Here is a 144,179-nt window from a genome sequence, read left to right as displayed (position 1 = left end):
GCCAGTTGAAAGATCATTATAAAGTTCTAAAATGTTTAAAATAATTGGATGATTAGAGGAGACTTTTTTCAGTGCCTGAAGGCAAGACAAAGAATCAGAAAAGATGATAAATTGTTTATATGCAGACTGTCGTTGAATGTATTTTAAGGCTGTAAGAAGAGCATTGGCCTCAGCAGTGAAAATAGAGCTAGTGTCTGGTATTCTAGATGAGATATGTTTTGATCCAACGACAGTGGCACATGCCACCTTGCCACCATCCTTGGATCCATCAGTAAAGATTGAACGGTGGGTGTCATATTTATTTCTTAGTTGTACATATTCCTGTTGATATATAAGTTGATTGGTGTCAGATTTAATAAAACGGGTTAGAGAAACATCTACTTCTGGCCTCACCAGCTGCCAGGGAGGAGTAGACAAGAGCCGATATGGTGAGATAATATCAAGATCTATATTTGCAGCAATAATATGTGATTTCATCCGAATTCCAAGTGGTGGAATCAGCTTTGTTTTTTTCAGAAACAGCTCTTCATATAGGGGTTGAAAAACGGAGTCATAAGAAGGATTAGAGTGTAATTTAGTGATATATTGAAGAGACAATTTAACACGGCGTTGTTTCAAAGGGAGTTCATCAGCCTCGACATAGAGGCTGTCAACAGGAGAAGTTCTAAAAGCACCAAGACACAGTCTGAGTCCTTGGTGGTGGATTGAATCTAGCTTTTTTAAATTGCTCTTGCAAGCTCCAGCATATACAATGGAGCCATAATCTAATTTAGAACGAATCAGTGATCTATAAAGGTGAAGGAGGGTTGTCTGATCCCCTCCCCACTTAGAATGCGAGACGACTTTTAACAGATCTAGGGCCTTCAGGCATTTAGTCTTTAGATATTTAATATGTGGCAAAAACGTCAAATGGTGGTCGAAAATTAATCCCAAAAATTTGGCTTCTTTAACAACCTTAATTGGAGTGCCATCTAAAGTGAGTTCTGGATCTTTATGGAGTTTATATTTCCGACAGAAATGAATACAATTTGTTTTGGTCTGTGAAAACTTAAATCCATTCTCAAGACACCATTTATTAATTTTATTAAGACTCAACTGTAACTGTCTTTCAATGGTATGCATATTTTGACCACGACATGAAATATTAAAATCATCCACAAACAATGACCCATCTATTGAGTCATTTAATACTTTAGATAAACTATTTATTTTGATGCTAAACAAAGTGACAGACAAAATACTGCCCTGTGGAACCCCCTGATCTTGATTATAATGATCAGACAGGGTTGATCCAACACGAACTTGAAATTGTCTGTCAGTTAAAAACTGTGATACAAATTGAGGCAAGCGGCCCCTTAAACCAAAGTCATGTAAATCTTTTAAAATACCATGCTTCCAAGTGGTATCATAAGCTTTTTCAAGATCGAAAAAGATAGATACAGCATGCTGTTTATTTACAAAAGCATTTTTAACAAATGATTCTAAACGAACCAAATGGTCAATTGTACTTCGGTTTTTACGGAAACCACATTGGATGTTACTAATCAGATTATTGGTTTCTAAAAACCAAACTAATCGATTATTTACCATGCGCTCCATGGTTTTACAAACACAGCTAGTTAATGAAATAGGTCGATAATTTGATGGATCGGTATGATCCCTGCCAGGTTTTGGTATGGGTACAACTATCGCATTTCTCCATGAAGGAGGAAAATGTCCAGTTGTCCAAATATGATCAAAAATATTCAGTAGCGTTGTAAGACAAGAATCAGGCAAGTGTTTTAAGAGCTGATAATGAATATCATCAGCACCAGTCGCAGTATCATGAGCTTGCGCTAAAGCAGTGTGTAGTTCATTTAGTGAAAAAACTTCATTATAATCTTCGCCGTTGTCAGAATTAAAATTAACGTTTTTCTTCTCTTGTTGTTGTTGATACTTCTGAAACTTTGGATTATAATTTGACGAAGAAGAATGTTTAGCTAAAGTTTCGCCCAATTTATTGGCAATATCTGATTTTTCAGTCAATAAATTATTGTCATCTTTTAGATGACGAATACTAGGTTTGGAACCTTTGCCTTTGATTTTTTGGATCATATTCCATACCTTTGACATAGGCGTGCGAGAATTGATTTTAGAAACATAGTTCTTCCAAGACTGACGTTTATTGTGTTTAAATGTTCGTCGAGCCTTGGCAGAATTGATTTTCAAATTGTTTAAATTTTGTACAGTAGGATGGCGTCGAAAATATTTCTCTGCCTTCTTCCTACGCTTCCTAGCTTGTTTGCAGTCGTCAGTAAACCATGGTTTCCGAATATGTGGGTTCACAGAGGACTTAGGAATAGTTTCATCAGCTATGCTCTTCAGTTTGTCAGAGAACGATTGAATTGGATCAGGTACATCCATGAAAAGGTTTGGCTTCAATTTGTCAGTACATATGGTCTGAAATAATGGCCAATTGGCCTTGGAAAAATTCCATCGTGTGGACGATGGAACCTCAGTGGGATGTACAGTTGTAATTACAGTGGGAAAATGATCACTTCCACAAAGGTCATCATGGACTGACCATTCAAATTCATTATATATGTTAGAATCTGTGATTGACAGATCTAATGCAGAATAGGTACCAGTTGCAGGATGTAAATATGTGTTAGAGCCGTCATTGAATATGCATAGATTATTATTAGAAATAAAATCTTCAAGGATTTTCCCTTTATTGTTAGTATTGGAACTTCCCCATAGAGGGTTATGTCCATTAAGATCACCCATGATGATACAAGGCTGAGGGAGCTGGTCAAATAAATCCTGAAGATCGGACTGCTGAAGATTCGAGGATGGAGAAATATACAATGAACAAAGTGTGAAGGTTATGTGTAAGGTAAGACGGACAGCAACAGCCTGAAGATTACAGTTAATAGAAACAGGGCTGTGGATAATGCCCTGCCTCACCAAAATTGAAGCACCCCCAGTGGCTTTATCACCTGGTGGGGAAAAAGAATGATATGAATTGTACTGACGCATTTCAAATTTATCAGTATTCTTAAGATATGTTTCCTGCAAACTAAATGCTGATGGTTTATAATCTTGTGCTAATAATTGAACTTCAGTAAAATTATTCCTAAGTCCTCTGCAATTCCACTGAATTAATTTAGGTGAATTAGTCATGGAGGTTCTATGGGGGATCTCTCACGTCCACGTGAGGAGGATGGACTCCTATTTCTGAGTTCTGAAGATGGAGTCACTTCCATCTCCAGAGGGTCAAAGGAGTTATGAACCTCTACAGTAGAGGGGATTTGAGCTATTTGTCGTCGATTTAGACGCTTTTTTTGTTTGTTTGACAATTCAACATATTTATCTTCATCAACAGCTGGTTGGATAACTTCTGGTTGTGACAGACTCACTGTCTGAGATGAAGATGTTGCGACATTGGACTGACTGTTAGAAGTATGAGGCGGTACAACAGTTTGAACGGGTTTGTCTGACTTAGTCCAAGTCAGATCAGTTTGACAGGATACAGAAACAGTGTTTGATTTTTTTGAGACAGTAGCTGAGTAGGTGATAGTAGGAGAGTGTTTAGACGGAGTCTGGCTGAGAACACGCTTTTTTGCTTCAAAGAATGAAATATTGTTTTCGTATTTCAACCTGAGAATTTTTGATTGTAATTGCCACTCAGGGCATGACTTCGAAGATGATAGATGTGCACCATCGCAATTTGCGCATTTAGGATCGTTACTGCAGTCGGAGCTTTGGTGATCCTCACTACAACGATGACAACGTGGAGCATGATTGCAAGATTTGGAACCGTGTCCAAATTTTTGACAGGTATAACACCGGAGTGGATTGGGGACATACACCTCCACTCCGATATTAAAATAACCAGCTTTTATTGATTTGGGCACAGTACAGGAAGCAAAAGTAAACAAGTACGTATTGCTTGGTTCTATTCCACCATCATGTTTCTTGAAAGTGAAGCGCTTGACAGAAGTTACATTTTGATCTGTAAGTTCACCAACTATCTCCTCCTCAGACATGTCAGTTAGACATCTGGCTCTATCTCTAACAATGCCTCTACTGGAGTTGAGTGTTTTGTGTGCCGAGACAGCAACACTAACGTTTGCAAACTGTTTTTGTTGTAATAAATTGAGTGATTGCTGTCTCCGCTCACACTCCACAAGGAGCGAGCCGCCTCGGAGACGTGAAACGTTCTTAACTTCTCCACAAATAGATTGTATTGTTTTTGACACTAGGAACGGATTGAGCTTGAGAGGACCACCATCGGATGATTCAATGACGATAAACCTTGCCCAAGTTTCTTGTTGCCTTAAAACTGAAACTTCTTCATTAGATGTAAGAAGATCAGCCTCTAGCCGCCTCTTTTTGTCATTTCTACTGGAACCAGAGTGTGTTTGAGCCATGATGTAAGTAATAGGATTCAGCACCCCCGCTCCCCACCCACCATGGAGTGTCTACAAGGACGGTGCTACAGTGGAAGCCATGCTGCAACACCAGGGCTACAGGGGTGGTATACTCCAGCAATTACAACACGAATAGCTACATTTGTCTACCAAAAGAAATGTCCAGCTGGTTCGGCCCATGACAGAACATTGGAGACATATAGAATTCGGAGGTTGACATCACCAGATTGGCCCATGAGCCACCGCCTTCTGGCATAGGACTCTAGGCAATATTAAGATTTGCATTGATAGATGTTCAGATTTCAACATCAAAAATGGTTTGATAGGATATATCAAAAGTGACACGTATCCATGCGCAGGGCATGGCGTGACCAGCCGATTGATAGAATCGGGCCAATTCTACCACCCGTCTAGGTGAAGTAAGGGTCGAAGTGGTGTGTTGGGCAAAAGGAACACCGGTTCCTGGCTCCATTGCCCTCAACCACCAGAATCCCGTCCTCCACCGACACAGGGGCGCAACCCACGGCAAACAGGTTGCCCAATTCGGTCGCCTCTTACGACCAGCAATGGGGTGCTGTGGAAATATTCTACCCCGGTTCCACACGGGGGAAGAGCTATTAGCGCTACCCAGCACTCACCACGAGGAGGTTGCTCTTCACGAGTGCCTGATCTAATTTGAACAGTTTAAGGATGCGTGATGACAACTTGAAAGGAGAAGATATGGTTTCTAAATTATACCAAAATGAGATCATTCTTCTAGCAATTGTAATGTTCACAGGAAAACGTCCAAGTTCACCGTAAACCATAAAGTTAGGAGTTGATGATCGCAACCCAGTAGGAAACTTTAGAAATTTAAGACGAAATTTTTCAATATTTATAATATTTTCACAACCCCATATTTCACATCCATACAAGGCTATAGGTAGTATTAAAATATCAAACAATTAGATTACAGTGTCAAGTGCTAGATTGAGGTTTCTTGATTCAGGAGTTCAAACATGGCCTTTTTAGAGTTGGACATTAAATCGTTTATTGCGGTATTAAATCTCCTATTGCGATGAAAGTTGATACCTAGATACGTAAAATTATCTACAATTTCAATTGGTTTAGAATCAAATTGAAAAGATCATTTAGATTTTTTACCTACGCCTCCTCCAAATATACTAATTTTAGTTTTGGCAATGTTAACATTGAGTTTCCACACATCGCAGTATTTTTTTAACATATCAAGAGAATTTTGGAGATCTTTCTGGGATTCACCTTAACGTATCGCATCATCTGCGTACAACAAAATAAAGAATTTAATACACATATACACATAATCATCATGAACACAATTGATATCAACGCCCCTACAAACTTTGCTCTCAAGATATACATCTAAATCATTGAGAAAAATCGAAAATAATAATGGAGAGAGATTTTCTCCTTGTCGAACCCCGGAATAACTATAAAAGAAGTTAGTAATTTTGTTCTCAACCATAACGCAAGATTTTAGATTACTGTACATGTTTTTCACTAACTTGAGGAATCTCCCCTCTATGTTGTATGATAACATCTTGTACCATAGACCTACTCTCCAAATACTGTTGAGCGTTTTTGTGACATCGATAAAATCACAACAAAGCTTTCGTATTTATTTTTTTATTATTTTAACATGTTTAAAATGAATATATTATCAAGTGTTGACATATTTTCTCGAAAGCCAGCCTGTGATGGACTACGAATTTCATTTGATTCTAAGTAACTATTTAATCTGGAATTCAAAAGACAAGTGAATAACTTTCCTTAAAAGCTCAGAATGGTAATGGACATGTAAGAGTTCGGGTCAAGAGAGTCACCTTTCTTCTTATATATTGGGCGAATCTCTCCCGTCAACCAAGAGTCAGGGATAACATCAGTGGATAAAAACAAATTAAAAAACGAAACGTAAAAGTCACCCAGAATATCAATTGAATCAATCAAATAATCATTTTCAATTAGGTCAAGGCCTGAGGATTTATAACGCTTCAGTCGCGAGATAGCTGAGCGTATTTCTTCTAAAGTAATATCTCTGTTGAGAGTCTAGTTATCACATGAACAGGGGTTGAGATCTTCTTCTATAACATCATTGTCGCCGAGGTATGAGTCATTGATCGATTTGAAAAAAAATATGAAATACTTCTATGTTTGGTGTTAGTGAATTATTATCATTCATCTGTGAATTAAGTTTTTTCCAGAACTCTTTGGGCGAGTGTTTACATTTATTACGTAAAATTGTACTTGTTTCATATTTATGATCCCTTATATGCTTATTTAAGCATTTCTTATACAACTTGCCATGATGGCGATACATTGAATAATTTACTTGATTACGATTTTTTTTGAAACGACGTTTCGATTTACGATAAAGCCGTCTAATGTCCCGACATTCATTACTGAACCAGGGCTTATTCATATTGACGCGCTTATGTGTTTAGTGTGTGTTATGTGATTTAGTTCGTTTGACTCCGAAGGTAGTCCGTGCGGCATCGACCAGCACGTGCGTTATGTCCTCAGCTAACCTATTGACCACAGAAGTAACATCACAATCAACACTGTCATACCAAACAGCATCACTTCTATGTCGCAACTGCCTTATATCTTCTACATCAATGTTATTTCGGAATACACTAGCCCTATCAATATTGTAGCGTCTAGGCCTGTTTCCGGTATTAGTTTTTGAAGATTTTAAAGTCTCAGGGACAGATTCATCTCTCTTTTTAACCTTACTCGCCAGCGATAGGGTAACAGGGCAGTGTACATCTGATAGCACAGGTGAGTTTTCAAGAACATCAAAGTCATAAATCAAAGGCATACAAACAGCAGGGACAATTACAGGTAGTTCTTCCAATATTGCGATCATTACCTTTTCGGCCATTGAATATGTATAAATTAAGGCTCCTACACAAGTCAATAAGCTGTTCACCATAATTGATAGTTTTACCCATGTCCATACTATGCCTATGTTTTGGCATACCATCGTTTTTCAATACTACATCTGGATCAAGGTTATTACTAAATTCATCACAGTCCAAACCAAATTCCTCTAAAGCAAAATTATCAATAACAGTATAATTATTCACAGCTGACGTTCTCGAATTAAAGTCACCGAGTAACATGACATAATCTGTGCGTGTCAGGGCCTGCACAACCGACTGTTCTACCTGATAAAACACATCATCTGGGGCATATTTCGATCCTTCAGGTGGGACATAAACTACCCCAGCTTCCATATCCTGTGTGATGTTGAGCAGAGTCTTTGAGATTCTGAACCAGAGAATGTTGTCATGTTCAGGGTGTAATAACATTATATATTGCACAACAGTATTTCTTACTGCAAGCGCAATGCCACCAGAACGTCTCTTTGCTTGAGAACGATGTTGCAAAAATATTTTATAACCATTCAACCTAAGTTCATCAAATGAGTCAGTTTTTGTTTCCTGAAAACATAAAATATCATTACTTTTCAATGAAATCAATAAACTCGGGGTACTCGAGTCCACAAAAATTCAAACTAACTAAACGTACACCTTCCTGAGATAACGTATTAAAGTCATTTATTACACTCTCACTATGTGAGCTGGAGTCAGAGTCAGAGTCAGTGTGTGCGGTCTCCTGTCCACCGGCGTGTCACTATTGCTTGTTGTCCTGTGTGCGGCTGTTCGTGGTCCTCGTTGCGCTGCTTGGTGGGGCTCTGTATTGGGGAGGCACGGGCACGGGCTGGAGACGGTTATCAACGTAGAGCTTATCTTCAACGATGTGAGCTCTCTTTTTCTCAGCTCTTGCAACTTTCATCAGGGGAATACGAACATTTCTCCTATAATCTGAGACCCGGGCACTGTTCTGAGATTACATATGGTGTACCGGCCAGCATTTTACTGCGTCTCGTTCCTTTGTAACCAAGAACTTGGCGATAGTCGGCCGAGGTTTGACTCCACCCGTGTATTGAGGGGTACGTCTCCTACCAATTCTAGGAACTCGCTTAAACTAAGTTCTCACCGTCAAATTTGAGACAGACGGGTGAAGAAAGTTGAAAACTTCTGGGAACAAGATTGCTGTCTTGGCAACGGAGTAGGAAGGTCGGGTGGTTGTTGGACTTTCGCTGATGGTCTTAATGTACTTGTTGTTACTGCAATATCTCCACATTGATGTCGTATCAAGTCTTTGAAAGGTGTAGCAGAATGTAAATAGTGTGTATTATAACTTTCGTATTTTAAACTTAGGTATTTAATTGACTTCATTACACTGATCTATACACAACACGGTCCATACACAACACTGTCTACACACAACACTGGACTAAACTCAACACTAGACACTGGTCTATACACAACACTGTCTACACACAACACTGGACACTGATCTATACACAACACTGTCTACACACAACACTGGACACTGATCTATACACAACACTGTCTACACACAACACTGTCGACACACAACACCGGACTATACACAACACTGGACAATGATCTATACACAACACAGTCTACACACAACACTGGACACTGATCTATACACAACACGGTCTATACACAACACTGTCTACACACAACACTGGACACTGATCTATACACAACACGGTCTATACACAACACTGTCTACACACAACACTGGACACTGATCTATACACAACACTGTCTACACACAACACTGGACACTGATCTATACACAACACTGTCTACACACAACACTGGACACTGATCTATACACAACACTGTCTACACACAACACTGGACACTGATCTATACACAACACTCGACACTGATCTATACACAACACGGTCTATACACAACACTGTCTACACACAACACTGGACACTGATCTATACACAACACAGTCTATACACAACACTGTCGACACACAACACCGGACTATACACAACACTGGACAATGATCTATACACAACACAGTCTACACACAACACTGGACACTGATCTATACACAACACGGTCTACACACAACACTGTCTACACACAACACTGGACACTGATCTATACACAACACTGTCTACACACAACACTGGTCACTGGTCTATACACAACACTGTCTACACACAACACTGGTCACTGATCTATACACAACACTGTCTACACACAACACTGGACACTGATCTATACAAACACGGACTATACACAACACTGGTCACTGATCTATACACAACACTGATCTATACACAACACTGGACACTGGTCTATACACAACACTGTCTACACACAACACTGGACACTGGTCTATACACAACACTGTCTACACACAACACTGGACACTGATCTATACACAACACTGTCTATACACAACACTGTCTACACACAACACTGGACACTGATCTATACACAACACGGTCTATACAGAACACTGTCTACACACAACACTGGACACTGGTCTATACACAACACTGTCTAAACACAACACTGGACACTGATCTATACACAACACTGTCTATACACAACACTGTCTACACACAACACTGGTCACTGATCTATACACAACACGGTCTATACACAACACTGGTCATTGTCTACACACAACACTGGACACTGGTCTATACACAACACGGTCTACACACAACACTGGACACTGATCTATACACAACACTGTCTATACACAACACTGTCTACACACAACACTGGACACTGATCTATACACAACATGGTCTATACACAACACTGTCTAAGCACAACACTAGACACTGGTCTACACACAACACTAGACACTGATCTATACACAACACGATCTATACACAACACGGTCTATACACAACACTGTCTACACACAACACTGGACACTGATCTATACATAACACAGTCTATACAGAACACTGTCTACACACAACACTGGACACTGATCTATACACAACACGGTCTATACACATCACTGTCTACACACAACACTAGACACTGGTCTATACAGAACACTGTCTACACACAACACTGGACACTGATCTATACACAACACGGTCTATACACAACACTGGTCACTGATCTATACACAACACTTTCTACACACAACACTGGACACTGGTCTATACACACTTCGGTCTACACACAACACTAGTCACTGATCTATACACAACACTGTCTACACACAACACTGTCTACACACAACACTGGACACTGGTCTATACACAACACTGTCTATACACAACACTGCCTACGTGCAACACTAGACACTGGTCTACACACAACACTGGACACTGATCTATACACAACACGGTATATACACAACATTGTCTACACACAACACTGGACACTGGTCTATACACAACACGGTCTATACACAACATTATCTACACACAACACTGGACACTGATCTATACACAGTCTATACACAACACTGTCTATACACAACACTGGACAACGATCTATACACAACACTGTCTATACACAACACTGTCTGCGCACAACACTAGACACTAGTCTACACACAACACTGGACACTCATCTATACACAACACGGTGTAAACACAACACTGTCTACACACGACACTGGACACTGATCTATGCACAACACTGTCTATACACAACACTGTCTACACACAACACTGGACACTGATCTATACACAACACGGTCTATACAGAACACTGGTCACTGATCTATACACAACACTGTCTATACACAACACTGGTCACTGATCTATACACAACACTGTCTACAGACAACACTGGACACTGGTCTATACACACTACGGTCTACACACAACACTAGTCACTGATCTATACACAACACTGTTTACACACAACACTGTCTACACACAACACTGGACACTGATCTATACAAACACGGACTATACACAACACTGGTCACTGATCTATACACAACACTGATCTATACACAACACTGGACACTGGTCTATACACAACACTGTCTACACACAACACTGGACACTGGTCTATACACAACACTGTCTACACACAACACTGGACACTGATCTATACACAACACTGTCTATACACAACACTGTCTACACACAACACTGGACACTGATCTATACACAACACGGTCTATACAGAACACTGTCTACACACAACACTGGACACTGGTCTATACACAACACTGTCTAAACACAACACTGGACACTGATCTATACACAACACTGTCTATACACAACACTGTCTACACACAACACTGGTCACTGATCTATACACAACACGGTCTATACACAACACTGGTCATTGTCTACACACAACACTGGACACTGGTCTATACACAACACGGTCTACACACAACACTGGACACTGATCTATACACAACACTGTCTAAGCACAACACTAGACACTGGTCTACACACAACACTAGACACTGATCTATACACAACACGGTCTATACACAACACTGTCTACACACAACACTGGACACTGATCTATACATAACACAGTCTATACAGAACACTGTCTACACACAACACTGGACACTGATCTATACACAACACGGTCTATACACATCACTGTCTACACACAACACTAGACACTGGTCTATACAGAACACTGTCTACACACAACACTGGACACTGATCTATACACAACACGGTCTATACACAACACTGGTCACTGATCTATACACAACACTTTCTACACACAACACTGGACACTGGTCTATACACACTTCGGTCTACACACAACACTAGTCACTGATCTATACACAACACTGTCTACACACAACACTGGACACTGATCTATACACAACACTGTCTATACACAACACTGTCTACACACAACACTGGACACTGATCTATACACAACACGGTCTATACAGAACACTGTCTACACACAACACTGGACACTGGTCTATACACAACACTGTCTACACACAACACTGGTCACTGATCTATACACAACACGGTCTATACACAACACTGGTCATTGTCTACACACAACACTGGACACTGGTCTATACACAACACGGTCTACACACAACACTGGACACTGATCTATACACAACATGGTCTATACACAACACTGTCTAAGCACAACACTAGACACTGGTCTACACACAACACTAGACACTGATCTATACACAACACGATCTATACACAACACGGTCTATACACAACACTGTCTACACACAACACTGGACACTGATCTATACATAACACAGTCTATACAGAACACTGTCTACACACAACACTGGACACTGATCTATACACAACACGGTCTATACACATCACTGTCTACACACAACACTAGACACTGGTCTATACAGAACACTGTCTACACACAACACTGGACACTGATCTATACACAACACGGTCTATACACAACACTGGTCACTGATCTATACACAACACTTTCTACACACAACACTGGACACTGGTCTATACACACTTCGGTCTACACACAACACTAGTCACTGATCTATACACAACACTGTCTACACACAACACTGTCTACACACAACACTGGACACTGGTCTATACACAACACTGTCTATACACAACACAGTCTACACACAACACTGGACACTGATCTATACACAACACTGTCTATACACAACACTGCCTACGTGCAACACTAGACACTGGTCTACACACAACACTGGACACTGATCTATACACAACACGGTATATACACAACATTGTCTACACACAACACTGGACACTGGTCTATACACAACACGGTCTATACACAACATTATCTACACACAACACTGGACACTGATCTATACACAGTCTATACACAACACTGTCTATACACAACACTGGACAACGATCTATACACAACACTGTCTATACACAACACTGTCTGCGCACAACACTAGACACTAGTCTACACACAACACTGGACACTCATCTATACACAACACGGTGTAAACACAACACTGTCTACACACGACACTGGACACTGATCTATGCACAACACTGTCTATACACAACACTGTCTACACACAACACTGGACACTGATCTATACACAACACGGTTTATACAGAACACTGGTCACTGATCTATACACAACACTGTCTATACACAACACTGGTCACTGATCTATACACAACACTGTCTACAGACAACACTGGACACTGGTCTATACACACTACGGTCTACACACAACACTAGTCACTGATCTATACACAACACTGTTTACACACAACACTGTCTACACACAACACTGGACACTGGTCTTTACACAACACGGTCTACACACAACACTGGAAACTGATCTATACACAACACTGTCTATACACAACACTGTCTACACACAACACTAGACACTCTACACACAACACTGGACACTGATCTATACACAGCACGGTCTATACACAACACTGTCTACACACAACACTGGACACTGGTCTATACACAACACGGTCTATACACAGCACTGTCTACACACAACACTGGACACTGATCTATACACAACACGGTCTATACACAACACGGTCTATACACAACACTGTCTACACACAACACTGGATACTGGTCTATACACAACACGGTCTATACACAACACTGTCTACGCACAACACTAGACACTGGTCTACACACAACATTGGACACTGATCTATACATAACACGGTCTATACACAACACTGTCTACACACAACACTGGACACTGGTCTATACACAACACTGTCTACACACAACACTGGACACTGGTCTATACACAACACTGTCTACACACAACACTGGACACTGGTCTATACACAACACTGTCTATACACAACACTGTCTACGCACAACACTAGACACTGGTCTACACACAACACTGGACACTGATCTATACACAACACGGTCTATACACAACACTGTCTACACACAACACTGGACACTGATCTATACACAACACTGTCTATACACAACACTGTCTAAGCACAACACCAGACACTGGTCTACACACAACACTGGACACTGATCTATACACAACACGGTCTATACACATCACTGTCTACACACAACACTAGACTCTGGTCTATACACAACACTGTCTATACACAACACTGTCTACACAGAACAATGGACACTGGTCTATACAAAGACGGTCTATACACAACACTGTCTACACACAACACTGGACACTGATCTATACACAACACAGTCTATACATAACACTGTCCATACACAACACTGGACAACGATCTATACACAACACTGTCTATACACAACACTGTCTACGCACAACACTAGACACTGATCTATACACAACACAGTCTATACACAACACTGTCTATACACAACACTGGACAATGATCTATACACAACTCAGTCTATACACAACACTGTCTACACACGACACTGGACTATACACAACACTAGACACTGGTCTATACACAACAATGGACACTGATGTAGCAGAATGTAAATACTAAAATAGTGTGTATTTTAACTTACATATTTTAAACTTAGGTATATAATTGACTTCATTATGGTAATAGCTCCTTAAACTAACCTGAGCACTCTCTACTAATCCTTAGGTAAAGTACGGGGTATAGTTATGAAAGGTGTTTAGTGATATGGTCCACCCACAGATTGGCCAGTGATTGCCTATCCTATTGTTTCTGTAGCATGTGACCAGGTTTAGTATTTATATTTATCATAAGGAGGTTAGGATCTGATATTTTGATACGCAATGTTGTAAATATATTACTTATTCTTCTAAGTCATGATACATTAGTGTGTACTGTGATATTAAGTAATTGCTAGAGTAACCAATTAGAATATAGTGTAATTAGTGTTAAGCAACTATGTTGTTATCAGGTGCTTTCAGTAATTTACATAGTTTATAGCTTGTAGCTGTATCTGTTAGAATACATTTATCATTAGCAATAGCTTACAGCTATAAATGTAATGTGTGTGAATGTGTGTGTGAGAGAGAAAACATGTATGTGTGCGTATTTTACCGTTATACATTTTACTTCATTGTGTCATTTCATTATTAGGCATAGAGGCACATATAAAGCCATACTGTTGGCATTGACGGGATGAGCCTGCATCCCTGAGACGAGGTTGGTATTTATGTGCTAATAGTTGTATGTATATATTGTTATATTTTGATGTGTATTGTATTCATAAAAATGGAATTTGTAGTTTTAATAAATATACAACTGATGGTTATTCTGATAATATATGCTTAAATTCATGCTCATGGTAACAATGTAATACGGTATGTTTGTTTAATTATACATGTTATAGATTCTTGTAATTGTATATTACTCATTCAGCCTTATTATATTATGATTAAGGGAATTATCATCTATAGCCATATTGTGGTGGGATCTCAATATCCCTGATATGAACAAACGGAATAAATCCGATGAACCCCAAAACAAGTATGCGTCGTCATTCCATAGACGTGATACCGCTGTTAGGAAGGCATATACTCTAAAACGTTGTGTTCCTCATAATAAAGAAGTTGACATCTATATTTCCGCTTCCTTATGTGTATCACTTCTAAATGCCTACAGTATATGTATCAACATCGGGACCAAGCAGGAAATAGTTCTTTACTCAACCTACCTTTACATGAGTGAATCCACAATGTATACAACCAGAGACGACATTCCGTCGTATGTTCTCGGGTACAACCAAGCCCCGGAGAGATCACGTGACGTGATAAGCCAATCAGTGACATGCTACCCGGTTGTACAACTCAACATACACGGGACCACTCCATACTGAATTGGGAGAGACATAAATAAGTAAATCAGTACAATATCGGGGGTTAAGGGGCACTGTGTTGTGTAAACTGACGCTGATTCACAATGGTGTACCGTCGGGTGTGACATCGATCAATATGTGAAGCATTTATGTTTAACTGATCACCCCGGTTAGGTTATATGCTTGTCGACCTACATGAATTGGGTGAATGCATGTCGTCGTGCCCCGATGGCTGGGGACGTTTATCGTATGATCGATTATTGAATTGTCTGGTGCAGACTCGCCTGTTATTTACATGCCGACATTATGTAGCTGGAATATTGCTCATTGTGGCGATAAAACAACAAACAAACTCCTTCAATTTGGAAACTAATGCGGGTATTGGTGACTGATGTACAATTTCATACACCTAAAAATATTTGTCAAACTCTTTAGGACTTGCTCGATGATAACAAACTCGGAACATGCAATTTCCTCATTGAAACAACCGACAAAGAAAGTGAATTGTTGGATAGGCATTACATAGTTGACGGATGACAAAGTAGACACAATTTATGGATGAGAACTTCTTTAATTACTGTAAAGGCGACGTTTCGGTTTAGGTCCTCATACCGTTGACAGAATGAAACACTCGGTCTGCTTTACCTACTCATGTTATCCCACTCATGTATGCTATTGTTGTTACTGTTATTCCTCCTAATACTAACATTTTTTATTATGAATGTGTATCATTGTCATCAGCAAAATGTAAACGTGAACATTGATTTAGACGCGATTATTTAACACTTACAATATTGCAACATTCATCCGCTGATACAGATGTATTTAAGACAAACTAAACATGTAGTTTTTGTGTTTTAAATGAAAACTAAAACAACTATCTGAAAAGAATGACTTTTAGAATTTCATTGATTTTCTTTTATTCTATTTCGTAAGATCTATGCATGTCAGGGTATCAAAAACATATTAAGATTTGCCATTCTACCAAATACTTGAGTTATCCATTGGTTGGTTTGTTCTTTAACGCAATATTTCAGCTATATGACGGCGGTCTGTCAATAATCGAGTCTGGACCAGACAATCCAGTGATTGATATCATGAACATCGATCCACGCAATTGGGATCGATGACATGTATCAACCAAGTCAGCGAGCCTGACCACCCGATCCCGTTAGTTGCCTTTCACGACAAGCATAGTCACCTTGTACGGCAAGCATGGGTTGCTGAAGACCTATTCTACCCTGGAATCTTCACGGGCCTAGTTTCCCATTGGAAAACATTATAACCGAAATGAAGTTTATTAACACACTAGGATCGTGACCAGGCTGAGTGACTTGACTGACTGTCTGTCATCATTCACCAAGTGTGTGGATACATGCTCAAGCTTTAAATAGCTTTGTCTTGTCGAGACTCGTTTATTTACAGTCCACCGTGACATAGCTTGTCTTTTGCTGACTGCGGGTAACTATACCCTATCAACTCAACGCAAATGTAAAGTAAGATAGAAGTTTAACTCAATATTGTCAATATGCTGAAACGCGTAGCTGTCGGAGCATGCAACACCCGGAAGATCATATCTCCTTGCCGTACACCCTGTGCCTTGCTATGAGGCTGTGTATCAGATGACTTGAATGTAGCAGAGGATTGTGTAGCCCCGTCTGGGTAATCTAGGTCACACACACACACAGCTGTTTGTATTGTATACAGCGAGTATTTAGGCGTGCGTGAAAGGCGGATCTTTGTGTAAGGATTGAATCTAATAAAACCCGAGGAGAAATGTGTTGTCTTACTTATGAATCGAAATTTCTACTTCTATCGCCTGGATGCCACAGAGAAATATATGACCCTTCTCGTCTACCCTCACTTTGAAGACGTACACAGTTCAAAATATTTTACGTACACAAATACGCTGTATACAAAAACATTGTATAGTCTCTGATCACGGTTTTGAATTCTGCGAGATATTTTATGTTCTGTGATATCATCCGCTGACATTTTAAACAAAGCAAACTTCCAGAAAACAATCTCTGGATAAATTAGGTACATTGCAAAACCCATTTTGACATATTACTAAATCACCATTCACAGCGTAATTTACAGTAAGTTTTCAAATCAATATATCGTATATTTACGTAATTTAATTACAAAAATAGTCATCAGGGTATCTGTAATGTAAGTAGTATACCAGGCTCATTCAGGACCGGACCTAGCAAATGCCCGTGTGACGTCACAGGTAATGGGTCAATCGAAAGTGACGTCATAACCAGAAGTGATGTAACATGAGGATTGTGGGTAAAAGTCAAGACAGGAAGTGACGTCATAACCGGAAGTGTATTCTGGGAATATAGATGGAAATGACGTCATAGCATTTCCGACTTAGTGTGGCTACCCGTTTGGTGAGAATGGAGTGATAAAATGGCGTCTCGTGTAAGAAATGACGTCTGTTGGTCAGATTTGTGTGAGACGGGGAAATGGCGGACATGGGTATCGAGAAAGTCTTGTAGCAATAGAGACAGATGTCGTACATGTTAAAAATGACACTCTCGACACATATAGTCGGACCTGTATGCTGTATACCCCCCATAAACAATAATAGTTGATCATTGTGTATAAATTAACGAATGCATTTATAAAATGGATGTTTTTGTGTGGCTGTATTTGTGACGTTTATTAAATCGAACAATGTCTTTGCTAAATAAATAATGCAATGACGTGTTTCTTACATGCGAAATACATCGCATACAGGATAATCAAGACAAATCATCATGTTTTCAATTTTTCTTTCGTTTTATTTGGTTGGAGCCTTATAAGGACCTTTGAATTGAAGCGTATACCGGAGTAATACGTTTGTAAATAGCATCTTCATATACGAGGAGTTAGGTGAATATCGCCTGTGCTCTGTGACGGGACTATCCGTACTTTTCCAACGATACAATTTAACTCCGCAATGAAAGCACTGTACCCGATAGTTAGTTCCGGTGTAGAAGAATCCACTCATTACCAGATCCAGGGGAGTTTGTATGGGCCATCGAATTAATGTATCCCACCGATCTTGCATATACTTCATATTGGGTCTGTCAGGTATATCCAACGAGTCATATATCACTTGGAACTATTCTGTAACTCGTGTGGGTAATGGCGAAATGCAGGACACAGCATAACACCAGAGCAGTTTAAAGGTGGATTTGTACTGTATGTTATTGACTTTTCTCACGAAACTGTTATAGGCCTGGACTAGTGGAGCAACATAACTCTTCCAATCTGTCTTCTTGTCTTGCTGGAAAGTTCTTAGCATGCTTCCTAGCATTCCTAGCATCCTGTAAAAACGCACTACCATCCCATTGCACATTGGGCGATAAGGAGTAGTTCTTATTTTCTCGATTCCAAAGAAAGTACACAGCTCCTTCATCAGCTCAAAATTAGCTGTGTATCCCTAGCTCTCGGTCCAGATGTTCTTGTGGAGACATGAACTTGAACCATGATCTTCTCATCATGATGGACTTTGACAACAGTAGGGGCAATGTCAGATGGGCTTGCAGAGAAATTGTAGTCGGTTCTACAACAGCACATGTGTCTCTGTAGGCAATAGGCTTGTACAAGTATCTCTGGATAACTCTCTCGGTGTTAGGAGGAACGACTTCGAATCTTACCCAATGAGTAGTTGTGTCGTGCAGGTTCCCTCTCTTGTAAGAGCAAATTCCATGGTCTTTGAATATCAGCCTTTTGTAGAAATTGGTTTCCATACTGTTGCTTACATTCATCCATGTAGCAAGATAAGATATTTGTGACTAACAGCACCGGGACTGTGGTGTTGTAAGGGGTATCAGGGACAACTATCATAAGACAAGGAAGCTTCGCTGAGGTTGCACCTGTACCCTGAACTTCAACTTCTATATACCCGTGGTAAAGTAGATGCTGGCCATCTGCACACTCTATCTGCAGAAGGGCATCTAGTGGTTGTAAAGGTGTAGCTGGTTGGGACTGAATGTGGAGACTATGGGAAACTGTTGACACTGTTGACCCAGTATCTAACAGGGCTCATGTCTCTATACCATTAACGGAAATTGTTCCTTCGTCAGGTTTACCAATCAGCTTGAATACTTGCTGATTACAGTTGGTTGGGCGTCTGTGTTCAAAGCCTATGGTTTGCCCCTTCCCATAGGCATCTTCTTGTTTACAGTAATGTATGTGTAATGAGTATATAACTGGTATGTGACAATATTCTTTATGTGACACAGTGATCTATGTGTAATTAGTATATAACTGGTATGTGACAATATTCTTTATGTGACACAGTGATGTATGTGTAATGAGTATATAACTGGTATGTGACAATATTCGTTATGTGACACAGTGATCTATGTGTAATGAGTATATAACTGGTGGTTCGCAGTGGAAGACTAAACTAAACTAAACTTACCTTGCAATCAACTGAACGTGAAATCCCCTTGTAATCAACTGAACGTGAAATCCCCTTGTAATCAACTGAACGTGAAAATGTGATAAGATCAAATGAAATGGATTTAAACTAAAAGTGAAGTTGCCGTATGGTAACAATGTAAATGGGTAACTCTCTCAACTATTTCTATTCTATTCTATTCTAATTCACTATTTGGTAACTTAGAGAGAGATATCCATTTACTCCTTGCCCCTATGAATGCCAGAAGCCAACTGAAATAAACTGTCTATAGCGTGCGCATTTCGCGCTCATCCAGCAAGAAGCACGTGCTGCATGCCAACTTTAACGCTTTCCGCGAAGCTGTTGTGTACCCATGAGTCAACCACTGTGTCCAGGAACATGACTCTTGTTCCCGGACAACCGTTCCCAGATGCTTCAGAACATGCCCCCTTCCATGATAGACCCCTGTCTATCATCTATTTGGAACAATACGTCATCAAAACAACGCAGTTCACAAACTACAAAAAAACCCAACTTATTTTTAACAATGACTAGTCTATGAAAACAGCAGCACTATTTACAAACTTGAACAACTGGTTCTTGTTCAGTCTCGATATTCGAGAGGACAGATCTTTGTAACTGGTCGAGTCAATCTCGACCCTCCAACTTTAACATCTACAACTCTAACATGGCCATCTTTGCCTGGGTAAGTTTTCAATATCCTTCCCATTGGCCAAGTTCCTCTTGGATTATCTTGTGATACGACAATCACCACATCATCAACTTGGAAGTCTCTTGATGACGTGACCCACTTTTTTCGGACATTCAACGTTGGAAGCCACTCTCTCATCCATCTCCTCCAGATATGCCTGATGAGTTCCTGGATCCTCCGCCAACGCTTCTGGGGAGAAAAGGAAGTGGAATCTATTTCTGGAGCGAAGTCTCCACCAAGCTGCCCATGTAGAAAGTGGTTTGGTGTGAGCGGAACATCATCCTGTGTATGGGCACTCTGATATGTGAGTGGTCTTGAATTCAACAGAGCTTCGGCCCCAGTAAAAGCAGTCATCAGTTCTTCATCGGTGACATCACTTGAGCTGAGTACAGCATAAATAGCCCGTTTAGCTGACTTGACCATTGATTCGAATATTCCTCCGAAGTGAGGAGCATTTGGAGGATTAAATCTCCATACAATGCCTCTGTTTGCCAATTTCGATTTTGTGATGTCAGAATCTAATGAAGTCACCAGCTCTTTAAGTTCTTTCACAGCTCCAACGAAATTCGTTCCGTTGTCCGATATGATCTCCTTGGGCATTCCCCTTCTGTGTGCCATGCGGAAGAGAGCATTCAAGAACGAATTTGTGTCTAGTCCAAAAGCGATCTCTAAATGTACAGCGCGTGTAGCTAGGCATGTGAACAGGCACAGGTAACGCTTTTGACGGCTTTTACCTCGACCCTGTACAGTAAGAAATGGACCAGCGAAATCCACCCCCGCTTGAACAAATGCTCTCATTGAACAAACTACTCTTACCTTTGGAAGATTGCCCATGAGTTGTTGTGCTGGCTTTGCTTTTTGTTTTTTGCACCAAGAACATGCATTTTCCCATTCACGAATTTCCTCCCTTGAGGATATTATCCAGAACTTGGAAGACAATGAAGCTAATGTGGTATTTGTTCCCATGTGGTGACACATTTCATGATGATGTTTAACTATCAACTTTGTCACATGGCTTTTTCTGGGAAGAATAATAGGAAACCTTGCTTCCCAGGACAGGACTTCTGCAAACCTCAGTCTGCCATTTAATCTCATCACCCCTGTTTCATCCAGAAAAGGCTGTAATCCTATGAGTTTACTCTTAGGTGGTATTCTGCTGCCATGGTACAGTGCCCAATACTCTTTAGGAAATGCTTCCTTTTGATCTTCTGAAATTAGTTTTCTTTCAGCTCCTTCAATCTCTTCTAGGTCCAGTTCTTCTTTCCTTCTCATATCCTTTTGTGTCCGAGAGTTACTGAGAAACCTGTAGACCCATGCAAAGACTCTGCACAGTCTTTTCCAGTCGGAAAACCTACATGGATCCAAACGCCATGTCTGATCAACATCTTGCACCATCATTGTCACTTTCATATTTGATCCAGTTTTCCTTTCCATCTCAACTTTCTGGAAAGCATGTATCTGTTTTGGCCACTGGCTTACATCAAGTTTTAAAAACTCAGGACCTTGTAGCCATGCTTTTGTACCAAGTGTTTCAGGTTTACAACCTTTTGTAAGTATGTCAGCTGTGTTCAACTTAGTTGGCACATGCATCCATTGGCTGGGTTTTGTCACTTCTTGTATAAAACCAACACGATTGGCCACAAATGGCTTAAAGCTTCTACTGTGGCTTTTTATCCACCACAACACGTTCATGCTATCAGACCAGATCCTAGCATCATAAGGTGACATTTCTAGGCCTTTTGCAATAGCAAGCAGAAGTTTCACCCCAAGAACCGCTGCCATCAACTCTACTCGTGGGACACTGATAGCCTTCAGTGGAGCAACATGACTTTTTGCAGCTACAAGTTGACTCGCTGTCCTGTGTTCATTAACACTCACCAGATAAATGACTGCACCAAAAGCATCTTGTGATGCATCCACAAACACATGTAGGCTTGAACTTGCTATCTCCGTTCCAAACTCAATCCATCTTGGGAAATATAAAGACTTCAAATCTGCCAATTCCCTATACCATTGCAAGACCTTCTCCTCTAAATCAGGATGCAGACTGTCATCCCAACCTACACCAGACACCCAAATGTGTTGCAATATTATCTTTGCCCGAATGGTAAATGGAGCTAACAGTCCCAAAGGATCAAATATCTTAGCCATCTCCCTCAAGAAAGCTCTTTTTGACATTTGAAAGTGATCATTTTTGATGTTGTAGCAGAATTGAAACCTATCACTCTCTGCATTCCAGAGCAACCCAAGAGCTTTCACTGATGGCAGTTCAGTCATCTGAATATTAATTTCAGATAGTCTATCTGCAACTGGAATACATTCAAGGACCTTCAATGAATTGGAGACCCACTTCCTGGCGTGCATTCCAGCTGTAGTCCACAGTTCATTCACCTGATCATAAAGCTCTATTGCTTTTTCTTCGGTTTCTACCGAATCCATTGTGTCATCCATGTATGTTGACTTAGCAACTGTGTCTGCAGCCAAAGGAAGATGATTTTTGCATGCCTTAGCATGTTCCTGTGTAATATACTGTGCCAGAAATGGTGAACAATTCATTCCGAAGACTACCCGTGAAAATTCATATACATCAGGTTCTTCGTCCAGGTTCATTGATCTCCATAGAAATCTGAAGTACGGTTGATCAGCTTCAGTAATCTTGATTTGCAAGTACATTTCTGCAATGTCGCATATGATTGCGATTGGATGTTTTCTAAATCTTAACAATATTTCAACAAGATCATTTTGCATTTTCGGACCCTGGTGAACAACATCATTTAATGACACCCCATCACTTTTTGCTGATGCATCGAAAACCATCCTTACCTTCGTTGTATTTCGTTCAGGCCGGACCACTGGAAAATGAGGTAAGTACCAACATTTTTTGTTAACTTCTTTTTCAGGAACTTTTGTGATGTATCCTTTTTTCAGATACTGTGATATCACGTCCCCATATGCTTTCTGAATTGTAACATCTTTGGATAACCTTTTCTCAATTTGTTTCAGACGTTTGAAAGCACTATCATAATTACTTTCAGGAAGCTTTGACTTGTCCTTCCATGGAACATCAACAGTGTACCTCTTTGAATCATAGGTAAGTGATTCTTTTACGGCATCCACAGCCTGTTCCTCATCTCGTGTCATAAAGGGCGTGTACCCTGAAATGGTTTCAACCTCCCAGAACCTATTTACTAATGACTCAAGCTCTATTTCGTTGCTTGTTGTGTGTGAATCATGAGCAAAGAATGAGCCAGTCACATGTGCAGTATGTATTTCTGATTCGTGTACTTTACCAACACACGTCCACCCCAATGGTGTTAGCCTTGCTATAGGATCACCAGGATGACCACAAACATCTTTGAGAGAACAATGAAGTTCCAAATAGTCCATTCCAATCAATATGTCCACAATTGGTCTAGAACTCAATTTTGGAAACTCAATGTTACGCAAGTGACTCCAATCATTTGCATGTTTGTTCCAGTCAATCACTTTCATCATCCCTGTGACCTTTGTTGTAGTCAATGCTGATATGTTCATTTTCACCGATCCATCAACACTTTCTAATCCCACTTCAACAGCCATGCTATTAAAGGTTTCCTGCTTACTGTTGAGAACATTCACAGATACAGTCTGTCTTTGACCATGCACACCTAACTCTGATGCTACGTCTTCATTGATATAGGTTTGTGTGCTGGCGTCATCCAGAAGAGCATTGACCTGTATTTTGCGAGTTCCATTTTTCAGTACAACAGGAATTGTCCTGAGCGAAGGAAAGGAATATTCCTTTCTCGTAGTAGACATTGTTGTCTGTTTGTACTCATTCCGAGTTTCTTCAGATTTGTTGCTTGTATTCAAAGCGTCCTTTGTCCGTAGGTTTACCCAATCACTATCATGTAGTAATCTATTGTGTGTCGACAGACATCCCTCAATACCACATGGCACATTTGTGGAACATAATTTCCCAACATGACGGATTCCTAAACACCGAAAGCAAAGCTTAAGTTCTTTGGCTTTGACCCATCGTTTCTGGATATCTAAAGCTTTGAAGCTTTTACAGTTTACTATCTGATGACCCTTCTCGTGACAGAAGTGACAGAGCTGTACCTGTTTCCTGCCAAAGAAAGATCCTGACTTTTGATTGGACTTATGTTCCCTATCATTGGGCCTTTCAACGATACCCAGTTTCACCTCAGATGCTACGGTTTGAAATTCGGATTCTTTCAGAACCCATTCTCTTAATGTCTCCACCGATTCCTGACGTTGGAGTTCAAACAGCCATCTTTGGTAATTTGTTATCATTGACCCGGTCATTTTCCTCAACAACTGGGAGTACAGACACCCGTCACCCAATTCCTCATTTTTGTCAGCTTCTCTAAGACTGACAACAGTAATGTCTAAAAGTTCGGCATAATTCTCTAAGTCCTTGGCGTTGCCAGGACGAATGGGTCTGAAGTTATAAACTTCCTCCATTTTCAAAGCAATCTGCCTTCTTTTACCTCCATACTTTCTCTCAAGCCGTTCCAAAGCTACATCATAAGCTGCAGCAGTGTGACCTAGCCTTGATATGAGATTAGAAGCCTCTCCTGCAACATATTGTTTTAGTTGTAACAGCTTATACTCATTAGTGGCATTAGCTCTGTCCACGCATGCCATGAAAGCAGCTTTCCAACTTTCGTAGTCTTTAATGTTGCCATGAAACACAGGAATTGAAACCCGTTTCATCTTGCTCCACATATCAGCACCAATTTTATTGGTATGCGATGTCTTATTTCTTTCAATGAAAGATTTCATTTTGTGGTCATAGTTGCTATCTATCCGGTCATATGGCAAATGTAATTTCCCCGGTTCTATTTCAGGAGAAGCAGGTGCTTCCCTTTCTATTCTTATTCTACTCATATCTATTTCTGGTGGAACTGACTCACCATGACCAACATTCTGATGAACAGAAGGAACACACTGTTCTTCTTGAAGCTCTGCGACTTTAAGTTTCACAGGCTGGTATTTCTTTGTGTTAATTGGGCGAAATATCCTCGACATTACTGACCTTATACCAGAAGACGAGATGTCATCTGACCTGCTGCTCAAATGCAATCTTGCATTGTGTATTGCATCATCGCTATATTCTAAGACTTCATCTATTTCCTTACGTTTTCTTGGCATTCTCGTAATCTCCATCCTGGTCGTATGCCTGGGACAGGTCATACAATAAGTCAACAGCTTTAGCCTGAAGTGAACTCACCTTATCTATCTCATCCCTCACTGCTTTCCTTGTGGGGAGATCCTCCTGGTCTATCAAACTCAGCATCTGATTCTGAGCCTTTGTCAATGCAGACTTTGCTGCCGTCTTCTGTTTCTTAAGCTGAGCTATTTTTAACTCCAGCTTATCTACATCACTAATACTTGTAGCCTTTTCAGGATTTATTATCCCACATTCAGACTTTGCTATATCAGACATGCTTGTTGCTTTGCCAGCCATTGTGAACAAACAAGCAAACTACACCTGAAAATCTATCCTATTTTTGAATGACGTACGTTGACCCTAAGAACTATCAACCCCAGTCACTATAACTAACTAGCCCATATTCAGAGCAACCACGCTCTGCTACCAATGGTTCGCAGTGGAAGACTAAACTAAACTTACCTTGCAATCAACTGAACGTGAAATCCCCTTGTAATCAACTGAACGTGAAATCCCCTTGTAATCAACTGAACGTGAAAATGTGATAAGATCAAATGAAATGGATTTAAACTAAAAGTGAAGTTGCCGTATGGTAACAATGTAAATGGGTAACTCTCTCAACTATTTCTATTCTATTCTATTCTAATTCACTATTTGGTAACTTAGAGAGAGATATCCATTTACTCCTTGCCCCTATGAATGCCAGAAGCCAACTGAAATAAACTGTCTATAGCGTGCGCATTTTGCGCTCATCCAGCAAGAAGCACGTGCTGCATGCCAACTTTAACGCTTTCCGCGAAGCTGTTGTGTACCCATGAGTCAACCACTGTGTCCAGGAACATGACTCTTGTTCCCGGACAACCGTTCCCAGATGCTTCAGAACAACTGGTATGTGACAATATTCGTTATGTGACACAGTGATGTATGTGTAATGAGTATATAACTGGTATGTGACAATATTCTTTATGTGACACAGTGATCTATGTGTAATGAATATATAACTGGTATGTGACACTATGTGTTATGTGACACAGTGATGTATGTGTAATGAGTATATACCTGGTATGTGACAATATGTGTTATGTGACACCGTGATATATGTGTAATGAGTATATAACTGGTATGTGACAATATCCGTAATGTGCCACAGTGATATATGTGTAATGAATATATAATTGGTAAGTGACAATATCCGTTATGTGACACAGTGATGTATGTGTAATGAGTATATAACTGGTATGAGACACTGTGTGTTATGTGACACTCGTGATGTTTGTGTAATGAGTATATAACTGGTATGTGACAATATCCTTTATATGACACAGTGATCAATGTGTAGTGAGTATATAACTGGTATGTGACAATATCCTTTATATGACACAGTGATATATGTGTAATGAGTATGTAACTGGTAAGTCACAACATCCGTTATGTGACACAGTGGTCTATGTGTAATGAGTATATAACTGGTATGAGACACTATGTGTTATGTGACACAGTGATCAATGTGTAGCGAGTATATAACTGGTATGTGACAATATGTGTTACGTGACACTCGTGATGTTTGTGTAATGAGTACATAACTGGTATGTGACAATATCCTTTATGTGACACAGTGATCAATGTGTAGTGAGTATATAACTGGTATGTGACAATATCCGTTATATGACACAGTGATATATGTGTAATGAGTATATAACTGGTAAGTCACAACATCCGTTATGTGACACAGTGGTCTATGTGTAATGAGTATATAACTGGTATGTGACAATATCCGTAATGTGACACAGTGATGTTTGTGTAATGAGTATATAACTGGTAAGACACAACATCCGTTATGTAACACAGTGGTCTATGTGTAATGAGTATATAACTGGTATGCGACAATAACTCTTACATGACACCGTGATGTATGTGTAATGAGTATATAACTGGTATGTGACAATATGTGTTATGTGACACTCGTGATGTTTGTGTAATGAGTATATAACTTGTATGTGACAATATCCTTTATGTGACACAGTGATCAATGTGTAGTGAGTATATAACTGGTATGTGACACTATGTTTTATGATACACAGCTATATCAAAGGCACTGGTTGACCTTCTTAGTGAACCAGGGGTGAAGGTAAATTATTATATACAACTGAGAATTATTCCAATGTTTATTTCATGCATTCTATTGACACCTAATTGCCTAGTATAACGCCCATGGGTCAGTTGGCACTTTGCATGACTTTACAAAACGATAGCAGCCAAAGCAACAGGCCTTTTTGAACACATGGCTGTAGGTCACATGGCAACTGTTTCGATAACATTTCTGAGAAGCATATATTGACATAGGTCAAATTCTTAATAGTAATTAGGCCTCCAAAAGTATGAATATGGTATACATGTATGCTGTTTTAGAAATTATATCATGAATGTTGAATTTAGTATAACATACCGTGACTTTTTATTATCCAAAGCAGCTACAGGACCTGACAAAAGCAGTTACAATGTACGATATATGCATGACGAGTTTCCCCAAATGTAGATTTCTAAATTAATTTCATCATAAAATATTTTGATATAGTACACATGCACGTTTTCACAGACAAAACAACTTTTCAAAACATGGATAGTGCTTCACTGATTGTATGTATGCCTGAATACATCTCCATGTCAATGCGACATAAAGACATAACGTTTATCTCTAAAAGTGGCATTTATCCATTGTAGGACCAGCTTGAGAGCGAGATATTTATTGAATCCCTTGAACGTGACGGAAAAGGTGTGTTTTCATATTCTACATGTAGCTTAGAATTGTAAAAAGAATTGTTGAGATGACACTTTGATGGATGAACGATGATGGATGGCGAGGGATGAGGGTTAGGTGGATGAATGGTGATATACTGTGATAGATGATGGTGGTGACTGATGAATGAACGCTGATCGCTGATGGATGAGTGGTGGATTGAAGGGCTCATTGACCCTAATTTCTGCTTGTAATGTGTTCAAAGTAAGATTTTATACCTATGTTTCAGCTCATCTCATGAACAAATTTCTAAATCAAAGTGAAACAGATTCTGCCTTCGGTAAGTATATGCTATTATTTTACTTCAACTCGATAACTATTTGAGATTTATTTATGACCTTTCACTATTCATGTAAACCTTTCAGTATTATACAAGGCAGGAGGGGAAGGATTCTGATTTGTCACTAACATCTTCACCTGCATTCTGTTTACAGTCCGTGATAACATACAGGTAAGTGAACCTTTTGACATCATATTAATTGTTGCATCAATCATGAAATGAAAGTACATAAATGATCTATTGATGCCAAAATGCACTTAAACTACTCCATGTAACATATCTAGGATTGTAGGGCCGTCGGGTAGCCTAGTGGTTAAAGCGTTTGCTCGTCACGCCGAAAACCTGGGTACAATGTGTGAAGCCCATTTCTCCCACCATTTCTGGTGATATTGCTGGAATATTGCTGAAAGCAGCGTAAAACAATACTCACTCACTATTTATGATTGTACTGAAAAAAAACGGTCTCCTTCCTTCAATTAACATATCGTTTGCATTTTTACAACAGGAATGGGAGACGGAGAAAAATAACTTGGTATTGAGCATATTAAAAAAAAAAGACTCCTTGTTGTAATGAAGAGATACTATCTCTTTCAAATAAATACACATATACTCGAAGTGTATCAACCTTTCTATTTGCATTTCAGATTCAGTTGCCGAGGACGAGGTTTGTAAGACTAGTTCATCTAGAAACATTTTACTATGAAACGTATGGTCTTATTTGAGTCCCATTCAACAAAACAGTGACAGAAATTAAATATTTCTCAATTAACAAAAAGTGCGTGATTTTAACATTCACGGTTTAGTCATGGCACTGTTCTACCTTACGTGTATGTTTATCCTTCCAGCAATATCGATGGGGACCTGCAGGGGACCTTATCTGGACGCGTGAGGTTTGACATTATACATATTCCATTGTTTTCTTGCCTTTGGTTTCTTTCTACAATTTGAATCAAAGCTTAAATGAACCAATATTTGGTGAAATACAAACCACAATAACCACCTCTAACTTAAACATCTGATTTGATGACCTCATCACCAAAAAAGGAATATTCATTTGGTTATTTATTCCTGGGGGACATTTTGAAATAATCGAACATGTAAATGAAACTAGGACATGTTTGAAAACACCATGTCTGTTTGAAATAAAAAAAATCTACGAGTGATGTGTGATGGAACAGGAATACCGAAGATTGGAGAATGAATTTTTGGAGCCGCGGTATGACAGTGCAGGCAAGCTATTGAAGCTGAAGATCCTGCTGTTTGGACCAACTGGCATGGGTAAATCATCTCTTGGTAATGGGTTCAGGACAGCCCTACTCAACATGGAGCATCCTTCAAATTACCATGCTGTGACATCTGGCTCAGAATCTGTCACCACTAGTGTAAGTTATTGTCTTTTCTGTATTCAGTAGGGCTTACTTGGCATTTAGAGTAGTACATATTTCAATGTTGCTTTTACAGATTCCCCATGTATGTCACGATGAAGACGTCAACAATGATCTGCCACAATCTACCCGTTAGTCAATGTGGCCAGCAAAGGCTGCCCCTATCAAGTCAAACGTTCTGTGTATACCTAGGTTCATGCATATTATTAATACATATTTAATAAAACAACCAATTCGCCCTCACAATGGTCAAAGAATGGTCATGTTTCATCATTTGACATTTTGAAAGCACTGAGATACATTTGATTATCAAGAACATGATTTCATCTTACATGATGCAGGTCTCAGACGTTTACCACTTCGATAAAAACCACGATGACGGGTATGGTGCTATAAACATAATCGGGTCGAACCGGGATTCGAACCCACAATGACAGGTTTCTGGCGTACCCAAGGGACGCAACTCTGCACAACGAATCGCGGCGCCTTATAGACGATAATAAACCATTGTAAGGATGACTTCATATCTAATATTTTGTATGCATCTCTTGGAACCATAAAAAAACAGTTTCATTCTATATTAAAATCGACAAATGCTATCTCCAATTCAGATTGGGAAGAATTTTGGAATGATGAATCAAACCTTCAATACGCCCAAAGACCACCACGTCTCCTGTGTGGTTGTAGTTCTGCGACATGAACATGGGAACTTTGGAAGGGAAATCCAGAGACAGCTAAAGTGCGTCCGAAAAAACTGTCGCCAATGGAGGTATGTCTCTTCTGCCTGTAAGGAACGAGCGCTAACATCCACGTGTGGATTACTGAAAACATATCTGTGCTGAAACAGTGATAACTCTGAGATCATAAGGACAATCAGGTAGTAATACGCAAACCTACCTGTCATCCGATACCAACACTGTTGCCCCCACTGGTGACCTCTGGACTAGGTTTCATTTGTAGGTCATGCGCTATGATCACTCATGACATCCTACATTCAGGAGAGACCCGTGAAGATCCGGTGTAGAATAGGTCTTCAGTAACCCATGCTTGCCGTAACAGGTGACTATGCTTGTCGTAAGAGGCCACTGACGGGATCGAGTGGTCAGGCTCGCTGATTTGGTTAATGCATATAATCGATCCCAATTGCGTGGATCGTGCTCAGGATATTAATCAATGGATTGTCTGGCCCAGACTATTTAAAGACCGCCGTCATATATTTGGAATATTGCTGAGTGCGGTGTTAAACAACAAACACACAAACATTCAGGACAAGTGGTGTTGAGCCCAACCTCAAACAGCGATTATCGTTTCAGGAATGAATAGTGTAAGAGGATAATTGTATTCAACATCATAATGTAGAAGCTAACAAAGTACACTAGTCCTGTCCCCAGGCCATTAAATCGTTAAAAGTAAATACTGACCCAACATGTCATCTCAAATTCCATCTAATATGACCAATCTCTAGAGTGTGAGTAAGGTGGGTTTAACACCGTTTTTAACAGTATTCCAATTATATCGCGGCGTGTCAGCTAAATGATGGAGGAAAGACCGAAGTGATGCAGGTCTCAGACGTTTACCACTTCGGTGAAAGCCACGAGCACGAGTACAGTGCTGACTAACCTAAAAACATAATCGGGGCGAAACTGGGATTCGAACCCACAATCATAGGTTTCTGGCGTGCCCAAGGGACGCTACTCTGCACAGCGAATCGCGGCGCCTTAGACGACTGGGCCCCCACCAATCTCTAGAACTGAACATAACATTAACGTATATATGCATTCATCATTTTCTTTTTAGTCATTGTCAATTATGGTAAGCTTGCTTGTCCCTCAGTTTCAAGCAACAGCTTTCCACAAGTTAAATTGATAGAAGTTCTACCTAAACGAAGCATTTCTAAGACTATTTTTATTAAACAAAATCTGAAATTGATGATGAGAATACGAATGGCTGAAGACATATATTTTGTACCCGGATCTTCATGGGTCCCTGTATATCAGTTCCAATGTATCAGTTCCAATATATCAGTCCAATATATCAGTTCCAATATGTCAGTTCCAATATTTTAGTACAATATATCAGTTCCAATATGTCAGTTCCAATACATCAGTTCAATATATCAGTTACAATATGTCAGTTCCAATACATAAGTTCCGATATATCAGTTCCAATGTATCAGTTTCCATATACCAGTTCCAATATATCAGTTCCAATACATCAGTTCCAATATATCAGTTCCAATATATCAGTTCCGATTCATCGGTACAATATATCAGTCCACTTTATCAGTTCCAATATATCAGTCCACTATATCAGTTCCAATATATCAGTTCCTTAAATCAGTTCCAATATATCAGTTCCGATATATCAGCTCCATAAATCAGTTCAGATATATATCAGCTTTAATATTTACCACAAACATCCCATAAATGTAGATTCAGATATAAAATGATCGATATATACACTGGAATTGAGACAACAATTGTGTTTGCTTCCACAAGAAATAACACTTATGGTTTTTTTTGTTTGTTAAACTAACTCCTAATATAGTCAAGATCTGGATTCAAAGTTCGAGTACTGTTGTGTTGTTTATATAATTTCAAATAAAAACAGTTTTGTTATGGGAAGGACATGCAACTCCAGTGCAGACAAGAATTGAACAACCTATGGTGACATTAACCTCGTTCATTTTACTTGTATTATGTATTGAATGATCTTTCCAAACCATGGAATGCACATGCATCCACCTGGTCCTCACCTACCTTGTATATTGGTCTTGTTGTCATGTTTCAGACACATCCATCCACCTGGTCCTCACCCACCTTGTATATTGGGCTTGTTGTCATGTTTCAGACACATCCATCCACCTGGTCCTCACCCACCTTCTATATTGGGCATGTTGTCATGTTTCAGACACAGCCATCCACCTGGTCCTCACCCACCTTGCATATTGGGCTTGTCGTCATGTTTCAGTCACATCCATCCACCTGGTCCTCACCCACCTTGCATATTGGGCTTGTTGTCATGTTTCAGACACATCCATCCACCTGGTCCTCACCCACCTTGTATATTGGGCTTGTTGTCATGTTTCAGTCACATCCATCCACCTGGTCCTCACCCACCTTGTATATTGGGCTTGTTGTCATGTTTCAGACACAGCCATCCACCTGGTCCTCACCCACCTTGTATATTGGGCTTGTTGTCATATTTCAGACACATCCATCCACCTGGTCCTCACCCACCTTGTATATTGGGCTTGTTGTCATGTTTCAGTCACATCCATCCACCTGGTCCTCACCCACCTTGTATATTGGGCTTGTTGTCATGTTTCAGACACAGCCATCCACCTGGTCCTCACCCACCTTGTATATTGGGCTTGTTGTCATGTTTCAGTCACATCCATCCACCTGGTCCTCACCCACCTTGTATATTGGGCTTGTTGTCACGTTTCAGACACATCCATCCACCTGGTCCTCACCCACCTTGCATATTGGGCTTGTTGTCATGTTTCAGTCACATCCATCCACCTGGTCCTCACCCACCATGTATACTGGGCTCGTTGTCATGTTTCAGACACATCCATCCATCTGGTCCTCACCCACCTTGTATATTGGGCTTGTTGTCATGTTTCAGACACATCCATCCACCTGGTCCTCACCCACCTTGTATATTGGGCTTGTTGTCATATTTCAGTCACATCCATCCACCTGGTCCTCACCCACCTTGTATATTGGGCTTGTTGTCATGTGTAAGTCACATCCATCCACCTGGTTCTCACCCACATTGTATATTGGGCGTTTTGTCATGTTCAGACACATCCATCCATCTGGTCCTCACCCACCTTGTATATTGGGCTTGTTGTCATGGTTCAGACACATCCATCCACCTGGTCCTCACCTACCTTGTATAGTGGGCTTGTTGTCATGTTTCAGACACATCCATCCACCTGGTCCTCACCCACCTTGTATATTGGGCTTGTTGTCATGTTTCAGACACATCCATCCACCTGGTCCTCACCTACCTTGTATATTGGGCTTGTTGTCATGTTTCAGACACATCCATCCACCTGGTCCTCACCCACCTTGTATATTGGGCTTGTTGTCATGTTTCAGACACATCCATCCACCTGGTCCTCACCCACCTTGTATATTGGGCTTGTTGTCATATTTCAGTCACATCCATCCACCTGGTCCTCACCCACCTTGTATATTGGGCTTGTTGTCATGTGTAAGTCACATCCATCCACCTGGTTCTCACCCACATTGTATATTGGGCGTGTTGTCATGTTCAGACACATCCATCCATCTGGTCCTCACCCACCTTGTATATTGGGATTGTTGTCATGTTTCAGACACATCCATCCACCTGGTCCTCACCCACCTTGTATAGTGGACTTGTTGTCATGGTTCAGACACATCCATCCACCTGGTTCTCACCCACCTTGTATATTGGGCTTGTTGTCATGTTTCAGACACATCCATCCACCTGGTCCTCACCCACCTTGTATATTGGGCTTGTTGTCATGTTTCAGACACATCCATCCACCTGGTCCTCACCCACCTTGTATATTGGGCTTGTTGTCATGTTTCAGAGAGATCCATCCACCTGCTTCTCACCCACCTTGTATATTGGGCTTGTTGTCATGTTTCAGACACATCCATCCACCTGGTCCTCACCCACCTTGTATATTGGGCTTGTTGTCATGTTACAGACACATCCATCCACCTGGTCCTCACCCACCTTGATGAATGTGACTCCCAGTTCCCTGACAGAGCCAATCTGCCCAACCTGTACCAGTCGAGTAGAGTACAGGAAGCTGTCAGGTTGATGTCAAAGAAGACTGGCGTACTCCCCTCGTCTATCAGTTTCGTCAGGAACTACGCTCAGGAAACAGACGCGGATGTGATCTCTAAACTCCAGCATCTCAGGGTTCTTCAGAGAATTCTGTCCAGCTGCGCTGACCAAGAAGAGAAGAAACTCAACCAAGAACAGCAAGAAAGAATGTACAGTGAAATCAGCAAACATGATCAGAACAGACGTACTCTCGGTCCCCCTACCCATGAGAGTGTCAAGTAAGTGTTGGCCGTGTTACCCGTGGCCGTAATGGTTGCAGTTGTGATCAAACTTTGCAACCTTCCTCCTCCTGCATAGACATACTGAGATGTTGTATACATACTGATTATCTGTCAAGGTGTTCTTGTTGTTACCTAACGCAGCACGCGGCAATAGTTTAGCTGTGTGACGATGATCTTACAGTGTACGTAAGGCAATACGTTGAAAACATACATGTATTGATGTATAGTAATGCTTACGTGGCGTCTTCTTTCTTCAGTGTCATCACAAACTGTTCCACTGTTATGACCTCGATTTGATTCAATTGTTCGATAGGAATTACTAAGAAGTTGACGGATGACAAGATTCTATGGATAAAAACTTCGTTAATACTGTGAAAAGTGACGTTTCGCTATCGATCCTTATAGCGTTGTCAAGCAAGACTGGAGAAGAAGAAGATGAAGTTGTTATCCATAACATCTTCTCGATTTGATTGTTACAAAATGTGTCTTTCATATACAATTAGTAGTTGTTCCTTCCTTATTGAATTTGGTGCATATATATTTAAACGGTTGGTTTAACTCTTTTCACATTTAGATAATTACAATTTCCTTATTGTGAAAGTGATGATGGCATAAGTTGTATCTAATATTTCCAGTAGGGAGAATGTTTGTGTTTATTTACTCAATTTTCTTTACTCTCAACTATGAGACAATATGCTAAAGCTGATGCCCTAGAGTTGTCATCCACATGTTAACGATTCACACCTAATCAATTGGTACAATAGTTCTTTGGTAATTTGGCGGTGGGGTAGCCTAGTACTTAAAACGCTAACAAGAAACACCAAAATCAAAGGTTCAATTCCTGACATGGATGCAATCGATGAAGCCCATTTCTGGTGTCCCCCGATGTGATATTGCTGGAATCTTGGTAAAAGCTGCACAAATCTATACTCACTCACTCACCCCTTGATACCTGTGTTAGAATCTACACCCCAGAAAGTCACTACTGAAGTATTCAGGGAGTTGTTCCATACAGTATGTCACCTCAACCCGCGCCCGTTTGAACAAACGGCTCCTGCTAAGTTCATGTTAATAGGCCTCACAAGTGATTATCAGTATGTTACTAGAGACTTCCAGTTAGATTGTTATATTTGAGAGTGGGGCTATTTTTGTATGTCCCAAAGTATATGCAGGTTATCTCACCTCGTGAGAAAGTAATCCTTTTCAATTGCTTTTGAACACATTAAATATATGTAAAACTCCTTGCCAGTACATTGAGGAATGGAACTCGACAAAAATATTAGAAATTACATAGAAAATGCTTTACATGATGCTGTTGTCTCCACATGTTTCCAGTGAAATACAAACTAAAAGTCTGTCTGGCTCTGGCTGTCTGGAAATATTTGCCACACTGGTGTATCGGCTTTTATTGCCTGCGCTGTTTTGCTGAATCATTATCATATAATATTTTGTATTTAATTCATTTTACTCTTCAACGTTCAGTCTGTCATATATGACAGTATTTGGGTTCTCGCTCCATGGTATATTTAGAGACTTATAGTAAAGTGAAACTGATGTGTGTCATCACACCTAATCTATTTTCATATACGTTTTGCTTACTCGCAGCGCAAGGAAAATAAAGTAGATTAACATGATTGAGAAAAGGAAAATGTGTTTTGTTTGATGATGCTGGTTCTACGATTAATGTTTGTTCTCCATGAATGCATGTATGGAAGAAAGTAATATCATAATCCCCTGGTGTTTTATGAAAGGGTCAAGCACGTCATGCATTCACTATTATCGGGAACACAAGCAATATATGTTGAGCATTATTTTCAAGCCGCTAGTTTCTCGGAATAACTGTAATGTGTATTTTTCACAAGGTTTCTGCACCTGGGTTTAGTTGTTGGGATCTTATAATGCACCTAGCGCACCTGAGCCTGTTACTATGGCAACAAAATGCATCCCTTTGTTCATGTTGATATTTGTGTTATATTACATCCACATTATCGCGAAATTTAATCGTAGCAACAACACATGTTTTTTTTTTCTCAAATAAATGTGTCTCTGTCATCCCGGAAATGACCGCCTCCGTGGTCTAGTGGTAGTGCGTCCGCCCGGAGAGCAGAAGGTCCGGGTCGATCCCCGACCGCGTCATGCAAAGAGACTTTGAAAGATGGTACTTGTTGTTACCCTGTCTTGTGCTAGGCATTAAGGGACTAAAACAAGGACTGGTCGGCTCGGAGTCAGTATACTGTGTCTGAGTGGGGTATTCATGTTAAACTGCGGCATGGTTTCTCAGTAAGCTAACACTACAAATCGGCATCAGTCCGGACTAGTACAAGCAGCCACACACATACATACACATGCATGCACGTCGCTATATAAGAGCAATAGTCTTGAACGCGACGTTAAACCCCATTTCACCTTTCACCTTACATCCCGGTAATGCTCCAGACTGGCAAGGAGAGCAGTACTGAACGACTGACAATGTTTGCTTGGATACACTTCAGGAATTTCCCTGTTGAGCTGGAGAAGATTGTGTCAATGTGTTCGCAATCAGTTGCACAATAGTGGGGAGAAATGACATGCAGTTATAGCTTTATGTATGTGTATTGTAGCACATCGTGTCCGTAAAGGGTGTCACAGCATAAAACACGATGAATAACGACAGACCAGACAGTTTTGTGACCACGCATACATGTTTATATCACACATCCTGCTTGTGCAATCACCTGTGCAAAACATTGCAGGTTGTTTATGAGATATTACCACATCCTTGGAAAGCACATTGTTGAGAATATACAGAATGTTTATGAAAGCATGTTAAATTCTTGGATGCTTTCAACTCACCTTGTGTATTTGCTATAATTATTCTTATTCAAATGATCCCATTCTCGACACAATCGCTGTATTCTTGTACCGTGCATGACATTAGGAACCTAATTGTTACTAAAACGGTAATTCCGAAATACAGAAGTTATGTTCCTACCAGTCAATACAAATACATTCCTACGTCTAGTTTATTAACAGTGTATAACAACAAAATAAAAGACGATTTCCGACCTTTAATCCTGCTTCAAAGTATGCCTAGGTTATGGCAACCTAACTCTAACCCTAACCCTAACTTAACCCTACATTTAAACCCTTACCCTAGGTATCCATTTACATTAACTAAATACTTCTATCAAAGGGTTATAATTTCTTTTTCAATTCGAGGCAGGGAATATTGCAAATTCTGAAAGCTGAAATACAGTAAACTACGATTATGAGGAGTTCGTTATAAGCATATATACAGCATAACTACAGCACATATAGTCGGGACTAAAAAGTAAGTTCGTTATATCCGCCTGTTCGTTATAAGCGTGTTCGTTATAACCGTAGTGTACTGTAAGTTGTTTATCAAAATATACACCCAAAACATTTTTTCTGAGCATATTTTATGCAACTTTAAATTGCTCGGCACTGTACAACAGTGGAGTTCCCCATGTAATTGCTGTGTTGGGGCGTCAGTAGGTTATACTGGTCCCTGCAGCTACACATGTATAGGAGTGGGCTGTAGATAGTTACATATGCAGGACATCACGCTCCACCAGGGACTAGCTTTGTGAAATGTTTAACATTCTTTCCCGAGGGACAGATAATGATATGTACCAAATGCGATTTGTTTGTGTTATATTTTACCTGTAGTATTGTTTAAAGAAAATATGCAAAGATGTTTGTTTCCCGACCACAAGAAGAGACATCAACCCAGTCCCTCTTTTGTTGCCACGTCACCACATACATTGCATTATGAAACATGGATGACAACATTTCCAAATGTTTGCTTCTCAGCGCTAGTATGAATACATATATATATAGCCCGCTCCGAGAACAACTGAACAATTTACGTGAATCAGCATGAACCAACAAATACAATGCTCAATGAAAATAACTAAAAATAATTTCAGACACACCAGTGCCCTTGTGGGTAATATATGTAGGTGCCCTTGAACGCTAAATGTGAGTTTGTTGTTGATTTGTTTCCCGTGTGAATTAAAATGGCAGGGTTGACAGTTGAAGTGAAACTACAGACCGTGACATTATGGGATAACTGTAGTTACTGGTTTCAATAGCTCACTGCACAAGGAAATATTTGCATTGTGATATCTAGGTCACTTATCTGCAGGCTCTACACATGCAGGCATGTCAACTACAAGACAGACGTTTGTCTCTGTTTGAAATAACTATGTGTATACAATTTACGACAAATGAATATAGCCTTCAAAGGAGATGGAATAATTAATAGTAACTATAATTCACTTAAATGCAGAAATACCATATAACGAAGTAGGATAATTAAAACTTGTTTGAGTTATTCATCACAAGCAGTACAAGGTATGAATATATGTTAAGTGTTGAGGGTAGCATGAATATGTACGGTTGTACTTTCCTGTGCATGTTGATAAGTCTACACCTGTGTGTACATACTACCCCATGTATCTACAACACTCTACACCCGTCTGTATATACTACCCCATGTATCTACAACACTCTACACCCGTCTGTATATACTACCCCATGTATCTACAACACTCTACACCCGTCTGTATATACTACCCCATGTATCTACAACACTCTACACCCGTCTGTATATACTACCCCATGTATCTACAACACTCTACACCCGTCTGTATATACTACCCCATGTATCTACAACACTCTACACCCGTCTGTATATACTACCCCATGTATCTACAACACTCTACACCCGTCTGTATATACTACCCCGTATATCTACAACACTCTACACCCGTCTGTATATACTACCCCATGTATCTACAACACTCTACACCCGTCTGTATATACTACCCCGTATATCTACAACACTCTACACCCGTCTGTATATACTACCCCATGTATCTACAAAACTCTACACCCGTCTGTATATACTACCCCGTATATCTACAACACTCTACACCCGTCTGTATATACTACCCCATGTATCTACAACACTCTACACCCGTCTGTATATACTACCCCGTATATCTACAACACTCTACACCCGTCTGTATATACTACCCCATGTATCTACAACACTCCACACCCGTCTGTATATACTACCCCATGTATCTACAACACTCTACACCCGTCTGTATATACTACCCCGTATATCTACAACACTCTACACCCGTCTGTATATACTACCCCATGTATCTACAAAACTCTACACCGTCTGTATATACTACCCTACATATCTACAACACTCTACACCCGTGTGTATATACTACCCCATGTATCTACAACACTCTACACCCGTCTGTATATACTACCCCGTATATCTACAACACTCCACACCCGTGTGTATATACTACCCCATGTATCTACAACACTCTACACCCGTCTGTATATACTACCCCGTATATCTACAACACTCTACACCCGTCTGTATATACTACCCCATGTATCTACAACACTCCACACCCGTGTGTATATACTACCCCCTGTATCTACAACACTCTACACCCGTGTGTATATACTACCCTACATATCTACAACACTCTACACCCGTGTGTATATACTACCCCATGTATCTACAACACTCCACACCCGTGTGTATATACTACCCCATGTATCTACAACACTCCACACCCGTGTGTATATACTACCCCCTGTATCTACAACACTCCACACCCGTGTGTATATACTACCCTACATATCTACAACACTCTACACCCGTGTGTATATACTACCCCATGTATCTACAACACTCCACACCCGTGTGTATATACTACCCCATGTATCTACAACACTCCACACCTGTCTCAACATACTATCCTATGTCTCTACAACACTCCAATCTCGTCTCTACGTACTACCAAATATCTCTACATCACTCCACCCTCGCCTGTACATCCTACCCGATGTCTTTACAACACTCCACCCTCGTCTGTACATCCTACCCGATGTCTCTACATCACTCCACCCTCGTCTGTAAATCCTACCCGATGTCTCTACAACACTCCACCCTCGTCTGTACATCCTACCCGATGTCTCTACAACACTCAAAACCCGTCTACACATACTACCCTATGTCTCTGCAACACTCAAAACCCGTGTGTATGGATAGATAGATAGCTAGAAGCCTAAATATAGAATCTATGGAATGTCGATGTATAATTGTAGCTCATGATATTATTAAGCATGTCTTTTTGTATAGTACATTGAATATGAATGACAGAAATGAACTATTTGAAATAATATGTGATGTGATAGATGCCTCACATTTGCAAGACTATGTAGTGAGGAGGATGATATAATCCTGTCTGTACTACTCGGCGGTATGCCTGAGTGTGTTAGCTCTTTATCACAAAGTCTATGGGGTGACCTTATGGTTATTGTGTCAAGATACTGTAGGAAATGGCTGTTTCTGTTACAAAATAGTTATAAGAATGCTTGATTGTCATGCATTTTGTAGTTATCATTTCTAATAACATTGTTCAATTGTACTACTGTACAGCTCTGTAATTATACATAATATCATATATGATATGTATCTTCAATATCTGGAGGAAATAAAGAATATCTATCTATCAATCAACACTCCACACCCGTGTGTATATACTACCCCATGTATCTACAACAGTCCAAGATCACAATCACAACCACCATCAACACCACCATCACAACCACACTCACAATCACTACCACTACCACTACAACTACAAATACAACTTCAACTACCACTACCATGATCACAATCACAATCACCATCACAACCACACTCACAATCACTACCACAACCACTACCACATCACTACCACTACCACTACCACTACCACTACCACAACCACTAACACAATCACGATCACAATCACGATCACAATCACAATCACAACCACCATCAATACCACCATCACAACCACAACCACAACCACAATCACTACCACAACCACTATCACAACCACTACCACAACCACAATCACGATCACAATCACGATCACAATCACGATCACAATCACCATCACAACCACACTCACAATCACTTCCACAACCACTACCACAACCACTACCACAATCACGATCACAACAACTACCACAACCACTACCACAATCACGATCACAATCACCATCACAACCACACTCACAATCACTTCCACAACCACTACCACTACCACAACCACTGCCACAATCACTACCACAATCACGATCACAATCACGATCACAATCACCATAACAACCACTCTCATAATCACTACCACAACGACTACCACAACCACTACCACAAACACTACCACAACCACAACCACAACAACTACCACAACCACTACCACTACCACAACCACTACCACAATCACGATCACAATCATCATCACAACCACACTCACAATCACTTCCACAACCACTACCACAACCACTACCACAACCACAACCACTACCACTACCACAACCACAACCACAACCACAACCACAACCACTACCACTACCACAACCACTAACACAATCACGATCACAATCACCATCGCAACCACACTCACAACCACTACCACAACAACTACCACAATCACGATCACAATCACCATCACAATCACCATCGCAACCACACTCACAATCACTACCACAACCACAACCACTACCATGATCACAATCACGATCACATTCACCATCACAATCACCATCACAACCACCAACACTACCACAGTCACTACCACAACCACTAACACAATCACGATCACAACCACTACCACTACCACTACCACAACCACTACCACAACCACACTCACAATCACTACCACAATCACTACCACAACCACAACCACTACCACAACCACTACCATGATCACAATCACAATCACCATCACAACCACCATCACAACCACACTCACAACCACACTCACACCCACTACCACAATCACAACCACTACCACAATCACAACCACTACCACTACCACAACCACTAACACAATCACTACCACAACCACTACCACAACCACAACCACTACCACAACCACAACCACAACCACTACCACAACCACTAACACAATCACGATCACAATCACCATCGCAACCACACTCACAACCACTATCACAACAACTACCACAATCACCATCACAATCACCATCACAATCACCATCGCAACCACACTCACAATCACTACCACAACCACAACCACTACCATGATCACAATCACGATCACAATCACGATCACAATCACCATCACAACCACCAACACTACCACAGTCACTACCACAATCACTACCACAATCACTACCACAACCACTACCACTACCACAACCACTACCATGATCACAATCACGATCACAATCACGATCACAATCACCATCACAACCACCATCACAACCACACTCACAATCACTACCACAATCACTACCACAACCACTACCACTACCACAACCACTACCATGATCACAATCACGATCACAATCACGATCACAATCACCATCACAACCACCATCACAACCACACTCACACCCACTACCACAATCACAACCACTACCACAATCACAATCACAACCACTACCACTACCACTACCACTACCACAACCACTAACACAATCACAATCACAATCACGATCACAACCACCATCAATACCACCATCACAACCACACTCACAATCACATCCACTACAACCACTACCACAACCACTGCCACTACCACAATCACTACCACTACAACCACTACCACGATCACGGTCACAATCACAACCACAGCCACAATCACAATCACAATCACTACCACGATCATAATCACAACCACCATGACAACCACCATCACAATCACAACCACAATCATAACAGTACAGTGATATCACACAGCCACACACTGTCATGTATGCGGTATATTCCGCTATATGGTATTCCGGTCCGCATTACAGAACTTACATGTCACACAGTCACACACTGTTACGTATATGTGGTGTGCAGTGTTGTGTTGTGTCCTCACACCCAAGTCACCCTATGGGTTGCATCCATTCATTCCCACTCTCAGTCAGGTTCAGGTATACTTTACTGCCCTCTCATACTGCACTGACAACACATCCAGAATTAGGTCTTCTGCATGCCTGTCGTAGGCTGCTGGGATCCCCTGACGTGAAGCATCACCTATTGTATTCAGTATAAGAATCTACAAGAACATATGAGACGGATCTCACATCACATGGTTCAGTATCAGAAACATTGCCATCGACGTGACCCATGTGCAGAGCCATGCTTGCCGTATAAGGTGACTATGCTTGTCCTTAAAGGCGACTTACGGTACCTGGTGGTAAGGGTCGCTGACTTGGTTGATGCATGTCATCGTATTCTCATTGCGTAGATATAGGCGCATGTCTATCTATCCCTGGATTATCCGGTCCAGATTCCCATTATGTAATCAACCGCGGCCATAAACTGGAATATTGCTGAACAAGAAAGAAAGAAACAAAATAAATACCGTATGAGTTTTATACCACTGATCAGCATATCAAAACTGACATAGGGCTTTATAGGAGAGAGACAACTCCATCAGGCCCTGGTCCGCAACACAGGCTACGCCAGTGAGGTGGAAGAGGCTCACTGTCAGGACACGCACAGTGCAAGGGAGACTACTCCTTCAGTCACACCAACATCATCGTAGCAGTGAGGTTGAAGAGGCTCACTGTCAGGACACGCACAGTGCAAGGGAGACTACTCCTTCAGTCACACCAACATCATCACAGCAGTGAGGTGGAAGAGGTTCACAGTCAGGACACGCATAGTGCAAGGGAGACTACTCCTTCAGTCACACCAACATCATCACAGCAGTGAGGTGGAAGAGCTCACAGTCAGGACACGCACAGTGCAAGGCAGACTACTATTTCAGTCACACCAACATCATCACAGCAGTGAGGTGGAAGAGGCTCACTGTCAGGACACGCACAGTGCAAGGGAGACTACGCGATACTGTGTCATACACAGCTACTTTCACATGTGTTTCTTTTGTTTGTTTGTTTGTAAAAGATCTCGGCGAGCGGAGGCCAGTTAACAAGTTGTATTTGTTATCCCTACATATTTGACGTATTGACAGCTTTCATGTTCCCTGTACTGCACTGATGCTTGTTGAACACCTCCCGGAGAGGTTGCCAAGAGTTATTCCCTTCAGCTGTTCATGATCTAAAACCTTACTCTGACGCCCTCTGTGCTTAAATCTGAAACTGTCAGTTCTCGTCCAGGAGAATCTTGTAGCCAACAATTGGTATGTGGATTAACCTCTCAATTCTCATCCCAGATAATTTTTAATACACAATTATGATTTATGCTTTTCGTTTACAATTTCATTTAAGTAAGAACTCAGTTCTGGAGAACCTGATCTTTTTTATTATCCGCATGACATTAGAACATTGCGGAATCCACCTGAAAGTTTAATATAAATACTAAATTATATTTTCTATAACTTCATCTGGAATGACAAACCTGATAACATAAAGAGGATCAATTTTATAATGAATAAGTTATCTTACGATGATAGACCTCAGTGCTTTTACTGATTCTTTAAAATTGTCATTTCTGAAACAAGCTATCAATATAACTGCAGCCAAAATATCATATTTTCCATTTCCACATTTTTTATTGAAGGAGCACGTGTCAGTATGCATTATCATGTCGATAACCCATGTTGGAGAGACGTTTTAAATACTTTGGCAAAGTTTTACAGTAGAGTCTTGTTGTTGAAACCCTGGGGCTTAATATTCACTTAAAAGATTCGGACTTAGTGATAAAACTTTGAGTGAATAGGACGGTACATCCAGTTAAAAACATAGATAACGAAAAAGGTTTAATGAGTTTCCAGGTTTCCAGGACAACTGTGTGTGTGTATAAGCATACGTTTTTAGATCATAACAAATTGTTGATGAACATTCCTCAAAAGACAGCGGTATAAGGATCTACATCAAATCGTCGCCTTTTCAGTAAATTGTATCTACTTTGCCATCCGTCAGCTTCTGAGTAATGCCTATCAAACAATTCAACATTCCTCCATCCTGAAGGACAGGGTTGAAACACGCCCACAATTTGAACCTTTAGCGTAGGTGTTCCAAGAGCATGTCTTGCACTATCATTAACATCAAATCATATTAAAAGAGAGAGAAAATTTTATTATACCTTAATAAAACTAGTAAAGTACTCTATGTATGCTTTTAATGGCAAAGACAACTTACTGAACCTTTGGTTTTGACGGAAATATTTAATCAATGTGGAAAATATACAAGAGATATCAAATCAATAGATTTCCACTATAAATTTATACATGAGATAATGTATACAAAAGAGGAGCCTTTAGGCGTTCATTTCCATGTGATATGCTTTTTAAGTATTTATATCTATCTGTATTTTCTGGTTGATGAGACAAACAGTTGTCACAAAAGCACTCTTCAATACGGATGAAATGTTTCATCAGTGTCTGAAGGCCTAAGTTCAACAATTGTATAGAATGGTGCCGTACTACAGAATCAAAATATCATCGACATGAGCTGTCAAGTATTTACTTTCAAACACTTCACTTTCTGAACGAATGACATGGGCACTGATAACAACTATTGCATTATATTTACACAATGTTACTTCAATGGGAACCTTGTGGTAAAATATGCAGGAACCTGGATGTCTGGCACTCTTTTCTAGTTCACTCTCGTCGAGAATACAGGATTCACGCTTTGCACAGAGTCGTAGACAGTGTATACTGTATAGCCATTGTATGTTTCTTATTTGTAAGGGGCGGTCGGGTAGCCTAGTGGTTAAAGCGTTCGCTCGTCACGCCGAAGACCCGGGTTCGATTCCCGACATGGGTACAATGTGTGAAGCCCACTTCTGGTGTCCCCTGCTGTGATATTGCTGGAAAATTGCTAAAAACGGCGTAAAACTATACTCACTCACTCACTCACTCTTTTTTGTAAACACATCAAATTCAATTCAAGTCTGTTAAATAAAATTAAGTTGTAGGTGTGAGAGGATCCGTTATTCGTAGATTCGTGGGTAGGGGATCATTTTCCATTGGTGGTCATTTCCATACCCTCTCTTGGGTGCCACGTGTTTAATGTGATACGATGATCAGAATATAGTGCAAAAGTGCTTCGTCACTCAATGTGTTTGCAAGCACCACGTGTTATCCTTAACATCTATTAAGCCTTATATCAGCACAGATGAGTTAAGCTTATGTACATACAAAAATATAACAAACAACAATACCACTACATATGTTCTGCAAACTCTGAAAGATATTCGGCCTTGCACATACAAAGCAAATAAGAGCATAAGCTAAACATCACACACTCAAATTTCAACAATCAACCTTATTAACAGTCTAACATGGAACATAGATTCGTTTGCTTTTGCCTGGCCAAGCCTAAAGTATCTACAGTCTGGTATGGTATATAAAACCTGATATGTAGAGTCTGCTGCCTGGAACTTTGATGACTATTTCACTAGGTATTTGAGATCATGGATGGGTGCATAACATTCGCCTAACCTGCTGCATATGCCCTTGAAAGTTGCTGGATAAGACAGCTACGTCCTTTATGTATATCGCGTCAATCAGTTCGCACACTCATGTTGATTTAGTTCCTCTGCCTAAACCTGTTTGCCTACAAGCTGCTCACTTTGAGGCGCCATATGAAACTTCTTCACATCAACTCCCTCAGTCTTTCTTCATCGTACCCCATTCCACCAGTTCATCAGTCTGAAATGGATATTCCATTTGCTCACTTCTGGCTGCATCTGAAACAAATAGTCCACACCGTAGCCTTCCTCCCACATGATCATCATCGCTCAGCTACAAAACATTCAATTAGAAACAGCAACTTCTCATCAGTTCAGATCAGTTCATCTCCTGTATCACTGATTTTGTTTCTTTTTCTTTTGTGTCCTTCAAACAAAAGTAAAAAAAGGCTTGGAGTACATTTACACTTGGCATGACTCCGAGCTATGGGACAAATAACACTGAAATAGTCATGGTGTATCATCTCTGTAAGGAAGTGCCTCCAAGTGGATAAAAGCACCAGAATTACCTAACACAGTTCTATATTACAGCCCTGAAGTGAATGTACCTTTAGCAGAGATGTTATGATCTTATTAACTGATCCTTCATCCAGTGCAAGTTGCTTCTCTATCTTGCTGGCCACATCGACTCTAAGCAGGGGCAGAGCTGTAGATAATTTCAATCATTATCACATCCTTTTGCATAGATAAAGCAATTGACATCAAGTGCGTAAGCATTAATTCTGTATCAAAATAATAAGGTGAAATAAAAAAATAAAATATTGACTTTGCTCAAAAGTAGTCCATGTCACTCATTCAGGATGTTCATAATTTTTATTTAAGCATCAGGAAACGTATATTTAATCCATTGATAAGAGATTTAAAGGTGTATGAAGACTCTATTTTGTCAGCATTATACTGATAATGGTAACATGTTAAACGTACATTGAATTTAGAATCTCATTAAATGTTTCATTGATGCCCCATCATATATTTACACTACAAAAACATCACCTCTGTATTTACTTCTCTGATTACAAACGTCCATTTGGAACTTAAATCTTTCCTTTATCTCCGAAGTTGCTGCAGCCTGAAAAGTATGAAAATGTATCTTGTAAAACGTCTCTTGAAATACGAGCAGGGCACTATTAGTTTGTTTAACAAGTAATATAATTCCATTTTTCTCTCCGCCACAGAGTCCTGGTTTCCGTTCCCGAAGTTTAACTAGTAATTATATATGCACTGTTAAATATGATATACCTTTCTAAAACACTATCAATCTTCCAAAATATGACACAAAACGCATTTCAACTTATAATGGGATGAATTGCTTTGACATACACATAAAAGATTATCTCTTTTCATGCATGGATTTTGAGGAAACAGTAAGAAAAACGTACAGCTTTATTTTGCCAACTTCTAGAATACCAATCAAACAGTTATTTGGAATCAATAAGACCGTTTTAGTTTCCACAATAACATTGAAATGGTGCACAGATATTGAAATACTTAACCACTGTACTAATTATTAAGTAAATAAGAAGCAGTGAGAATATACTGGTGATCACCAAGTCACATTTTGTATCACAGTGTCCTGTCATTATCACAATGATCCAGATAAACCAGTAATTGAAGCCATTAATATAGGACTGTGAAACCTGCAATATTTCAGAGGAAGAAATATACACGTTTGACAAGCTCAGTCTAAGAGATATGATTGATGACAAAAAGCACAATATCCGAGGTCGAGTGATTTTCGTTACCTCTTGTTCCTGGTCCAGATATTTCAGCACCTCATCAAGTATTCCATTTAGTTTTCCTGGTGGCAACTTGAACTTCGTCTCCACCTTCTCTTGCAAAACAGTTGTTGTTGTCTTCATTTCTTTCTGTATCTCCCGTAACCTGCCTGAAATATGCCAGTTGAGAGAGGTTTTATCTGGTGACGAATCTCTATTTAGAAACTGTACCTTCAGGATAATTACTGTGAACATTGATATGCATACAACGTGACATACCCATGTTTGGTTAATCTGGAAATATGTTACTCTGAACGATTACAGAGAACCTTACTGTCAGGATTAATGTGGTTTCGTGGTTAATACTCACGTATGTCTTCAAACTTTATGTCGCCCCCAGTTCTGGAATGTATAAAGAGTTATATCCTGACTCCAAGAACAAGAGTAAAGCTGAAGAGTTGAAGGATTAAAATAAATTATTATATGGAGCTCTTTTGCTTGAATGAACTAGAAAAACACAAACCACCAATCTAATGTCATCAACAAAGTTGGTAGATATACCTGTTAGCTGTTCTTACAGACCCAAAGACCTAATGTGTGACCGTGATCGCAATCCAGTGTTTCCATCCAGCACATACGTTTTGATTTTTTATACAATAGCTGCATCAAGTTCTATTAAAGTTGATTGTTTGTCACTGCCTGTGGACTTTTACATCCCACGACCTACTCACTGTTCCAAATGGCAGAATTCATGTACAGGTTCGGTTACTTGCTTCAAATGTGGTGAGGTTAATCTTGATGGAAATAAATGGAAACCTCTGAACTCTCTAACTGTCAAGGTGATCATATGTCATCTTCAACTGAGTGCAGCAAATACAAGTATCAGTCCATTATGCAAAAAGTTAAATGTGAGCAAAAGATCAGCAACAAATAAAGCATCTCACCCAAGCGTCTTTTGATATTAAATATATCAACACGAGGCAAGCCTCGGAGTTTTTCCACTTTTATCAACGAGTGATGATATATGTGATATCAAGAGATACGAGTGCGAGATTTTATTTATCATCCAACATCATTCTTCCAACTTTTACAGTTTGTAGACAACAATAAGCAGTGTCTGCAAAAAGTACTGTAAAAATCACTGCTAACAACTTCTTCAGTTGCAGAGCCATTAGTGATGTAATTTGATTGTGACGTCATGTTAACCAATGGCGTCAGAATGGCCTGCAAAGCATTGTGATGCAATTTCTTTGCAGCAATATCTACAATGTAGATATTGCTTGATCTCACCCAAGCCATTTCTACTGTTGGAGCCAGTTTTGGATGATAAAACAAAATTAGTCGCACCTGCGAACACAACAGGACAATCTTATGGACAAGGAGGTATTCCCTCACATGAGTATTAGTGGTCGTACAGGTGGCCATTCTCCCCAAAACAAAGTCTGGTGTCGTTCCCCTTTTACTCCACCTTCATGCACAAATTTAATTCAGTAGTATTGCAGAGTTATACTTTTTAATTCAAAATTATTAACAGTCAGCAATCTGTTTTCAAGAGACGCATCGTAAACATACAGATCTAGACATATTTGACCTAAGGCACATTTTACAACTGCGCAAGTATGACTAGTGGTATGTTATGCAGTCTCTTGCGGCGTTGCTTAGTAACAGCCTCCATCTTGTACTCATCTCTCTGAGAATAAATCTTCGTCTACATCATTTATTTTCTCCTCAAGGTGATAAAGCGACTAGAGACTCTACTATTTCAGTCAGAAAGAACATTATTCAAAGTGCTGTTCATCTAAATACTAATCTTCAAGCTGTTGCTATCCGACTTATATTGCATTACTCTTTGTATATCCCATCTACATCTGCAGTCTGACCTTCAGAATCTTTATGATAAGCTGCATCCTGCATCACCGTAGGGGATGTAAACGGGCAATCCACGTTAGTTGGAAGTACAAATACAAGCAAAAAGGGGAAAGTCATTGAAGATTTTATTTCTAATAATAACTTAGGTATATTTAATGATGATTCAAGCATCTACTTACATCCTGCCACTTTAAGTTTATCTGCCCTTGATTTGTCGCTCACAGACTTCGATGTTTACAATGAATTTGAATGTTTTTTCCATGACGACCTTTTTGGGAAGTGATCGCTTCCAAACTGTCCTTAAAGCTGTAAAACCGGATGATGACCCACCTTCATCACAATTGAATTTTACCAAGGCCAATTGGTCCTTGTGTGAAAAGTTAAGCACTGAAAATTTTTAATCTGTAAATTTCATAAATGTACCAGATCACATCCAGTTCTTTTCAGCTCAATCAATAAAATCGCTGACCAAACAATTTCTCAGTCCTCTGCCAATCGTAAAATGCAAAGGGGTGGTCGGGTAGCCTTGTGGTTAAAACATTTGCTTTTCATGCCGAAGACCCGGGTTCGATTACCGACATGGGTACAATGTGTGAAGGCCATTTCTCGTGTCCCCCGCCATGATATTGCTGGAATATTTCTAAAAGCGGCGTAAAACCACACTCACTCACCTAATATGCATAAACTATATATTAATATTGAGTTTAAAGAAGCAAGAAAGTGTTGGAAGACAGCGGATAATATTTCCGCCGACATCCCACAGTTAACAATTTTAATAACGTCAAAATTGCTAGTGCCAAGGCACGAAGTGCTTATTAGCGAAATAAGCAACAACCATGTAGGACCTGTCTCCAAAAATTAATTCACTCACGCCCATGTCTAAGGTATGGAACATGGTTAAAAAGTAGAAAGCAAGTTTTCAAAATCTTCTGTAAACTATCTTAAAGATGGTGACACATTAATAACTGATAAATCTGAAATTGCAAATAAATGTGGTGACACTCTTGCCAAACATTCTTCATCATCAAAGTATGTCCCTGTGTTTCAGAAATATCAGAAACAACAGGGAACGAAAAAAGTAGATTTTGCTTATATTAACTGTAAGTATTTCATTGCATTAGCTACACCCCGCTCTTGAGCAAGCTCGTGATCCTGCTGCAGGTGATGGCAATATCCACTGACAGTTACCGAATAATGTCCTGAGACACTTTTAGATATATTTAACCAAATATGGACTTCAGGGAATTTTCCTCCTTCCTGACATTATGCCATTTTAGTCCACATACCAAGACCTGGCCGGGATCATACAGATCCCTCAAATTACCGACCTTTATCCTTAACCAATTGCGTTTGCAAACCATGAAACGAATGGTGAATAATTGATTGGTTTGGTATTTGGAAAGAAATTATCTTATCACAAAATTTTAATGAAGTTTCCATCAAAATAGAAATAATATTGATCGTTTGGTACGATTATAATCCTTTGTAAAAAAATGATATTGTCAACAAACATCACAAAGTGTCAATATCTTTCGGTCGTGAGAAAGCTTATAAACTACTTAGAAGCATTTCATTCTGAATGATTTACATGATTGGAGAAGTTGTTCACCCCTTATATATCACAGTTATTAACAGAAAGGCAATTTCAAGTCCAAAAGGGTTCCATCCTGCTTGAAGATTATAGCCCGGATCAGGGTGTACTGCAAGGCAGTATTTTGTCTCTCACTCTGTTCAGTATTAAAACAAATAGTCTGCCAAAAGTTTTAAGTGAGTCAGCAGATGGGTCACCTTCCGAGGGTGATTTTAATAATGTTTGTGGTAGAAATATGCACACAATAGAGAGGCACCAAATCTGTCTGAATGAAAGTTACAACTGGTCTATTGAAAACGGGAATAAATGTCCTAAAACCAGAGCAAATTCGATACATTTCCTAGAAAATATCTGCTGCATTTCGAATAGCAACCCAGCATTTGTTCAGGTCACTGATCCGCTCTAGACTTAATTACGGCCCCATTTTCTTTCGGCTCGGCTGCCTTTCAGACGTTTCCTATTCTTGTATGTGGAGGCAAATGAGCTATCCCTTCAGCAACGCTGTCTGAAATTATCCTTACTGTACATCACCAAATTATATTCTAGTCAGTGAAATCCAGTTTTTAATTGCTCATTTTATCCTCTCTTTGAAGATATTCACAAAAAGAAATCATCTCCTGTTCCACACATCTGAATCAGAATCAGATCTGGGACATTTCGGCTTTTAATATTAAACTTCAAGATGTAGCTCCAACTCAACTTTTCTTACTTTGGCCTCATATTAAAAAAACTAAAGAAATCAGAACCAACCAACAATTTCACCAACCAGAATTCAATCAATAAAGAATCACCGATGACACCTATCAATCTATATTTACAGATGAATCTGTGATACCACTTCTTATTTCCATACAGCGATTATAAACATGTGACCAAAGGTTACATCAACGAAAAGATGCAAACCAAGTGGTGACGCACATTACATCGAATCAAACCAATTATCGCTTATACCTTCTTGATTTGAAAGTATCGGAATGGGACGACATCGTACAACCAACCACACAGTTGTAATTATTTTAGTTACCAAGAATAATTTCACAACCAAGAAATTCACAATGAACAGTTATTACCTTTGGACAGAGTATATATTATTCTTTGACCGGTATCATATACAGCTATACATAAGGTGTGCACAAGTTTGAACACGGCGATACAGAATGATAATAATGAGTATATTAACCTCGGTTTTCCCAAAGGATTGAATCCGGCAACCAGACAAGAATATAATTTATAAGATGGAAACTTACATCTCTCGAACTCGGTCTGGATCCGGCAATGCTTCTTACCCAGCTTCTTCAGATTTACAACAACTGATGTAACTGTCAACACAGTGACGTCATACTGGAAGTAGTCTCTCGGCTCGAGGATACGGTCGAAGGAACGTGATAGAATTGCATTCCACTAGTGATAGAAGTGTTTTTACGCCACTTTTATATAAGAATATACAATGCATTTAGATGTACTCGATGCATTTTTGTAGTTATGCAAGGTGGATTTAAGCCATTATGCTACAAGAAGTAGTACGTGGAAAAAACTCGGTGATATAGGTGACGTCACATGAACTATCATGTTGGCAAATTAAAATAGGTGATTTAGAACGTATTCACATTTTGTTTTTGCACATTAGACAAACAGTCAGTAAGATCAGTGTTGATATATGCTATAGTGATATCGTATATGTTCACGGTTGTATGCTGTACTGCATTCAACATGTACAATATGATTAATCTCACAATCACATTACAGTTAGGATCCTCTATTTAGTTCCCCTTGTGATGAAAGATTCACACTCAATCAAGTACTACTTGACTGTGTTGATTTTGTCCATCAAAAGAGATACATATTTCACTGTTAGAACAGTCACCTGTTTAGTCATGTTTATTCTTATTTAATACTGTGTTTTCTTAAAGAAATAGAAGTTATTGCTAAATGTTGATGTATAAAGTGTGTTATCTTAATAATTGGTAGTGCTATTTGTCAGTCATATAGCTGGAATATTACCGAGTGCGGCGTTAAACAACAAACAAAGAAACCAACTTGGCTTGTTAGTGGTTGTATCCTCGCGGGAGGTTGAAGTATCGTAAAAGTATTGTCCCCCTAAGAGGGTGTGTACGTTCCACGTCATTCAAAATAGCTTCTTGCATCCGCGAATTTTTAAAGTAGAATATTTGTCTTTCTACCATAATATTGGAAATTATTCGATTCTGATTGGTCAGTTAGAGATGGTCAAATATCAATTAACCACTGATTCATAGAAAAGTACTTATTTCTGTCATTGTCCTTAGTCATATTTAAGTAATTGTATCTACAATTATAGGTTACAAAATGCAAAGTTGCGGTCACTACACTATTCAAAGGATGTGTGGCAATACATTTCGTGCAGAAAACACTCTAGAAATCTTCAAAGAGAATGTTTTTAAGTTTTGGGGTCAACAGAGAGCTTGGAATTTGACCCTTTTGTAAATATGACTTGACGTCATATCTGTTGCGTCTCAATGAGCAATATGACCTCACTATGGTTACAAGTGATGTAGAATGAAAGCTTTGCAAAGCTTGCTTAGATTTCTTAAGGGTTGCCCAATTCATGTTATTTTCCATGCAGCCGTGCTTTCAATGTCAGTCGTATGTTCGAGTGTAAACAAAATGCCTGAGCATAATTGTACAGCGCCATATTTTGCTTAAAGGCTGTTATCGGTGATTCCGTAATTCAGATCGACAACCCACTCAAAACACTGAAATGAACCCATGCAACTTCATTCAATTTATTTTCTAATATCAAAGCGTTCGCGTTTATTTAGTCGTGGTACATAAAAATACTGTGCTTTCAATGTACGAAACACAGTATGTTTTTCTCCTTATGTTACTTTAAAGGCTAAGCGTGCATACAATCGCCAGCAGCTGAAGGGATGGTGTAAATCCAGATGTGCAACTGTCGAGGCAGCAGACGTATTTTAAGTCCCCATGGTCCCCAGCATATTGGCCTCATTTTGGTTGCTGGCAATCTATAGCCCGTTTTTATAGTTCTTCATTTCAACGTTTTCTCAACTAGTTTTAAAATCGAAACTATGATACTCTAGTTATGAAACAGTTCGTGTTACAAATTCTCGTCAAGAACTCACTCACTTGTCATCTTGGTTGTCCTTGTCCCCTTGCTTTCTGGCACCACCAACACCACCGTTGTCCTTGTCTTTGTTCTCCTGGTCCCTGGCACCACCAACACCACCGTTGTCCTTGTCTTTGTTCTCCTGGTCCCTGGCACCACCAACACCACCGTTGTCCTTGTCTTTGTTCTCCTGGTCCCTGGCACCACCAACACCACCGTTGTCCTTGTCTTTGTTCTCCTGGTCCCTGGCACCACCAACACCACCGTTGTCCTTGTCTTTGTTCTCCTGGTCCCTGGCACCACCAACACCACCGTTGTCCTTGTCTTTGTTCTCCTGGTCCCTGGCACCACCAACACCACCGTTGTCCTTGTCTTTGTTCTCCTGGTCCCTGGCACCACCAACACCACCGTTGTCCTTGTCTTTGTTCTCCTGGTCCCTGGCACCACCAACACCACCGTTGTCCTTGTCTTTGTTCTCCTGGTCCCTGGCACCACCAACACCACCGTTGTCCTTGTCTTTGTTCTCCTGGTCCCTGGCACCACCAACACCACCGTTGTCCTTGTCTTTGTTCTCCTGGTCCCTGGCACCACCAACACCACCGTTGTCCTTGTCTTTGTTCTCCTGGTCCCTGGCACCACCAACACCACCGTTGTCCTTGTCTTTGTTCTCCTGGTCCCTGGCACCACCAACACCACCGTTGTCCTTGTCTTTGTTCTCCTGGTCCCTGGCACCACCAACACCACCGTTGTCCTTGTCTTTGTTCTCCTGGTCCCTGGCACCACCAACACCACCGTTGTCCTTGTCTTTGTTCTCCTGGTCCCTGGCACCACCAACACCACCGTTGTCCTTGTCTTTGTTCTCCTGGTCCCTGGCACCACCAACACCACCGTTGTCCTTGTCTTTGTTCTCCTGGTCCCTGGCACCACCAACACCACCGTTGTCCTTGTCTTTGTTCTCTGGGTTGCTAGCATCACCAACACCACCGTTGTCCTTGTCTTTGTTCTCTGGGTTGCTAGCATCACCAACACCACCGTTGTCCTTGTCTTTGTTCTCTGGGTTGCTAGCATCACCAACACCACCGTTGTCCTTGTCTTTGTTCTCCTGGTCCCTGGCACCACTAACCATAAGTTTGTCATTTTCCATGTGGTTGCTAGGATCACTAGCAGTAGGGTTGTCCTTGTCCGCTTGCTTTCTGGCACCACCAACACCACCGTTGTCCTTGTCTTTGTTCTCCTGGTCCCTGGCATCACTAACCATAAGTTTGTCATTTTCCATGTGGTTGCTAGGATCACTAGCAGTAGGGTTGTCCTTGTCCGCTTGCTTTCTGGAACCACCAACACCACCGTTGTCCTTGTCTTTGTTCTCCTGGTCCCTGGCATCACTAACCATAAGTTTGTCGTTTTCCATGTGGTTGCTAGGATCACTAGCAGTAGGGTTGTCCTTGTCCGCTTGCTTTGTGGCACCACCAACACCACCGTTGTTCTTGTCTTTGTTCTCTGGGTTGCTAGCATCACTAACCATAAGTTTGTCGTTTTCCATGTGGTTGCTAGGATCACTAGCAGTAGGGTTGTCCTTGTCCGCATGCTTTCTGGCACCACCAACACCACCGTTGTCCTTGTCTTTGTTCTCCTGGTCCCTGGCATCACTAACCATAAGTTTGTCGTTTTCCATGTGGTTGCTAGGATCACTAGCAGTAGGGTTGTCCTTGTCCGCTTGCTTTCTTGAACCACCAACACCACCGTTGTCCTTGTCTTTGTTCTCCTGGTCCCTGGCATCACTAACCATAAGTTTGTCGTTTTCCATGTGGTTGCTAGGATCACTAGCAGTAGGGTTGTCCTTGTCCGCTTGCTTTCTGGAACCACCAACACCACCGTTGTTCTTGTCTTTGTTCTCTGGGTTGCTAGCATCACTAACCATAAGTTTGTCTTTTTCCATGTGGTTGCTAGGATCACTAGCAGTAGGGTTGTCCTTGTCCGCTTGCTTTCTGGCACCACTAACACCACCGTTGTCCTTGTCTTTGTTCTCTGGGTTGCTAGCATCACTAACCATAAGTTTGTCTTTTTCCATGTGGTTGCTAGGATCACTAGCAGTAGGGTTGTCCTTGTCTGCTTGCTTTCTGGCACCAACACCACCGTTGTCCTTGTCTTTGTTCTCTGGGTTGATAGTATCACTAACCATAGGTTTGTCTTTTTCCATGTGATTGCTAGGATCACTTACAGTAGGGTTGTCCTTGTCCCCTTGCTTTCTGACACCACCAACACCACCGTTGTCCTTGTCTCTGTTCTCTGGGTTGCTAGCATCACTAACCATAAGTTTGTCTTTTTCCATGTGGTTGCTAGGATCACTAGCAGTAGGGTTGTCCTTGTCCGCTTGCTTTCTGGCACCACCAACACCACCGTTGTCCTTGTCTTTGTTCTCTGGGTTGCTAGCATCACTAACCATAAGTTTGTCTTTTTCCATGTGGTTGCTGACATCACTAACAGTTGGGTTGTCCTTGTCCGTTTGGTTGCTAGCATCACTAACAATTGGGTTGTCCTTGTGCGTTTGGTTGCTGGCATCACTTACAGTAGGGTAGTCCTTGTACGTTTGGTAGCTGGCATCACTAACAGTTGGGTTCTGCTTGTCTTCTTGGTTGCTGGCATCACTAACAGTTGGGTTGTCCTTGTCCGTTTGGTTGCTGACATCACTAACAGTTGGGTTGTCCTTGTCCGTTTGGTTGCTGGCTTCACTAACAATTGGGTTGTCCTTGTCCGTTTGGTTGCTGGCATCACTAACAGTTGGGTTGTCCTTGTACGTTTGGTTGCTGGCATCACTAACAGTAGGGTTGTCCTTGTCCGTTTGGTTGCTGGCATCACTAACAATTGGGTTGTCCTTGTCCGTTTGGTTGCTGGCATCACTAACAGTAGGGTTGTCCTTGTACGTTTGGTTGCTGGCATCACTAACAGTAGGGTTGTCCTTGTCCGTTTGGTTGCTGGCATCACTTACAGTTGGGTTGTCCTTGTCCGTTTGGTTGCTGGCATCACTAACAGTTGGGTTGTCCTTGTCCGTTTGGTTGCTGGCATCACTTACAGTTGGGTTGTCCTTGTCCGTTTGGTTGCTGGCATCACTAACAGTTGGGTTGTCCTTGTCCGTTTGGTTGCTGGCATCACTAACAGTAGGGTTGTCCTTGTCCGTTTGGTTGCTGGCATCACTAACAGTTGGGTTGTCCTTGTCCGTTTGGTTGCTGGCATCACTAACAGTTGGGTTCTCGTTGTACACTTGACTGTTGGTATCACGAACAGTTGATTTGTTTTTGTGACATAGGTTGTAGTCATCACTTCTGGTCGAATTGCCTTTATGATCGTGTGTGTATTGTTTGCTTGTCTTTTCCGTATCTGAAGGAAATTAAAGGTATTATGTATCGATATCATTATTGACTGATAAAATTTGAAATTCATATTCAATTTTGAATCAAACGACATGGAACGACATCAGAATATGAATGTGAGCAAGCAATGCGTACACATGAATATCAAAGTACACTTACCTTTGCCTGAAACGAGATGTGAAGATCCCACATCCCTTCCTATTTGTGATTGATCCACAGAAATCTAACAAATATATAAATATTAAAAAAATATAACAATAAACTATTGCTGTGAATTTATAATACAAAGGTTAATTTCAACATTAACCCACACTGACCACTTTTACATATACAAGTTGATTTGTGAATTGTACATACCTTAAAACCATATTTGTCCACAAGGATATGTCCAAGTGTTTTAAATGTGTCTCTGTTAACTTGTGTATCAAGATGTCCAGATGTTATAAGGAGCTTGCCTTTGTGCCTAAACCTCAACTCACAGGCTGGTCTGAAGCCACGGTCATACCGCTGTGGCATGGCAAAGGCAGTGAAAAGAATAAAATCCCCACAGCTGGGATTATCTGAAATGAAAGATCAATGTCTGATATCTTGTAAACTATATATACTGAACCAAATTAAAAACTTCACAATCCTAAAATTTTAACATTTTGACCAGTTATCATTGTGGGCCCTTATTGTGTATTTAAACAGTAATTGCCACGTATTGTCTTCAGATAACACTCATTTTTGTGCAGGTGAATCGATATAAATCATGTGCACAGCACTATAGTGGCAAAAGTGGTTTTTCACGTGCAACTGGTCACGTGGCCATAATACCGCACGTGTTTTCAGCCATACTTGTTAGCAGTCATTAACAAAAAAAGAAAAACACAAGACAACAAAAGTCTTTACGGCCATTTGTCAGGCCACGCCTTTCAAATGTGCAACGTGAACGTGCCATCAGCATGTTTCTGACGGGAACGTCCGTAGCTGAAGTCGCAAGGACGATGGGTTGTAGTCGACGGACTGTTTATGATTTACAGACGGGTCTACAGCAAACAGGTACCACCGTTGATCGCCCTCGGCCAGGTCGACCACGTGTGATGGCACATGCAGAGGATCGTCAGATTGTCTTTCGTCACCTCCGTAATCGATTTTTGACGGCTACATCAACCAGAAATGAACTGTTTAGGGGTAGACTGAGTGCGCAAACTGTTTGAAACCGTCTGGGAACTGCTCACCTTCAAGCACGACGGCCATACTGCGGGCCGATTCTGACTCAATTACACAGACGTCAACGTCAATTGTGGGCACAGCGACACTTACGATGGACTCAAGTCATCTTCAGTGATGAATCCCGATTTAATCTTCGATTTGCTGATGGTACGGCGAGGATGTGGAGGCGCGTCATGAACGTTACGCCCAGTGCTGGGCACAGGAAGTTGACAAATTTCGAGGCGGAAGTGTCATGGTAGAGGGTGCTTTCTGTGGCAATGCACGTTCCAGGGTTCTTGTCATCAGTGGCAAGCTCAACGCTGCTGCTTACTGCGACCAGGTACTGGCACAGGAACTTCTGCCTTTTATGGCAGCAATGGACCCGGTTTGATCTTCCAACACGACAATGCCGACCCCACACAGCAATTTTGACAGGGAATTTACTTCAGAATGCGGGAGTCAACGTCATGACACTGGCCGTCAAGGTCTCCCGACCTCAATCCCATCGAACATGTCTGGGATGCTCTTGGCAGAAATCTGCGCACTCTCCAGAACCAACCACAGAATTTGCAAGATCTTGGCACCATTTTGCAGCAACAATGGCGTCGTCTTCCTAATCATGTGTTCACAAGCATCACAAGGTCCATGCGGAGACGTTGTGTGGCAGTTGTCAACGCACATGGTGGCCATACATGCTTTGTGATGCTTGAACTCAACGTGATTGGCTTCAGGCCTGTTTACAGAGTAGCTGAACATGTTAAACAGACGTGGGGAACTGGAGTTGCTGTTCGTAACAGGAGACCGAATTGGGCGACCTGTATTCCGTTGGTTGAGCCCCTGTGTTGCTGGAGGATGGGATTATAAATGGTTTTTTGACCAATACACCACTTTGACCCTTACACCACATAGATGTGTCCGGTCATGCTGGTGGCTCATGGACCAGTCTGGTAGGAACAAATTATCCGGGCATCCTTGGTGCCCGTTTGAAATTTCTGAAGGTGTATACATCATTGCAGGAGAAGTAAAAAAAAACCATTAAATGCTTGCGCACAGGATCTCTATTACACTATTATGTAATAAATACAAACAAGCAACCAACGTGTTGTCAACAGGTACATTTGTTGGAGTCCTGGTTCAGGTTTCTCTTCACAAAACATTGAACACCAACAAAGACATTGTAAGATTCCAGTATCGATTTTGGTAAACCAATAGTTAGTGTGTTCCACAATCTAATTGGTCAGCCAGCCTTGTCGATTATCATTCGATTCCAACAAATCCCAGGAGCCTCTTAACTACATATAAATAAATAAACGGTTTCATTTCTCAAGACAAGCCAAAATGTTTACAGAGTTCAATTTGGGAACTTATGAGTTGGTTTTCGATTTTGACGCTTCTATCAATTTATATTAACATAACAAAATAACGCTCATTTCATGAATAATATTTTGATGATGTGTAACAGCGTTAATCTGTAAACAAACTGTAAAAGAAATACATTTTCTAGGATTACATTTCGATTGATAGGTTTCACACTTGACAAGGCGACTGAAGCAAGTGAAGCGAGTGACATAAATCAGGATGTTGAAACTCAGGACCCAAACCCCAGCGTTGCTCTCCGTAACGCCGAAGAGTCTGCAAAACCTTCCCGCTTCGTCAGAGTTGATGATGAGGTCCTGAAGTCAGTAAGGGGATCTTCACATTGCCAATAATATCTTTGTGTCCATAACTGGACGGGTAATGCAAAAGAGCCTTGAAAGAACCATTTTCGCGATTACTGTAACTGAGCTTCGGGCCATCCGTGATTTGTCCCGTCCCGTTGGTCTACTTTGGAAAGTTTGATTTAGCACTTGGCTTTGCATCTCAACGTGATCTTCGGGTATCATCCTTCCGAGTTTCCATTGACGATGATGGCTGTGAATTTATTGATATGACCAATTCAGAAGTGACAAAAAAGATTCTGTCAAACAAAATAACTAACATCTACACCACAGGGGGGTCGGTTTTGACCAGTTTCATCCTTGAACACATAAATCCTGAAAACACTCTTTTATCTCACTTTTGGGTAGAAAATCGAGAGATTGTTAAAATAACTGATCGCAAAAATGATCAAATTCTCAACACAATGCAGGGTGACAACTCACACAGTTGTGATACGCTCGATATCTTGATTTGCAGACCTTTCACTAATATCAATGTCCGGCAATCAGAAACTTCTGTCCCAGGGATTTTTCACATGACTAATTCTGTCGTGTGTGTCAACAACGTCTCGGCAATAATAATTAGGCTTAACGTGTCTGCCCGCAATGATCACTTTGTCAGTACAGACGAGTCAATTAAAAGGGAAGTAAGGAAGTACGTTTGCGCACGTAATTTTCAATGGGGAATTAATTGTCCTTCGTTTAATGTTAATCTGAGTTAAAAAAATATGATATTATCTGTGTGTTATGTATTTTATTGTGCGCATGTACAGCTAACCCCTCATGTAAAATACACACTGATGGAATGTTGTGACAAGTGAAAGTGCAGCATGTGAGGAGGCCTCATTGAAACAGATCAAAGCAACAAACCGTGCATGGTCAAAGAGTTCCCCCTTATAACGCTCCTCTCTGTAGATTAGTTTACAATATCGATAAACAATCATTACTATTGGCGTCGGTTTCATTCGGGAAAAGTAACAATCGTGACTATCAATCTTCTAAAATACCTGCATATGAATACATCAATAGCCTACATATATGGCAGCTGATAGATCACCCCCATATGATCTGTAAAACGTATCTATATTTCCTTTACAACATGCTGGGTCTAAAATACACGCCGAGTCAAGGGCTATCGCAATATTAATAGACATCTAAAAGAGGAAATACAGCAGTTTGATAATCGGATGTTTTTTATTGCGTTCTAGGCCGCAACGCTGAGTGGTACGTTGATGACATTACAAGATTTAAGGAAACTGTTATGTTCTGTGGCGACCAGAATGGGATCAGGCTATTTCCTCATTGCAACAATTGACAATGACAGTAAAAGAAAACATTACAAAACATGTTTGATGAAATGTTATTCATGGCAACATGTTGTTTACAAAGCTTTTTGTCATATTCTTTGCCATCTCAGTCTACCACCCACGTAAGGATTTGTCTAGCTCCCTTCTGAAGGTGAAAACAATGAGATACAAGAACGAGCTCAAGAATATTTGAAAAACAGGGCAGATGCGAGATCGTTCAGCATTGTTAGAACAGAATTCTCCATATTATTTTCGGCTGAAAAAGAAAAGCATGTCCCTGTTGTCACTGCTTCTCACATAGAGCAAGTGGAACCACAGTTGGAGTTAGATGTTGCTAGTTTAGGTCAGAGGTCACAAACAAATGACATTGGGTTAGGTCGGGGGCAGCAGACCAATGCAGATGAATTAAGTCATATAAATAGGCCAGAACCCATTACACAGAAAAATGTTAGACATACAATTTCCCCAGAAACTATTGCACATTCGAGTAGTTACAATTTGGGAAATGATATGTGGAAGCAGTTGGGATGTGTTTCCGTTCCTAATTTCTCGGGTGATGCCAAATCATATGAGGGTTGGAAAGCGGCTATCATGGCTTGTGTTCATAAGGCTCCAGCTACAACCGAGTACAAGCTTTTACAGTTGCGTCAGTACTTAACTGGGGATGCAATGAAAGTCATACAAGATTTAGGTCATAGTGCGGCTGGATATGATGTAGCACTAGATAGATGTGAGAGGAAGTATGGTGGCAAGAGACGCCAAATTACAGTTACTGAAGAAAATGACAGAATCTACTATCTGACTATCAAAGATGGGTCTTTGATCGTGTCAAGAATCAGTAGACACATTGCGTGAGTGGGTGTTGCAAGAAGCTGAGTTGAGCATTGTAGCATCAGAAACTTTGCATGGCGTTTCCCAAAAGGGAAGGATTACAGTTAAAGGTAAGAGCAAATCGGGTTCATACTTTGGCAATCGACAGACTGACATGAACTCTCAGTGTGTGCTTTGTAAAAGTCGTCATCATATTTGGAACTGTAAACAGTTCAAGACAATGACTGTTCACACAAGAAAGGAAACTGCTTAACAATTGAACCTATGCTTCAGGTGTTTTGGCACTAACCATCTAGGTAATAATTGCAGACGCAGAGTCACCTGTGGAATAGATAAATGTACCGCAACTCATAGTAGATTTCTTCTCTCAACAAAAAGAAGTTGTGACAATGTTTCTAAAGCTGAAACTCCTGAAACTGAAAAGACACATGGAAGTCAGGGTCCATCTGTAGTTACAATGCCTTCCACTAAGTCTAGCAAGTCAACGCTAGTATCATTGAGAACAGTGTCAGTAGTTCTAAAGAATGGAAAGAACAGAATTGTTGTTAATGCACTATTGGATGATGCCAGCACACAGGCTTATATTAATCAAGATGCTGCCTCAGAATTAGGGTTATTGGGTCCTACAGAGAAAGTTTCAGTTAATGTCCTCAATGGGCAACCTGAAACATTGGAAACTATGTCAGTTCAAGTTGGACTAGAGAGTTTGGATGGTTCAGTCAATACTACGATATCTGCCTTAACAACTACTCAGGTTGTTGATTGGCAAATGTATGCAGGAAGATTGAAACACCTTGACAGCATTGAGTTTCCAAAAGTTAAATCTCCTCATATAATAGATCTCCTTATTGGAATGGATTATCTTGAACTGCATAAATCCTATCAGGACATCCCAGGTCAGGAAGGTGAGCCAACAGCACAGTTAACTCCATTGGGATGGACCTGTATTGGTAGAATACCAGGATTAAGTGATTGTCAGAATTCGGGCAGCTTCTTCACTGACAATAGACAAGCTGAATTAAGTTCAATATTAAAGAAATTATGGGAAGTTGATGAAGTTCCACCTTCGACATCTATCCTTTCCAAGGATGATGAATCTGTCATTGAATCTGTACAATATACGTTCAGATACCAGAATGGTCGGTATCAAATTGGCATTCCATGGAAGGAAAATGCAAGTCCTTTACCGGACAATTGGGGAATAGCTTACAAACGTCTCTGTTGCACAGAGAAGAAATTATCAAAAGACAAACAGGTTGCTGATACTTATGATGGTATCATTTCTCGGTATCTTGAGAAAGGTTACATTGAAAAGGTGTCCATTGATGGAACAGATGTACCTTGTGGATGGTACTTACCTCATTTCCCCGTAGTGCGTCCAGATAGGGCAACTACAAAGGTTCGCATTGTCTTTGATGCATCAGCAAAATGTGAAGGTCTGTCATTGAATGACAGTATTCATCATGGTCCAAAATTACCAAGTGACCTATTTCAGATATTGCTCAGGTTCAGAAGGTACTCTGTAGCCATAGTATGTGACATTGCAGAAATGTATCTTCAGATAGAAATGTTGCCAAAAGACAGGTCATTCTTTCGATTTCTTTGGAGGCCAAACAATCAGAATGACATGACACAGGTTTAGTAGAGTAGTCTTTGGTGTTAATGCCTCTCCGTTTTGGCACAGTATATATCACAAGAACATGCTAGAAGGTTTCAAGATAATCTACAAAAGCTGCTGAGACTGTGTTAAAGTCGACCTATATGGATGACAACATAGACTCACTTCCAATTGCAGTCGAAGCCATAGAGCTGTATGAGCAGCTTACAGAGTTATGGGGAAAGGCAGGCATGTGTGCAAGAAAATGGTTAAGCAATTCACCTGAAGTCTTTCCCTTAGAAAATAGGGCTACTGAGGTTCATCTTGGTAGGGATGAGTTGCCAACTACAAAAACACTTGGTCTGACGTGGGTGGCAAAAGATGACAAGTTAAGCTTAGTACACACAACAGTTGGATACTTACAAAGAGAGGTTTTCTTAGAGAAATGGCTAGGGTATTCAATCCGTTAGGATTCCTTGCTCCTTTCATCATGCAGGAAGTTTGGCTCAAGGGTTTAGATTGGGACGAAGAGCTTCATAATGATTTGAAACAGAAAAGCATTGTTGTGGCTTAATCAAATGAAAGAGTTGGAGACTGTTAGATTCCTGAGATGTTTGCAACTCAACTTCAACATTGTGAACAGGAGATTGCATGGTTTTGTTGATGCATCAGAAAGTGAGTGAGTGAGTATGGTTTTACGCCGCATTTATCAATATTCCAGCAATATCACGGCGGGGGACACAAGAAATGGGCTTCACACATTGTACCCATGTCGGGAATCGAACCTGGGTCTTTGGCGTGACGAGCGAATGCTTTAACCACTAGGCTACCCGACCACCCCCATCAGAAAGTGCATATGGGGCAGTTGTATACAATGTAACTACCTATCATAATGGGATTGTGTCTAGTCGCTTGATGGCATCAACGTGTCTGGTAGCACCTCTGAAATCAGTCAGCATTCCTCGAATGGAGTTAATGGCAGCAGTATTAGGAGATAGGTTGATCTTGACTGTAGTCAAAGCTCTTGAAGTGAATATTGCTGGTGTGATTCTTTGGTCAGATAGTCAAAATGTGCTGTGTTTGATAAAAAACCCATAGCCGCAAATTCAAAACATTTGTAGCTAATAGGATAGCCTTTTTCCAGGAAAACATTATTCCTAGTCAATGGAACTACGTTCATTTTGTTCAGAATCCAACAGATATCTTATCTAGGGGTACAACAGTTGCTTATTTGAGCAAAGCATGGACTTCTGGACCTGACTTTCTAGAACAAGATGTGACAAAATGGCCTTTGCAGATGGTGAGCACCCAAACATTAGATGATTCTGAAGCCAATCAACCTGTTATATCGACAAAGCAGTTCTTTGCAATGGTAACACCTGACAGGTTTTGGAGACTAGATCTGAGAAGACACTCACATTGGCAAAAACTACTCAGGATTACAGCATGGGTTTATAGATTTGTGAACAACAGTCATCTGAATTAGGTTTGAGAATCACTGGGGGACTAAGTTACGAAGAGCTTAGTGATGCAGAGATGTATCATTTAGGTAGTGCACAAAAGGAGGAATTCACCAAGGAGGTATCGGCACTTGAATGTAGAAACAATTGCCATCAAGCAGTAAACTCAGTGGACTTGATCCCATACTTGATGAAGATGGGTTGATTAGATATGGAGGTAGACTGCAGTCTGCAAATTTCCTCCCATTTGATGCACGGTTCCCGATAGTATTGCCCAGAAGAAATTGGGTAACAAAGCTAATCGTGAAGAAATATCATGAAGATGGAAAACACATCCTTGGTACAAACTAGATACTTGCTCTACTATCTACATGAAGAGATCCGTGAATATGAAAAGGAATTTTCTTGGTGTCGCAGGCTTAAGGCGAAGCCTAGTGTGCAAATCATGGCTCCACTACCACAAGTTAGACTGAAATACTCATTGAGAGCATTTGATCAAACCGGTGTTATTTTTGCAGGACCTTTCATCAGAATACAAGGTAGGGGAAAGCAACGAGTTAAACGCTACAAGGGCCATTCAATATATAACCAGCCTAACCTATTTGCTACTGCTCCTCACTTCCTCTTTTTCAACATAATCATCATTGAGGTCTATGTACTTTGTCCAACGATATGTGAGTGCTAAAAGCCTGTTGTGATAGAAACCATGGGGTTGTTCATGTAACCCCCCCCCCCCACTGCTGTCGTGAGTTCATCATCGGACCGGAAATGACGTCCACGCAGTTCTTTCTTCAAGTTTGGGAAGAGAAAGTAGTCGCTTGGTGCCAGGTCTGGTGCGTAAGGTGGATGAGGCAATACTTTGAACCCGTTCCGCTTCACTGCGTCAACCGGAAGTCGACAGGTGCGCACTCTGGCATTATCATGTTGGAGCAGCACACCTTTTCTGATCTTTCCACGACATTTGGCAAGAATAGCAGTCTGCAAACGGTCCGGGAGATCGGAGTAGTACTCTCCAGTAATAGTCTGGCCAAGTGGCAAGTAGTCAATGAATAAGACCCCTTTAGTTTCCCAAAAGATGTTGCCATGACTTTGCCTGCCGATGGTTGAGTCTTAAACTTTTTGGGACAGGGTGAAGCAAAGCCAGTCCACTGCTTACTCTGTTTTTTGGTTTCTGGGTCATAGTGGTGTACTCAGGTTTCATCACCAGTAACAATTCTCTCCTTAAAGTTGTCTGCATTCCGACTGCATTGCGTCAAAAGTGCTTGACACATTGACGCACGTGCAGCCTTCTGATCATCACTAAGACATTTTGGGACCCATCGGGCAGACAGCTTCCTCACACCCAGACGATGATGCAAAATGGTATGGACACTTCCCTCTGAAATGTCCAAGGCCTTGGCCATTTCTGACACCTTCATTCGCCTGTCTTTGACAACCAGTTGTCTCACAACTTCAATGGTTTGGTCATTGGTCACCTCTACAGGCCTGCCAGGGCGTGGCTCATCTACCAGGTTCACCCGACCCCTCTTAAATTCTGCAACCCCGAATTTGACCTGTGCATAAGAAGGTGCACTGTCACCATAAACATCTGACAATTCATCATGTATCTCCTTTCCCGGTTTACCTTTAAAGTAGAGGTACCTTATAACAGCCCCGTATTCAACCTTTGACGAAAAATTGGCAGAATCTACCCTTGCCATCTTTATAGATCACGCATGTGAATTCAAATACAATTTCTCAGTGAAACTTTGTCTATGCACGTGACATACATTGGTGCACAACACGTGACAAGCATGCAACCGTTAAGATCTGATAAATAGCTTAGGCTGGTTATATATTGAATGGCCCTCGTACTTTTGTCTCTTTACTTGCCTGGCAACTAGAGCTGTGCACTTGGAAATGGCATACGGGCTTGATAGCGACGCATTCATGAATGCTTTTTACAGAATGGTCAACCATCGAGGCTTGCCAAGTGTAGTGGTTTCAGATAACGGGACAAGGATCCGTTAAAGAGCTGAAGCCACTTATAGACAAACTTGATGAGGATTTCATTAAAACCACCTTGGCCAATGATGGAGTTACTTGGAAGTTTAACCCACCATATTCACCACATATGGGGGGTGTTTTTGTAGCAATTATAAAGTCTTCCAAACGAGCTACATCACTGATGAAGAACTTGTGACTGCCTTTACCAGAGTTGAATCATTGATTTATTCAAGGCCTTTAACTTACCAAAGTATGCATCCACATGGTGGCGTTCCCCTAACTCCTAATCACTTTCTTGATGGTCAGTAGGGTGGAATATTTGCTCATGAATTGGTTGATAAGACAGTGATCAATTCGAAAAAACGTTGGCGAAGAGTGCAAGAACTGGTACGCCACTTTTTGAAACGGTGGATGTCTGAATGGCTTCCTTCTCTACAAGCAAGGAAGAAATGGTTTATACCAAACCGTGATCTTGAAGTAGATGACGTCGTTCTGGTTGTCTCCCCTCAGTCACCCAGAGGCAGTTGGATCACCGGACGAATCATAAAGACACATCCAGGAAGAGATGGACACGTTCGAGTTGTTGACATACAGACCAGCAAGGCTGTTGTGACAAGACCAGTGACACAAGTGTGTCCACTGGAATGGAGTGTGTCAGAAGCTGCAGGTGGAGAAGGCTTCAAGAACAGAACAGCAGAAGGATTTGAGGAATGGAGAGAAGTATTCGTGAATGGAGGATTCAAAGAAAACTTTATGGATAGTGGATTCAAAGAACTTGATGACAGGATAGAAGATGTTATTCAAGGAAGTATTTCGAGTGACTGAAACATTGATATTTTTCATTTTATGATACAGAATGTGCTTTTTTAACAATGAACATTATACTTACCATTGAATTTACATGATTTCAAGTGGAATATTTCTTATTTACAGAACAGTAAATGTTGAGATGACTGATTTGTTTTTCAGAACATGTTTTGACTTTTTTTCTGAACAGTTTAGTCGCCTATTATTTCAAATATAAATGTACATATGCTATGTTGCTAATAAACTGATAGCTAATATTTGAAATGATAGACTGGGATCTATCATTTGTAGGGGGGAATGTTCTGGAGTACTAAAGCCAAGCTCGTTGGAATCGTGGGGCACGTGAAATTGACTATGTATACCAAAAGCTTTGTGAAAATAAAGTCAGTTAAAAAAACACTGCGTAACATGTATCACACCTGTCCTTCCATGACAGAAAGCCGCCCACATGATAACGCTACCCTCACAAAACAAGTCCACTTCCCGTACGCAAGTTATGGCGTAACGTTATCCCCGACGTCTGTAGATCCACGTTCTTTCATCCCCTCGACGGAGGCTAAATCTTGATTCGTCACTGAACCAGACATCTTACTATCACAGTTGAGGCCATACCACTTTGTTGACGACACCAATGCATCGATGTTGACGATATTGCCGACTCAATAAGACGCGTCGAACAGGTTGTCTTGCTCGTAGACCTGCTGCTGTTAAACGGTTTCATATGGTCTGGTCAGAGATTCTATGCCGTACGGACATTTGGGATGTGGTCGTCCTTTCACGTAGGTGATCCATTCTTTTGAAACTGATCCCATAGCCTCGTGATGGTGCTGGGTGCTACATTATAAACCATGGCTACAGCCATGCGTTTCTTTTTTGAAGAGTATATGATCACTGACTTTTGCTTTCACCACTGTGTTTTTGTTTGATACTGACCACTGCTATTATAATTTATATGGTTATTGAATATTGTACTTCCACTCTATTGTGTACTGTCATTGTAATGATTCTGCAGTAATTTGTATTGATTTGGAAATCTAGTTAATGTTGTAATACATTTGTTGATTGTATACCATTTGTTTGTTGGTTTCACACTCACTTCTTTTATGTACAGATTTCTGGGTTAACATAATGTTTCAATTTGGGAATCGACATGTAACAACAGATTAATATGGTAATTAGAAACAAAATTAATAATCTCATTACAAATATACAATGGAATTTTAGAAAAAATAACAGACTCACCATTGACAATTTGGTTATTTTGAAAAAAAAATGTTTGTTAAAAATGGTATCATCAATAAAAAACACACCGTTTCTATATTTCTTTATTTAGAACGGGAAAAATCCTCATGAAATCAGATTGCGAGGGCGTTTGCCTAATTTTGAATTTAGTATTTAACATATATACATTTCCAGATATGTGTAGGATCCACCTTGTGATTTCTTTGATCAAGAACAAGGAGTCCCACCATGTTGTGTATTATCGGTAATGTTGTTTAGCATAAAATAACAATTTATCTAAGGTTTTAATGAACTCTTTTGACAGGTCTTTGCTGGTGAGAAAATCATCATGAAGCATGCCTTCCTGTACTGTATTGATTTATCCATCACAAAGGGTCAATATTTCAATTCATCATCTCTAAATAATCTCTTAAAAAATCGTAGTTCTGATTTTTTAGAGAGAAATATGACTTATTGATTAATTTTGAATTGTGTAGATGGTTATTGTTTTAATTTGTGACATAGGCTGTATCCTCAAAGGGGGTTGAAGTAACATAATAGTATATGTTTTATGAGAGGATATGTAAGATCACGTGATTCAAAGGAGATTTATTCCTACCATGCTTTTCATCGTAAAATATGTGTTGTTTTAATGTTTGGCTGAATTTGCCAACAATCACCAACACCTGAAGGGATGATGCAAATACTGCTGGGGTCCATACAGGTAGCAAAGGTATTGTATCCACTCATGTTGATCTTCCTTCAGTTGCTGGCGATCTAGAACGCGTTTCATATTTTGTTGGTAAATAATAGTTTATATTTACATGCTCGCAAACCTGTTTGAAATACATTTTTGAAAGATATTTCGAAGTGATACACATAAGGAATAAGTATATGCTTACTCCTTCACCAGGTGAATGATCATGAATGCTATGAGACAGAGACATGTAAGAACAACAAAAGTAAACCGATAACAAAAGGTGGAAAGTTAACAAGGGAAGCCAACACTACCAATTATCTGTATATACTCCGAAACGTTGTGTTCCTCATAATAAAGAAGTTGACATCTTTAAATCTTCTTCCTTACTTATACAAAAGTCTGCGGTATTCTAGTAGTTGTACTGTCTTTTGACGATAGGTCTATAAACAGTCTAAAATTATTTGTTACTTATGTACCATTTTGTTGCGTCACAATATCGCTGGAATACTGATGATGTGACGTTAACTTTTAACTCACCCACTCACTCAATCTGCACTCGTCAACATTACAATTGTCGCTGACAAAAATTCTTACATTTATCAAGGAACTGTAGAACCACTCCATCAAATTCATCGTTCGGTCTGCCTTGAGGCCGGAATATCACAATGTGCGGCGGTGAAACAGTGGAGGACAGTTCCCTGTTAAGCTCAACATGGAGTGACAGCTGGTGCATGAAAGACTTCTTGAGTTTGTCATCATAACTAGTGGTAGGCAGAACATGAAGTGGCAGTGACATATCTGAAACAGATCATAACAAGAACATATTGAAAAAGTCTTGAAACAAACATTTGCTAAACATTTTAATGTCTTAATACCGTAAGAAAAACATACATGTTTATGTATATTGACGACATCTTTCTATTCCAATTTAATCATCAGAATTAAAACATTAATATTTGTTCCACAAGATAAATATCACATCCGCATCACAAAGATTCAAAGAAGGGCATGTTTATAGAAAGAGATGTCTGGTTTGGTTTCCTTGGTTCTGTGAAACTGTCATAATCTAGTTATAATACTGTCAACTGATGTGACTTGTTTCTATTCTATTTATTATTTAAGTATAAGTTCTAGTCTCGATGTGGCTAAAATGCGACAGTTGATTTTAAGCTGAAAGAAATCTGACGAAAATCAAATTAATTCTTGTCCACATACCAGCAGAAGTGCAATTTTCTGAACATGATTTGCACACTCAGTAAATCACTGTATTTAGAAAAAAGTACACATATATATATAAAGTATATATATATATATATATATATATATATATATATATATATATATATATATATATATTTAATGCTTTGGTTATATATATTTCTTACACACCTGTGGGTGAGAAACCCATTTGAGATAACTGGTATCAAACATATGTGTGAGATCGAATTCCAGGCACGTGATTGGCTACTCCATGGTGATGACCTGGGGTCAGATGATGACGGACTACTTTTCTGAGTGTAAGTCATTCATAAGTTGCTCGTGCTTCAGTCGAATGTTCACTCACGTCTGTATTGAATAACAGGACCATGTAATTAATAATAAAAATAAACAAACTCGTCCTCGTGAGTTTGTTTGTTATTATTATCAGTTACATTATCTGTTGTTATGTCAACATTATCGTTTTTTCAGAGTGTAAACCCCCTGGCTGCCACAGTGACACATATGACCCTCCTCTTAACCCTCACTTCCAAATCGAATAAAATTCAAAATACATCACGCAGACACTTCACAGTTTTGAATTCCCCCTTCTGTTTATCATTTACTGTCATTTGAGGCAATTCAAAATTACTGAAATTGACTGAAAGTTAGGTACATTGTAAATCTCGACAAACTACAACTCACGGCGTTATAAATATGAATATAAATATTTACTGTGTGTTTAGAAATCTAAATATCGGATATTTACTCGAATAATAAAAGTAGAACGATAGCATATTAGCGATCATGGGTATCAAATCACTAATGATAATTCTGAAACGTCGCTGATCAGCCTAGAGTCGTTTAGAATGTTTTGGAAAATATGCATACACGAACGCCGAAGTGTACGTTCCGACATATTGGATTGTTTACAAAATGCCGGTTAAGAGACGCCTATATTCGATCAGGTATATTTCAAACTCAGCTGCTATACATGCATCCCTGAATTCCTCATACATTTTCGAAACAATGGATGAATGGTCTTTGTCACCAATGCAAATTATCTGTATGAAATCATGCGAAATGAATTAGGTATGGAAACGAAAACTGTGCTCGGAAAATTGTACTTGCTGAAATGTAAACAAAGCAAAATTCAGATTTTACACTGTAGCATTAAAGAGGTACTTTCGTCTAATTGTTCCATACATTGGCTCGATCACGCGTTTGAGAATATTCATGGGAAGAGTATTGTTGCACTTATTATGGAATTACACATATATACATTACAATGATGTGGTAAATTCAACAGAAGCCGTAAAAGTTTCCGTCCTGTGGGAAGCCATGACTGACGCTAAATCATGCACAACGATGACGGTACTAGTTATCTGCATTTCTGACTATTTCTCTTTGTTACATTGGAAAACATGGTAAACAAATAACAGTACGCAGATTGTCAGAATATTTCTGATTACTTACGTGACACATTTATGTGTATACGATCCCTTAATCAACGAAAACCTCCTCTGGAAATCCCGCGTACTGTTGTCAGTGAACACGCCATTTTGTAAAAGTCGGTCACCGGTAGTGATGTCACACGGAAGTAAACATTGTTGTACATATTTGGTAATTTCTTTGAGATGTAAACTTTCAACTTGGCACCCAGCGTGTTCTTGTTTTTTGTCTAGTTTGCATTTTCATCATTGCCTTCATAATCCACAGATAGGACGGAAACCTTTTTGTGTAGGGTCACATTATTTATGAGTAGTAATTATAAGCAGCACATAGGATGACGTCACTTATGACAGTGGTGTTATATGTATTTATGCGCTACTGCAATCATGAGAATAGACAAAATTCATCGGTTCGATACTATAAAGGTGCGATTTTAGGGTGTGTAAGAAACAGATTACTGCACTCGTGTCTGTCAGATACCATTGATCTTACAACTCGTTGTTACAAAGCGTATCTAACTCGGTTTCGCTCGTTAGATACGTTTTGAAACAACTCGTTGTAAGATCAATGGTATCTGACAAACACTCGTGTAATCAGTAATCTCTCTCTCTCTCTCTCTCTCTCTCTCTATATATATATATATATAATGCTATGGTTATATATATATATATATATATATATATATATATATATATATATATATATATACATACAAAAAGATATATATAACCATAGCATTAAATAAACAGTACTTACAGCGGAGCAAAACAACCATACAAATTATTCTAAAATTATATCATAGAAAGAAGCGAACGTAAAAGGAGTTATTGCAAGATTTGTGTGTCCGATAAACGTGAATTGAAGTGAACAACGTCTTCCTGTTGACAACTCAGGTGTTCAGAGACAGATATATTTGACAGTCTTCAAGGATATTGTCACCAAAGCTTGACACGAAACAGATCACCTCGAAGTTTTTCATTTTATGTTGCTTGGTTGAGAACAAATGGTTTGTAAGCAACCATAGAATGATTCCAGCTCAAGTATATTAGGGACAGGAGTACATATTAGATGGTACGAGAAATAGTATTTAAATACGTACCTCACCAATGCCAGCCTAGACGCCTGCATACACACCTGTATGTTCACTTGAACTTGTCTCAGCTATCTGGTTTGCCAGCTTGTCAGGCGTTGCAGGCAACCCAGCTGGAAAGAGTTATCTTGCTTATACCGACGCCCCTGGCAACATACTTCAGTGCATGTGTGCACACCAAGCAGGTAGGACGTGTTATTCTCAAGCGGCAATACAACGTAAGTTAACATATCACATGAGATTTGGTTTGAATTCCTTCATAAGAAAATGTTAAAAGGAAAAGACGTGTGCCTTTCCTGTAACTCAAAACAACACCAATTTACCTCAAAATATATTCACAAACTTTATTTCTCATTTCAACAGTTACTTTTTATCAATGGACGAAGCTATAACATTTTTCCAACTAATATTTCATTTTGGAAATAAAATATAACATGTTCTTTATTGGTGATATTGTGATGGTTTAGCACAAAATCATTTGATTTTTAGGCGAAATATGAATCGTTTTCATGTTGTTATAAAGCAGTGACATATGTTTAAACCACTGTGTACATAACTGTGTTGAAACGTTGTGTTGAATTTGGTTTATTTGGATGATACCAAAAAGTAAAAAGCTTCAAAACGATAACCATGTTTGTAAGAAATCTTAGCTAAAACCATAAAAGTAACCATACATTTGAATATACGTCAAGTGACGATTTTTTTATTTTTGCAGTGCATCAAAAAAGCATGCAGAGATATTTTGGATGGGGTAAATATAATTATACTTAACTAAATGTCATCTGAAACCACAGGAAGTTATTTTTTACACTCGTCTTGGCGTTCACAATGGGAGTTTTATCATCTTGCTGAGCGTAAATTATGTGTGGCTGTGCTGAACAGACATTTTGAATAATCCGTTTTACTAAATATCTTTCATAATTACAATGAGAAGTAAACACCGACTTCAAAATGTGAAAATATCTAGGTCAACCACTTTTAGTTTCACTGACCTTTCTTTACAATGATACAAAGTTAAAAATTAACCTGTGTTCACTTTACCAAGCTGCAACTCGCATGTGGTTCCCTTACAGTTTCTGCTGAAGAGGTGAGTAATCGTGACGAATTCTTTCAATGTCGATTTTCTAAGTCAAGAGAAAATAATCACTAAAGCTGCGAACCCTGTCAATTGCAAACCCAAAGCAGTATTTGTCTTTGGGAAGGAGGTAATACGTTACAGAGTTCAAAGCAAATGCATATACGTTTTCTATGTATAAAAGGTTAGCATAACGTTTGTTATGTAGAATGTATAATTTCTGGCAGAGAAAATAATGTGGAGTCGGTTACTTATAGTGTTTTATTTAGGCTACTGGACACCTATTTGCACTCTTTATGCATAATCCAGCAATTTCAGCTTACATGCACATTTGGTCTGTTATTCATTGCTTCGCGTTTGATGTTGTTTTGAATCTCATGCTTGGGTCAGCTTTTGAAAATGGAGATACAATGATATACTTTTGCTTTGTTTTGTTCTTTGTTATTTTACGTTGCTGTGGTCGATTGTTCAAGCTTTATCATGACTTAATCAATCAATTCTAGTCAACTCTAAGAACAGGAATAGCACACTAAGGACACATGCTACTCCAGAATCACAGTTTGTTTAGGCAGAAACTTAAAGGTCAAAAGTAGACATAATGTTTATCATGCATGAAGAATTATAGATTACGAATTAGAAAGATTGCAAATTCAACAATACACTTTCTGTTAAAATGTATAGTACAAGGGTTAGAATAGGTCCAGAGAATAGGGTGGTTCAATGGCATGGATAATTGTTCAAGCAATCAGTCACATATTTGTATTACCAGAGCAATGTTGTTTACAAGTCATAATGATATACATCTGCAACAAGACTTACTGGAGTTAACACAAACACATTGAAACAGTTAGCAGAAGCTAAAGAAGCAGCCAGAAAGGAGTCCAGGCGAGCAATCGAGAAAAGCGAACTAGCAGAACAGGAAAAGAAAGCTGCTGCTAAAGCAAAGGAAGAAGCAGATGCAAGTGCAAGAAGAGCTGAAGAAGCAGACGAACAGGCCCAAAGGGAGAAACAAAGAGCGAATGAGGAAATGGAACGCGCAGAACAGGAAAGGAAAGCTGCTGCTAAAGCAAAGGAAGAAGCAGATGCAAGTGCAAGAAGAGCTGAAGAAGCAGACGAACAGGCCCAAAGGGAGAAACAAAGAGCGAATGAGGAAATGGAACGCGCAGAACAGGAAAGAATGGCTGCTTTCAAAGCAAAGGAAGAAGCAGATGCAAGTGCAAGAAGAGCTGGACAAGCAGACGAACAGGCCCAAAGGGAGAAACAAAGAGCGGATGAGGAAATGGAACACGCAGAACAGGAAAGAATGGCTGCTTTCAAAGCAAAGGAAGAAGCAGATGCAAGTGCACGAAGAGCTGAACAAGCAGACGAACAGGGCCAAAGGGAGAAACAAAGAGCGGATGAGGAAATGGAACACGCAGAACAGGAAAGAATGGCTACTTTCAAAGCAAAGGAAGAAGCAGATGCAAGTGCAAGAAGAGCTGAACAAGCAGACGAACAAGCCCAAAAGGAGAAACAAAGAGCACACGAGGCACAGGAAATGGCAAAAGAACACACAGAGAGAGCCGAAGAGGCAAGAGCACATGCAGAAAATGAAGCAAGGAAATCAGAGGAGATGAGACAAAAGAAAGAAACTGCTGAGCTAGAAAACCAACGCCTTCTGGATGAGAAGGAAGAAAAACAAAGGAGAGATGAAAAGTTAATGGTAAGTGTGAAATCATATTTGGTTGGTTTGTTGTTTAACGCCGCACTCAGCAATATTCCAGCTATATGACGGCGGTGTGTAAATAATCGACTCTGGATCAGACAATCCAGTGATAGATATCATGAGCATCAATCCACGCAATTGGGATCGATGACATGCATCAACCAAGTCAGCGAGCCTGACCACCCGATCCCGTTAGACACCTTTTACAGCAAGCATGGGTTGCTGAAGATCTATTCTACCACGGAATCTTCACGGGTTGTGAATCATCATCAATGTGGTATAACTAAACAGATGTCTTACAGGTCATGTCACATGTCGTCAACAGTGAAAGTAGAGAAGTCTTAATAAAGACGTGGATTGTGCATATAATTGACATGTTTCTCATTCTTATCAGATGATTCCTAAATTGACCCTGGTCTGAACAGAACTAAATTGTGAAATTAAGAAATAACCACACAAGATCAATGAATAATTACCACTTTGAATTGAAACACCCATGATTAGATTTAAGACCACAAGTATATATAATAGTATTAAAACTCTGGATCCATTTGCTGTCACAGCCTGGTTTGAGAATTGCTACTCATGCCACAACAATCAATGTCATCATTGCTGACCACAGGGAAGTACTCGCAATGATGCCGAGAAAATATTGATGACACAAGGGAGCGAAAATAGTTGTTGTATTAAAGTTGACTGCATAATGCATCAGTTCCTGGTAGAAAATTAAACCTGGTTCCTTTAATGAGATCGCCTGGTCACAACATATTCTTGTACGTTTCTTAGAATCTCGATTTTACATTTTCAGCAGTTTTCATGGGGACCAAAGAATCCAGACAGCCTGAGGTGGACAACACAGGTACCGATGCTAGAAAATTTGCTTTTTACGAAACATGGGAGAGAAAAAATACATTGTAAGAAAACTGTTACAGTGTTGAATACTCATGTGAAGCTATAACATAAAAAGAAAACTGTATCTGATCTTGCTTTTCAATTACGTACTCTGCAGGGTGTTGAAGAACTCCGCACAAAGTTATTTGAACACATATATGACAAGGAAGGAAAACGTATACGAGGAAAGGTCCTGATATTTGGCCCTAGCGGTGCTGGAAAATCATCATTCTGCAATGGTCTGAGATCAGCTCTAAAGGATTCTACCATGCCTTCCACCTACTATGCTGTTGGTAGTCTCGACCAGTCACTTACTCAAGGTGTATGTATATTACCTGGACACAAATGTGACTAATTTGAATTTCTCCTGACTGTTAATTTAATGAGAATACTTGCATAAACATATATGCATAGTAGGAACCTCCCATTGAGATCTATTATTTTCGCGGTGATAAAGTGTGTTTTCACATAATGGTCTCTAATGATTTTAACCAAAAGGTTCGACAATCCACTGTAGAACGCAACAAGTCATATAATAATCTGGTATCTGGTATCCACCGATCTAGGTCATCATAAACATTATGATAATTTGGGAATTATTGATTATTTAAAAAACTTGTCTTGATATTTTAACTTAAATACATCACAAGATACTTCATAAATGATTGTTATCTTGCTACCAATTCAGACATTAATGTTAAGTTTTATTGTTTGTATTAAAATATGTTTTTGATTTGTGTTGGTGATTACAAATGTTTCAACAATTTGCTAATTCCGTATTTAAAAACAATGTCTGTTGAAAACATAGTCCAAAGTGATGATACCAGGTGTTCATGAAATGGTAAGCACCAGTGGCAAATAGATAGGCAAGTCAAAATTTCACTTGAAAGGACACGGGAAAATATGGTACAAGTCAAAATAGCATCTGCATTAAACATCATGTTTGTCACTGTTGTGTCAAATTTGAAAATGTCCTCCACACCTTAACCAAAAAACGCTTTAGAAGCTTTGAATTTTGTAACCCTGATCAAACAACTTTTGAGCAACGATCAATGAGAAACCGATGAAGCAGTTGCAATGAACTGTTTTATTTCTGGTGGCATTTGGTGTTGTTTTATAAGGGAAGTGATTTTATCCATAAGGATTAAAAATTTACATACGAATTTCTACAGTTTGATAATACTTTTGATTTCGGCCTTACTGGTTACGAGGAGGGGCTGGAAGTAGCTTATTGATTCATTTTCAGGTATGTGTGTGTTGACAGGTTTCCGACCTAAAGTTACTGATTTAGTTCACTTTTCAATTAGGTCCAGCCAGGTCTTTTTGTGATTTAGGCTTTTGGCCTGATGCAGTGCAGTAGATATTACCAAAAGTTGTGCAGTATTAGTATGAGTAAACTTTTTTTAATAAGGGAAATAAGTAGAAATTGGTTTTGGCTGGGTTTGGTATATTTAGTGATTCATCTGGGTATATGTGAGTGTGGTTGCATCATTTTTGATAGAGGTAGTTGAGTTTGATTGTAGATTTTTCTTTCTTGATGGGTTTTGCGTGCATTTGGAATATTGGGTTTCCTAATTTGTCTTACCAGGTGGAGATGTATCACATATGTATTTTTTGGCTCGTGATGAATGTAATATTTTATCAAATATTAAGTCTATGGATCGCTTTTCAAGCATTCCAAAGAGCAGATTCTGCCGTTTAAACATTGTTTATAAAATTTGTAACGTTATTCCTGGAACTAGTGCTCTCATAACCAGACTCCCTTCCTCCAACGATTCGGGATAAAACCCACGTCAAACTGGTTGCCCAATTTAGTCGCCTTTTATACCAAGCAATGGGGTGCTGAGGACACATTCTATCCCGGCTCCACACAGGGACTGTTGTCAAAGTGGAAGACGCCTTGGGCCTCGCTTTACCATTTGGGGATTAACTAATGTGAAGTCCATGCTGTTTTTTTATGCTTCAATAAGGGCTTTGACTTCATTGCCACTGTTGTAAACGCTTGCATAGTCAAGTTTGGCTTTTTAAATTTGTTTCTTGTTAATATGTCGTTTATTGGTGTAGAGTGCGAATAGAATATATCTTTGGGTTGATTATGTGATTTATGTAGCATCAGTTGCTGTGGTATTTGGGCATATAGTATTTTAAACTTTTTGGTGACAGAATGTTATTTGATGGTTGGGAGAAGGTGCCATAGTTACCATGAGATGGTAAACAAGATGAAGTAAGCAGACTAGAGGTTGAGAAATTAATAGCAAAGGCCAAGTGGAGCAAAACAATATGGCGTGATGGTGAAAAAGGAGAAGGATGGAAGTCTGCTGGGTTGGGCAGGTCTGCCAGCAAGTGTCTGTAACTCCGCTGTTGACGGAGAGCTGGAATGAAGACTTTTGTCATAAGGATTTAATAGTTGTTATTCCAATTGGTTGAATTTGGTACAACAAAGTAGTCATATATTTTACAGGTTGGTTGCAGTATGAACATGAAAATGTTGGTGATTCCAAAAAACAGAAATATTGTGGGACATTTTGAGTTAGGTTTCTCTGTCTGAAAATGTTACCTAAATATAAGATGTTTCTTGTTGGCAAATTTCTAATTCAGGAACCAGCAGGGAATGTGTTTGGTTATCATGCGTTGTATGTGTGAAACTGACTATGCACCAGTAGAATCCACCACAACCCGAGCCAGAGTGGAGCTGTGTTTGATCTGTCATCAAAAATCGTCATTTTACAGTTCCAGGTTTCACAATATGGAGATCACTGGATTATTGACATGCCAGGAATATTTGAAAGCAGTGAATTCAAAACGGAGAATATTGAAGCTATTGCATATGGCAGGGTTCCCTTTTATGCTCAGGTAAGCACTACATAGTATTATCATATCAAACCAATGTAATTTGTCAGTTGAATAACTGAGACTGGTTATTCGCTGGTATTGACGTTTCATAGTTATAATAGACTTTGAAACAGTTATCAATCATTAGCATTGACAATGTAGTGAGATTGATAACAATTTGTTTGCTTCCAGATTACAAAATTTCTTGAAATGAGAGACAACCTATCTCAACAAGATGCACGAAGTGATGTGTCGTGTGTTGTTCTGGTTCTACCTCATGGCATCACCCTGGGAGATGAATTGAAGCGTCAGCTAAATGCTATCATACGATTAGGTGGACAAGGTGGTAAGTCAGATAGATCTGAATGCTCAGGCGATAAAACATTGTAACATGTTAAGTTGTACGTTGCCATACACGTTTTATTTATTTTCCATTTTCACAAGTTAGCTGACTTTCCTCGGTCGTTTCTTCTCACCCAGAGAAAGGTTTGTTTGTTTGAGTCTGACAGCTGCTGCACATACAAATGCTAAGGTCTCTGTTTTCATATTGGCTTATTGGCGAATATAAAAGGCCAAGGTAATAAAATGGATTAAACTGAATACAATTCCGCACATGGTCATTGAGACATGCGCTAGGATGTTTCTGTAAAGTCAATACAGTATGCCCTTGATATTTTACTTTAATGTAACATGTTTCAGTCCTTTCTTACCACCTGGTCTTAACCAACCTGGATGAGTGTGACCCACAGTTCAAAGACCCAGGTAATCTCCCCAACCTGTATACTTCCCCTCTAGTACAGGAAGCTGTGAAGATGATGTCAGAACAAACTGGCATTCCACCATACGCCATCAGCTACGTGAAGAATTATGTCAGGGAAACAGAAACAGACACGAACACAAAGCTTCTTCACCTCAGAACCCTGGACAGAATCCTCACTTCTACAGTTGAGCAAGTGGAGAAGATGACTGATTTTAAACTTAGAGAGACGATGTACGACGATGAGGAGATAAAAGTCGCATCTGAGGAGAGAAAAGTTGAAAGAAATGCCTGGACCATCCCAGTTTTAACATCTGCTGCTGTGATAGGTTTATGCGCCGTGGTATATATGTTTACCCAGCAAATGTAAAATCATGACCTGCAGTGAACATATAGGCACACCTACCCTCAGTGGCTTTATTAAGTATAGAAGTAATGTTATTCACCCTAGAGTAAAATCTGATGCTCATGGTGTCTCAGAAATACATATATAATAACTAAAGTATGTTTTTGCTCATGTCAAACATTAATTTCACTCGGGACATATTTTCCGTAATCACTCGTACCTCGTGTGATATTCTATAATTTTCTAGTTGTGTCCAAAATGGTTTTGCACGGCAGCATTCTATATAAACATGCATCAAAGATTCTTGTTCATTTTCACAAAAGGAGCAAATGTTATCATCAACAATGGTAATCTTAAACATTCACTGGATTGTCTGGTTCAGACTTGGTTATTTACTGACGGCCGGCATACAGTTGGAATATTGCTGAGTGAGGCGTTATTAAACAAACAAACAAACAAAACAAAATGAAATAGTTTTATCATGTGCAAATACCGATTTCTCGAATAATAAAAATACCGCATTATGGCCAATTTGTACAAATATTTTATAAGGTTTCAATGATATTTCTATAAGTAGCACAATTCCCAAAATAATTACCCTAAATTTGCAGTTCTTACTTCATTGACGCTGCAATATATATAGTCACTTAATAAATCTTTGAGGCCCAAATCTTTCACCAAGGTCTCTGAAAGGCCAATAATGTCATATATGTAGAGAATTAGATGAAGTTATTATCTGATAAGTTTGTTAGCAAGCCATCCACGTTCCAGAATAGCACATTAGTATTGCTCACCAATTGCCCAGTTAATCTCTTTTCCGAAATAAGCTGGCATTAAGTTGGTCTCGCCCATGAGCAGTTGTTAGCATAACGAGATCATAAACATCAAAGATGTGTTCTGGGGAAGCACTGTTAAAACTTATTTAATGTTTTTTTTGAGGATTATATTGAAATAAATATTGTAAACCTCATGACTATTTATTCAGTTATTGTTTGTGTCTCATCAATGAACGAGGGACGTTCAATAAGTTTTGCAACTTGGGCATTTGTGTTTACACAAACAATGTCAACTTGTGGCAGGTGTGACACAAGTCATAACCTCAGGTTGACACGTGTCATAAAAAGTTCCAGACACAACAATAAGTTAGATGTGATGGCTTCATTCACCTAAGGGTGGTCACAATCATGGATTCTCTCAAACATGAACAACGCGCTGTAAAAAAATTACTTACATGTTCCGGTTCACAAGTCGAGAATTGCACAGGCCGCCATATGTGAATGTGGATTCGAACAGTTAAATCACCCACCCTACCGCCCAGACTTAGCCCCCAGTGACTATTTCCTGTTCCAGCAAATGACATCCGCCCCACGTGGAAGACGCTTCCAGGATGACGAGGACATAAAGGCTGCCACAGAGGCGTGGTTAGAGGGCCAATCTGCGGATTTCCATAGACAGTGGTATTTAAAGCATGAAGGACACATGGAATAAATGTATTGAGGTGAATGGAGATTATGTTGAAAAATAAAAGTGCAAAAGATATTCTGCGACTTGGTCTTATACTGAAGTTGCAAAATTTATTGAACGCCCCTCGTACGTGTGTGTAACAATGCTCACAGACCTTGAGGTAGATGATTCAATAATGGCACACAAGTCGTGGCTGGTTAACTAAAAAACATGTCGACAAGTAGAGACAAGTTTCGGTTGAACCTTGTCCGGGGACGCCCTGAACAGGGTCGAGCGTCAACATTTGGGTTTGTTGGAACCTGTTCCATAGTTTGCTTTTCACAAACTGTGAAACATTAAACGCATTGGCCACTGTATGAGTTCTGCCAGTTTCCAGCATGCCAGTATCCCTTAAACGGTCCTCGCGTTGCTGACGTTGCAGTACTCGTTCATACACAAGCAGTGAATGAAATTAAATAAATCACAACCCAATTCAATAACAGTGATAGATATAAAAAGAACTGACTTTGCATGTGCAAACGCATATCATCATCTCGTTGAATGCACTGTTACGAGTCAATTTCCAAGTTGAAACCAAATGTTAACCCAGAAATCTGTTCGCACTTTAACTTTTAAACCAACAAACAATCAACAAATGTAATACAATTAACAAGTGTGCTACAAAAGTACCTATAATATAAATTACTGCACAACAAATATAATGGCAGTTCCCAATAGAGTAGCAGTACAATATTCAATGGCAGTATAAAAAGGGAGAAAAGTGGAAATGACAACAACATAAAAAATAATCACCTCGACGCAACAGTGGTCAAGCTTTCGAGTTGGGGCTAGGGTAGATGTGAAGAGCTGGTCTTGATATATTGTCAGATGAAAAGTAAAATTAATGTGAGACGAGGGACGCGCCCGGTCCACGTATGTAGCCCAAGCATCTTCCAGAACAGTATATAATAGTATCAGTCCACGCTGTGCCGGAGGTTTACACATCACACTAGCATCTTACTATAATAACTTACTGCTAACATTAAATGCGACTGCATTCCTGACAACTAATCATTATCTAAATACAATGCAATGAAGTACTAAATCCAAACAAGAAAAAAATAATACAATTACAATAAATTACACTGCCATATAACAGTACACTGTTTGGTCATCAGCGTGGAAATATTTTTGGCAACCTCAACAAACTTGTCTGTTGATGTAAACTTACTGTCGTTACAGATAATGAAGCTATAGCTAAGGCAGTAAAATAAAATATATGTGATACTAAAACGTGTGTAAAGTACAGTTCATTCAATACATTTCTCTCCTTCAAAGTTTCTTTTATTCACGCTCTCTATCTTTCTCTAACTATCAACAGGCATGTCTCTTTTACAGTGTTGTATGTATATTATATTGAATTTTGAAATTTTGAAATTTGTCATATACCACGAACAGGGCAAACTAATTTGGAAGAACTTGTCTCCGAATTCCGCCCCTGTTTGTGCATAAATATGTTTGAATAGAAGAAAAAAACTGAACTGGACTCTTCTTTTGGGACTAACTTATCATATTTCGCTAACTATTCCTGTACAAACGCATTCCGCTCTCCTCGATGTTTATCAAATAGTTCGGATTACCAATCAATCGATCAAGTATGCATTACTCGTTCATTAGTACGAGAGCAACATATTAAAACTACATTGAAGGAATATATATCTATATTACTGTTTTAATTAAATTGTAGTTCAGTCAAATGTGTGTGCAACAAACTGGTTGAAAATACTTAATAAATATGGATATATAGTGAAACTCATCTCCAACCCATTTCAAATTTACTTTTACTATTTTCCCTTATCATATTCTGCCAATTTTACGGTTTATATCGTTTAAGATTGGTAGTGATTTATATAATGTTCTACATTCATGGTCACCACACTTCTCCCGCTGTCTTCCTATTACTGGGTCATACAGGAGCCATTTGGTTCCAATCACGCAATTCCGTCCTATATATGGGTCATACTGAAGCAATTTCGTGCCGAAAAACGCAATTACCGAAAATACTTGGGTCACCCACAAACCATGTTGGCCACAATAACGCAATTTGCTCCAAAACTGACGTCCTTTTTTAGCCACGTTGTGCCCACTAACGCAATTCCGTCAACTACGGGCGTCACAGAGAAGCCATGTTGTGCACAATAACGCTATTTCTTCCACTTCTTATGTCACGTAGAAACCATATTGTGCCCAATTACGCAATTCCCTCCACTACTGGGGTCACGTAGAAGCCATGTTGTGCCCAAAAACGTTTTTACCTCTCCTGTTGCTGTCACACAGAATCCATGTTGTGCCCCAAAACGTAATTCCCCCACCACTGGCGTCACATAGAAACCATGTTCTGCACAATAACGCAATTCCCTTAACTACTGGGGTCGCACAGATGCCATGTTCTGCACAATAATATATTATGTGACACTGTGACGTATGTGTAATAAGTATGTCACTAGTATGTGAGAGCATGTGTTGTGTGACATTGTAACGTATGTGTAATTAGTATGTTACTAGTATGTGAGAGCATATATTATGTGACACTGTGACGTATGTGTAATTAGTATGTCACTAGTATGTGAGAGTATGTGTTGTGTGACACTGTGACGTATGTGTAATTAGTATATAACTAGTATATGAGAGTATGTGTTGTGTGACACTGTGACGTTTGTGTAATTAGTATGTAACTAGTATGTGAGGGTATGTGTTGTGTGGCATTGTGACGTGTGTGTAATTAGTATGTCACTAGTATATGAGAGTATGTGTTGTGTGATATTGTGACGTATGTGTAATTAGTATATAACTAGTATGTGAGAGTATGTGTTGTGTGACACTGTGGTGTGTGTGTAATTAGTATATAACTATTATGTGAGAGCATGTGTTGTGTGATACAGTAATGCATGCGTAATAGGTGCACGTGTTTAACAAGTAAGTGTGAATATGTAACGAGTGTAAAGTGACGACGTTAATTCAAATATGTGGGGGTTTTTAAATGTTGATGATAATGTACAACACTAGTGTAAAGATGTGTGATTAGTATCCACAATTTTGATGATAGGATAGGTGTGTGAAATTAAATGACTGAGTAGGTGACAACATCTGTAACTACGTCAGGACCATGTGGATAAAAGCTACTTTGAACCTGTTATCTGCCAGAAGAAGGACTCAGCGTTCGTCAGTGATTTTGGAACAATAGCTACGTGCCTTGTTGAAGCTGACGAGGAGGGTTGAAGTGGCGTTTTAATCTAACATTATAGACTGGTTGGCGTCTATCTGGAGTAGTAAGTGTCATGTTATCAACTTACCGAGATGTGAAAGATTAGTTATCAATGAGTTGATGGTTTGGTCCACATCAACCTATCCAAGTTGTAAGAGAGGGTTATACTATATAGTGAAAACGGCATCTCGCCTAAAGCGAAAACAGCTACTATTGCCTGGTGAAAACAGCACCTTGTTATTTATTTTACCTTGGTACTGAACATGCCCGAATACATGAAATTAAACTCGCATGGTCACGTGTAAACACAAATAACTGAGAAAGGTTCAGAAAGGTTTACATTAGAAACTAGCCTCTGCTCGCCGACTCTGATTTGGAGATATAACTAAACGTATTGTGAAAACATAACATCCTTTGATTACTTTGAAGTAAAAAAAATGAAATTAAACTTGCAAACACAAAAAATTGTGAAATGTTAATCACCTGAAAACAGTTTACATTAGAAATTAGCCTCTTCTCAAATTTACTCACGATTCTCATTGGGAGGTGCAACTAAACTTATCATTGAAAGATCACATGCTTTGAAGGTTTAAGTGGCATAACTCAGATTAGCACAATGCCAAGATGAAACTGAGTCCGGCAAAAATGTCAAGAAATTGGACTACAGGTATACTATATATGTTATATGTATTTTAGTAAGTAGGAAATAAATAGTATTTTTCATATATTTCCCCTTTCTGCCAGGAATCAACATCACAAGAATGTCTCTCCAGATACCAGAGAACGACAATTAGTAGCCCTTTTTGCCAAAACAAGGTGCTGTTTTCGTCCGAGAAATCAGTGACATTTTGCTGAGGTGCCGTTTTAGCCGCACCCATAAGAGATAACTTAATAGATCGGGTGATCAGGCTCGGTGACCTGGTTTATGGCATCTGACAGTGACCATCTGACTGACCAGTGACTGTGACCATCTGACAGCGTGGACTGTTGTTCACAGGTATCAATCACTGGATTGTCTAGAATCTTGGGCCTGCCTTTAGAATACAGTACCACAAACTTTTCAAACAGGTCACAATACCCTGTGATGTCATATTTAGTATTTTGTTGCCTGACACACTAGGGAAACAATGCCTTGTTATGTCAGGGGTCATTGGATGTGTATATATATGCTCTTTTCAGTGGTCTATCGTCTCCACACGCTATGTTGTTGCATAAGCTTAGCAATGTTGACAGTTTTAATTATTTGTTTACTAAATATTGCTTGTGGTTGCGCATTTTATAACAAGTGCGTGTTTATGATAGCACCTTTATTTTCCCTATGTTTTTTATTTCATTTATTTACTTATCCCATTGGTTTGAATGATTATAAATTTAAACTTTTAATGTGCAATAAGCGTCTAATAGCTAAAACTCAATTTATTGTCATAACATGCTTTAAAGTAAAATAAATGGAATTAAACACACATGGACATTTGAATTCAGATCAGAACAGGGAGGGTCACCCAAAAACGTAAGAGTCTCTAGGGGAGGGTTATGAAAAAAATGGACAATAAAATATAAAGTGCTTTGCATTTTCTTTCAGAGAGGGTAGTGTCAAAAGTGAATGAGAACATACCGGTAATACATGACCGACCCCTTTAATGTAATATACATAGTTTTTAGTTGATGGGTCAGGTTGTGCTTTTCAGTTGAATTTCTTATCACTGTCTGTTGGATTACCAATTAATGGTAGATATTAAATATCCATAATAACTTAGATAAATACTTCTACAGTCTCATTTTAATTTGTCAAAATTTGAATTTCAATATAGCTTACAATAATGAATGAATGAATTTGGTGAGAATATCTATTGTCTGAAATCCTAATGTACTTTCGTTTGTACTTGGTGTGCTAGGGTAGCCTAGTGGGTAAAACGTTCTCTGAAACCCGGGTTCGATTTACCACATGGGTACAATTTGTGAAGCGGGGGCACGGGTGGCCCAGTCGTCTAAGGCGGCGCGACTCGCTGTGCAGAGTTGCGTCCCTTGAGCACGCCAGAAACCTATGATTGTTGGTTCGAATTCCGGTTTGCCCCGATTATCTTTCTAGGTTTGTCAGCACATACCCGTGCTCGTGGGTTTAACCGAAGTCGTAAACGTCTAAGACCTGCATCACTTCAGCTTTCCTCCCACAGTTAGCTGACACGCCATGATATAACTGGAATACTGTTAAAGCGGTGTTAAACCCAACTCACTCACTCACTCACTCAATGTGTGAAGCCAAAAGCTGGAATATTGCTAACAAACTGCATGGAACTATACCGACTCACTCGCTCCTTCTTTTGTGTTTTGAGATCACTTACATGTGACCTGTGTGATTGAAAGTTCTGATTATTATGAATAGTTCTGGTAGCTTGAGGTATTGTTTTAGAAGACCGGATACATTTTTGTATTTTCTGAACACTTTTCTGTTTGCAATGGCTTATTTACATGTTCAAAGATTGGTTAAATATCAGTTGCAACATAAATTGTCAATACCTCACTGTTCGAGAAAACAACTGTTTACCTTTGTAAATATGTGTGTGTTTCATAATTTTTAAAAAACAGTTTCTGAAGATGTTATGATTTGTTTCAGGTACCTGGATTTCACAATCTGACACAAGTTACATTTAAGAAGATCTTGCTCACACAATTCAGACAAGGGACTCGCCGGATGATGAACAATCCTCACGATAACAGCCAACAGATTCACCTCAGCAAGTGATGATTCTGAAGAAATAATGCCACATCAGTGTGACTATAGTATAGTGACTATAGTATGACACTAATCAAGTCTGAATGAATTTATGCCACAGCACTGTGACTATGTCGAGGTTGTGAACACCGGCGCTGACTATACAAATCTGAATGACTTTTGTGATTTACTGCAGAAACATAATTGACTTTAGATATTCTTCTTCCATGAAATTCTTCTGAGATTTGACTAATTTGTATATTTATTTAGAAAATTTAGAAAATGGCATTGAAGCGTCTGTTCTGTAAGTTCTTGCAAACACCACTGATTACTTTATGCTAGTTCCTCTTCTTGCTTGGTCAAATTTCAATTTGTAAAATGTACCAATGAAATGCCATATAATTAATAAATACGATTTTCTTTCCCAAAACATTATTTGTTTTGCTTCATAAACATAAAGAAATATAATACCGATGAGCCATAACATAGGTGCTGAACAAATATAAAATATACTAATGCCCTGAATGTTGTCCTGCTATAAATACAGCTCACTAAACAAAAGTTGTAGTTCCACGTTAGTAGACAAATGACATTGATATTTGTCTGTACTTTATTTAGGTGTTTTCTTTGGATGCCATTAGTCTTATGCACCAATTTGGGGCAAGTGTTTCGTACTCCCATGAAACTACACTGTCCAGATATAACAAGTACTGATATTGTTCCAAACTAATCTTTTAATCTCACCAGGGCCAAATGCCAAAGCACATAGCCAATGACTTTCCATTTTTTCGGAGTGAGAATGCTGTTGCCACTTTTAGCAATATTGCAACAATATCACGGTGGGTGACACCATCAATAAGCTTCACACATTTGTACCCATGTCGCGAATCGCACTTGTGAACAATGCATGCCCACAGATCTGAGTTTTAGGAGGATATTTACAACTAAAGTAGCACAGAATATTACAACAGCTATGTGATATGCACAGGCTAACATTAATAACCAGAAACAAGACATGACGAAAATTTGCATCCGGATACCTTCCGGAAACCTTCCAGAAACCTTCTAGATACCTTCAGCAACCTTCAAACTTCTTGGTATTATCCAGATCATTTTTTATGTTTGTTCAAAATGCATCCCCCAAATTTTGACAATTTTTTGGAAGGTATCCGGGCCGGATCCAAAGTGGGAAGGTATTCGTATAACGGAAACCTTTACATTTTTTGTTGTGTATATTAGCAGAAGAACATTAAAACAATGTAATGATATTGATTAATCTATTAGAACTGGAAGGGATGGAAAATTTTCGTAGTGGTGTGAACCTTCAAACATGATGGGCGCTATAAATCCTGAAGTACATAGAGATGTCACAAATTGTTAATCTTAAAGTACAGTAAACTACGGATATAACGAACTTACTTTTTGATCCCAACTATTTGCTGTAGTTATACTGTATATATGCTTATAACGAACTACTGTTATAACAGACAGAAATTAGTAGTCCCTTTGAGTTCGCTATAACCATACTTTACTGTACCTTGAATTTATTTCTGAAATATCTACCATGTATTTGAATATATATGTTGTATGAGTTATTGGTCAGAGGTTTCAAATCACAATAAAAACCTCCGATTGAAAAAGTGATTTATATATTTTTCCATACACTGGTTGTTTTTTCTGTCCTTTTCTAGCAGGTTTTTTTGAATGTCTAAACATATAACGTATTGATGTCTAAATTGTTGTAGTAACGATATGACTGATACACTGCTGATGTCATTATAAATTTAAACTCACTCACTCACTTGTTAACTCATGGCAGAGTCTTAAGATCTCGGAAGGACAGGTCTTGCTTTCTGTAACCGAGAGTTTTGATTGTTTCGGATTGCGATCTGAGTTTTAAGACTTCACAGGGAAGGGAGGTAACTCCGAAGTTGGAATGGCGGTTCGATGGGTCCGGTGTGCCTCGCTACCGTGAAGTTACCACATTGTAGGCATTTGGGGGTCAGAAACTTTGTAAGTATGATTATGTTAAGTGAGCAACATGTTCATCTATCCAACAATTGCATAATATAAACCTGACATTGCTAAATTCAACAATAATGTGCAGTTATATCTAACCATGCTAACGTGTCTAGACCACGTGGGTTAGCCTGAAATGGTGTTACATGTTTTCGTCAGTTTTACCTAAGAAGCACTTCTGTTCACTGTGGATTAAATTATTATTATTATTATTATTATTATTATCATTATTATTATTATTATCATTATTATTATTATTATTATTATTATCAAAGGTAATTATAGCCAAGGTAAAGTTTCAGTATCTTGCACATATAATACGATATTTGAATATCTAGACTTAAAAATCCTTTTTTTGTTTTAGCTTGAACCGACGACTAGGAATACAATGTACAATACACTGTGGTGTAAACAGAATTAAGAAGTAAACATCGAGTACAAGAAACAATGCCCTTTTGTTGTGCCTACACTTTCATTCAGGCAACTGAGCTCGAGTATTGTACACTCTTCATTCACAAACTAAACTTAAATCACAAAACGCGTACACTTGGGCATGACCAGGTGGCTGAGTATTAAACAGAAACAGCTGTAAATGAATTATCATTATATGTCTTTAGGAAAGGGAAACGTGAGATGGGACATTACATTCAAAACCTAAGTATATAATCCATATACGTACACGTTTGTCGATGGGTAATGCTAATTACATTAAATAAATGCTTTAAGATAAATGTATGGCTCAAAACGATGATAACAACATGTGGTACAATACAAACACTCATGCATGTGATGAACTAAAAGAAGAATTACATTTGAAAACATCATACACAATAGATCCTGATACTAAAGTTACCTAAAGGGCCGCTAATTTTAGATCACTATAAACATTAATAAACAAAAAACAGCAAATGTACAGCAAATGCACGAATGTAAAAACAGTTCGTTATATCAGTGAATTTGTTATAAGCGTGTTCGTTATAAACGTGGATCAACGACTGCGAGCTCGTCACAGACAACCACAGATCCTCCGACAGTTGGCACAAGCACTGAAGGCAGAGTGTGTGAACATTGTTTAGGCCATCTAGGCTTGTTTCATTTGGGGCTATAGCATTGCAGTGAGGCCTGGACGGAAGGGAAAACAAATTTACACCCATCAGATTCAAGTCACTACTTCTCTCTCCAAACGAAAATAAATTACGAAAAATGTCGGAAGTGTTTCTTCTTAATCCTTCTAATTTTCTGTTTAGATACAGAACTTTAAAGTAATTATATGTATCTCATGTTCAAAAAATGTATTATTGGTATCTGTGGTGCTTATACCGTTTTGTCGCCATTGTGTAGCTTTTGTGGAGTTGCTATGAATATCAAATACATGTCTTGAAATATGGACTTGTAGTAGAACCCACCACTGAACCATTTGCAGTCTAACCCATCTAATTGCCGTGTATGGACATATTATCCATCTACTTATACACACTTATTATGGACATATACATGATTTCATTGTACCTCATTATTGAAAAAATACCCGTGAAGATCGGGGTTAGAATAGGCCTTCAACAATCCATGCTTGTACAAAGGCGACTCACATTATCTGGTGGTCAGGCTCGCTGACATGGTTGATGCTTGTCATCGTATCTGAATTGCGTAGATCGGTGCTCTTGATGGTGATATCTGGATTGTCTGGTCCAAACTGGATTATAGCTGGTATATTGCTGAGTGCGGCGTTTAACAACAAACACTCAAACAAAAAACTATTATTAAACACCTTCCAACAATGATAAACTTAACTTATATTTTCTACATATTCTGTTATAATTATAACATAATTTTATTCATAATTTATTTATTGCGTTGCTTTCTTGTCTGTCATTCAATGTACATGTTTAAACCCCTAAACTTTGAATATTTGATTTTTTCACAAATGGTTACGTTAGTGAGTTGCCTAGATCTCTCGTTACCTTCTCAAACGAACAGATTAAAATAATTTGTTTTTACTATCATATTTCAGTTTAGTTAATTCATAATACGAAATAAATCATTCCTTTATCACAGTATAGTTCATATTCGTTTATATCACTATCTGATGTTAAGGTTTTATTGCAGAAATTGTAATGAATTCAAAATGTAGTAAGATACACAATTTGCCATTATTTGACGTTTAAACTATACAAAGTATAATATAATGATGAGAATGCCTGTAACGGACAGTATTTAAGAAAGAAATATTAGCCGATTAGTCAGATATGCCCTTCAGTAGTATTATTGTCCAGAGAGAGGTTTACATTGTTGTTCTCATTATTTGTGGATAATTCAACAAGCAACATAGAAAATATATATTCCACCATAACGAAAGAATACAGAGTATACAATGCCTCGCAATTGTTCAAAAGAGATTTCAAATCACAATAACATATCTTATATAAACAGAGGTGCTAATGGTTTAATCTCTACATTGTGCCCATGTTCGTGAGCCCTTGTTCTATTCAGCAAACCCCAAACTCCACAACATATCCGATTACACTGACCCAGTTCTCCAGTTCTCCATGTTCTCGCTCTTGTACGTCTCCCAGCCCATAGAGAATAAATTTAAAAGGAATCAAACTCAAGTCTAGAACTATTTGTCAAGCCGTTGATGTGGATTTTTATACCCATTCAGCAGGGGGGGGGGGGGGTTCATGCCTTAATGCAGGATCCTGTGCTGCACGTTTTTTACAGCGGTTGCGTTTAGATAAAGCTGTAAAATGTGCTTTGCATGTGTTTTCGCGAATTATATACACATTATCTTTTTGTTTGACTTATTTGGTTCTCATTTAATGTAATTATTTTAGATATTTGGCAAAAAGTGGTTTTACATCTATGTCAAGTTTCTTTTTTTGAAGAGTATATATATTAATAATCAATATAAGTATAAGGAGTCCGTAACATTTTCAGACGCTCTGTCGTGTCCTCCGGCTACTAAAATATGTAATGTACTCTTTACCGAAATTGTTGAATTATATGTTGATCTAGCAACTGGCCAATATGACATCGTTTTATGTTAGTAACCAAGCTATTGCTAACCTGATGGATGATAACAAATCTGTGACACCACTTCGTATCTCATACAGCGATGATAGGCCTGTCATTAGATACTACTGCAAAAGAGGTGGGACACGAGAGACATGTAGGGCGCATCAGACACGCCTCTGCTTAGTGCACTTGCCTATATAACATGCCGTGAAGATATCAGTAGTTTAGAGTGTGGAATTCACCTTCTGTTTTGTTAGGATAAACATATCTCAAAAAAGATCTTACCATAGTAACAACATCTATCTATGACAATCAGTGTCCCTTGGCCGTTCTCTGGGTGCTTGATTCGTTAATGGCTAAAGTCAAGGCTCAAGGGGAAAAACAGCTTCTGTGCAGAAATTGATGTCAGGTATGTCCTTTGCAGAGTTTTCTAATCACTGCCCAACATGTCGAAATGTTAGAAGTTCGAGTGTAGCGTGATTCACACACATCAAATGAGTTTTTAATTCGTGTTTTGTAACTGTAGGCAGCAAAATCTCTGTACATGAATGTGGCACATGTAATTAGAAGTTAACATATTGTTTTTAGTTTCGACACCTTGGTTTTCGGGTCTGGACACGATAGTTTGAGGTCAACCGTCATAGGGCAGGAGTATTGCTGGGCGCAGTTGGGTTGACACCTATTTGTTCTGTGATATTATTTTTCTATTATTAGACACATATCACTGAGTTGTAGAATAGCAACATAAACAATAAACATCTGGACAAGTTCACAAGCAACAAATGTCTGCTTATAAAATAGGTCAATAGTTATCTGCACCATTTGTCATCACCTGGTATTGCTCACAACGTTGTCTCACTTTAATATGTTTCTAGTTTCAGGACTGTGCTCCTATTGTTATCATTCAACGACATTGTGAACGACTAGTGAGTTGTGCCAGACATGTTAAAGACAAATAATCCAGAATGACACAAGCCTTAGCTGTGAAAGGGTAATGTTACAATTCGAGATTGCTGTGATTCTAATGTTGTGAACATTGCAAAAGTTTTGTGACGTACACCAGCCTGATAACAGACATGATAGACTATTTGGAAAACCACACAGGTATTGCGAAAAATGTCAAGTTGCACTCCATGCAATAATGTGGTGACGAAATACAAGGCACAAAGTACTGACAACGAGTTACTTTCAATCCACACAGAGCGGGCAATATATTTAAAGAAGTCACAAGAAAGGAATAAGACACGCGACGAACTTCGTAAAAGACTGTCAGCGTTACGCAACAGTGGTGGTGGTGTTTTGTTGATTCATGTTAACGGAACACAGCCTTGGGACAGATGTCTGAAATATTATGACGAGTTTGTCGGCAGTATAGTGACCCACTTGCTGGAACCCGGAGAAGTCTATGCGAACACCTACAGACGTCAGTGGTTACAGGATATCTTGGAGGATTGTGCAGAGAGTGCTGGATTTATTCATATACGCGTTGCAGCTGTGACAGGTGTAGCTACTGTAGATTTCAATACAAAGCTTGGCAAGGATTATGAGAATGTAATTCCTACAACACAACAACTACTCGCTGTGCGATCACATCAACGCAAATCTACTGGCCCTGCAATAACAAGACTAACAGATCACTCCAGATTACACGAAGACGTTCACATTCAGCTAAAACGCTTTCTACCAAAACCTCAGTCATCTGACGAGATACAACAAGATGCCACTGCCTTTGTGGAGTACCTATGGAATCAACTTAAATTAAAGGATAGTATAACTTCCATGTCAAAGATTCCTGATGGTGGATCCTACTATCTTGGAATAGGTGAACGTGAATATAAATCTGAAGACGGTACCTACAAAACAGTAATTCCAGATGTAGATGGATTTGTGTTAAAATTGGATGAGCGAGAATTAGAAGAAACACTCAAGTCAAAGCTACAAGACTGTGTACTATGGGGTCGAAGTAAGAACACTTTCACTGCTGTCCCTTCTGATCTGATTGCTATTAAATTTCACCAAAATCCATATGATCCTAAGAGATGTGTCCTAGAGGTGGCTGTGAAGTGTGTTGATGGTGTAGTGTTCTGTGACAGTCGTGGACCGAGAACATACGTGATGAAAAACGGACAAATTTGTAGAATGGAAACAGGCATGTGGTTAGAAAGAATAATGTAAACCCGTACAATAATTAGATGCTTACTCTGTTTTGAAATCACCTAATGCAGTTTGTTCCCAACATGTCCGGAGAGAACAGTGAGTCCAAGGCTTCTTCGGGTTACATTCATCATTCAAAGGGTACACCAGGGGATAATCAGGAAGTCCAGATGGCTCATGATGAAGCAACTGATGACGGCAGTTCTCTTGGATCGAGTCCATTCCAGTCTGATGAAGAAATCATCATGAGCCTGTTTGCCCAAGGAAATGACTCCACGTCAAGTTCTGACGACCAGGAGCCACTTCATGCAGGTATCACAAAACAAAGCTTTTCAGTAAGGAACCTGAAAGGCGTGTAACTGGCATTACAGGTCGATGCTTTGTTAAATGGTAGTTGGCAGGCCACACATATTTTGCACAGATGTACGATGTTATGATTGTGTGCAACAATTAATTCATTGAACTTTCACACGTTTATGCATATTAAAAACATATAACAAACCTAATTATCAATGCATTTACACATATTTCTGTTTTTCCATATTAGATTTTCCCTCGCTGGGAATTAGCAGAGAAGAACGAAAGTTAATACTTGATAAGACAGACCTAAAGAGGGCAACAGATCCTGGTAAGTTGTTTAGAGAATACCTTACGAGCTAAGGGGAATAATTATTATGGAGTATATATCCCTACTGAATGTAACAAATCCCGAGACTTGACATGACCTAATTTGAATACACATGAACATATAACAATCATGACATTTTAGTAGGAGAAGGTAAAATCCTTTACAACCATCGTCTAATGTGACGTGTGTTGAAATGTATTGACGGGTGAAACCATCTGTGACTGTGTGTTTATGTTCTGCGGATATCTAGATCTATGACTCAATTGTTTTTAAACATTCATTAGGTTTTCGTTTCATTAGGTTTAACTGAACATGGTCATGGACATAGTGATCGGGTGTCTAGTTGTACATTTGTAGAATCAAATTGTGTCCAAAGAGTTCAATCATTTCTCTCCCACTTAATAATAATAATTGACATTCCAGCGTTCTGATTTCCATTCAGTTTATTGCTACTGAATTCCAAAACTAATGTAGTCAATGTTTCACACAAGTTCTGTTATCTAAGGCATTCCTTGTTGTTTGTGTGTTTAGATTACTGTTAATTTGCACACAAATGTCTGAGGTATTCATGGTTCTACAAAATAACATATATACAGGTTCATACTGCTTTTTGTTGTGAAATACCCATTTTTAGATTCTTTAGAAGATCATGTGTCGATTGACTAAGATAGATGTGTAGCTCATTGTACATTGATATTGATCGTCTTTTACTTTCAACATCCCATCCACTCAGTAAAATGTTTATGATATTTTTATTCTTTCAGGTCACAGTATATTTCCCCAGTCTGCTAAGAAGTATTTAGAGCTTAGTTTGCAGAACCCCGGTGACAAAGTAGATGTGATTTCAAGAGAAATCCAGAACGTTCTATACCAACATGTTGGTTGGGCCTACATTGCACATCAGATGGCTCATACTGACAAGTTTGAATGTCGCAAACCACCTAATATGTCAATCTGTGACGTGGCTATCATTAGAGCCACACAGCCACTGCACATCCTGACATTTGTAGAGGACGGAGGCAAACAGGAGCACGCAGTGGAGTACAATGCCAAGCTGACGAAAAGCATCATGGGTTTCATCAAGCAGGAGACAGGTGTGTCACTTGATGTCGTGTATGGAGTTGTACCTGCGTCCACGTGGAAGGATGAGAAGCTTTTCAAGGAGAAGCTAGAGCGTATAGAAACTGTAGCCAGACGGAAGGCCTTACCTGGATACCTCAAAATGGATACCGAGAGATACACAGCCATAACCAACGCACTGGTTGACCTTTATAGTGAACCAGGGGTGAAGGTAAATTATTATTAGGCCTCCAAAAGTATGAATATGGTACACATGTATGCTGTTTTGGAATTTATATCATGATAGTTGAATGTAGTATAACATATAATGTGCCTTATTTTTATCATCCAAAACAGAACCGACAAAAGCAGTTACAATGTACGATATTTCCACAAATTTAGATTTCTAAATGAATTTCCTCATAGAATATTTTGATAGTACACATGCAGGTTTTCACAGACAAAACAACTTTTCAAAACATGGATAGTGCTTCACTGATTGTATGACTGAATACACATCCATGGCAATGCCACATAGAGACATAACGTTTATCTCTAAAAGTGTCATTTATCCATTGTAGGACCAGCTTGAGAGCGACACAATTCTTGAATCCCTTGAACCTGACGGAAAAGGTGTGTTTTCATATTCTACATAAAGCTTAGAATTGTTAAAGGAATTGTAAAAAGAATTGTTAAGATGTCTTGCATAGATGAAGGATGATGGATGGCGAGTGATGACCGGTAGGTGGATGAATGGTGATATACGTTGATGGATGATGGTGGTGACTGATGGATGAAAGATGATGGATGGCGAGTGATGACCGTGAGGTTTATGAATGGTGATATATTGTGATGGATGATGGTGGTGACTGATGGATGAAGGATGACGGATAGCGAGTGATGACCGTGAGGTGGATGAATGGTGATATATTGTGATGGATGATGGTGGTGACTGATGGATGAACGATGATGGATGTCGAGTGATGACCGTTAGGTGGATGAATGGTGATGTACTGTGATGGATGATGGTGGTGACTGATGGATGAACGATGACGGATAGCGAGTGATGACCGTTAGGTGGATGAATGGTGATATATTGTGATGGATGATGGTGGTGACTGATGGATGAAGGATGATGGATGAGTGATGACCGGTAGGTGGATGAATGGTGATATACGTTGATGGATGATGGCGGTGACTGATGGATGAAAGATGATGGATGGCGAGTGATGACCGTTAGGTTGATGAATGGTGATGTACTGTGATGGATGATGGTGGTGACTGATGGATGAACGGTGATGGATGGCGAGTGATGACCGTTAGGTGGATGAATGTTGATATATTGTGATGGATGATGGTTTTTGACTGATGGATGAACGGTGATGGATGGCGAGTGATGACCGTTAGGTGTATGAATGGTGGTACACTGTGATAGATGATGGTGGTGACTGATGGATGAACGGTGATGTCTGATGGATGAGTAATGACTGTTAGGTGTATGAATGGTGATATATTGTGATGGATGATGGCAGTGACTGATGGATGAACGGTGACGGATGGCGAGTGATGAGGATTAGGTGGATGAATGGTGATATACTGTGATGGATGATAGTGGTGACTGATGGATGAGTGATGACTGTTAGGTGTATGAATGGTGATATATTGTGATGGATGGTGGTGGTGATTGATGAACGATGATGTCGAGTGATGAGGATTAGGTGGATGAATGGTGATATATTGTGATGGATGATGGTGGTGACTGATGGATGAACGATGATGGCTGATGGATGAGTGATGACTGTTAGGTGTATGAATGGTGATATATTGTGATGGATGGTGGTGGTGATTGATTCGCGATGATGTCGAGTGATGAGGGTTAGGTGGATGAATGGTGATGGCTGATGGATGAGTGATGGAGTGAAGGGCTCATTGCCCCTAATCTCTGCCTGTAATGTGTTCAAAGTAACATTATGTACCTATGCTATGTCTCGTAAAGCGTTCGCTCGTCACGCCCAAGACTCGGGTTCGATTCCCGAAATGGGTACACTATGTGAAGCCCATTTTTGGTGTCCCCCGCCGTGATATTACTGGAATATTGCTAAATGCGGCGTAAAACCATACTCACCCACATGGATGGATGATGGCTGATATATAGTTGGCGAGTGATGATCGTTAGGTGGATGAATGGTGATATATTGTGATGGATGATGGTGGTGACTGATGGATGAACGGTGATGGATGTCGAGTGATGACCGTTAGGTGGATGAATGTTGATATATTGTGATGGATGATGGTGGTGACTGATGGATGAACGATGATGGATGTCGAGTGATGACCGTTAGGTGGATGAATGGTGATATATTGTGATGGATGATGGTGGTGACTGATGGATAAACGATGATGGATGTCGAGTGATGACCGTTAGGTGGATGAATGGTGAAATACTGTGATGGATGGTGGTGGTGACTGATGGATGAACGATGATGGATGTCGAGTGATGACCGTTAGGTGGATGAATGGTGATGTACTGTGACGGATGATGGTGGTGACTGATGGATGAAGGGTGACGGATGGCGAGTGATGACCGTGAGGTGGATGAATGTTGATATATTGTGATGGATGATGGTGGTGACTGATGGATGAACGATGATGGATGTCGAGTGATGACCGTTAGGTGGATGAATGTTGATATATTGTGATGGATGATGGTGGTGACTGATGGATGAACGATGATGGATGTCGAGTGATGACCGTTAGGTGGATGAATGGTGATATATTGTGATGGATGATGGTGGTGACTGATGGATGAACGATGATGGATGTCGAGTGATGACCGTTAGGTGGATGAATGTTGATGTACTGTGATGGATGATGGTGGTGACTGATGGATGAACGATGACGGATGGCGAGTGATGACCGTTAGGTGGATGAATGTTGATATATTGTGATGGATGATGGTGGTGACTGATGGATGAACGCTGATGGCTGATAGATGAGTGATGGATTGAAGAACGCATTGCCCCTAATCTCTGCCTGTAATGTGTTCAAAGTAACATTCTATACCTATGTTTCAGATCATCTCATGAACAAATTTCTAGACCAAAGTGAAAAAGATTCTGGCTTCGGTAAGTATGTTCTATTATTTTACTTCAACTCGATAACTATTTGAGATTTATTTATGACCTTTCACTGTTCATGTAAACCTGTCAGTATTATACAAGGCAGGAGAGGGAGGATTCTGATTTGTCACTAACATCTTCACTTGCATTCTGTTTACAGGCCGTGATAACATACAGGTAAGTTAACTTTTTACATCATATTAATTGTTGCATCAATCATGAAATGAAAGTATATAAATGATCTATTGATGCCAAAATGCACTTAAACTACTCCATGTAACATATCTAGGATTGTAGGGGCCGTCGGGTAGCCTAGTGGTTAAAGCGTTTGCTCGTCACGCCGAAAACCTTGGTACAATGTGTGAAGCCCATTTCTTGTGTCTCCCACCATTTCTGGTGATATTGCTGGAATATTGCTGAAAGCAGCGTAAAACAATACTCACTCACTATTTATGATTGTACTGAAAAAAGTGTCTTCTTCCTTCAATTAACATACCGTTTGCATCTTTACTACAGGAAAGGGAGACGGAGACACAAGACGCAGGTCAGTGGCACCGTACTATATGTACATAAACAAGTTCCAGCGGACACAGAGAATAGTGAACCTAGAAAAATAACTTGTTAATGAGCATATTCAAATAAAAAAGGACTACATCATTGTAATAAAGAGATACTATATCTTTCAAATAAATACATATATACTTGATGTGTATCAACCTTTCATAGTCTATTTGCATTTCAGATTCAGTTGCCGAGGATGAGGTTTGTAAGATTAGTTCATCTAGAAACATTTTACCATGAAACGTATGGTCTTGATTTTAGTCCCATTCAAAAAAACAAAAAGAGACAGAAATTAATTATTTCTCAATTAACAAAACGTGCGTGATTTTAACATTCACGGTTTAGTCATAGGACTGTTCTACCTTACGTGTATGTTTATCCTTCCAGCAATACCGATGGGGGCCTGCTGGGGACCTTATCTGGACGCATGAGGTTTGACATTATACTTAATCCATTGTTTTCTTGCCTTGGTTTCTCTTCTACAATTTAAATCAACGCTTAGATGAACCAATATTTGGGGAAATACAAACCACAATAACCACCTCTAACTGAAACATCTGATTTGAATATATTCATTTGTTTTTTTATTCCTGGGCGACATTTTTAAATGATCTAACATGTAAATGAAACAAGTACATATTTGAAAACACCAGTGTCTATTTGAAATAAAAAATCTACGAATGTCGGTGTTGGAACAGGAATACCAAAGGTTGCAAAAGGATGTTTTGCAGCCGCGGAATGACAGTGCAGGCAAGCTATTGAAGCTGAATATCCTGCTGTTTGGACCAACTGGCATGGGTAAATCATCTCTTGGTAATGGGTTCAGGACGGCACTCCTCGACATGAAGCATCCTTCAAATTACCATGCTGTGACATCTGGCTCAGAATCTGTCACCACTAGTGTAAGTTATAGTCTTTTCTGTATTCAATAGGGCTTACTTGGCATTTAGAGAAGTACATAGTTCAATGTTGCTTTTACAGATACCCCATGTATGTCACGGCGAGGACGTCAGCAATGATCTGCCACAGTCTACCCGTTAGTCAATGTGGCCAGCCAAAGGCTGCCCCTATCAAGTCAAACGTTCTATATGTATACCTAGGTTCATGCGTATCATCAATACATATTTTATAAAACAACCAATTCGCCCTCATTTTTCACAGAATGGTCATATGTTTTATCATTTGACATTTTCAAAGCACTGAGATAAATTTGATTATAAGAACATGGTTTCATCTTACAGTTCCAAGGAGCTCTCTACAAGAATCATCACTGGATATATGACATGCCTGGTATATTCGAGACACCCGACACTTTATCTTCGAACATCATCAGTATTTTGTCAGGGAAAGTTCCATTTAATGCCAAGGTATTGCAAATAAAAATTAAAGTGAAACTTATTGGCACATAACTTCAGAAATGTACACATTTTAGTTTGTCCTATAAACTGATGATGAGTGAGTGAGTTGGGTTTAACGACGCTTTTAACAGTATTCCAGGTATATCGCGGCGTGTCAGCTTAATGTGGGAGGAAAGCCCGAAGTGATGCAGGTTTCAGACGATTCAGACGTTTCCCATCTCGATAAAAACCACGAAGACGGGTATGGTGCTGAGAACCCTATAAACATAATCGGGTGAAACCGGGATTCGAACCCACAATGACAGGTTTCTGGCGTACCCAAGGGACGCAACTCTGCACAACGAATCGCGGCGCCTTATAGACGATAATGAAGCATTGTAATGATGACTTCATATCTTATATTTTGTATGCATCTCTTTGAACCATAAAAAACAGTTTCATTCTATATTAAAATCGACAAATGCTATCTCTGTTTAAAATCCAGATTGGGAAGGATCTTGAAATAACGCACCAAACCTTCAACGTGCCCCCCGACCACCACGTCTCCTGTGTGGTTGTAGTTCTGCGACATGAACATGGGGACTTTGGAAGGGAAATCCAGAGACAGCTGGAGTGCGTCCGAACAACTGTCGCCAAAGGAGGTATGTCTCTTCTGCCTGCAAGGAACGAGCGCTAACATCCACGTGTAAATTACTGAAAACATATCTGTGCTGAAACAGTGATAACTCTGAGATCATCAGGACAATCAGGTAGTATAACGCAAATCCACCTGTCATCTGATACCAACACTGTTGCCCCCACTGGTGACCTCTGGACTAGGTGTCATTTATAGGTCATGCGCTATGATCACTCGTGACATCCTACATTCAGGAGAGACCCGTGAAGATCCGGGGTAGAATAGGTCTTCAGTAACCCATGCTTGCCGTAACAGGTGACTATGCTTGTCGTAAGAGGCCACTGACGGGATCGGATGGTCAGACTCGCTGATTTGGCTGATGCATATCATCGATCCCAATTGCGTGGATCGATGCTCAAGATATTAAACAATGCATTGTCTGGTCCAGACTGGATTATTTACAGACCGCCGTCATATAGCTTGAATATTGCTGAGTGCGGTGTTAAACAACAAACAAACAAACATTCAGGGCAAGTGGTGTTGAGCCCAACCTCAAACTGCGATTATCGTTTCAGGAATGAATAGTGTGAGAGGATAATTGTATTTCACATCACAATGTAGCAGCTAACAAAGTACAATATGGTAGTATGTTGATTACACATCTGCCAAGCAAAGAAGCCTATGTCTACAGCATGTGAATCAAAGTCGAAATATGCACATAGTCTTGTCCCCAAGCCATTAAATCTTGAAAAATAAATACTGACCCAACATGTCATCTCAAAATCCATCTAATAATACCAATCTCTAAAACTGAACATAACTTTAACGTATATAAGCATTCATCCTTTTCGTTTTAGTCATTGTCAATTATGGCAACCTTGCTTGTCCCTCACTTTCAAGCAACAACGGGGGCACGGGTAGCCCAGTCGCCTAAGGCGCCGCGATTCGCTGTGCAGAGTTGCGTCCCTTGGGAACGCCAGAAACCTATGATTGTGGGTTCGAATCCCGGTTCGCCCCGAGTATGTTTCTAGGTTTGTAAGCACCATACCCGTGCTCATGAGTTTCACCGAAGTGGTAAACGTCTGAGACCTGCATCACTTCGGGCTTTCCTCCCAAATTAAGCTGACACGCCACGATATATCACTGGAATAATGTTAAAACGGCGGTAAACCCAACTCACTCACTCACTCAAGCAACAGCTTTGCACAAGTTAAATTGATAGAAGTTCTACCTGAACAAGACATTTCTCAGACTATTGTTATTAAATAAAATCTGAAATTGACGAAGAGAGTACAGATGGGTGAAGTCATATTCTGTTCCCAGATCTTCATGGGTCCCTGTATATCAGTCCAATTTATCAGTTCCAATATATCAGTTCCGATATATCAGTTTCAATATATCAGTACAATATATCAGTCCAATATATCAGTTCCAATATATCAGTTCCGATGTGTCAGTTCCAAAATATCAGTCCAATATGTCAGTTCCAATATATCAGTTCCAATATATCAGTACAATATATCAGACCAATATATCAGTTCCAATATATCAGTTCCAATGTGTCAGTTTCAATATATCAGTTCCACTGTATATGTTTCAATAAAGCAGTCCAATATATCAGTTCCAATATATCAGTTCCAATAAATCAGTCCAATATATTAGTTCCAATATATCAGTTCCGATATTTTAGTTCCAATATATCAGTTCCGCAAATCTGTACCAATATATCAGTTCCAAAATATCAGTCCAATATATCAGTTCAAACATATCAGCCCTATACGTCAGTTCCAATATAACAGTCGAATATAACAGTTCCAAAATATCAGTTCCAATATATGAGTACAATATATCAGTTCAAACATATCAATCCAATATAACAGTTCCAATATATCATTACAATATATCAGTTCTGAAATATCAGTTCCAACATATCAGTTCAACATGTCAGTTCCAATATATCAGTACAATATATCAGTTCCAATATATCAGTTCCAATATATCAGTCCAATATGTCAGTTCCTATGTATCAGTCCAATATATCAGTTCAAACATATCAAACCAATATGTCAATTCCAATATATCAGTCCAATATAACAGTTCCAATATATCAGTCCAAAATATAAGTTCCAATATATCAGTACAATATTTCAGTTCTTATATATCAGTTCCAACATATCAGTCCAATATGTCAGTTCCAATATATCAGTACAATATATCAGTTCCAATATATCAGTTCCAATAAATCAGTTCCAATATATCAGTTCCAATAAATCAGTCCAATACATCAGTTCCAATATGTCAGTGCCAATATATTAGTTGCAATATATCAGTTCCGATATTTTAGTTCGAATATATCAGTTCCAATACATAAGTTCCGTAAATCTGTTACAATAGATCAGTTCCAATATATCAGTTCCGAAAGATCAGTTTCAATACATCAGTTCCAATATCAGTCCAAAATATCAGTTCCAGTATATCAGTACAATATATCAGTTACAATATATCAGTTCCAATATATCAGTTCTGATAGATCAGTTCCGTAAATCAGTTCCAATATTTACCTCAAACATCTGATCACTGGAGATTAAGATATAAAATGATCGATATATACACTGGTTTGGAATTGAGACAACAAATATGTTGATTCCACAAGAAATAACACTTATGGTTTTGCTTTTTTGTTAAACTAACTTCTAATATAGTGAAGATCTGGATTCAAAGTTCGAGTACTTTTATGCTCTTCATATAATTTCAAACAAAAACAGTTTTGTTATGGGAAGGACATGCAACCCCAGTGCAGACAAGAATTGTACAACCTATGGTGACATTAACCTCGTTCATTATATTTGTAGTATGCATTGAATGATCTTTCCAAACCATGGAATGTACTCTCTCTGATCTCTAATCTCTCTAATCTCTCTGGTCCTCACCCACCTTGTATATTGGGCTTGTTGTCATGTTTCAGACACATCCATCCACCTGGTCCTCACCCACCTTGTATATTGGGCTTGTTGTCATGTTTCAGACACATCCATTCATCTGGTCCTCACCAACCTTGTATAGTGGGCTTGTTGTCATGTTTCAGACACATCCATCCACCTGGTCCTCACCCACCTTGTATATTGGGCTTGTTGTCATGTTTCAGACACATCCATCCATCTGGTCCTCACCCACCTTGTATATTGTGCGTGTTGTCATATTTCAGACACATCCATCCAACTGGTCCTCACCCACCTTGTATATTGGGCTTGTTGTCATGTTTCAGACACATCCATCCATCTGGTCCTCACCCACCTTGTATATTGGGCTTGTTGTCATGTTTCAGACACATCCATCCACTTGGTCCTCACCCACCTTGTATACTAGGCTTGTTGTCATGTTTCAGACACATCCATCCACCTGGTCCTCACCCACCTTGTATATTGGACTTGTTGCCATATTTCAGACACATCCATCCAACTGGTCCTCACCCACCTTGTATATTGGGCTTGTTGTCATGTTTCAGACACATCCATCCAACTGGTCCTCACCCACCTTGTATATTGGGTTTGTTGTCATGTTTCAGACACATCCATCCATCTGGTCCTCACCCACCTTGTATACTTGGCTTGTTCTCATGTTTCAGACACATCCATCCATCTGGTCCTCACCCACCTTGTATACTTGGCTTGTTCTCATGTTTCAGACACATCCATCCACCTGGTCCTCAGCCACCTTGTATAGTGGGCTTGATGTCATGGTTCAGACACATCCACATCCACCTGGTCCTCACCCACCTTGTATATTGGGCTTGTTCTCATGTTTCAGACACATCCATCCATCTGGTCCTCACCCACCTTGTATATTGGGCTTGTTGTCATGTTTCAGACACATCCATCCATCTGGTCCTCACCCACCTTGTATACTTGGCTTGTTCTCATGTTTCAGACACATCCATCCACCTGGTCCTCAGCCACCTTGTATAGTGGGCTTGATGTCATGGTTCAGACACATCCACATCCACCTGGTCCTCACCCACCTTGTATATTGGGCTTGTTCTCATGTTTCAGACACATCCATCCATCTGGTCCTCACCCACCATGTATACTTGGCTTGTTCTCATGTTTCAGACACATCCATCCACCTGGTCCTCACCCACCTTGTATACTTGGCTTGTTCTCATGTTTCAGACACATCCATCCACCTGGTCCTCACCCACCTTGATGAGTGTGACCCACGGTTCCGTTACAGAACCAATCTGCCCAACCTGTACCAGTCGAGTAAAGTACAGGAAGCTGTCAGGTTGATGTCAAAGAAGACTGGCGTACTCCCCTCGTCTATCAGTTTCGTCAGGAACTACGTTCATGAAACAGATGCGGATGTGATCTCTAAACTCCAGCATCTCAGGGTTCTTCAGAGAATCCTGTCCAGCTGCGTGGACCAAGAAGAGAAGAAACTCAACCAAGAGCAGCAAGAAAGAATGTACAGTGAAATCAGCAAACATGATAAGAACATACGTACTCTCGGTCCTCCTACCTATGGGAGTGTTAAAGCAATGTTGGCCGTGTTAATTGTGGCCTTAATGGTTGCAACCTTCCTCCTCTTGCATAGACATACTGAAATGTTGTATACATACTGATTATCTTTCAAGGTGTTGTTGTTGTTGTTACCTGAAGCTGTATGACGATGATCTTACAGTGTACGTAAGGCAAAACGTGGAGAACATGCATGTATTGATGTATATTAATGCTTACGTAGCGTCATTCTTTCTTCAGTGTCATCACAAACTGTTCCACTGTTATGACCTCGATTTGATTGTTACAAAATGTGTATTTCATATGAAATTAGTAGTTATTCCTTCCTTATTGAATTTGGTGCATATATATGTAAACGGTTGGTTTAACTCTTTTCACATTTCGAAAATTACAATTTCCTTATTGTGAAAGAGATGATGGCATAAGTTGAATCTAATATTTCCAGTAGGGAGAATGTTTGTGTTTATTTACTCAATTTTCTTTACTCTCAACTATGAGACAATATGCTAGAGCTGATGCCCTATAGTTGTTATCCACATGTTAACGATTCACACCTAATCAATTGGTACAGTAGTGCTTTGGTAGTTAGGTGGTGGGGTAGCCTAGTACTTAAAGCGCTCACAAGAAACACCCAAAACCCAGCTTGAATTTCCTACATGGGTACAATGTGTGAAGCCCATTTCTGGTGTCCCCCGCCGTGATATTGCTGGCATCTTGATAAAAGCTGCATAAATCCATACTCACTCACTCACTCACCCCTTGATAACTGTGTTAGAATCTACACCCCAGAAAGTCTCCACGGATGTATTCAGGAAGTTGTTCCATACAGTATGTCACCTCAACCCGCGCCAGTTTGAACAAACGGCTCCTGCCAAGTTCACGTTATGAGGCCTCACAAGTGATTATCAATATCTTACTAGAGACTTATCATGTTAAATGAGGCACATATTGTGGTAGGTGTTGTGCGGTAACACGTTCTGGTTGACTTTTGATTGGCTGGTATATTGCACAAGATGCTTGTCCTACGATTAATGTTTGTTCTCAGTGAATGCATGTACGGAAGAAAGTAATATCCTAATCCCCTGGTGTTTTATGAATGGGTCAAGCACCTCATGCATTCACTATTATCGGGAACACAAGAAACTTGTGATGAGTATTATTTTCAAGCTGCTAGTTTCTTAGAATAACTGTAATGTGTATTTTTCACAAGGTTTCTGCACCTGGGTTCAGTTGTTGGGATCTTATGATGCACATAGCGCACCTGAGCCTGTTACTATGGCAACAAAATGCATCTCTTTATCCATGTTGATATTTGTGTTATATAAATGTATATTACATCCACGTTATCGTGAAATACTAAATCAAAATTGGATCGTAGCACCAACACATGTTTTGTTTCTAAAATACATGTGTCTCTGACATCCCGATAATGCTCCAGACTGATAATGTTTGCTTGGATACACTTCAGGAATTTCCCTGTTGAGCTGGAGAAGATTGTGTCAATGTGTTCGCAATCAGTTGCACAATAGTGAGGAGAAATGACATGCAGTTATAGCTTTATGTACGTGTAGTGTTAGCACAACGTGGCCGTAAAGGGTGTCACAGCATAAAACACGATGAATAACGACAGACCAGAAAGTATTGTGACCACGCATACATGTTTATATCACGCACCCTGCTTGTGCAATCACTTGTGCAAAACTTGGCAGGTTGTTTAGGAGATATTACCACATACTTGGGAAGCACATTGTTGAGTATATACAGAATGTGTATGAAAGCATGTTGAATAAACTCACCTTGTGTATTTGCTATGGTTATTCTTATTCAAATGATCCCATTCTCGACACAATCGCTGTATTCTAGTTCCGTGCATGAAATTAGGAACATTCTGTCTGTTACCATCGCCACAAACAACGCAAGGAAATGTAGACACAATATACATTTGTCATGGCTTTCAAAGAGAAAAACTAATGAAATGGTCTATGAATTGTTACTAAAACGGGAATTCCGAAATACAGAAGTCATGTTCCTACCAGTCAATACAAATACATTCCTACATTTAGTTATTAACATTGTATATACCTGTATGTGCCCAAAATGACAAAATAAAGGCCGATTTCCGACCGTTGCCCCTGCTTCAAAGTATGCCAAGGTTATGGCAACCTAACCCTAACTTTAAACCCTAACCCTAGATATACATTTACATTAATTAAATACTTCTATCATGGGGTTATGCTTTCTTTTTAAATTCGAGCCAGGGAATATGGCAAATTATGAAAACTGAAATAAGTTGTTCATCAAAATATACACACAAAACATTTTTTCTGAGCATATTTTATGCAACTTTAAATTGCTAGGCACTGTACAACATGGACTAGTGGATTCCCCATGTAATTGCTGTGTTTGGGCGTCAGTAGGTTATACTGGTCCCTGCAGCTACACATGTATATGAGTTGGGTGTAGATAGTTACATATGCAATACAATACACTACACTAGAAATTAGGGGTTAGCTGTGTCGAGTTAATCAAATGTTTAACATTCTTTCTTTAATCAGTACCGAATGCGAATTGTTTGTGTTATATTTTACCTGTAGTATAGATAAAGAAAGTATGCAAAGATGTTTGTTTCCCGACCACAAGCAGAGACATCAACCCAGTCCTTCTTTTGTTGCCACGTCACCACATACATTGCATTATGAAACATGGATGACAACATTTCCAAAAGATTTTCTTCTCAGCGCTGGTATGAATACATATATCTATAGCCCGCTCCCGAAAACAACTGAACAATTGGCGTGAATCAGCATGAACCAACAAATACAATGCTCAATGAAAATAACTAAAATAATATCTGATACATCAGTGCCCTTGCGGGTAATATATGTAGGCACCCCTGAACGCTAAATGTGATTATTGTTGTTGATTTGTTTCCAGTGTGAATTTAAATGGCAGGGTCGACAGTTGACGTGAAACTACAGACCGTGCCATTATGCGATAACTGTAGTTACTGGTTTCAATAGCTCACTGCACAAGGAAATATTTGCATTGTGATATCTAGGTCGCTTATCTGCAGGCATGTCAAATACAGTACAGATGTTTGTCTCTGTTTGAAATAACTTTGTGTATACAATATACGGCAAAATGGAAATAGCCTTAAAAGGAGATGGCATAATTAATAGCAACTATAATTCACTTAAATGCAGAAATACCATATGACGAAGTAGGATAATTAAAACTTGTTTGAGTTATTCATGACAAGCAGTACAAGGTATGAATATATGTTAAGTGTTGAGAGTAGCATGAATATGTACGACTGTACTTTCGTGTGCATGTTGATGAGTCTACACCCGTCGGTACATACTACCCCATATCCCCACAACACTCCAATCCCGTCTCTACGTACTACCCCATATCTCCACAACACTCCACACCTGTGTGTACATACTACCCAATGTATCTACAACACTCCACACCCGTGTGCATATACTACCACATGTATCTACAACACTCCACACCCATGTGTATATACTACCTCATGTATCTACAACACTCCACACCCATGTGTATATACTACCCCATGTATCTACAACACTTCACACCCGTGTGTATATACTACCACATGTATCTACAACACTCAACACCCATGTGTATATACTACCTCATGTATCTACAACACTCCACACCCATGTGTATATACTTTCTCATGTTTCTACAACACTCCACACCCATGTGTATATACTACCTCATGTATCTACAACACTCCACACCCGTGTGTATATACTACCACATGTATCTACAACACTCCACACCCGCGTGTATATACTACCTCATGTATCTACAACACTCCACACCCGTGTGTATATACTACCTCATGTATCTACAACACTCCACACCCGTGTGTATATACTACCACATGTTTCTACAACACTCCACACCCATGTGTATATACTACCTCATGTATCTACAACACTCCACACCCGTGTGTATATACTACCACATGTATCTACAACACTCCACACCCATGTGTATATACTACCACATGTATCTACAACACTCCACACCCATGTGTATATACTACCACATGTATCTACAACACTCCACACCCATGTGTATATACTACCACATGTATCTACAACACTCCACACCCATGTGTATATACTACCACATGTTTCTACAACACTCCACACCCATGTGTATATACTACCTCATGTATCTACAACACTCCACACCCGTGTGTATATACTACCACATGTATCTACAACACTCCACACCCGTGTGTATATACTACCACATGTATCTACAACACTCCACACCCATGTGTATATACTACCACATGTATCTACAACACTCCACACCCGTGTGCATATACTACCACATGTATCTACAACACTCCACACCCATGTGTATATACTACCCATGTATCTACAACACTCCACACCCATGTGTATATACTACCCCATGTCTCTACAACACTTCACACCCGTGTGTATATACTACCTCATGTATCTACAACACTCCACACCCATGTGTATATACTACCCCATGTATCCCCAACACTCCACACCCATGTGTATATACTACCCCATGTATCTACAACACTCCACACCCATGTGTATATACTACCCCATATCTCCACAACACTCCACACCCATGTGTATATACTACCTCAAGTATCTACAACACTCCACACCCATGTGTATATACTACCCCATGTATCTACAACACTCCACACCCATGTGTATATACTTTCTCATGTCTCTACAACACTCCACACCCATGTGTATATACTACCTCATGTATCTACAACAATCCACACCCGTGTGTATATACTACCCCATGTATCTACAACACTTCACACCCGTGTGTATATACTACGCCATGTCTCTACAACACTCCACATCCGTGTGTATATACTACCTCATGTATCTACAACAATCCACACCCGTGTATATATACTACCCAATGTATCTATAACACTTCACACTCGTGTGTATACACTACCCGATGTATCTACAACAGTCCACACCCGTGTGTATATACTACCCATGTATCTACAGCATTCTACACCCGTGTGTATATACTACCCATGTATCTACAACACTCCACACCCGTGTGTACATACTACCCCATGTATCTACAACACTCAACATCCGTGTGTATATACTACCCTATGTATCTACAACACTCCACACCCGTGTGTATATACTACCCTATGTATCTACAACACTCAACATCCGTGTGTATATACTACCTCATGTATCTACAAAACTCCACACCCGTGTGTATATACTACCCCAAGTATCTACAACACTCCACACCCGTGTGGATATACTGCCTCATGTCTCTACAACACTCCACACCCGTGTGGATATACTACCCATGTATCTACAACACTCCACACCCGTGTGTATATACTACCCATGTATCTACAACACTCCACACCCGTGTGTATATACTACCCCAAATATCTACAACACTCCACACCCGTGTGTATATACTACCCTATGTATCTACAACACTCAACATCCGTGTGTATATACTACCCCATGTATCTACAAGACACCACACCCGTGTGTATATACTACCCTATGTATCTACAACACTCAACATCCGTGTGTATATACTACCTAATGTATCTAAAACACTCCACACCCGTGTGGATATACTACCTCATGTCTCTACAACACTCCACACCCGTGTGTATATACTACCCCATGTATCTGCAACACTCCAGACCCGTGTGTATATACTTCCTCATGTCTCTACAACACTTCACACCCGCGTGTATATACTTCCTCATGTCTCTACAACACTTCACACCCGCGTGTATATACTACCCCATGTATCTACAACACTCCACACCCGTGTGTATATACTTTCTCATGTCTCTACAACACTCCACACCCGTGTGTATATACTTCCTCATGTCTCTACAACACTTCACACCCGTGTGTATATACTTCCTCATGTCTCTACAACACTCCACACCCGTGTGTATATACTTCCTCATGTCTCTACAACACTTCACACCCGTGTGTATATACTACCCCATGTGTCTACAACACTCCACACCAGTGTGTATATACTTTCTCATGTTTCTACAACACTCCACAACCGTGTGTATATACTACCCATGTATCTACAGCACTCCACACCCGTGTGTATATACTACCCCATGTATCTACAGCACTCCACACCCATGTGTATATACTACCCATGTATCTACAACACTACACACCCGTGTGTATATACTACCCCATGTATCTACAGCACTCCACACCCGTGTGTATATACTACCCATGTATCTACAACACTCCACACCCGTGTGTATATACTACCCATGTATCTACAGCACTCCACACCCATGTGTATATACTACCCCATGTATCTACAACACTCCACATCCGTGTGTATATACTACCCTATGTATCTAAAACACTCCACACCCGCGTGTATATACTACCCCATGTATCTACAACACTCCACACCCGTGTGTATATACTACCCTATGTATCTACAACACTCCAAGCCCGTGTGTATATACTACCCTATGTATCTACAACACTTCACACCCGTGTGTATATACTTCCTCATGTATCTACAACACTCCACATCCGTGTGTATATACTACCCCATGTATCTACAACACTCCACATCCGTGTGTATATACTACCCCATGTATCTACAAAACTCCGAACCCGTGTGTACATACTACCTCATGTATCTACAACACTTCACACCCGTGTGTATATACTTCCTCATGTATCTACAACACTTCACACCCGTGTGTATATACTACCCATGTATCTACGACACTCCACACCCGTTTGTATAATAAGACATGTGTGTAGACATTTAAGAAGTAATCATTTTTTTTCGTAGCTGTAAGCCCAGGACGTATTCTGTGTGAACAAAAGCTATTGTAGGTGTGATTTTATTGTTGGTGTGCACTCAATGGCAACAGGTAATCGATCATGCCTCGCGCCAGTGAGTGAGTGAGTATGGCTATTTTTTGGTAATTTTTTGCTTGTTTACACTTTTAATTTCTGATTTTGAGATGGGTAAGTTTAAGCTTATTTCTGGGATTTTGAGGGATAGTTTAGCTGCTTTGTCGGCGTTTTCATTACCGTATATTCCTACGTGGGCGGGTATCCACAAGAAGGTTATTTGTTTGCCTGCCTTAGTTAGGTCGTTGGAGCTTTTAAGTATTTGATTTATTAATTTAGGTCGGTTTATGGTATATTTGTGTTTTTAGGGCTTGCAGTCCACTTAGGGAGTCGGTAAGTATTAGGATTTTTTTGTGGTTTTTGGATTCTTGATTATGGAGGGCTGAGGCCATGTCCATTAGTTCTGCCGTGAATATTGATTGGTTATTTGGGAGTCGGAAGGGTTGTGTGGTTTTAGTTGGTTGTGTGGTATGGACTCCGAAACCTGTGTGTTTGGAGGTCGGATCTGAGGATCCGTCCGAGTAAATGTGACACCAATTTGGCCAATTTTCGTGTATGTATTTTCGTGTATGGATGAGAGGGTTTGATTGGGACGAGGCCCAGAAATTTAAGCTTAGCTGTTCCCTGCGTAGACTTAGTGGCATTTCTCCTGTTAAGGCCTGAGTGAGTGAGTGAGTGAGTGAGGTTTTACGCCGCTTTTAGCAATATTCCAGCAATATCACGGCGGGGGACACCAGAAATGGGCTTCACACACTGTACCCATGTTGGGAATCGAACCCGGGTCTTCGGCGTGACGAGCTAACGCTTTAACCACTAGGCTACCCGACCGCCCCGTTAAGGCCTGAAGTGAGGTGTAGGAGGTGCCATGCTGGGTGCGTGTAATTAGTTTGAGAGCCTGATATTGTATTGAGTCAAGTTTTTTAGATAGAGAGTTGTTTAGGGTGTAGCCGTAGTCTAGTTTTGATCTAATTAGTGATATGTAGAGAGAGAGGAGAGTATCTTTGGAGGCTCCCCAGTTAGAGCCAGTTAGGCATCTTAGGGTGTTTAGGTCTTTACTGCATTTAGTTGTAAGGTTTTGGATTTGAGCATCCCAGGTGAGATGTTCATCGAAAATAAGTCCAAAGAATTTGGTTTGTTTTTGAAATTTGATTGTTTGATTGTTTAGCTGGAGGATTGGGGAGGCGGGTTTCATGTTTTTATGTTTGAATACTATTCCTGTTGTTTTTTCTGAGTTAAGGGAGAAGCTCCATTTGTCAGCCCATTGTTGTATTTTATTAAGAGATTTTTGGAGTAAATTTTGGACCATTTTCATGCTTTTAGTGCGGATCCAGATGGCTCCATCATCCGCGAATTTTGATATAGGCCCTCGAATAGATCGTTTATCATTATATTGAAGAGGGTGGGGCTGAGGATACTGCCCTGTGGAGTGCCATTTTCTAGGGGACATTGGTCCGATAGTGTTTGGTTTATACCCACGGTTATTTTACGATTGTTTAGGAAGTCCTGGATGTAGTTTATTATCTGACCTTTGAGTCCTATTTTTTAAAGTTTTTGTATTAGCCCACCGTGCCATACCATGTCGAAAGCTTTAGAGAAGTCTAAGAAGATCCCTGTGGTATATTGTTTTTTTAGTTGTCATGTCTTAATATCTTGTTCTAGTCGGGCGAGGTTATCTAGGGTTGAGCGGCCAGGATTGAAACCTCTTTGATCTGGGTTTATGATGTTCTTTTCGGTTAAGTAATAAGTTTGAAGTTAGGGATATTGGTCTATATGAGTTAGCTTGATTAGCTGGTTTATTAGGTTAAGGGATTGGTATGACTTGGGCCTGTTTCCAGGGAGTAGGAACCTGTCCGTTTAGGTAGATGAGATTGTATAGTTTGAGTAGTGCCTGGAGTAGTTTTAGGGGGATTTTTGTAATTATTTGGTAAGAAGCTAGGTCTAGTCCTGGGGCTGTGCCCTTTTTCCTGTTTTGGATTACGTTGAGGAGCTCCTCCATTGTGTAGGGTTGATTTATTTCTAGATTGTTATTGTTTGGTTCTTTTGTGGGTTTGTTTTCTGTTTTAGGTTTATCTTGGAATTTTTGGCTGAAGTTGGTGTTACTGCTAACGGCCGAAAAGTGGTTGGCGAGATTATTTGCTTCTTGGGCGGGGTTGGTTGAGTTGTTAATGTTAGGTATTTTATGTCGTTTTAAGCCTCTAATGGCGTGGATTTTGCGCCAGACCGTTCTGGCATCTGTACGGTTATTTATACCTTCGCAGATTTTTTTCTAGTCTCTACTTTTGCTATTTGGACTAGTTTTTGAACCTGGTGGTTTAGTTCGTGGGCTATGTTTAAATATTTGTAGTCTCGTTTTGCTTTATTGAAGGCTGATTTACGTTTTCGTCTAGTCTGTTCTATTTCCTCATTCCACCATGGTACCGTCGGTTTGCCTGTCTTAGATGTTTTGAAGGGGATGGAGGTTTTGGCTGCGTTCATTATATAGTCTGTTAGGTTTTTACAATAGGTTTCTGGATCATTATTTTCTATTTCGTTTACGTTAGCTTCGTTGCAGATATCTTGGAATTGGTCCCAGTTACCTTTATTATTATGGAATTTTGGTTCTTGGTTTTCTGTTTGGATTGGTACGTTTGTATTTCCTATGGTTATGTTTATGGGGAAGTGGTCACTACCTAGCGGGACGTCGTGCACTTCCCATTGAGTACTTTGGGCTAGATCTGCGTTGCATATGGTTAGGTCAATAGCCGACATTTTTTGGTTTATCTTATCGTACCTCGTGGGTAGGTTGCTATTAAGGAGTACTAGGTCGTTTGTTTCTATCCATTCGGAGATTAATTTGCCATGATTATCTATTTTATCATCTATGCTCCATGTAGGATGTTGAGCGATAAAGTCTCCTAGGAATATAGTAGATTTATCGCTTATTTGGAGTAGTGTGTTTAGATCCTCAGGTTGGACTTTTTGTTCCGCCCGTGGTAAATATTAATGATGTTTATGTTTCGGTTATTTAATGTGATTTTAATGCCGTTGGCTTCTAGGTTTGGCGTGTCTATTTTTATTTCTTCGTAATTTATATCTTCCCTGGATAGTGCTGGACAACATAGGTACATATTCTTATTAACATCAATGTTTATGCAGTAAATTGATTGATGGACACAGTGAGCTGATTGAATGATTGGAAGCCAGTAGATTAGAAGCCAGTTAATAGTCTAATTAGACACAGAGTCAGCAAGCAGACTGATAGGGATGATTGGAAGCCAGTGGATTAATTGGATGGACATAGGGATTTAGCAATTTGTTGATGGTAAGCAGGCGGGATGTAGTAGCCTTGATCTCTGTTCATTGCTGGTTTGATCCTTTTGATGTAGATGGAGTTTTCTGATTTTGTAGTCTGACTGATTGTTGGCCAGGATCTTCATGTTGTTCCACTGGATGTTATGGTCCGGGTGGGTTTGGGTGTGGTCGGATATGGCTGCTTTTGAGTCATTTTTTGTACTGAGGCCTTGTGTTCTTTTATTCTAATGGGTAGGGGCCTGGATTTTTTATCTACATAGGAGTCACCACAGTCACATTGTATGTGATATACGACACCAGTTTTATAAGATCTACTGGTTTCAATAGCTCTGAGCATAAGGTCATATTTCCTAGGTGTTATGTCTGGGTGATATCTAGCTCGCTTATCTGCAGGCTGTACACATGCAGGCACAGTGGCCCCTCGATATTGCGCTCTTCGGTTATAGCACGTGGTAAAGCATGGCTCCCAAACTTTACTAACATTTTAAATTAACTCAACTTTTCCAATGTCACGACGTTTTCCCTCATCTCAGAAAACAGTATCAGCTGATCACCGCGATCACGTAACACCGAAAATACCAGTCAACAAATCCGAACTGAAGTACGCAATTTAATCCTATTATCATAATATCTGGTACATACGTTTGCCTCTGTTTGAAACAGAATTACTGAGGACAATTTAGATTTGCTTCGTGACAGATGTTATCATAACGATGAAATAACTATGTGTATCCAATTAACAACAAAATGATAATATGTCCCCAAAAGGAGAAATTAATAGCAACTATAATTCGCTTAAATGCAGAAACACCATATGACAATGCAGGATAATTAAAGCTTGTCTGATTTCAATGTATGAATGTATCTTAAGTGTTGAGCGAACAAGAGTATTTACACACTTTTATATCTCACACCTTCGTGTGCATGTTGATAAGTAGAGCAGGATATGCATAAATGTATTGCCTCCTTTTCACAGCAAAAGCCCTGTGGTGCTTCTGGGTAAAAGCAGCTGCCTTGTGGTTTTCGTACTAGGCGACTTAATGGTTCGGGTGGTCATGCTCAGTAATTTGGCTGCTGACGTTCCTCATACCAATAATTTGTTTGTCTCACACAGAATACATTTCTAGCCGGCATCTTAAAGTTGACCATACACAAACAAATAAAATACAATAATAAATAAATGCCACAAAACCCTTTCTATATTCATAAGAAGTATCTGCTAAAAGCAGAATCACTTGTACGATTCCGTCACTAGGTAATAGTGATGCTACCAGCTCTTCGCGTCAAGGTGAGCGTACCATCCCCAACCGTTGACATCCATCACAAACACAAGCAATCGTTTTCACATCTAGGTATAGACTGTGTAATGAGTATATTACTAGTATGTGACACCTTGTGTTATGTGACACCGTGATGTATGTGTAATGAGTATATGACTAGTATGTGACACTATGTGTTACATGATACAGTGATGTATGTCTAATGAGTATATAACTGGTATGTGACAATATCCGTTTTGTGACACTGTGATGTATGTGTAATGAGTATATAACTGGTATGAGACACTATGTGTTATGTGACACCGTGATGTATATGTAATGAGTATATAACTAGTATGTGACAATATATGTTATGTGACACAGTGATCTATGTGTAATGAATATATAACTGGTATGTGACAATGCGTGTTGTGTGACACTGTGACGTATGCGTAATGAGTATATAACTGGTATGTGACAATATGTGTTATTTGACACTGTGATGTATGTGTAATGAGTATATAACTGGTATTTGACACTATGTGTTAAGTGACACTGTGAACTATGTGTAATGAGTATATAACTGGTATGTGACAATATGTGTTAAGTGACACTGTGACGTATGTGTAATGAGTATATAACTGGTATGTGACAATATGTGTTAAGTGACACTGTGACGTATGTGTAATGAGTATATAACTGGTATGTGACAATATGTGTTACATGAGACAGTGATGTATGTGTAATGAGTATATAACTGGTATTTGACACTATGTGTTAAGTGACACTGTGACGTATGTGTAATGAGTATATAACTGGTATGTGACAATATGTGTTAAGTGACACTGTGACGTAAGTGTAATGAGTATATAACTGGTATGTGACAATATGTGTTAAGTGACACTGTGACGTATGTGTAATGAGTATATAACTGGTATGTGACAATATGTGTTACATGAGACAGTGATGTATGTGTAATGAGTATATAACTGGTATTTGACACTATGCGTTATGTGACACTGTGACGTATGTGTAATGAGTATATAACTGGTATGTGACAATATGTGTTAAGGGACACTGTGACGTACATGTGTAATGAGTATATAACTGGTATGTGACAATATGTGTTATGTGACACTGTGACGTATGTGTAATGAGTATATAACTGGTATGTGAGAGTATGTGTTGTGTGACACTGTGACGTGTGTGAAATTAGTATATAACTAGTATGTGAGAGTATATGTTGTGTGACACTGTGACGTGTGTGTAATTAGTATATAACTAGTATGTGAGAGTATATGTTGTGTGACACTGTGACGTGTGTGAAATTAGTATATAACTAGTATGTGAGAGTATGTGTTGTGTGACACTGTGACGTGTGTGAAATTAGTATATAACTAGTATGTGAGAGTATGTGTTGTGTGACATTGTGACGTGTGTGAAATTAGTATATAACTAGTAGGTGAGAGTATGTGGTGTGTGACACTGTGACGTATGTGAAATTAGTATATAACTAGTATGTGAGAGTATGTGTTGTGTGGCATTGTGACGTGTGTGAAATTAGTATATAACTAGTATCTGAGAGTATGTGTTGTGTGACACTGTGACGTGTTTGAAATTAGTATATAACTAGTATGTGAGTATGTGTTGTGTGACACTGTGACGTATGTGTAATTAGTATATTACTAGTATGTGAGAGTATGTGTTGTGTGACACTGTGACGTATGTGTAATTAGTATATAACTAGTAGGTGAGAGTATGTGCTGTGTGACACTGTGACGTATGTGTAATTAGTATATAACTAGTATGTGAGAGTATGTGTTGTGTGACACCGTGACGTATGTGTAATTAGTATATTACTAGTATGTGAGAGTATGTGTTGTGTGACATTGTAATGCATTTGTAATAGGTGCACGTGTTTAACAAGTAAGTGCAAATAGGTAACTAGTGTAAAGTGACGACGTTAATTTAAATATAATTTGAAATAAATGTTGATGATAATGTATAACACTAGTGTAAAGATGTGTGTTAATTATCCACAGTTTTGATGATAGGATAGGTGTGTGACATTAAATGTATTTAGGTGACAATATATGTAACTACGTCAGGGCCATGTGGATAAAAGCTACTTTGAACCTGTTATCTGCCAGAAGTAGGACTCAGTGTTAGTCAGTGATTTTGGAACAATAGCTACGTGCCTTGTTGAAGCTGACGAGGAGGGTTGAAGTGGCGTTTTAATCTAACAGTATAGACTGGTTGGCGTCTGTCTGGAGTAATAAGTGTCATGTAATCAACTTTCCGAGATGTGAAAGATTAGTTATCAATGAGTTGATGGTTTGTTGACGTAAATGGGCCACCTGCCCCTGACAGATATACAGAACAGTATTAAGTACATCTGGACAGAGGGCAGAGTATCAGCAATTTTAAAACAAACATCACACATTATGTTGTTCGTATGCAATGCAGCTTATAATGTAACCACATTATTGACGCTTCCTTGATATATGTGCTGCACTACTTTTGTGCCAGAACAAAAATTCAATACATTTTGCAAAATAGTATTTGAAGCTTCACATTCAAGGCAGACATGGAACTCGGATTCAACATAAGGATAATACAACAAGGACAAAGTCTTTTCGCTCTTAGGATATTATACATTCTTCCTACTTCTATCAGTTTGTCACTACGTGAACAACACAATTTTTCTGTAAATTTTAACGTTAATATGTTGGGAGGGAAATTCGTAGGCTAGCGCATCTGTTATTCAATAGTAAAGATTCTAGTTTAGAATAAGTTGCTGTATCACCATTTGGCAGTAAGTAATCAATATCCGAACATCTCTGTTTCAAAATAGAAATGAATAAATTGTAACCTCCAACATTTTGTTGCTGCCAAGCTTCACCAAAGCCACACCAAAGGGTAGTAATTTAATATTTGCCGCCCAACAGGTTTTACCATTTACTGCTCTGTTGTACTGAATTGTATACGAATGCTTCGAGATAGCATTTTCTTCATGTGATGGACGCCTAAGCCAGATATATATAACTTTGTACGATCTCGAGATTTATGTTATATTCCAAACTTTTCATAATTTCATAATTGACCTCCATTTCGGAAATTTATGAATAACTTTACTGCTTTCAATATTAATTTGTTTATTTTCGATAAATGTTCTCAATAAATTAAGGAGCTATTGTAAACCAAAAACACCGCCATCCATAAGGACAATGTCATCAGCGAATAAAAGACTGACACTTCCCAAAAATCCCAGAGTTATCCAATGCTGGCCATCATAATTTAAAAAAAAGTATATGAAAACAAAACAGGTGACATTTGGCAGCCTTGTCTTACCCCAGAGTGACATACAAAAGGCGCAGAATTTCTATCTGAAATTAAGGTAAATATTCATGAAGAGTCTACATGCTCTGCCTTTAATGTTTATATAACAACCCATTTCGATAAACTGAAACGAATGCAGCTTTTAAGTTAATAAACGCAGCATACATTACACCTTCTTCTGGACAGATATCTATGTATGATAGTATCAATATTGAAAATGTTATCTGCGGTCTGAAATGCCTTTCGAAAAAACGCTAATTCTTTCTTGGTAAAGTACAGATTCTAGTATTTTTGGGGGGTTGAGTCCCGTCCGGGATTCGAATCCACACCTGCCAGGGTGAGGCACCTAATCGCCAGGACACAAAGTCAGTGATCTAACCCACTCAGCCACCGAGGCTTCCACAAAAATGAAAGTCCGACAACTTTGGGTTCAATTGCTGACTTTGGGCATACTGTGGCATGCACCACTACTACATGTGTTACTTGTTCGTTGCTTATTGCAACGGATACATTATTCTATATACTGGCCTCAAGTCATTTAATAGTTGTATTAATATTTGTATAAACATTGCATTAGAATTGAAGGTATATCATATTTGAAACAAACACCTTAGATAGCATAACCATATTTTGTAGGCATCACTGCAATAATTACTTAACCAAAGAAATTGCCATGCATCAACCAAGTCAGCCAGCCTGACCGACTTATCTCGTTACTTGCCTCTTTACGACAAGCGAAGTCGCCTTTTACAGCAAGCATGGGTTCCTGAAGACCTTTTCTAATCCGGATCGTCATGGGTATTCTACATTTCTGACAACTAAGAAGCATCAAAACATAATGTTACAGGCTTCTTTGGAATCCCAACAATGTAATACAGTTACAACACTGTTTAACAATAAATTACAGGGCCACATAACAAGGTATAATGATGATCTAATATTGTTAAATAACAGTCCAATAGCCCATTCTTTTCCACTAATTTATCCAAGTAGAAATATAAGAGACCAGCGAGAGCGCCTTATCATATTGATTTATAGATCCATGGATAAAGAGTGACACAAATTTATCCAGAAGACGTTTTGGCAAGAGGGATGACTTGACACTTGGCACAAACAACTGATACATATCATTAAGGGTATTTGTTTGGAAGAGATCTCGGGGAGTGGAGGCCAGTTAACAAGTTGTATTTGTTATCCCTACATATTTGACACTCTGATAGGGTTTCATGTTCCCTGTACTGCACTGATGCTTGTTAAACTGCCACCCGAGAGGTTGCCAAGAGTTATTTCCCTTGAGCTGTTCGTGATCTAAAGCCTTACTCTGACGGGCTTCTGTGCTTAAATCTGAAACTGGCAGTTCTCGTCCAGATCAATCTTGTAGCCTACACTTAGTATGTGCATTAACCTCTCAATTCTCATCCCAGATAATTTTTAATACTTATTTGTAATTACGCTTACTTGTCGTTTATAATTTCATTTAAGTAAGAAATCAGTTCCGGAGAATCTAATTTTTTCTTATTATCTGCATGACATACTAACAAAAGGATGAAGGATTCATAACATCTTGTAAGCTCTAGGTCTAAATATTTGTAGTCATTGATTGTCTCAAAAGCACATACTTAACATCGACATTGCAAATACCAAAATGTATCTCCAATTATCTATTGCACCTCAAAGATTCTAATTGCAGCAAACACATTCGTTTTACAATAAAAGGTAAGACATTTAGAAAGCCAGAATTGTATGGATACGTTTCATGATCATTGCCTGGAACTTTATGTTGGATATAGAACACGCAAGAGGGCAGGGTTTGTATCTAATATAGTCCATACCTAATTGAGAAGGCTGTTTGGGAGATTTGTATTTGAATATATTTTATGTTTACTTCAGAAAACACTTGTAGGAGGGTTGGTGTCAAACATTTTTATTATTAATTGAGAGATTATTCAACCATAATGAGAACACACGTCTAGAAACAGAAGAAGAATTTCAATATGCAAGATCACCGTTTCAGTGACAGAGTTATTTTTGTTACCTCGACAACGCTAGCAAAACACACTGACTGCACAACTGTTCGTGAGGGGAGGCATCATGCACACTGTGGAAGTTCATCATCATAACGTTGAATGCACAGCTGTTTGTTGAATGATTCATGCGACATGCTGTTGAAGGTCAGCATCAACACACTGATTGCACAGCTGTTTGTTAGATGATGCATGATACCTGCTGTGGAAGTTCAGCGTCAACGCGTGGAATGCACGTCAGATGACGCATCATCCATACTCTAGAGTTCAACCTCTACATTTTGATGCCAGCATTATTTCAAGTCCCTCTGACCACCCTCATGCCACCCTGGTTCCTTAGCAACATTGTTAGACATATGAAGCAACAACAAGGGCATGCGGCAGAAATACCGTTACTTGATACAGGAATCAGTTCACTGATGTCTGTAACACTATTCAGTGTGGCCAGAGGCTGTATAGGCAGGTGGGCTCGTGGTGATCGGCACAGAAGAGATAGCAAGTGAACTGTATCAAGGGAGGAGGAAGCACCCTCCACACGTCAGGGCTATTCATTTCCTGTCAAGGTGACCTAATGGTCACGATGGGACAGTTACTGACTGACAGTTGCCGACAGCTAATTGATGACCGTGATGGATAAGGTTGTGTTTTGATTCTCCAGTGACCTAGTGGTCGGGAACTGTATTAATTGGGGGAGACACCCTCCACACATCAGGAAACGTTCGCCAGGGGTAAAACGTCTTGTAGAACCAAGTGAATTAAAGTGTTTTTACTGTTAATAAAGAAACCGCTGTAACTCTGAACCGATTCGTCTGTTGTGCTACATGTCTCCCGTTTCGTATGGTGGACTGTGCATGGAGTCAATGTACCGTGTAGCAATTATACACATTAAATAACTAAATTGTCGTAAGACTAAAGACCGACACTAATGCTCAGTACGTTTACAGGTGCTATCAACACAAACAACATTGCATCACAAATATCACAACACAGCATGGTTTTATTAGCGAGAATTTGGAAATAAGAAAAACAAAAATACTATGGCGTTCCTCATAAAACGAAACTCGCGTTAATAAACATATTTTTCATAATTATTGAAAACACTCATCATCATCTTATTTTGTGACATTCGAAGGTTGATCCATGCGTTTTGAAAGTGAAATATGCTGCTGTGGACAAAATGAAAACCCACTCCAATCACTTTCTTCATTGATACAAGAAACACCACACTCCAAACAGGCTCTCCACTGATACAACAACGCAACACACTCCAAACAGGCTCTCCAGTGATACAAGAACGTAACACACTCCAAACAGGCTCTCCACTGATACAACAACGCAACACACTCCAAACAGGCTCTCCAGTGATACAAGAACGCATCACACTCCAAACAGGCTCTCCACTGATACAACAACGCAACACACTCCAAACAGGCTCTCAACTGATACAACAACGCAACACACCCTATACAGCCTATGCGTTTCATGACGGATGTGTTCAGGGCATTTCCGTATTTGTCGCATCAGTGACAAACATGCTGTTATGTACAATTTCCTTTTTTGAATTGAAGCATATGCTCTCTTGTGTTTTACCAGGTGGTGGAACATACACTTCCCTTTGCATGTGTTTGTGACCGGCGCATCCTGTATCCCACTGTACTCGCATCTGTTTGTGAGCATCTGGCATCAGTACTTCACATAAGTGATTCATAAACACATGCTAATGATATAGTCTGCTTTTAGCAGATATTTCGTTTGAATATGGTAGGGGTTTTGTCGCTTCAATTTATAATTATGAAAATGGTGTTTTTCGCTTACAATTACAAACGTCCATATCTATGTAAGTATTATGTATCTGAGGCACCTTACTTCTGGTTATGGGAAAACACGTCTTCAGTTTGACAGCGCCTACAGAAGCGATTGTATAACCTCGTTAAATTTGTGTATCATTAAATGGTTTTCAGCCTTTTTAAAATGTTGTCGATGCATCGGAATTGTCCACAGGTTGAGGCATTATTTCAAAGATTGGCTGAAAAGCTCCCTTGCACCGGGAAGATTGTTAATGGGATAACACGTTTACGCCAAGAGAGCGCCCTTCCGCACAGAAGCGATCGTAAAATCTGGTGAAATTCGCTTATCATCAGTGGCTGGCTAAAATGCGAGGGACTTACACTGATGACGTGCTATAGTGATATAGTATTAACACTTCTGTACTACCATAAGTCGTAATTATTCAATTTCCAACACCTACACCTATTCGCTGAATGCCAAGGGCACTGGTGACAGCTACTGCTTCAATCCATAGTCTTGAGTGGCAACATGGTGGTACAATATGCAGCAATCTGGACACGCTTCTAGTTCACTCTCGACCAGATCACAGCCTTCAAGCCTTGCACGAAGTCGGAGAAAGTGTTGAGTGTACAACAGTTATTTATTTCTGATTTGTAAACGCATTGATTTCACATTTTATTCTTTAAATTTATTTTCTTCTTTTCTGGATATATGAACTAGAGATGCTATTTATGTACATACCAAAACTACAAACAAACGTGCACATGAAAGCACTATAATGCACTCTGTACTCTGCATGGCAATCATCCTACACTTTACCTAAGTTTGCATATACAACACATATATAAGCATAGGGGCCAGACTCAGTCAGACATGATGCATAGATCCTACTGCTTCGTCTTGGCGAGCCTTAAATATATACAGTAAGCCATGTGTATATAGGTCCTACTGCTTCGGCTTGCCTAGCTAGCCTGGGATATATTCAGTCAGACATGGTATATAGATCCTACTGCTTCACCTTGCCTAACTAGCCTGAGATATATACAGTCAGACATGGTTTAGAGATCCTACTGCTTCACCTTGCCTAACTAGCCTGAGATATATACAGTCAGACATGGTATGTAGATCCTACTGCTTCACCTTGCCTAGCTAGCCTGGGATATATTCAGTCAGACATGGTTTAGAGATCCTACTGCTTCACCTTGCCTAACTAGCCTGAGATATATACAGTCTGTCATGGTATATAGATCCTACTGCTTAACCTTGCCTGGCTAGCCTGGGATATATACAGTCAGACATAGTATGTAGATCCTACTGCTTCACCTTGCCTAGCTAGCCTGAGATATGTACAGTCAGACATGCTATATAGATCCTACTGCTTCATCTTACCCAGTCTGAGATATGTACAGTCAGACATGGTATATAAATCCTACTGCTTCACCATGCCTAGCTGGCCAGGGATATATACAGTCAGACATGGTATATATATCCTACTGCTTCACCTTGCCTAACTAGCCTGAGATATGTACAGTCAGACATGGTATGTAGATCCTACTGCTTCAACTTGCCTAGCCTGGGATATATACAGTCAGACATTGTATATAGATCCTACTGGTTCACCTTGCCTAGCTAGCCTGAGATATATACAGTCAGGCATGGTATATAGATCCTACTGCTTCGCCTTGCCTAGCTAGCCTGAGATATATACAGTCAGACATGGTATATAGATCTTTCTGCTTCACCTTGCCTAGCCTGATATAAATACAGTCAGACATAGTATATAGATCCTACTGCTTCACCTTGCCTAGCTAGCCTGAAATATATACAGTCAGACATGGTATATAGACCCTACTGCTTCACCTTGCCTAGCTATCCTGAGATATATACAGTCAGACATGGTATATAGATCTTTCTGATTCACCTTGCCTAGCTAGCCAGACATATATACAGTCAGACATGGTATATAGATCCTACTGCTTCACCTTGCCTAGCCTGGGATATATACAGTCAGACATTGTATATAGATCCTACTGCTTCACCTTGCCCAGGTAGCATGAGATATATACAGTCAGGCATGGTATTTAGATCCTACTGCTTGACAATGCCTAGCCTGAGATATATACAGTCAGACATGGTATATAAATCCTACTGCTTGACCTTGCCTAGGCTGAGATATATACAGTCATACATGGTATATAGATCTTTCTGCTTCAGCTTGCCTAGCCAGCGTGAGATATATACAGTCAGACATGGTATATAGATCTTTCTGCTTCACCTTGCCTAGCCTGATATAAATACAGTCAGACATAGTATACAGATGCTACTGCTTCACCTTGCCTAGCTAGCCTGAAATATATACAGTCAGACATGGTATATAGATCTTTCTGCTTCACCTTGCCTAGCTATCCTGAGATATATACAGTCAGACATGGTATATAGATCTTTCTGCTTCACCTTGCCTAGCTAGCCAGACATATATACAGTCAGACATGGTATATAGATCCTACTGCTTCACCTTGCCTAGCCTGGGATATATACAGTCAGACATTGTATACAGATCCTACTGCTTCACCTTGCCCAGGTAGCATGAGATATATACAGTCAGGCATGGTATTTAGATCCTACTGCTTGACCTTGCCTAGGCTGAGATATATACAGTCATACATGGTATATAGATCTTTCTGCTTCAGCTTGCCTAGCCAGCGTGAGATATATACAGTCAGACATGATATATAGATCCTACTGCTTCACCTAGCCTTGCCTGAGATATATACAGTCAGACATGGTATATCAATCATACTGCTTCACCTTGCCTAGCCTGAGATATATACAGTCAGACATGGTATATAAATCCTACTGCTTCACCTTGCCTTGCCTGAGATATATACAGTCAGACATGGTATATATATCCTACTGCTTGACCTTGCCTAGCCTGAGATATATACAGTCAGACATGGTATAGAAATCCTACTGCTTCACCTTGCCTTGCCTGAGATATATACAGTCAGACATGGTATATAAATCCTACTGCTTCACCTTACCTAGCCTGAGATATATACAGTCAGACATGGTATATAGATCGTACTGCTTCACCTTGCCTTGCCTGAGATATATACAGTCAGACATGGTATATAGATCCTACTGCTTCACCTTGCCTAGTCTGACATATATACAGTCAGACATGGTATATAGATCATACTGCTTCACCTTGCCTAGCCTCAGATATATGGTCAGACATGGTATATAGATCATACTGCTTCACCTTGCCTAGCCTGAGATATATACAGTCAGACAGGGTATATAGATCCTACTGCTCCACCTCGCCTAGCTAGCCTGAGATTACAGTCAGACATTGTATATAGATCCTACTGCTTCACATTGCCTAGCCTCAGATATATACAGTCAGACATGGTATATAAATCCTACTGCTTCACCTTGCCTTGCCTGTGATATATACAGTCAGACATGGTATATAAATCCTACTGCTTCACCTTGCCTTGCCTGAGATATATACAGTCAGACATGGTATATAAATCCTACTGCTTCACCGTGCCTTGCCTAAGATATATACAGTCAGATATGGTATATAAATCCTACTGCTTCACCTTGCCTAGCTGGCCTGGGATATATACAGTCAGATATGGTATGTAGATCCTACTGCTTCACCTTGCCTAGCCTGAGATATATACTGTCAGACATGGTATATAAATCCTACTGCTTCACCTTACCTAGCCTGATATATATATAGTCAGACATGGTATATAAATCCTACTGCTTCACCATGCCTAGCTAGCCTGATATATATAGAGTCTGACATGGTATATAGATCCTACTGCTTCACCTTGCCTAGCTAGCCTGAAATATATACAGTCAGACATGGTATATAAATCCTACTGCTTCACCTTGCCTAGCTAGCCTGATATATATTCAGTCAGGCATGGTATATAGATCCTACTGCTTCGCCTTGCCTAGCTAGCCTGAGATATATCCAGTCAGACATGGTATATAGATCTTTCTGCTTCACCTTGCCTAGCCTGATATAAATACAGTCAGACATAGTATATAGACCCTACTGCTTCACCTTGCCTAGCCTGAGATATATACAGTCAGACATGGTATATAGATCCTACTGCTTCACCTTGCCTAGCTAGCCTGACATATATACAGTCAGACATGGTATATAGATCCTACTGCTTCACCTTTCCTAGCCTGAGATATATACAGTCAGACATGGTATATAGATCCTACTGCTTCACCTTGCCTAGTCTGAGATATATACAGTCAGACATGATATATAGATCATACTGCTTCACCTTGCCTAGCCTGATATATATACAGTCAGACATGGTATATAAATCCTACTGCTTCACCTCGTCTAGCTAGCCTGAGATTACAGTCAGACATTGTATATAGTTCCTACTGCTTCACCTTGCCTAGCCACAGATATATACAGTCAGACATGGTATAGAAATCCTACTGCTTCACCTTGCCTTGCCTGAGATATATACAGTCAGACATGGTACATAAATCCTACTGCTTCACCTTGCCTTGCCTGAGATATATACCGTCAGACATGGTATATAAATCCTACTGCTTCACCGTGCCTTGCCTGAGATATGTACAGTCAGACTTGGTATATAGACCCTACTGCTTCACCTTGCCTAGCCTGAGATATATACAGTCAGACATGGTATAATGATCCTACTGCTTCACCTTGCCTAGCTAGCCTGACATATATACAGTCAGACATGGTATATAGATCCTACTGCTTCACCATGCCTAGCTAGCCTGAGATATATACAGTCAGACATGGTAGATAGATCTGTCTGCTTCACCTTGCCTAGCCTGATATAGATACAGTCAGACCTGGTATATAAATCCTACTGCATGACCTTGCCTAGCCTGAGATATATACAGTCAGACATGGTATAGAAATCCTACTGCTTCACCTTGCCTTGCCTGAGATATATACAGTCAGACATGGTATATATATCCTACTGGTTCACCTTGCCTAGCCTGAGATATATACAGTCAGACATGGTATATAGATCCTACTGCTTCACCTTGCCTTGCCTGAGATATATACAGTCAGACATGGTATATAGATGCTACTGCTTCACCTTTCCTAGCCTGAGATATTTACAGTCAGACATGGTATATAGATCCTACTGCTTCACCTTGCCTAGTCTGACATATATACAGTCAGACATGATATATAGATCATACTGCTTCACCTTGCCTAGCCTGAGATATATACAGTCAGACATGGTATATAGATCCTACTGCTTCACCTCGCCTAGCTAGCCTGAGATTACAGTCAGACATTGTATATAGATCCTACTGCTTCACTTTGCCTAGCCTCAGATATATACAGTCAGACATGGTATAGAAATCTTACTGCTTCACCTTGCCTTGCCTGAGATATATACAGTTAGACATGGTATATAAATCCTACTGCTTCACCTTGCCTTGCCTGAGATATATACAGTCAGACATGGTATATAAATCCTACTGCTTCACCGTGCCTTGCCTGAGATATATACAGTCAGACATGGTATATAAATCCTACTGCTTCGCCTTGCCTAGCTGGCCTGGGATATATACAGTCAGACATGGTATGTAGATCCTACTGCTTCATCATGCCTAGCCTAAGATATATAAAGTCAGACATGGTATATAGATCCTACTGCTTCACCTTGCCTAGCTAGCCTGGTATATATACAGTCAGACATAGTATGTAGATCCTACTGCTTCACCTTGCCTAGCTAGCCTGGTATATATACAGTCAGACATAGTATGTAGATCCTACTGCTTCACCTTGCCTAGCTAGCCTGGTATATATACAGTCTGACATGGTATGTAGATCCTACTGCTTCACCTTGCCTAGCCTGGGATATATACAGTCAGACATTGTATATAGATTCTACTGCTTCACCTTGCCCAGGTAGCATGAGATATATACAGTCAGGCATGGTATTTAGATCCTACTGCTTGACATTGCCTAGCTAGCCTGAGATATATACAGTTAGACATGGTATTTAAATCCTACTGCTTGACCTTGCTTAGGCTGAGATATATACAGTCAGACATGGTATATAGATCTTTCTGCTTCAGCCTGCCTAGCCAGCCTGAGATATATACAGTCAGACATGGTATATAGATCCTACAGCTTCACCTTGCCTTGCCTGAGATATATACAGTCAGACATGGTATATAGATCCTACTGCTTCACCTTGCCTAGTCTGAGATATATACCGTCAGACATGGTATATAGATCATACTGCTTCACCTTGCATAGCCTCAGATATACAGTCAGACATGGTATATAGATCCTACTGCTTCACCTTGCGTAGCCTGAGATATATACAGTCAGACATGGTATATAAATCCTACTGCTTCACCTTGCCTTGCCTGAGATATATACAGTCAGACCTGGTATATAAATACTACTGCTTGACCTTGCCTAGCCTGAGATATATACAATCAGAACTGGTATAGAAATCCTACTGCTTCACCTTGCCTTGCCTGAGATATATACAGTCAGACATGGTATATAGATCATACTGCTTCACCTTGCCTAGCCTGAGATATATACAGTCAGACATGGTATATAGATCCTACTGCTTCACCCTGCCTTGCCTGAGATATAATACAGTCAGACATGGTATATATATCCTACTGCTTCATCTTTCCTAGCCTGAGATATATACAGTCAGACATGGTATATAGATCCTACTGCTTCACCTTGCCTAGTCTGAGATATATACAGTCAGACATGGTATATAGATCATACTGCTTCACCTTGCCTAGCCTCAGATATATTGTCAGACATGGTATATAGATCATACTGCTTCACCTTGCCTAGCCTCAGATATATACAGTCAGACATGGTATATAGATCCTTCTGCTCCACCTCGCCTAGCTAGCCTGAGATTACAGTCAGACATTGTATATAGATCCTACTGCTTCACATTGCCTAGCCTCAGATATATACAGTCAGACATGGTATATAAATCCTACTGCTTCACCTTGCCTTGCCTGAGATATATACAGTCAGACATGGTATATAAATCCTACTGCTTCACCTTGCCTTGCCTGAGATATATACAGTCAGACATGGTATATAAATCCTACTGGTTCACCATGCCTTGCCTGAGATATATACAGTCAGACATGGTATATAAATCCTACTGGTTCACCATGCCTTGCCTGAGATATATACAGTCAGATATGGTATGTAGATCCTTCTGCTTCACCTTGCCTAGCCTGAGATATATACTGTCAGACATGGTATATAGATCCTACTACTTCACCTTGCCTAGCCTGATATATATATAGTCAGACATGGTATATAAATCCTACTGCTTCACCTTGCCTAGCTAGCCTGAGATATATACAGTCAGACATGGTATATAGATCCTACTGCTTCACCTTGCCTAGCTAGTCTGAGATATATACAGTCTGACATGGTATGTAGATCCTACTGCTTCACCTTGCCTAGCCTGGGATATATACAGTCAGACATTGTATATAGATCCTACTGCTTCACCTTGCCCAGGTAGCACGAGATATATACAGTCAGTCATGGTATATAGATCCTACTGCTTAACCTTGCCTAGCTAGTCTGAAATATATACAGTCAGACATGGTATATAAATCCTACTGCTTCACCTTGCCTAGCTAGCCTGAGATATATACAGTCAGTCATGGTATATAGATCCTACTGCTTCACCTTGCCTAGCTAGCCTGAAATATATACAGTCAGACATGGTATATAGATCCTACTGCTTCACCTTGCCTAGCTAGCCCTAGATATATACAGTCAGTCATGGTATGTAGATCCTACTGCTTCAACTTGCCTAGCCTGGGATATATACAGTCAGACATTGTATATAGATCCTACTGCTTCACCTTGCCCAGGTAGCATGAGATATATACAGTCAGGCATGGTATTTAGATCCTACTGCTTGACATTGCCTAGCCTGAGATATATACAGTTAGACATGGTATATAAATCCTACTGCTTGACATTGCCTAGCCTTAGATATATACAGTTAGACATGGTATATAAATCCTACTGCTTGACATTGCCTAGGCTGAGATATATACAGTCAGACATGGTATATAGATCTTTCAGCTTCAGCTTGCCTAGCCAACCTGACATATATACAGTCAGTCATGGTATATAGATCCTACTGCTTCACCTTGCCTAGCTAGCCTGAGATATATACAGTCAGTCATGGTATATATCCAGGTAACACACGACGTTGTCACAACATTGTGGAAAGGTTGTGGATTAGTAACGTCGTGATATTACGTTGTCACAACGTTGTTATAACGTCAACGTGCAACGTTATTTCACAACGTTATAACAACGTTGCACATTCACGTTGTGAAAACGTTGTGCATTGGACATCACACAACGTTTTGTAGCTACGTTTCTGAAACGTCGGTGAAACGTTATAGAGTTTGCTTCTCGATAGTCATAAAGGAATAGAACTGCTTTATCAAAATCAACATGAATTTGTCAGAATACCAAGGCATAATGCATTACCTTTCTATATATTCGGCATTTACATTTTCATCTCTTAATACTAAAATTTCCAGAACGTAATTGCGTATCTCTATGACAACGTCATTCCACAACGTAACAACAACGTTGCAAATTAACGTTGTGATAACGTTGTGCTTTGGACATTACAACACTTTTTGTAAATGATGTTTAGGAAACCACTTGTAGATCTACCATCTGTTAGTTTTATTTTTTTTTAAACATATATATATCTATAACGAAATTATCTGTCTACTGAATGTTGTCATAAGCAAAATTACAGTTAAAAACAATTGCTCCCATTATTTGCGGCGTGAGAGCGACTGCTGAAAAAGTTTAGCCTGATGCCTCGTGAAGTGACGTCAGAATGACGTCACATTGTCGCGGAAGATTTGTTGTCACCAGCCATCTTAGTTCAAGCTCACTCTAGACATATTAGAAGTCTACAACCAAGAGATTGTGCAGCAACTGGAACTGGACAGATGATCTGTGAATTCGGATGAGGTAAATTTATTTTTCAGAAGCAGCCTCCGCTTGTTGATATGTTTATGTACATGCAGATCGTCAAATGATTTAAATGTATCGTATTATTCAGAAGTGGCGGGGTTTAGAATGCAGTTTGCCGGTCACTTTCACTGAGCGTCTGTATTTGATACACAGAACATGAAGTATATATAGAGGTGAAGGAGGCTTAAGATTTTTTTCCATATTATTATTTTATGGATACCAAGGGTAATTACAAAAGGCAAGCAGTATATGTTTGACCAGAATTCAGTCTGGCGGCGTTTTGTGGCCGTCATATTATGTTCGGGTTTCGATCGTAAACGTGTAGGTCTGTAAATAGGCCTAACTTATGCATCGCCTACTGACCACTGACAGTAATCGCCATTTCTTCCGTGTTATTTCTGAAATCATTACTATGTAAAGTTTACATGTACTAATCTTCTGACTTTGATTTTTGTGAAACAATGTGGCTCATTCAGGCCATGGGAAAGGTTAAGTAGATTTCTCTTATACAGCGAAGAGAGGGGATCAAAACAATGGAAGTATTTTCAGATCGACTCTCTGTAGGCTACTAGTTATAGCCTTAGTCTTAATGCGCTCAATAATGTTATGAAAAATTGTATTTTCGGGAAGAGACAGAAACATACTTCTTGTTTCCGAAAAGGGCTAATTAGCACTGACTGAAGTAGCATAAATGTGGACCATCAGGTTGTTGGTGCTGTCTATACATTTTATTTTAGCAAGGCTCTTATCATGGTGTATTTTTATTATTTCCAAAAAGGAATCAAGCCATCATTTTCCGACAACTAGATCTATGTCCGACTTCCTTCTAATGAAAACGAGCAAAAGTAAAACGAGTCTCTCGTCGCGCGCTATAACGGGGTGTTTGCGGTATTGTCATATTGGTGATGAAAAGCTAGTCGACAGTTAAAAAATAAATATCACCATATATTGTCAGTGTATTGGTCATCGTTAATGGATTATTAAGGTGAGATAGGTGTAGCCAATGTGCACCAATGAAAAATACAATGGAATTGATAGCAACCATATTCGTTCGGTTTTCGATCTCTACATGTTGCCACGTAGGCTACCATACTAGGTCTACAGAATTATATTTAACGATATTGAACTGTATTATGTTAATAAACGTAGTAACAAAAAAATTTCAATAAATATTTACAGAGCTGTGTCAACTTCGTCTGGTATTGTAGAAGCTATTGCATTTTGTTAACATAGATTCTATATAAATATCCTGTTACCTCATACTCTAAGTAAATCTGATTTATCTATACAGTACTGGTTTATTTAAAAATGTGATACTTTTGGGTTTCTGTTTTTCTTTCAGGTGGAGAAAACAGTATTGTGGGAGCATATTTGTTTAAAGTACATCACTGACAGAAAGGTATGTATGATACAATAATATATCTTCAAGAATTAAAATTTAGATGATTCTTATTTAATTATACCCACAATCATAAAGGGCGGGGGTATAAAGTTACACCAATGATTCAGTGCTAAAAGCTTTTCTGCCAATGTATGATCCAAGAGCATCATGGTATTACTGTCAACGCCTTCTTCCCACTTTCAGCAGTTTTTAACTGTTTAAAGACTGACATCAGACATCAAAACATTATTTTGGGGAATGCAACCATTATTTTGTTATGTCAGAAATATGTCCCTTGCCTTGCCATTTTATAACATTTGTGTCATTTTTTATTCAGTTACCAAGGCTTAAGGAGAGACTATGGATACAGTTGAAGATCATCCCTGTGACTTTTCATTTGAGGACTGAAAAGGCTCCTCAGCCACTCAGCCCAAGTTCTGACTTGTCATTTAATAAATAAATAAAGGTCACCTCAACCAGAATTCTATTGTCATTTCGTTGCTGGGAAATGGATCTTAGGACATCAGATGCATAGACTATTCTGTTTGTCACAGTGTTGCTCCCAATGCTGAATGTATGGGGTAAGGCCAAGAAAATCTAAATGTTTCAATTTGTGCAGGGCTTATTGTTTTATGGTTTTTAATTTGCAAATTCGTGGGAAAATCAAATATCTTTTAATTGTGTTGAAACATATATGAACAATTTGCACATAGCCTTGAAAATTGTTTTGGAAAAAAAATATTATATAACCAAATTTAAAACATTTAGATTTTTATCTTGGCCGTATTTCAAACTCTGCCAAAAGAGAATGCATTTCATTGACTTGCTGTTTCACGGATAGGGTTAAAGTGAATTCAGTTTGCAGAATGTATTGCTTGGTACCTGATGTCTTAACTAGATTGGTGCCTGATGGCTTAACTATAAGCTAGATTGGTACAAACTTTTCTGGATGCCTGGGAGGTATTGAGGAATAAGACAGGCGTTAATCTACATGGACATGGCAACAACTGAAGTGTCGCCATATGTATGCGATACCTACGTTGTCTCGACGTTTTGGATAAACGTTGTAGCAACGTAAAAAATGGATGTTGTGACAACGTCTTGATTTGGTTGTATTTTGGTTTACGCTCAACGTTGTAGCAACCATTCTGGGAGTCTACAGATTTACGTTGTGACAACGTTACATCACAACGTTGTAGCAACGAAAAGTCAACGTTGTCACAACGTTGTCACAACGTAGAATTGTTTGCTGGGTAGATCATACTGCTTCACCTTGCCTAGCTAGCCTGAAATATATACAGTCAGACATGGTATATAGATCCTACTGCTTCACCTTGCCTAGCTAGCCTGAGATATATACAGTCAGTCATGGCATATAGATCCTACTGCTTCACCTTGCCTAGCTAGCCTGAGATATATACAGTCAGGCATAGTATATAGATCCTCCTGCTTCGCCTTGCCTAGCTAGCCTGAGATATATACAGTCAGACATGGCATATAGATCTTTCTGCTTCACCTTGCCTAGCCTGATATAAATACAGTCAGACATAGTATATAGATGCTACTGCTTCACCTTGCCTAGCTAGCCTGAAATATATACAGTCAGACATGGTATATAGACCCTACTGCTTCACCTTGCCTAGCCTGAGAAATATACAGTCAGATATGGTATATAGATCTTACTGCTTCACTTTGCCTAGCTAGCCTGACATATATACAGTCAGACATGGTATATAGATCCTACTGCTTCACCTCGCCTAGCCTGATATATATACAGTCAGACATGGTATATAGATCCTAGTGCTTCACCTTGCCTTGCCTGAGATATATACAGTCAGACATGTTATGTAGATCCTAGTGCTTCACCTTGCCTTGCCTGAGATATATACAGTCAGACATGGTATATAGATCCTACTGCTTCACCTTGCCTTGCCTGAGATATATACAGTCAGACATGGTATGTAGATCCTAGTGCTTCACCTTGCCTAGCTAGCCTGAGATATATACAGTCAGACATGGCATATAGATCCTACTGCTTCACCTTGCCTTGCCTGAGATATATACAGTCAGACATGGTATATAGATCCTACTGCTTCACCTTGCCTAGCTAGCCTCAGATATATACAGTCAGTCATGGCATATAGATCCTACTGCTTCACCTTGCCTAGCTAGCCTGAGATATATACAGTCAGGCATAGTATATAGATCCTACTGCTTCGCCTTGCCTAGCTAGCCTGAGATATATACAGTCAGACATGGTATATAGATCTTTCTGCTTCACCTTGCCTAGCCTGATATAAATACAGTCAGACATAGTATATAGATGCTACTGCTTCACCTTGCCTAGCTAGCCTGAAATATATACAGTCAGACATGGTATATAGACCCTACTGCTTCACCTTGCCTAGCCTGAGAAATATACAGTCAGATATGGTATATAGATCTTACTGCTTCACTTTGCCTAGCTAGCCTGACATATATACAGTCAGACATGGTATATAGATCCTACTGCTTCACCTTGCCTTGCCTGAGATATATACAGTCAGACATGGTATATAGATCCTACTGCTTCACCTTGCCTTGCCTGAGATATATACAGTCAGACATGGTATGTAGATCCTAGTGCTTCACCTTGCCTAGCCTGAGATATATACAGTCAGACATGGTATATAGAACCTACTTACTTCACCTTGCCTAGTCTTAGACATATACAGTCAGACATTGTATATAAATCCTACTGCCTCACCTTGCCTAGCCTGGGATATATACAGTCAGACATGGTATATAGATCCTACTGCTTCACCTTGCCTAGCCTGAGATATATACAGTCAGACATGGTATATGGATCCTACTGCTTCACCTCGCCTAGCTAGCCGGAGATATATACAGTCAGACATGGTATTGGATCCTAGTGCTTCGCCTTGCCTTGCCTGAGATATATACAGTCAGACATGGTATATAGATCCTACTGCTTCACCTTGCCTAGCCTGAGATATATACAGTCAGACATGGTATATAGATCCTAGTGCTTCACCTTCCCTTGCCTGAGATATATACAGTCAAACATTGTATATAGGTCTTACTGCTTCATCTTGCCTAGCCCGGGATATGTAAAGTCAGACATGGTATATAGATCCTTCTGCTTCGCCTTGCCTAGCTGGCTTTACAAGGAAATCATTGAACAATGGTGACTGTGGAGTAGAGCAACATGCAACTATTCATTCGACAGGCTAAAGGCCTTCGTAGCAGATATTCTGGATGAATACATGGCAATGGCGCAAGTTGCCCTGACACTTGCCGTTTAGATGGTAAACTTGTTCATGTGTATCGTACATCTTAAAAATAATGTTCACTGAATATCCTTCCGCATACACCTAAGTGCATCAGGTAGTACAGGTTGCAGGCGTCATGTTAGAGTTCTTTATGACGAAATGTGCAACCGTTTCTTAGGGACCTGAAATGATCAACGCAGTTGTTTGAATATAATTTGCATTTTCATTTAACATGACTTAGAGCTAGAGGAGACATAGCACTACAATCATTTATCATCTTTGTGAGTAGAAAAAAATGTTAACGTCAGAGAATAATCAGTCCCGATTATCAACATTTTTCCCAATTATCAAAACTGATGTGAAAAGTATACGAATGGTTCAATGAAAATATGTGAGGACACCAGATGGTCCCGAAAAGGTTTAACCTGCTCTGCTCTACCGATAATACCTGCCACTCACATAACCTGCATAAAAAGTAAGGATTGTTGCCTAACGCCGCACATCAGTACTTCTGTCATATTCCGGCAGGTAACAAAGGGACACTTAGTGGACGAAGGCACCTAGGTACCTGTAAAGGGTCGTTTAACTACCAGTTATTAAGCGCGAATATTTGACCAAGGTATTCAGATAACAATATCTCAGATTTCAACACCAGCAAAATGAAACAGTGATTTCTTACCCCCAAAAAATTAAGATAATAATTTTTCATTTCAAACAAAATATTTAGTCAAATTCAGACACTGTTGTTAGCAATGAAAAGATTAAATATGAAGGTTTAGTTATTATTGAAATTAAAAAAAGACAGTTTGTTTCATGTTTAATGAGTTAATTTTATACTGAAATACCCATCACATTTAGACTTCAGAAAGAAATAAGTCCGTATTATATGAAAGAAACTGTAAGTAAACTTGGTGAATCATTGTTACAGAATGGTTAAAACATGTATGACATTTTGAAAAGCTTCAGTTTCATGTAAGTTTAGATGTGAGTTAATTCAGTAAAAATACATAGATGAATTCCTTGAAATAGGTCAAGATTCTCGTTCCTAATATGAAGTGACACAGGAAATACCCAAAGGATTTCAAAATGTATCGGAACTTCGGTGTAAAATGGATGCGCTTGGATTTATTTTTGTTTATTCTTTGTCCAAGTTTGTCCCTGTATTGAGGTTACTGCCCAGAATCTGCTCTTTTTGCAGATATCATACTTTTAGGATTTTCCGACATTGGT

At 39.6% G+C, this 144,179-nt stretch overlaps 4 protein-coding genes and 1 long non-coding RNA gene across 8 annotated transcripts; 3 read left to right on the top strand and 2 right to left on the bottom strand.

Annotated features, from left to right (window-relative positions):
• Positions 1 to 21,030: 21,030 nt before the first annotated feature.
• On the bottom strand, positions 21,031 to 26,172 carry LOC139458029 (uncharacterized). Its single transcript, XM_071239345.1, has 4 exons — positions 25,240 to 26,172; positions 24,741 to 24,852; positions 24,168 to 24,293; positions 21,031 to 23,198 (listed from the first exon to the last, which is right to left on the bottom strand). The coding sequence occupies exons 1-4, from the start codon at positions 26,170 to 26,172 to the stop codon at positions 21,031 to 21,033; spliced, it is 3,339 nt and encodes a 1,112-aa protein (XP_071095446.1).
• Positions 26,173 to 46,985: 20,813 nt separating this feature from the next.
• LOC139458028 (dentin sialophosphoprotein-like) lies at positions 46,986 to 73,580 on the bottom strand. The gene is made up of 9 exons (XM_071239344.1): positions 73,379 to 73,580; positions 60,342 to 60,544; positions 60,144 to 60,207; positions 56,637 to 59,991; positions 50,424 to 50,455; positions 50,081 to 50,223; positions 49,332 to 49,407; positions 48,887 to 48,984; positions 46,986 to 48,557 (listed from the first exon to the last, which is right to left on the bottom strand). Exons 1-9 carry the CDS (start codon positions 73,578 to 73,580, stop codon positions 48,489 to 48,491), a joined length of 4,242 nt encoding a protein of 1,413 aa, XP_071095445.1. The 3' UTR covers positions 46,986 to 48,488.
• Positions 73,581 to 76,704: 3,124 nt separating this feature from the next.
• On the top strand, positions 76,705 to 91,980 carry LOC139458094 (uncharacterized). Of its 3 annotated transcripts, XM_071239403.1 has the most exons (11): positions 76,705 to 76,741; positions 77,239 to 77,274; positions 77,597 to 77,610; positions 78,446 to 79,300; positions 80,112 to 80,162; positions 80,313 to 80,516; positions 82,925 to 83,047; positions 83,219 to 83,372; positions 83,726 to 83,788; positions 85,480 to 85,627; positions 91,452 to 91,980. In XM_071239403.1, exons 2-10 carry the CDS (start codon positions 77,253 to 77,255, stop codon positions 85,518 to 85,520), a joined length of 1,527 nt encoding a protein of 508 aa, XP_071095504.1. In that variant the 5' UTR covers positions 76,705 to 76,741; positions 77,239 to 77,252; the 3' UTR covers positions 85,521 to 85,627; positions 91,452 to 91,980. The 3 variants fall into 3 exon arrangements, with proteins under 3 accessions (XP_071095504.1, XP_071095505.1, XP_071095503.1); XM_071239404.1 differs by lacking the exon at positions 85,480 to 85,627; XM_071239402.1 differs by having other exon boundaries at positions 83,726 to 85,627.
• A 4,842-nt stretch (positions 91,981 to 96,822) lies between these two features.
• Positions 96,823 to 112,365, top strand: LOC139458093 (uncharacterized). 2 transcript variants are annotated; one of them, XM_071239400.1, is made up of 14 exons: positions 96,823 to 96,990; positions 97,457 to 99,047; positions 99,283 to 99,363; positions 100,128 to 100,654; positions 101,004 to 101,055; positions 103,497 to 103,547; positions 103,702 to 103,718; positions 104,058 to 104,085; positions 104,284 to 104,303; positions 104,490 to 104,534; positions 104,801 to 105,004; positions 105,344 to 105,469; positions 105,945 to 106,101; positions 110,246 to 112,365. In XM_071239400.1, the coding sequence occupies exons 2-14, from the start codon at positions 98,801 to 98,803 to the stop codon at positions 110,692 to 110,694; spliced, it is 2,004 nt and encodes a 667-aa protein (XP_071095501.1). In that variant the 5' UTR covers positions 96,823 to 96,990; positions 97,457 to 98,800; the 3' UTR covers positions 110,695 to 112,365. The 2 variants fall into 2 exon arrangements, with proteins under 2 accessions (XP_071095501.1, XP_071095502.1); XM_071239401.1 differs by lacking the exon at positions 110,246 to 112,365 and adding an exon at positions 109,042 to 110,239.
• Positions 112,366 to 138,197: 25,832 nt separating this feature from the next.
• LOC139457438 (uncharacterized) lies at positions 138,198 to 140,191 on the top strand. The gene is made up of 3 exons (XR_011652584.1): positions 138,198 to 138,293; positions 139,639 to 139,695; positions 140,015 to 140,191. It is a non-coding gene; the product is annotated as an uncharacterized lncRNA (long non-coding RNA).
• Positions 140,192 to 144,179: the final 3,988 nt, after the last annotated feature.

Source organism: Haliotis cracherodii, unplaced genomic scaffold (assembly GCF_022045235.1).
Source record: "Haliotis cracherodii isolate W230 unplaced genomic scaffold, xgHalCrac1.p SCAF_12, whole genome shotgun sequence".
Lineage (NCBI taxonomy): Eukaryota > Metazoa > Mollusca > Gastropoda > Lepetellida > Haliotidae > Haliotis > Haliotis cracherodii.
The sequence above is the reverse complement of the archived record's forward strand: the minus strand, read 5'-3'. Positions and strand labels throughout refer to the sequence as shown.

What these genes read in the sequence shown, in the direction of transcription:
- LOC139458029 (XM_071239345.1), bottom strand. Translation starts at nt 26,172, where the DNA reads ATGTCGAGGATATTTCGCCCAATTAACACAAAGAAATACCAGCCTGTG. An exon ending in CTTTCTTTGGCAGGAAACAG is followed by an intron (nt 24,853 to 25,239) that starts GTACAGCTCTGT and finishes CGCAAAATACAG; the next exon opens with GTCAATGCTCTTCTGGATGA. An exon ending in CAAGTCAAAGCTTCCTGAAA is followed by an intron (nt 23,199 to 24,167) that starts GTAATTATGATA and finishes TGTCTGGTGTAG; the next exon opens with GTTGGGATGACAGTCTGCAT.
- LOC139458028 (XM_071239344.1), bottom strand. Translation starts at nt 73,580, where the DNA reads ATGTCACTGCCACTTCATGTTCTGCCTACCACTAGTTATGATGACAAA. An exon ending in TCTACAGTTCCTTGATAAAT is followed by an intron (nt 60,545 to 73,378) that starts GTAAGAATTTTT and finishes CTTTCATTTCAG; the next exon opens with ATAATCCCAGCTGTGGGGAT. An exon ending in ATCTGGACCAGGAACAAGAG is followed by an intron (nt 49,408 to 50,080) that starts GTAACGAAAATC and finishes CATACTTTTCAG; the next exon opens with GCTGCAGCAACTTCGGAGAT.
- LOC139458094 (XM_071239402.1), top strand. Translation starts at nt 77,253, where the DNA reads ATGCAGAGATATTTTGGATGGG. An exon ending in GCCTGAGGTGGACAACACAG is followed by an intron (nt 80,163 to 80,312) that starts GTACCGATGCTA and finishes CGTACTCTGCAG; the next exon opens with GGTGTTGAAGAACTCCGCAC. An exon ending in ACGATTAGGTGGACAAGGTG is followed by an intron (nt 83,373 to 83,725) that starts GTAAGTCAGATA and finishes AACATGTTTCAG; the next exon opens with TCCTTTCTTACCACCTGGTC.
- LOC139458093 (XM_071239400.1), top strand. Translation starts at nt 98,801, where the DNA reads ATGCAGTTTGTTCCCAACATGTCCGGAGAGAACAGTGAGTCCAAGGCT. An exon ending in AAAGAGGGCAACAGATCCTG is followed by an intron (nt 99,364 to 100,127) that starts GTAAGTTGTTTA and finishes TTATTCTTTCAG; the next exon opens with GTCACAGTATATTTCCCCAG. An exon ending in AACAACTGTCGCCAAAGGAG is followed by an intron (nt 106,102 to 110,245) that starts GTATGTCTCTTC and finishes CTCATGTTTCAG; the next exon opens with ACACATCCATCCACCTGGTC.